Source organism: Hydractinia symbiolongicarpus, chromosome 8, assembly GCF_029227915.1.
Source record: "Hydractinia symbiolongicarpus strain clone_291-10 chromosome 8, HSymV2.1, whole genome shotgun sequence".
Taxonomy (NCBI): Eukaryota; Metazoa; Cnidaria; class Hydrozoa; order Anthoathecata; family Hydractiniidae; genus Hydractinia; species Hydractinia symbiolongicarpus.
The window spans coordinates 19,403,234-19,530,000 of record NC_079882.1 but is presented as its reverse complement, the minus strand read 5'-3'; the positions used below and the strand labels follow the sequence as shown (position 1 = coordinate 19,530,000).

Sequence of the window (126,767 nt, the reverse complement as noted above, 5' to 3'; positions counted from 1 at the left end):
CGAAGTTTATTTTCGAGACGAGCGGGTGCAAAAACTGCAAATTTTGCGAAATAAATGTCTGCGACACTGAAATGTGTAGTGAAACGCGCGAAATTAGCTGTCGCAATTTCGAAGGTTGATATACTGATAACACCTTGAAATTACTACTCGCTCCTGAGCGCATGACTTTTTTTGTAAGAGCGTTTCCAGAAAAATAAAAGAATTATCAGATGTTATCAGACACCAGGTTTAACGCATTTTGCGTAAGAAAATTAAGGCTAAATGGCATAAAAAATAAAGTAGCCCCTTCCCCAACCCCCCTCAGAACCCACCCCCTGACTAAATATCCGCCCAAAGGTATTACTTTTTTTCCGACAACAATACAAAACATAAATTTAATAAATTTATCTGAAAAAATATTCATATATTTACAAAAAAAAAAAAAAAATATCTAGAATTTATGTCAATTTTAAGGACTGCACATTAAACCTATCACCACGATGTTTCGATACTAAGTCTAAAAGCTTGTGTTTCTTTTGTAAAGCTCGACTCGTTTCGAGCTCGTACACGGTATTTAAATTGAATAAAATGTCTTCATGTAAACTGACTTGTGGCGAGCGACACACCATACTTTCCAGAACGTTGCTTGCCTAAAACAACAACCAATCATTTAAGCTACAATGTTGTTTGTCTTCTTATCTCAACATAGCTAAATATTTAGAAGGCTTTAACAATTCCCTGTTTGACACAAATACAGGAAGAGCTAAAAATAATATCTTCGACTAAAAGTTATACTCATTGGTTATTGGGGCAAATTTTGGCCACTGCATTTGTTGGTTCATCTAAACGTTTTTCCCTCTTTCTTTTTTTTTTTGCATACTCTCTGTCTCGAAAAAAATGTCGCGGAATATATGTGGTAAATAGATGCTTCAACATGTGTCTGCACATATGAGCTACTACTTTCAAGGTCCATATTAAAATCGTAGTTTGGTGCAGAGCTTTGAAAAAGAAGGGGAAACGGGAGTTGGTCGGAAAGATCTATAATAAAGTGAACTATTAAATCTTACCCCCTTTACTTTGCCAATAAACAATAAACAGACTGCAGCATTGTTGTTTGCCTACAAAAAATAAATAAATAGAATGAATGAATAAATGAATAAATGAATAAATGAATAAATGAATGAATGAATGAATAAATGAATAAATGAATAAATGAATAAATGAATAAATGAATAAATGAATGAATGAATGAATAAATGAATAAATGAATAAATGAATAAATGAATAAATGAATAAATGAATAAATGAATAAATGAATGAATAAATGTGCACAGGAAATAAAGTGCAACTCATCAGTGTTCAAAATAAAAATATGCAAGAACACGCATATTTGTACCAGCTCATAGCTAAATTACAACAACGAAGGACGCTACATCTTTGCGTAATAAGGCGCTCACAAATCTTACCGCAAGATTCTCTGGGTTGTGCTGAGATGAAAGTGTAAATTGTTGGTATGCTTCTTCGTACGAACTGTGAGCCAGCGACAAGTAGCCCCTTATAATGAGAAAACTTTATATTAACCTAGTTAATAAAACCAAAGAGCTTACATCAGCACAAAAGTCTACATGAAACATTATAATTCTACATAGTAGGCGAAATAATGAAATATTTATACAAATACTATTGGTTAAAAACACTGTTACTGGGTTAAAAATGAATAGGTGTTTGAAAAAACCGCCTGAAATAGTTGCTTTAGTATTGCAAGTACATCTCTCTGCATCAAAAACATTAAAAACAAAAGCCTTGTATGTGCATACTTATTCATAGCAATGATACTTAGAATTTTTTCGTCTTTCTCCTCTGCTTTTTCCACCATCTTGAAGTACTTTGTGGCTGTTTCGAAATCACCAAACTAAATTAAAAAATAAAAGAGCCAGTTATAGAAAACGGGATTTATGAAATTGAGGTTATGAGGTGCAAATACATTTAAAAATTTCAGCTTCACGGATTAGAAAAATCTATTTACCTGTAAATAGATCCTTCCTATAGCGGATAGGATTGGAAGTTTGCGGGCTGGGTCTAGTTTGATCACTTCTTCAAATAATTTTACAGCAAGTGTGTATTCCTGAAAGACGTCAAACAAGTGAAATTTGGAATAATCTTGAAATGACTCGCAGATTATAAACTAGCCAGAAGAGTCGTACAGTACCATTCAAAGAAGAACTTTTTAACTCCCAAAACCATCTAATGAAAATTGCGCCAAAAACCACTGAAAGTATCATAGGTTTCGAGTATCGCTAATAAAAAATTCAGAGATGCTTGAAATACTCTTCATCTTCAAACAAATTTTCCTGCAGTGGTAAAAGCGATTCTAAATATCCACAGCATCCTCACGAGCAAAAATAACTCCAGTCTTTCAGGAAAAATAAAAAGCCTTTTACCTTCATTCCAAGAAGACAATTCCCAAGCGAGTAATGTATTTGCAGCTGTCTTTTCTTCCACAATTTCAAGCGTTCTACAGATACATATACAAAACAAAATGACTGTAAGATACTTTCAAAGACTGACAGAAAAAAATGCTTAGTTGCCTATTTTTCTTCGCTCATTCAAATACACCCGCGTCCAACATATAATCGGAAAACATCTGAAACAGCGAGCAGTCTGATACTTAATGAGACATGAGACATTTTTTATAAGAAAATAAAAAGAGTTTCTACGCAATGCCCACTATTTGAAATACAATCAAATTGAATTTAAATCTTTTGATCCTATGTCTACAAGGCATCCACATCACAGAATTATCGCATATCAATTCATTACCCTCCAGTTCTGCATGAGGTATGTCCACATTCTTCTCACCATCTTCATTAAGACCGTTCGAAAGGTTGCTAACAACACGTGTTACCTTCGACAACAACAGATACAGCCGATCAAGTGCGACATTTGGTCGCCCGTTATATTGTGGTAACTCTGCGTGGAGAAGTCGAAAACTGAATGAAACTATGCTTCCTAAGAGACAAAAAGTATGCTATGAATATTTCCAGAAACGCTTTCAGTTTAATAAAATTATCACACAGGAACTCACTCTCAAAAATATATCCCTCTAAAAAACCTTTAAAATAACGTATTATATTCAAATATTATCTTTGGTGAGCTTTCAGTTATTTTTTCCACATATATAGACGAATAACAAAACTATAAACGTTAACCTATCTGTAAACGTAAGCCTATCTTTATATATACTACAAAAAATTTATTTGTCCCTTCCTTTTTAATATGTTTAACATCATTTTAGAAATACAGTTGACTCTCTACTTAACGAATACTCTAAAAAGCGGACACTTTTTACGGACAAATATTACTTGACCGGCAAAACCAAGGTCAAATGCTTATTGAAGACTGTTTAAAAAGCGAATGGAAGACAGTTACTCGTTGTACAAAATTTCTTATCGAAAATTCTTATTCGTTACATTGAAATGAAAACTGTTACCATAAATTCACTCTATTTTCTTTCCTAAATAGGGAAGAGAACACATTTTTTTACTCCAAACAAATATATTTTTTTATATGACTAGTTGGATCAGCATCGCAGTTAAATACTTTGTCTATCCACCCAAGTTCCTCCTGGTGTCCATAAAATATATTGATGGGTTACGTAGTTCTTGAACTAAGGTTCTAGAAACCTGTTTCCTATCGAATTAGAGAAAAAAATGAGATTTTTCTAATTAGCAGATAAAAAGTGATTGCACCAAAAGTGTTTACTAATTAGTGAATCGACTGTAAAAAAAGCTAACCTTTCCGTCCAGGGTAAAGCTGTGGGTAGAACTGGTAGTACATATCAGGACCTTCAAAATCTTTAAAAGCCACCAATTCCGCTTCTGCACTGCTAAACATGCGCAGTTTGATCAGCAACGAAATACGAACAAACCATATCTAAAGTCATAACACATAGGTAGGCGTCATCCCTTTCATCTTTAATGGGAGGAAGGGTTGTAGGAATGTAGGCCTTCTTAACAGAGTGATAAGGATGCTTGGATGTTTCATTTTTCGTTTCTTCAGCTCTTGACTCCAATTTATAAGATTAATTACGATACTGTACTACAACAGCCAATAAGTAATAACACCACTCACCTGAAGCAGTTTCGGAGTCAACAGAGTCCTTTCTTGTGCTTTGGTCGAAGAAACGCCCTGACCATATGCTGTCAAATATTTTGTTGTTAAATCCACTGCAGCTCTCCAGCAACCAGCAGACTAAACATTAAAAAAAAAATAAGCATCACAAGAACTGGCTAAGGGTGGCCACTTATTTTCACCCTGTGTTTCAATTCTCACATATCAGCAGGTTGGAAAGCCTTGTACGGTTTATGGAAACCCGTTAAAAGAGAACTGTAAGAAAGTTTAATTACATTTCAGTCTACTTAAGAAGGTGTCACTCAGAAAAGCATTCGTTGGAACATGATATGCCAATTAAAATCTGATTGTTGAAAATAGCATTGTTACACATTTTAATATTGTCCGTCTGTCACTTAAAGTAGCGAGACGCACGGAATGCGGTATAAAAAGGAAGGGCTAACTAGTGGATGTTTCCAAGAGCCACCGACTAGTTTTTTTAAATTTGCTTTAACTGTTTCTAAGCTACAAAACGACTTCCACACGCATTTTAGATTATCCATCAAAAACTGAGCATAAAGACGTTGTTTTAATACGAAGAACGAGTGCTTAAAAGTATTAGTCATTACATTCGAAACCTTTTTCCTATTCAAAGCAAAGCCATAGCATAGTGGAAGACATATTCTTATTGTTAAGTTTATTAAATTATTTGCTTTTTAAAACATATTGCTTAAAACGCCTACCAGTAATTTTCGAATACCATTTTCATTCATTTCAACGGCTTCAGACGTTAGAGTTGGCCGCTTGTACGCTTCCTGTTCGCCTAAGTATTTGGCTACCAAGTCTCTCACTGGATCGCCCTTTAAAAACAAAAGCAACAACAATAATATCATGCGTACAAATTTACACCTGCCAAAGTTATAATATACGATTATGGAACCAGTGTTGCGTCGAAAAAATAACAATGTCAGATTACGTAGTATATAAAATACCAGTTTTGCAGATTAAATAAAACAGCAGTTCTTACCATTTGGTTTTCCACTAACACAGATGGAAATGTCAATAGGCTTTGATCAAACAACTGTCCTTGACCAAATAAATTTAACGTTTGTTGCGTACGATAATTCGGCTGCCAGTACGAGCAGTAGGGTTTTTCTTCTGCAAACATTTCAGCTGGTGCCTCAGCCTACACGAAAAAAGGTTTTCGCAACGAAACAAAATACACTAAAAATACACAAACTTTTACTTTTTAGGGTAACAATTACCACAAAAATAAGCATATAGTAAGCATGTAAGCGAGGCTCAGTTTAGCACTCACTACATTGGTTTTATTAAAAAAGCTGATAGTTGAAAAGAGGACTGTAAGAACTAAGAAAATTGTTTATGACTTCATCAACACAGTCTCAGTATATTTTGTTTTGTTCATTAAAAGTTGTTTTGCTTGCAAGTGAGAATTGTTAGAAAAGATATATTTGCAACTTTTAACAGATTTTAATTATATTTATGGACACTATAGCTCTCCAGCAACCAGCAGAAGATACTAAAATTAATATTTTTGTAAAACTGAAAAAAAAAACATTGAGAAAAAATACAAAAAATCCACTATTACCATTGGAACACTTCTTTGCCTTTCGACTTTTACAATGTCAACTGCTAATTCAGGTATATCCTGAGAGGATTGTTCAGCTGACTTGCTAGGAGGTGCAGATTCCGATTGACCAGTATTTTCGAGTACAGCAGAATCAGGATACTGTGAAACGGCATTGGAAACAACTGAATCTGTGCTACCTTGTGTTGCTTCCAGGTGACTTGCATCTTGTAAAGAATGCGATGCATTGTTTGTATATTGCACATCGGATGGAAATATTTCTGGAGCAGGATCTAGATTTGGTTCCAACGACACCACAACATCATTTACAGACGATTTAGGTGGCACTGAATTTTGTGAAAACTCAGATGAATTATTTTTATCATCTAGTAAGGAATCTTGCGAAAGCGTTATTGACTGTAAGCTTTCTGATTTTACATTTTGTGGAATTAACTGACTCCTCGGTATTATTTGATTCAGATTATTCTCACTTCCTCCATGTGCGTCTAAACTTCCATCAAGATTTTGAGTGAGGCATGTTTCACTTAAAGGACGTGGAAGAGAATTCTCCTTTCCGATATTGTCAAGCTGTTGGTTGGATTGCGTGGATGTGTCAGCACCTAGCGAATCGAAAAAGTTTTGCTGGTCATCTTTTCCAGTTTGCTGTGAGAAGAAATCTTGCAACGACTGTTGCTTGGATGAGGTTGTAGATGCAATATTTAGAAGAGTTTGTGGCTTTTGGGTAGTCTCTTCTTCAATTTCTGAAAATAAATTCTCAATAAAATTTTCTGATTGCAAGCTCAATCAAATCGTTTTTTTTTATTACAATTCAAATACACATAGAAATGTTAAAACAAATTTTGATGTGATTAAAAAAGTTCGTATAGCATTTTCATCATATTTCAAATTTCTAAAATTGATGAAAAACATTAAAGTCATAGAAAAATTTTTTAACAACTCTGGCCAAACAAAGATCAAGATCCAATTTTGTGACGATCATCACTGTTGAAAAATTCTAACAAATTCTCTTTAGTTTTCACAAATATATCATTGTTATGATTTTTAAGCAAAATGTATCATAGAAGCACATTGCTTTAGCTAGCATGGAAAACTAAAATGTCTATGTGAAGTAATGAAATATATAGTTTCACATATAAAGGCCTTGATAGTATGATATTATATAAATTAGAAAGTCTTAATCATCATAACATTTTCACAGGCATATTAATTACATTAAATTTTTTAAGGGTTCATTTTAACAATTCTAAGGGTATTATTAGAAGGCTGTAACAAGGAAATTGTATAAGCTTATAATGAACTGAAACAGAACAATGAGTAAACAAATTTCATGTTTTCCTAAAGTAAAAATAATTTCCTGAGTATTTCAGATTGTTCAACGTTTTAAGGTTAAAGGTAAACGATGAGCTTTGTTAAACGCTTCAATATCTTTCTTAATTTACATTATCTAGACTACCAAGCCTCCTTTGGCTTTGATCAATTATAAAAGTTCATTTATCCTAATGTCGTTCAATACGTTTTCACAACTCAAGACTTTCGTATTGAAAGTACTGCTTCCTTCGTCTATGCTCTTTTTGCTCATGTTCATTTTGTTTTTATTTCTGATTGAATTTATATTTCCGTTTGCATATAACATTTAGTATTTACGCATTTCAGCATTAAGAACCATTGTAATTCATGAATGCTTGAAATATATGTCGATTAACTAATAACTAAATTATTTTATGCCTTTACTAAAATCTTTATACGAACTAACATCTTACGTTTCAATTCAGGTTCTTCTTGTTCAGGTATTGGTTTTATTGATTCGAAGACATCACTTTCTTCCTCAGTGACGGGAGTTTCAATAATGGAGAATGAACTGGCAGAAGTTGGCAAAGCTAAAATAGTAATCACAAACACATTATCAACAGGTAGAAAACCATACAGTTAAAAAAGAAGCAATAAAAGATCAATAAAAACCTTTTAAATGTTATGTGACAAATTAACAACTACTGTGTTTGCGCAATGTTATGAATTGTTTTTAAGTTAAAATAGAATTTTTATTCATTTTTGTTGTTGTTTAACTTTGAATATTAATTTTCCAAAATATATTATTTAGAAATTTTTACAATCATACAAATACTTTTAAAAGTACTAATTAACAGAACTATTTGGAAATTACTCATGCTTGTAAATATGATATGATTTATTGTTTTTGGTGCAAAATATTACATTGAGGATTTAATGAAAAATTATATAAAAAAGAAATTTTGTAAACAATTTTGACCATGTATTGATGTAACATGACAATACGTTGAAAATATATGTTGGAAGCTAAATCGATCTTAAAAAACATCCTGACTTGGCTACTCCAGTATTCCAATATTCCAGTAAAATTCCTTAAATTTCCATAGTCTTGTAAAACAATATCTGTTAATGTCATAATGTGTCTTATTGTTCATACGATCGTCTTGTGCGCAACCGTGACGATATATGCGTTGTACCGTAACTTTGTATGTCCCTAGAGTGTAATGTTGTATGCTTTATAATAGGAATTATGTTAGTTTTCTCAGTCTATGGAGAAATGTCTTTGAGAGAATTTCTCATAAAATCTGTTAGTAAAGTCTAACACTTTTACGAACGAAGGTTCGCAATTTGCAAAATAGCGACTCAAGCACTTTTAGCTAGTAACCACAAAATAAAACTCACAAAATATCCTCCTTGTGTTTTGATCCTTTTGGCAGCCGTAACAATATCTCTTTAAAACTAATCCCCAATATATATACCTGCTTTATATTTTAAATTATGTGAACTGTCTAATTTTTGGAATAAATGTAAATGTTAGTTTACTGAAAAAAACAACACTTACAATTGCTTTGAGATGATGGCTTTGGACATTGCATCACAAAGATGTTATTCATTAACTTAGGGTTTTTATGCACCCATTTGACAAATTCCTAATTGAAACACAAAAAAATACATGCAGTATACAATAAACAAAACTCTAAAATTAAGCTATTATATGAAAAACAAGATAATCTTAAACAATATATATCAGAAGTAATGATATAAAAACATGATGTTTTACCATAGATGGGAAGTATATAGATATATTAACAAGATATAATGAAAAATAAAATAATTACATTTATTTCTAATTTCCCTGTTCCAGATAAATCACACTTTTCGAATGCATCTTTCACAATCCTAAAAAACAAAATGACCTATAAGAATATGGTTTCTCTATTGATAAACCAAAGACTTAATTAATTAGAGAAGTATACTAATCTCTGACAGCGTAAAACTGTCAACAACAATAACAAAAAAATTTACTGACACCAACGAAAATACAAATTACAGAAATATACCACAACATGGACGTGAACATACATACTTATAGAATGCTTAGACCAGACTATATTTAGCAATCACAGATAGACAAACTTTATGAGAGTAGTATTGTTAATTGGTAAAATATATAAACTAAGAAATAAAAAAGCGACAATCATACTTATCAACAACTACAGAGACCATCATAGCAGTTCCTGTTTGGTTTGCAACCGTTTCCTCACAGCCAGATATTCCTTCTGATTTAAGTGTGCTAAGCAGAACAGCCTGTGCAGACTGCAAACAACTTGTTAATACGGCAGACAACTCTTCTTTGCTAATCCCGTCGTCACCATCCTGCATAAGAAAATGCAGAAAGCGCTCATCCAAAAGAAAAACTAAATAAAATACTTTGTAAAATGTTGGTTGTGGCTAAGACATTGTGTGGATAGATGACAAAAGGGTACAAGAGTGCAGATAATAAAAATATGTTTATTTCATAAGGTGAAATAATATTTAGTAAATGAATGATGTTATTTGCAGCTATAAATCTTGTATAGTTTCGCTGGTTCAGCAAAAAGCTTTTGACTATACTGACATTCTAAAGTATTTCACAGGTTTGTTCTTAGATCTTCCTAACAGTACACTAAAATACAGCAAAACATTCTTCTCTAATCACAGAAACTTTGCAATTAGAGATTACAGAAAGATAATCATATAATAACAGAAAAAGATTTATCAATGGTGCAATCAACTCACCAGATTGAATATTTTAAATAGTAGCTTGCACTTCTCTTTAACACTGCCATGCAGACACAGAGCCATGCCAGTCACAAATTCTTCCATGTCAACTAAGCCGTTCTATGAGAAGTAGAAAAAATAATTTGTAATGCAACAATAATTCAAGCATCAAAATAAAATGATTCCTCAAATCAAACTAGTGTAGTTAACAACAATGCTATGAAGTGGACTGAAAATCTAATACTTCATACATTTTTAACCCATCTCATGGAAATGATTTTTGAATCATTTTCAGACAAAAATATAAATAAAATAAAATAATAAACCTTGTCCCTGTCAAAGGCTTCAAACAATTGTTCAATAACCAATTCAGTCATTCCAAAAACTTCAGCAAATTTATCTCTGTTTAACCAAGTTGGCTGTCGTATTACAGATTCACCTTCTTGTGTCTTTGTAGATAGTTCCCTACGTGATTAATAAATTTGAATAATAGTAGAAGCTTTGCATTGTCTTACAGAAACTACTCTGACTGGATACAGATATTAATTTTCTTTTATGAAACCAATCTTATTCCTCATTTTTTTTTTTGTATAATAGGATATATACAGTATACATGAGTACTACAAAAACAATATAAAGCTTTTTAACCCATTCAGCAATTATTTTTCAATAAATCCATAGTAGCTATAGCACAAAATTACAAGTTTAAAAAAACACACCCCCTTTTTTCCTCAATGTAATTTGATTGTAAAAAACTTTAAAAGCATGTGCAACTTTATTGAATAAATTACAACAACAAAAAGCTAATAGCAAGAGTCAAATTTAAGGAAAATTAAGATATTTTGATATAAATTTCCAAGCTTTATTTAGAAGATGATGGTTTTTACATAAATTTTTTTTCTAATTTTCTAAAGAAATTGAGAATATCTGAGGAGACTTTAAAGGGAACGCCACAAGTAAAAAAACAAATTATTTTTGCACTGATGATCATTTCTATGCATTTTGAAAATAAAAACATGAGACAAAACATATAGTTTTGAAAAGAGAAATTGAGGAGATTTGAGGAGAAGTTGTTAAAGAGTCTACATTTAGAGGAGATTTGAGGAGTTTTGAGAAGACTTTTCACAATTGAGGACAAATATAAATGCCATACATGAACAATGCTTCAATATCTTTGATTTCCATTTTGCTCAGTTTGCCAACCACTGCCTTGACCTTTGCATCTTGTTCTGTGGACCCACCTTGACCCATATTAATTTACAGGATCTAAATGAATAAAAGTTGTTTTATACAGTATACTGTTACAGAACTTGGATATTTGGGGAAAAACAGAATTGCCTTCTTTAAATCAATATTTTATTGGATGTTAGACATAAAGAAAGCTAAGTTGGCACAACCAAAAAAGAGCTGTTAATTTAGATAACTACACTAAGCTGTTTATTGTATGCATTGGTTCCTGTTTTTTTTGGTAGAATAAACTGTTCTTAACCAGGTACATAGGAATATATACTAATCTATTAAAATGATAACCTGTAATTACTTTAGGAGAACAAATTATATACAAATTATATGCAAAAAAACTTTTTGTGAAACTTGTGTAACTCATTTTTTGCAGATTTGAATAATATAGGTCATATTTCAAATATTTCTTGTGATGCAAAATTTTAACCTTTCTTTATCGATTTTTTTTAACATTTAATACAAAAAAAAAACCCACAAAAAATGTTCCTATATAAAAAAGGACAAAATTATCAACTTTTCACAAACCGACAGTGCACCTTAAAGGTGATCCTCTCATTCAAAATTCTTGGGCTGACTGACTAGCTTTGTAGGGAGATTCGCAATTGCGAGCTGCTAATTTGAACTCAGAATTTTTTTTTATATTTAAAGTTTAGGACACCATAAAAAATATGTCATGTTCATGTCCCTAAGTCCTTGAAAAAATGAGTTGGTTGGTAGGCCGTCCTTTTTTCTTCTTAGGTTTCTCTGATTGGCAAAAGTAAATTCTAGGACTGTAAAACAAATTAGCACCACTTAGCAGGACTTTGTTAATACTTGAATATTTCCAGGTTTTTTTTTGACCTACTGACCTGGGCTTTTAATGCCATAATGGATCAGGTAACTGATTTTTTGAAAAAAAATTAGCCTGTAGGAGGGAACCACAGCTTTCTATTAAAATATAAAAATGTAGATGAGAACCAGCTTTATTATATTTTCATTGTAGAGAAGAGAAAAGACAGAATTAATGTAAAAATATTAACAAATGATACCAGAAAAATGTTTACAACATTTTTCTGGGCCAGGCATAGACCTTTTTGAATGTTTACATTTTCTACAGTAAGCCCATTCAGCTATAACAATTGTGTGGCAGGCAAAAAGATGTGAGCGTTACGTAAAGTGATGTCCTTTTTAGTCTGTTTCTTTGCACAAAGGCATCATTATGGCTTTATATGAATATATACCAATCAGAAGTTATCCATCTAAACTCGATAATAGTTTAAAGTCTCAAAAATGTTTCTGTAGAACAAAAATGGGCTGAAAAATGACCATTCTTTAGCAAGCTTCCACATGTTTTGCAGATGGCCAAACTTTGGAAGTAAAGGATATAGTTGATAAGCATAAATAAATCAAAGATTAAACATATAAATGACTATATACTATAATAAATACAATAAAATATTGAAACCTAATAATATATAATAATAATATACCAGTTGCAGTGTGACATAGTTGTTTTGATTTTGCGTCTAAAACAATGAACATGCATGCACACAGGCAACAAATATGAAGAACAGACCGCGACGATTGAAGAAATCAAGTTAAAAAAGCAACTTACTTTTTAAAATATCTAAAACCTACTCTTAAAAAGAGTAACTGAAAGTTAGGAAAAACCAATTCCAGCTCATTTTAGATTGTTTATTCCTTAAATCTACAAATTAAAGGAAATAGTCAATTTTCTTTATGTAGTCCTTCTTAAAAATATGTTCAAAGGTATAGTTTAACGGGAAAACAGCATGGCTCTTGCCTTGTAGTTGCAGGTTCAATTCCTGCTGCCTTCATTTATTATCTGTATATATTAAAGATTAAAAGTAATTTTTTTAACATAAATTTGATTTTTGATGATATATATAATGTTATACTTTTAAATGGTATTTTTCACAGATGTTGTTCAACCACTTGCCAAAACAAAGGCGCCTCACAGTCCAAATTAAGGAAACGGCTAAGTACCTGTATGGTGATTTCCAAATTTATGACTTTAACAAGTTCAACGAAGAAGGAAAGGATGAAATGATTTTATCTGTTTTGTGTACACCCAAATTTGCTATCAACTGTATAAACAAAAACGAAGGTGTAGACATTTCGAAGGATGGTCAAACAGGATCTTCCTAATTACATAAGTGACGAATCATTCAATATAAAACTAATTAGGAGATTTTGCCTAAAAGAAACTTATGGTAAGCTGTACGAATACATAAAAGATGCAGTTGAATCACAGAAAGAAAGTTTGTGTGGAAATTGTAAAGCAGAGTTGGTTGAACCACGCTCTTGTGCAAGGTGCTTAATCAGATACCACGACATTTGTTTTAATAGCACAGATGGGAATATTTGCTTTAGTTGTAAAATCTTTTGAAAAAACGTAAGTTACAAAAGTTTACAATACAAAAGTCTATAATTCTTTTGTCGTTACATTCTAAAAATAATGTTACCATATTCTGTTAGGAAAAGAGGAGATAAAAAAGCAATTGAAAAAGGTATATAGCCAGCATCATATTTTTTGTCACTTGACTTGCTTTTAATTTTTATTATTAGTCACTTCTGTTTTTTAGAACAACGTGAAAAGAAAAGAACAAGAAAGGTGGTTTTGTCATATTGTGCAAGAGTCAAGCGATCCTGATAGGAATAAATGTTTTAAGTTTTTTAGTATTTATGCCACGATTATGTACAATATTTACTTTTTGCAAAAAAAACCTTTTTGGTGTATTTATTGTATTTTCCGCTATTACTGCCGGCAGATTTATCTCTCTTTATTCTGCCAGTAGTTTTTTACTGCCGGCAGAATTAATACCCCCTTATTCTACCGGTAATTAGTGCCGGTAGAATAAATACCCCCACTTATTCTGTGTCAGTATCAGCAGAATATCCACGTCCTTTTATAGGTAGCTAATCTTTAAAAACTGCAAATGAGACGAAGTGTAAAAAATTTAATAAACGCCCACCTCTTTTAAACGCCCCCATGAATAGATGCCCCCCAAAAATGTCAAAAATTTTAATAAGCATTACAGTATATAGCTATACATTTATGGTACAAAGTCAAATAAAATAGCATGTCGTTAAAAAGCGTGTGTAGGGAGAAGGGAAAAGGGGATCACGAGTTTATATTTGCTAAATAAAGAAGGGTCCTTCATAGCTATATTATGGCTTACTCTATTTATTTTCGTTTTCCTTTCTTTATTTTCTTGATTAATCTTTACAGCCAACTCCACTCAACTCCTGCCGTCCATGATCTGTGTTATGAACCCGTGCTACATGTGCACGGAATTTCGTAAGCGAACATTAATTATCACGTGACAAAATACAAAAAGTAATGGCGGTTTGTTCTACACGAAAACAGAATCCTCAAGCACAAACTTTCGCATTACAATTTTGTTTAAATTTTAGCATTCGTTTTCAATTTGTATGTACTATTTCCATCCTTTTTAACTTTCTATATAAAATCCGTAGCCAACTGGTTACGGATGGCTAACAAGGCCACCCTTTCAAGTTTTTAATCTTTGTTTACAGAAAGTTTTAGGTCACATATTTTGCTGTTGCTAAAACTCCTCGCCTCAAAAAGATATCCTAGTAGAAGCCTAGCCGAATTTTCATGATTTACAAATTTTTCCTTTCTTTCTGCAGTCTTTTGGAACTGCTTGGACCCCACCCTATTTGCAGCAGTGTATGCGAACAAAGCAACAAAACTTATTAGACGTCCCTGTTGACTCATTTGAAGAAGAGGGGTATAATAATAATTATATAAAAATATATAAAATATGCAAAAACTTATAGTAAATAGTAATCTCTTTACTATAAGTTTAGCTAGTGGCCAGTTTAGCGTGGCTAGTTTAGCAACGTCAAAAAAACCCACCAAACACAAGATCCCACACAATACCTAGCTTCATATTTACATGAGAAATGAGGCCATTGGTAAGCACTTTCCCTTGGCGGGGATTTAATATGTGCCAACGGATATGCCTGCAAATCCAGGCAAAATGCGTAATAAGGACAACCTTGTTTCAAGTGTTTTTGCTTTTAATATCAACAAATGAGAAAGCCCTTGGAACAAGGTTGTAATGTGTAGACAAAAAGCCAAGAACAACTGTAGCAAAACGTGCAACAAATTAACAGCTAGCCGCCAACATTTTTTACTCTATGGTGAAGAAAATTTAATTTCTAGATACAAAAATAGCAGAGGTGCAAATAACTGTTAAAGGTGGACAATATACCCTGGCCCCACTATTTCGTTAAGAGCTGATATTGATTTTGTTTATAAACTATTTTTTGTGAACTTTTGGCAATATATATTGTTATGTAAGAAAATATCCCACTAAATAAACAATATCAAGAATAACTGCACAATGTAACACATTGCTTGACAGGTTCATCAATAATATACATTTTTGGTTCCTTGTTATAGTTACCAGTTTTCAAGCAAAACAGAGCTTTTTAGATCTCTTCGCTGACCAAAAAAAGTAAAAGATTGGGCTCAGGTTTAAAACCACTGTGACAGGTTTTCAGACTTTATACACACAAGGTTTTATGCGCGCTACAAAAATTAACGTGCATGTTTATGCATAGCAATTTTAGTGCAAACACAACCTCGTCCCCCTCGTCTGGGCTCTTGCGTTGTTTAAAGGCAAAATGCTCTGGAAACGGGATTGTTGCACATAAACTTGTTATCAAGCATGCAAATAGTATACGTGGACATGCATGTTATTTCATGTACGTTATTATTAGATCATCATGTGCAAGTTAAAACATTTCTTATAGGAAACACAATCACAACTACCAAATAGCCAATTATATTGCTGCAAGCATTTTTTAGGAGGTGTAACAGTAAAAAAGTGTATTTTATTAATGTTCCGGGATGTTTCAGATTACTCGTTCTGGTGTTCCAAGTTGTTCCAGATTATTGTATTGGTGTTCCGGGTTGTTCCAGGTTCTGTGGTTTAGCGTTTTACAGCAAGCCTTATATATATATGCATTTTACCAAAATTTCTAAGCAACACAAGATTGCAGAGTATCTTTAAAAAATCTTTATTATTTACATGTTTCGATTGCATCAACAATCATCAGAATGAATTTAAAAGTTAACAATTTATATAATAAGGTTTGTACAAGTTTAATTAAAATTTTATAATTCTCAAGGGTACAAAAAATAAATACATAAGTGTAATAAAAATATAAAACTTATACAATATGGGATTGTTGTCGAAGGAATATACTTTGCTATGGAAAGTGTTACAATAGATACTTTAAGAACGAATAATAATAAATAAACTAATAAAGTATACAACATCCTCAAGCTTGAAGAGGAAAAAAATAAATGATGAAAAAAAAGAATAATCAGTATCAACATGATCCAAAATAGAAATAAATAATAGAATTTTTAAAATACTTTAAATAAAAATAATTTTACTTCAAAACTAGCAGTCTGCATTTTCTAATTATTTAAATGATAAGTTAACACAACGTGAAGTTAGCATTCCCTTTAATGTGAAGATAAATTTTAAATTGATATTTATTGGTAAATATTCAATCTATTACTAAAAGTAAAATCAATCTTTTTGTGGACAATTATGTGAAGAAATAAATGTAAGTATCATTTTCAAATCACAAAACAAATATTTTTTCTTTTAAAGATCAAGTTTAAAAATCCCTTAAGTTTGGAATTGTGTACAATGCAATGCTTGTCATGTGGGTGAGACTGCTAAACACCTTTCCAGTCGAATTAAGGAGCATTGGATCTCCGATAAAAGTTCGCATATTTTCAAACGTCTTGAAATGTCATATTTTTGTAAAATGGTTTGTGATCAAAATTGTTTTTCTATTTAAGATGTATTATATGCAAAATTATTACATGTTGATAATGTTGAGAACTGATCAAGTTTTTTCAAAACTGCCATTGTAATTCAGCATTTAAGAAATCAATAAATAATAACTGTCATAGTTTCCACGCTTATTAAAACACTGCAACTCACGTTGGCAAAATTTTGCCAACATAACAAAACATGTTGGCAAACTCACTACTTTCATCAGTAGAGAGCGGGACTCCATCTGCGTTCCCATAACTGGGAGTATAGCATAAGGAAATATTTCTTACGCTGAAATGAGCATTCCAAGATGACTGTGTAAAACGAAAGCAATTTCCATGACGTCATAGATTTTTTAAATTTATGCTTAGGTGTAAGGTTTCCTTGTTTGTTGTATTACATTTTATTGCCTCCTTTGCAAAATTGTTAAGCCCCTTAGCTTCTTGTTGTTTGTCATTAGTGTGACTAAATTCCAGACAATTTTGCTTTTCTTTTCTAAAGCTCAAATTTAAGCTATTTTTGACATTTCCACCAGTTTAATGAGGTAACAATGCTGACTTCAGCATTTTTTAAACAAATTGATACTTCTAAGATCTAGACACCACTTGTGGTAAATTTCTATTCTGAATTTAAGTGCAAGTAATTTCAGCCTTATCCGTATTGCGCAATACTACCTTGTGATTAAATCATCTAGTATAAGATACAAAGTGTGGGGTGATCGCAAATATTGCATATGCAAGCTAGCTGTTCTGGTTGATTTTTTTAAAAATTTTACTCTAATCGTAATCGTAACTAGAAAGGTTACACACAACATGAAATTCATAAATAAGGAAAAGTTGACTACAAAATTACCATTGTCAATATATACTTTTGTGTGTTTATCTAAACTTGCTTGCTCATGACATGGTATTTCCATATTACTGTATGCTTATGTTTTTTTAGAAACTAAATATGTTTGATGTTGGAGATGAGGACTCCGATAGCAGTAGCGATGAATGTTATTTAAAAGAAGCTAGTAGATCTCGCAAAAGACGGAATACAGGACCCAAAAAACCCAAAAGTGAAACATTGACCTGGGCAGAAGCAGCAGAAATTGTAAAGAAACATTTATTAATTATAATGCTGTTTTAACACGTGTTGAACTCTAAGTCGAGTAGTAAATTGTCAATTAGGAAGAGAGTATGGAAATGAATGCAATTGTACAAGCTAGGATATCTTTAGCTCTTCTGTTGCCAATGTCCATTGCGTCACACATTTGTATCAACGTGGCAATCTGATATTACTGAGTTCCGCTGTTTTTCCCATTGAAATGATTGGCAGAGGTCTTATTATTATTTGTTTTTCTAATTATTAGTGTTATGTTGTAGGTATTATCAAATTATGACCACCCGTTACCACACAAAGAAATATTACAATTAATTGAAGATGCAAATTTAAAGTCTATGGGGTAAGAGAAAAAAGTTTCCTATAGCATTTGTTAAAATGTCTATGTCATTCAATGTGTATAAATTTTGTTTAGACGAGGAAATTCGGCACCATTGGCTGTTTTGAATTCAATGTTAAATTCACATTCACGCGGGCCTGGTGCAACATTTTACAGAGCAGCATCTGGATCAGCTTGTTTTGGACTTAACGTAAGAATATGTTCAAGTGATAAAAGTGCTTAAATAAGTTTGACGTAAATCGATGGTAGGCGTAACCATTGGTGACGAAAAAACCTTCATTAAAATTCATAAGTATAATTCTCATTTTGTTATTTTTTTCTTGCTTACATCAACCTTTACATAATTTGATGAAAAGAAATATGTCTGTAAGAGGAAAGTTGAAAAAAGATTCTCTTTTTGTTCTTCAAATTTTATTTTAAACGAAAGTTCTCATCAGTGATGAGAACTTTCCTAGGTAATAGGTAAAAGGTTGTGCGATACATGTAGTCCAACAATTTTTTGTAAAGACTTGTTTAACAATTACTAGATTGCTAGAATTGAAAAATATAAATGCATGGATATATGTATAAATAATTCTTTCAGAAATACTTTACACTTTTCTTTCACCTTTTAACTTTGTGTATACTGTCATTTTAAACTGTTTTAAAGAGTTTTAACGATGTCATTTGGTGTATTTTGCACAAAATTTTGGGAACTTTTGTGCATAGTATACAATAAAATGTAAACATGAGTAAAGGTCGATAACTCTTGCCCTCCCCATCTTGAAATTTGAAAATGATTGTGGTTTGTTTTTTCACTTTCTGTGTGCACAAGTTGAAACATTTTATTTCTCTCTCCCCAGCGAAATATATCATGGTAAATAACCATAAACTTGTATTTTTAGAGGACAAGAATAAGAGGTGTGAATTCAATTAAACCCAATCAAATAAGTCCCAATAATTCAGTGAAGAAAGTTCCTATTAGAACTAATAGTAGCCCACCTCTCAAAATGGATGCTACAAAATCCAAAACATATGCTGAATACAGTGAGTATTTGTTATGTGTATCGTAAGCAGTTGTGTTGCTATTTCAGTGTGTCTTGATAATATGCTAAGTATGTGATAGGCATGGTGGATGCATTCATTTTCCTTAAACTTTAATTGACACAGTCATTACAACGTTCATAACATTAATTTGACGTCAATACCATACGTGCATTCTGAGATCCATTGTATTGCATTTATAAATTTCAGGCCAAAAAAACTTGAAACAGGTAGTGAAGTCAGTTATTTTATCCCAACACAGGTAAATAGAGACTACATAAGACCGAAATTGGAAAAATTTGCCAAACCTGGGTAAACCATCTGTCTCTATTTCAACATTTTATATATATACATGCATTAAGAATTTTATAGGATTTTAAGGATAACAACCAGATGTCTTATTCTTGAGATGAAAAGTACTGTTAGATCCCACTGTTTTTGTTGTTGTTGTTTTTATTAGGTCCATGACATACCTGACTCTATTTGGTTTTCAAGATTAGATTCGAATTTATTTTTAATTGTGTCAGTTGAATGTTCCAAATATTTTCATTCAAGCTACTTTATTCTGTGGTATCACAATCGAACTTTTTATGTGTGCAAAAAAAGGAGGATAGTTTTTTTTCTCTTATGTCTTTCATTGATTTTAAGAATTCTTATTAGGTTGTGTAGGCTAAGAAAATACAAACATTGATGTGAGGCAAACTTTGTAAATTTGTTGTTTTCATTTTAACAGAAAGAGAAACCAGACCAAAGCAAAAACTTACACCACCCACAAAATATAGTCAATCGACACATCATTTAAAGCCTCCAGGGCAGTTACCCAAATATTCTTCATCACAGAAGCAACAACTAATTCCTCCTGGCTCAAGTCATTCAGACTCAGTAAATCGCCCATCTGGAAGTCTGGCAACCATCTCAAAAGCTACATATGACCGTTTAAAACAACAACCATTACACAGGCGGATGGGCCCGACTACTTCAGCCCTTGTTCGTCCTTCGCCACCATTTTCACGACCACCTCCTGGAGCGGCTCTAAGAGTTATGCCTCCAAAAAAGAGGGTCAAACTCGATGAGGATGACGATACTGATAGTGAGAAGAATGCTTCTAAGAAAGAAAACACAAAAGAAGCAAAACCATTTAATAGACTAAAGGTAAAAAAATAAATCTATTTTTTTGTGTGATATGGGTTTTTTGTGATGTACAGTAGTATAGGCCTGTTAGTATTTTGATGACTTTTAAAATAAATAGAAAGCATGATTTTTGGTTTTTTGAAATAGATTTTTTTATAAAAACACAATTTTAGTGTGAGGGGACGTCAAGAAGGGAATCACAAAGAAATATAGTTCGATTGCATTCACCCAGTATATTGCCTCCAATGACCAAACAGCAACAACAACAACAACGACAACAGCGCCAGCAGCAACAGCGTGTTGCAATAGATCGCAACAAGGTAAAATTAAAAAATATAAATACTACTAGCCACTAGTTTCACTTTCTCAAATGCAGTTTGTTTACATTAGATGTTTGTTGACGTAAACATAGTTTACATATTTTGTTTTTCTTTTGATTTAGTTTCAGATTTAAAATAATGTAACATGTTGTTCATCTAAGATGGTTGTCTTGTTTGTTTATGCACACGGAAATTGGTTCAAGTGGTAATAAAATTTCTATTCTTTCGTAGCAGAAAATAAAACAAACACAGTCATCACCACGTCCAAATATTCATCGTTCAGCCACGCGGGCAGTGCTGCAAGTAAAGCCTCGACCAAATATGACCTTTAAGAAAAGTTTATCCTTGCCAAATATTACCAGTGTAAACCAGGACCAGGACAACTTAAAACAAAGCTTTCTTGGTGTGAAGGTATTTTTGTTTCACAAAAATCGTTTTTAACTATTTCTTTGTGTTTGTGTGAATTCATTTATTTCTTATTTATTTATTTTTATTTTTATTTACATGTTTGCTTGTTTGTCTGTTTATTAATTATTTATTTATTAACAAATCACAAAAATAACAACTTTAAAAGAGCGCAAAAAATAAGTCTTCTCTTAAAGGGAATACTTTTCTAGCAAAAATAATAGAAATTACAGGTCCTGTATACGATGATTATCAGTTTATCAAAACCCTAAAATTTTTACTTTTACTTTTCTACGCAGGGGATTAATGTGGCATTTAACACAAACAAAAGACTTAGGTGGCAGAAATTAATGTAGAAATAAACAGTTTCGTTAATTTGATAAATTTAATAATGTTAATAAAGTTATGTTTTTTATCTTAGTTTAAAAGATTAAAAAAGGCTAACCTAGGTAAGTGTTGTATGAGTATTGTAAGCAAAAAAGTTAAACATGACAGATTGTTGTCTGCCATGTGTAACTTTTTTTTTAAAGTTACCACTCAATCAGAGAAAGTTGGAAGCTTTGAAAAAAATTCCTAAGTTTTTGTATTAGATTTTTGATTTTGCTCATGCAAGCATTTCCAATTTGTCAGTGACTATATCCAAGGAAATTACATTTTTGTAAAAATAGAAAAACTTGATGTTTTATAAATGACAATAAAATAATTTCAAATAATATTCTTGCTTAGCTGACCAAATAAAGAGAAGTAAGGAAGGAAAATTGGACTTGATGTCGCCTGACTCTATACTTACGTCAGTGCACGTTAAGGTAAGGTTTTGATACCTTAACTATTATCATATTTGCTGCGTATTTTTTTATTCAATGTTGATACTCAAAATATTGTCCCTTTTTTGGTAAATATTATTTAAGTAAAGTCACCTTGATTGATTTTGTTTTGTTTTGTTTCGTTCTGTTTTGTCTTTGATTTTGATTCATTAATCCTGGAACCTAATAATTGCAGCCATTTTTACCTTTTTGAATAGATTTTGGAAAATTAACAGAAAGCTTTGTAAATTCTGGATGTTTAAAGCAAGAATTGCTAAAAAAAAAGACAAGGCAATAATACAATAACGTATTCAAGCTTTTTTTGATCTGCAGAATTCAGGGAAAATAATACTTTTCTTGAACTGATGTATAAACAATTTTACAGGATCTGCTTAACCAAGCTACCTTCAAGTCTCTACCACATGCTTACCAGTACCAACTCCTCATGTTGTTACCAGAGTGTGATCGGAAGGTTGGTGACGACGGTGCTCTGAGGTAAGAAAACAATGTTCAGTTTTTAGGTGGACAAATGAACTACTTAGCAGAATTTTTTTACACCTCTCGGAGAATTAATGTCCATGTTTTTTAAATCATTTTAAAAATCATTTTTTAAATCATTTTTAAAATTTCCTCATTAGGAAATATCAGAGAATCTCAGTAGTATTATGGGACGTGGGATAGCCTTTTTTTGGATTATTCTGGTATATTTTCTACCAATATACTGACGAAAGGTTTTCTCTGACTCGCACGAGTTTATGGATGGCCAAAAAATTGAAATCAGAATTTTTAGTATACAGAAATTAGGGCAATTTAGAAGCAATTTTGTTGTTGCATTTTCCGTTGCTAGATAATCAGTGATTTGATGATATTAACTGAGAATATAAATATACTATAGCTATACTTTAAAAAGACCATGTTTCTTTTTTTTAGGTTATCATCTCATGCATTAAATAATGCTTTTTTCAATCGCTCATGTCAGGAATTTAAAGACAAATTAATGGATGGTAAGCAGTATTAAACAATGAATTTTTATTCTAAATGGTGACATGTCATTAACAATTGACCCAATCAAATGTTATATTTCTTACATTCTCACGAGATCTAATTATTAATAAGAATCTGGCGTAGATATATTTTAATCTCTATTGTAATTTTCTTTTCTCTTAAAATTTAAGGCGAATTCAACTCGGATATCATTCAAAGAGCGAAAAACGAAGTAAATTTGCATGCCAGGCTGGATCCTTGGAAGGTAATTTTTAACTGCGCCTAGAGTGTTTTAGAGTGAGTGAGAATTCTCTAGAGTTCACAAATAAAATGCAATAAATACGTAGAATCCGAAATGCGAATAAGTAGAATCCGAAATGTGAATATTAAGAATCCAAAATGTGAATAAGTAGAATCCGAAATGTGAATAAGTAGAATTCGGAAAATATTTTCATAGAATCCTAAATCTGGATACGTAGAACCCGAAATGTGAATACCTAGAAGGTGACTACTCTAGCTAGGTGTAATCTAGACTTACAATGCTAGTTTTTTTTCCCTTTCGTTTTTCTCCTTTTTTTCTTGACTTTCTTTTTTGTGCATTTTTAAAAGCGATTCGCGCTGATTTTTTGTTCTATTAAAATTGCTCGAATTTGTCGCGTTAGTTCTTGCCAGTTGAAAATGATTATAATGCATATAACTATGTTTTTTTTACACTAGGCCAAGTTCTTCGAACCTGCATACGGAAAATCGTAAGTTTTTCTCTCTCTGTCTTTCATTGCCGTTGTATTGTTAATTGTCCCAGATGCAAGAAATTATTTAAAAGAGATGGATTGAAACTGTCCATTGAAATACAAGCCTTATTTATACCGCAGATTTTCTAAACTAGCTAAAGTCGACAGGAACTAATTCAACAAAACTAATCTAGATAAATTTTACGTACGTTGGCGCGTGGCCTAGTGGTTAAATGGAGTTTGCTTCATAATTACAAGGTCTGTGGTTCGCTCCATAGCGCGAGCATGTTAAGGAAGTGTCTTTATAACAACTACGGGTCAACACATCCATGTGAGGGAAATTGGGTAGGCAATGCCGGTGTATAACTAATGTATACATTCAGAACACAGGACCCACATTGATAACAGTGTTTCCAACACTGAAGTGGCTATCCTGTATTAGTATTCGGAATAACAATAATAATAATAGTATCGTCAAACAAGGGCAAATGGTATTAACCTAGAATCTAACAATTTAACTGCAAATTTTGCGATTTATAAAGAAGTGCTTGATATTTTTTTAGTTCTCTTGATAATGACGACGACGAGAAACCACATCCTAAGTTGCAACCTGTCGAGTCGTCATGGTCGGCGTTTTTAAAATTTGCTGAAAATTCTACAAACGACTTCGAAGAAGCACTTGCTAAAATTCAGGTAATTTCACGGTTGATAACTATTTTTTGTTGGCCCTTACTTTTAAAAATTCAGTTAGGTTTGGGTTTTTTAAATTTTTAGTTTTTTGCCTGTGTGTGTTTTTTTTTAAGAACACGTGTATTTTTTGAATTTTTTGAGCGTAACATCGATAAGGAATACTTCATAAAGACAACTCTTTTGACGGGTACCCTGAATAGAGTCTTAAAAAGAGTGCTTTACATATGTATACATCATGTTTATAGGCCGATGTACAGAAGCAAGCAGACAAAGAAGCCCGGGAAAAGGCTGAGGTAGAAAAAAGAAGAACAGAAACATTATCGGCGCGCTTATCGATTAATTCGAAAAAAAATACATCAGGAAGTTTAAACTTGAAGGGCTCTGTGCGTTCACCTATCACGCTAAAGTCGAAAGGCGCAAGAGCTGAACTCGCCAATAAGGAAAAAAGCAAACGCGCATTGAAGAAAGCGCAACAATTGCAACGAAAAAAAGCCCTCGATAAACAATTGAAAGATGCCAAGGCCAAAATCGTTCAAGACGCTCGCTCCAGTGCGAGAAAAGAAGATGAAGATTCATCTCATTCGACTAGTGAGATGCAAGAAAACATTGTAAATACGAAAGAATTAGTCGTTATCGAACCTCTTCCGCAGACATCTATTGCGCTGCTCAACAAATCAGCTATTTCTACTGTTTCAAATTCTACGACGAATGCTATTACAACTGAAACCACGTCTAAAAAGGAGGACGAAAAAACGGAGGACAAAGTACTAAACTTGAGCGATAGTTCGACATTAAAAAAGCTAATAGAGACAAGCGAGACGTTAAAACGGACTAAAAAACTGACACCAAAAAGAAAGGTAAATGCGAATAAGACATTAGCAAGTAGAATTGTCTACGGGCCGTCATCATTTAACACGAGTGTCGAAGGAGTGTGCCCGTGTAATTTGAAAGCGATGGTGGTGTGTAAACAATGCGGCTCTTTCTGGCATGGCGATTGTGTAAACGGTGATAAGATGTGCTTGCTTTGCACGTCTTGATTATATTTTAAACTCACATCTGTGAAAACAAACGACACTGGTAGTCGACGTGATAACATCAGTTTTTCCTCATCGTGTTTTTTTAGTACCGAAAAAGTAAGAATTCTAAATCGTTTTATTTCCCCGAGCGCACATCGCTCATTCATGAGCTTTTTTACCGTGTTATCGACTTCTGTGTAAGTAGCTTACGCAGTCCATTTCAAGGCTCCTAACACGTAACAATCGCCTTTAGTATTCGCCAATATACTGTACAAGAAACATTGCCGAAAATGATTTCCCATAAAACGGTGCGTATTGTGTTTTTTAAAGCTGTCTGTCTCCATTAGTGTAAAATAATTTTCACGAAATCTTAAATTGTGTGAAAGGTAGTAGAAATTATTTCAAGTGGTGTCTTTTTTAGTTTTTAAAGATAAATTCTATTTATACATCTGTGTTCGTTTTTGTTTTTGCGGTATTGCATAAGTAGTCTGAAGGAAGCAAAAGCAATAAATTTTGGTGACTGCCTTTTTTGTGTTTTTTTGTGTTTTTCTGCAAGAAGCTTCCCTCTTGCAGAAAAATGTTACTAGTAAAGTTGCTTAAGTTGTCTCTCTAACAAAGACTATCAGGTAATCCACATAAGTCATATATATAAAAAGCCTGATCGGGAAAGGTCTTTTTTTTAAATTTCCACCGCCAATTTATGTCTAAACGTTTTTTAACAGGTAAATTACGTACGATTTTAAGTCCGGGACACTGACAGTGGTTTTTGTTCATGCATACTCATTGACGTAGCCATTCTCTTAAGTTGTAAGCAAAAATTTGGGGATAAAATAACTAATATTGAAATTCATACAGATTTTTTCGGAAGCACAAGATACAAAATATCGCATATATTACTTCTTTGTAAGTATATTTCTCTATTTTAAAAAATGTTTCACCAATCTTAAGCGACTATTTTTTTATATACGTTTATTTGATTTCTGTGCTATATTTTTTATTTTTTTTACTTACAGTATATGAACGAGTGTGCATGCTCTTTGTTCTCAACGAAAAATCGAATAAACCCATTAATCGCCTAAAATTGACGAAACATTTTTTAAAATTTTCGATTTTGCATTACAAACAAACACGCGCACTCATTTCGGTGGAGAAACAACTTCGTCTCTAGGACTATTAGCTTATCAACGGCGCTGCGCTTTTTAATAGATAAAGGATGTTAGGGTCGAACTTCGATAGAACATATCAACAATCGATACAATAGTATTAAAGGAAATACTTTAAGAAAAGAAATATTCACTTAGAATTAGCGAAACTGTAATTCAAAATGAGAACGATATAGCTAAAAAAATCAAGTACTTTTGAATCTTTTGTTTCTAAAAAATCTATAAATTTCAATAACAGCCATTACCCAATATGGTCCAGTTTACCTTCTTTTAATGTGCACGCTACAAAAATCCGCAAACTTCTGTAAACATAGTCTTCGATTTTCATGGAATTTCAAACCTGAAACAAAAGCATTTTTATTATAAAAAATGTGTGCATTACTTGTTATATTTTAAAGATATTCCAAAATTTGTTAAAAATTATTTAGTTGTGTTAATTTTACGAAACGTTCATCGTCTGTATATCATTTCTCTGTTTTTGAAAGTTTCTTGAATTTTGAGTATTCTAGCACTGAGTTTTTTGTTAACCGTTTTTAAATAAACGTGTAGCATAAAAAATTTTATGCATGCTCTATAATATAATCTTCATGAAATTGGAAGTCCGATCTGTTAAAAGCCCTGGGGACGAGGTTGTCCCCAACAATGTATGTCACATAAAATAAAAAAGGCTGTTCATTATCATTTGTTAGAGAATTCTACAAGCACTCTCCGCCAGTCACAAGATTTAAATGGAGACTGGTAACATCGCCTACACGTCAGAAGAGCGGGGAAATCGAGAATGACGTCACAACAGGCTGAAAAAGCGAGGCAAAGCTTCCATTGTTTGGGAGCCAAAAGAACACGAGGTCGTCTACAATAACAACCAAAACAAAGTTTTTAAAGTTTGTTTTGGCTGAAAAGAAAAACAGATCACTATCAAAATATTTTTATAGAACCTTTGAAAACAACTTGTAATGAGTTCTATGTTTACTGTTTCAGGGTTTGCCAACTTAATAAGCTATTTTTAAAGAGGCGATGATGCTGATAATGAGATATCACCTGAAAGGATAAACAATCAAATTAATGTTGATTAGCTTTTTATAAAGGTTTTTAATGTCTGGCGTAAGTAGAACATAATTACTTTATAGGCTAATTTATTTGGACAATCAATTTCTGAAAAATACATAACATGTTATTAAACTGCTAGCCATATAAACAGAAATAACAGCCTTCTAAGTTAGGTAGTTATTATAGTTCACATTGCTCCTAGGTAGCTACAGGTTAGAAGCATGAATTTGTGACTATGTTTTCTTTTCTTTAGGTATATTTATATAGCTAATCAAAATAATTGGGTGTATAGCAAGCAGGCATACTTCAAAATCTTCAATAATAGGCATGTTAATTTCCCACTTCGTGATTTATGCAACTTTTATATCAACAGTTTATCCAGGTGAATTTGGTACAGGACTTACAGCCCAGCATTTGGTGAGTTTTAACATGGTAATTTATCAGTATAGCATTTCTCTGATCGTGTGAGACTCACCTGATTGGTTAAAAGTCACCTGATCAGGTGAGTTACACTGAAGTTAAGTAAACCACTCATTTAATGGCAAAGTAATTAATGTTTTGAGGGATGTAGCCCCTAGATATAACTCCCTGAATCATTTTTTATTTCATCTAATGTCAAACGAATATTAAACACAAAAATAAGTTCTGCAAAAATTAATTCACAATGTTTAATACACCATTAATTAATCCTTTTTAAGGTAAAACCCTGGACATAATATTCTCTCAGTGGAAATGTCAAATAATCACTTTCAGTTCAGGGATAGACATTTCATAGTCAAACACACAAGAAGAAGCTTATTTCAGCAAGAACTGCACATCTATTTTAAAAATCAACAAATTAGCAATTAATTTTTTTCTTAAAAATTCAGCCCTAATGTTTTTTTGCATAAAATACTAAAATATTACATGATATTTGCTGATTAAAAGAGTTTGAACTTTGCTAAGTTTCACAAAGAACACTCCACAAATGCTTGTTTTCAGGATGGGCATGAAGTCCCATACGGTATGAAATAACAGATTTTTATATGTTGCAATAAACGTTGAAGTGGCATTTTATATTTGAACATGTAACCACACTCTTACTTTATATTTTTCGTTCGAACTTTCATGTTGCCTAATTATTTAGTGTAACTTTAAGTAATTAAGTTTCAATAATTATAATGCGTGTTTAAACTTTTAAGCGTTATTGTTACATATGTGAAAGCACATGTAGCATTCTCGCCTGCTATTCAACATAAAAAATATCCGCATTTAATTTGAATGGATGCTTGATTAAAGTCTGATCATTTTTTGCACTTTTTTTAAAATTATTTCTGATATTTCTTTCTTTTCATATTTATGAAAATTGTATACATTTGTATTTCTTCTTTATGTAGTTTTATCTATATACATTAGTACTTAACTGTATAGTGAAAAGGTTTCTAGGAAAAAACCAAAACAAGTACGGTCTTTCATGGATAAAATTTACATTGATTATGAAAAGATCAATATGCAATGTGTGATTTTATGGAAAAGCTAAAGCCAAATGACTAAGCTTTCTGCACATTTAGAACATAAACTTTACATTATATACTTCTAACTTTCATTAGTTGTTGAAATATTTTATGATTTTTTATGTATAACTGAACTACTAATGAGTTTCATAGACATTACATATATATATATATATATATATATATATATATATATATATATATATATATATATATATATATATATATATATATATATTGGTTTTTTGCATAAATAAAGCATCTCTCGTCTACCACTAATACACCACCACTTTTTAATATTTGTGGCTTGATTATCTGCCTCTCCGAGGTCAGATCCGCTTATATTAAAAAGCTATGCCTTACATTATGTTTCAATATTGTTCGTCTGACTAGTCATCACAAGTAGAAATGATAAGAAACAAAATTTTGCTGCCTAAACAGTCCTGGTCATATGAATTTTAGCAGACGAGTGATACTTTACTCGCCTCGATTGTTGTAGGTGCGTGATGAATTTCACGCGTTTCGCCTTAATTGAGGAGAGTGACTATTCAGTTTTCATAATTTGAGGTGCGTGATAACGCATATGAAAAGTGTGGTTGTCTGGTAGAGACTGAGTAATTGAATGTATTTGCATCTTTATTAAAGGACCGTCTCAAAATTTCCGTACGTAATTCGTATCAAAACTTCGTATCAATCACCCCTTAAAATTAGCGTCTGCATTCGGCACTGCCAGCGTAATTACCGACGTAAAATACGAAGATACCGTAGTTGCGTTAACAAAAACGGTTGGCGTTATTATGAAGAACGTAGGGTATAGAGAACATTTAAATCGTCCCTTTTCCTTCATGCCGACACTCTTATGCTCGGCTGGTGCATTACATTGAGACTTCAACGAAAGATGGAAGACCATTTGGAACCTTGCCACAAGTCAGTCCGACCTTCATTGTCACAGAGAATACTGCGAGAAGAGTGCGCACCCATGCAAGTTAAATATAACCAGAACATGAGAGAGGTTAGGTGTCCTGTACCTTAATACAGCTTTCGGCAATGATCTTGTGATGTAATACCAAAGAAATAACATGTTGAATAAAGTTTAAAAATCTTTTAAAAATTTTTAAAGGGGAAAGAGAAATCAAATATGTATAGTAATAATAATCAAAAAAATTGTATATCGTATTAAAAAGAAGTCCAGAAGTACTGTCTCCCACACGATACAGCAGGCAATAAGTCAGCCCTGCCCTCGTGAGAAGAGATGTTCTGTGAAGACTCTAACAATTGAGTCTCCTGTACAGTTTTGTGTCATGTTAAGCTGTGCCAGTGACAAGTATTTTCGAAGCATGCCACCGGCGACTTCTGCGATATACAACCTAATGATGCCCTAACCTAATGAATTCATCTTGAAACATAACACGCATGTTTTTCATTCAAATTCCGAACTTTAAGTCATTTTTTTCTTTGATTATTAGTATAGTAAATAATTACTTTACACAAAAGACATTTCAGGTGCGCATTATTGAAAGTGTTTTTAGTGCGTGATTGAAGATGCTGCTCCATTGTTGAAGGAGTGTGCGTAGGTGCGGAGGCGCGATCTCGCACCTCAAAAGACGAGGACTGCTAAACTAAACACTCAAGCTTAGCCTCGCAGTATAATTTAATAATAAACCTGACTCTAACCTTAAATTAATGACACACAGTTCCTAGAAACCTTGTTCCTGTTTTTGTGTTGTGAAAGCCTGGTCTTCCAGTTTTTGGAACATGCGCATTTTAGGTTAGTGTTGCCTAAGAGATGTATCATTTATAACTACTTGTGTCTTTGTTTAGAAATTTTTGCAAGACAAAGGTTATCTGAAACCACCTGATCCTTATGCTGGTACCTTGAAAACCCAAGAAGAAATAAAGGACTCATTAATTCGTTTTCAATCCTTTGCTGGAATTCCTGTTACAGGTTGGTGGATTAATTTTTTTACTTTCTTTTACTTTGTTAACAAAGGATTGGGAGTTTGTCTAATTGGTGTGCACATTCTATACATTGCAGTCATGATATTATTAAAACAGTAAAAAAATCCAATTTATGCTGTGCATTAAATACACTGTTTTTTTCAATAATTAAGAACTCAACTGAAAAAGTTTACTGGAATAATATGTGTTTCCTAACATTTGTGTATTTGTTTCTTGACATTTGATCACTAAAACATGTATAGGCAAAATCGATTCTGTGACTCTCAAAAAGTTTAACCAAGCACGATGTGGCATGTCGGATCTATCACTGCACTCTAAAAAACGAAGAAAAAAACGATATGTTTTGCAGGGTGGAAAATGGCCTAAAAAGGTGATTATTAGTATTTATATATACATTTCTTGTAAATAGACATTGAGTCTGATGTTTTACTGTTTACATCAGTAAAAGCATATGACTTCATCAAACTGTTGTTTGTTTATAGGAAATAACATATCGAATTGAGAACTATTCACCAGACCTCTCAAAAAAGCACATTCGTCAGACTATACGAAGGGCGCTTTCTCGTTGGGAAGCTGCTTCTCAGTTGCGCTTTTATGAGAGACATGAAGGAAAGGCTGATATAATGATAAAATTTGAAAGAAAAGACCACAACGATCCATATCCATTTGATGGACCTGGAGGAACATTGGCACACGCTTTCTACCCTGGTTTACATCGTAAGTATTCATTTGTCATTGAAAATCTTCGAAGCTTGCTAAATTAACCTTAAAGAACCTAGGAATACATGAAAGAATTGATAATACTCACTGAGCACTATGGTAGGCTATAATTAAAGATATGTGGAAACAGAAATCACGCAGGGATCAATTACAATTTTTCTATGACTTCACTGAAATCCTATCGATTTATATCAATTAATTTGCCCCTTTAGCCAAGCTCTGGATTTTTATGAATTTCCATCCTCTGCAATTATGTAAATGAAACATTAAATTTAGTTTTATGACTCATTTACCCCTTTGTGTGGAAGTATTTTCTTGATTCTGTGCAGACTTAGCTGGAGATACGCATTTTGACGAAGACGAGTTATTCACGTTAAAAAGCACAAAAGGGAAGAATTTCTATTGGGTTTCTCTTCATGAATTCGGTCATGCCATTGGGCTGAAACACAACAACATCAGAGGTACTGTCATGTATCCGTGGTATGAACGTTACACTGGTGAAAAAGTCGATCTGAGTGACGACGACAAGAGAGGAGTACAGGCTTTGTATGGTATGTATGTATGTATTTTTATGCAGCATTTATATTCTTCCTTTTCCTCTGGTAAAAATTTTCTTATTCTAAAATTAAAATACAAAAATACACTGTTAAACAAAAACGATAAAAAATGTGTTAGCAGTAAATTCTGGCTAACAGTGTACAATTCGATTATCTTATTCCTATAAGTTAATTGCGAATAAAATGCACTTTATGGAAAATTACCCGCTTAAAAATAAACGCAAACTTAGGAGAAAATTAGCAGAATTCATTAATTTATATAACAAACTTTCAAAATCTTGGCCAACTAGTCTACATCATCAGTTTTAATTTTACTTTCCCTTTTTTTAGTTAATGTTGGAACATTGCAATAGTGTTTCAATTTCTTTATTTTATATTGGATAGTTTTTCTGTTTGGGAAAAGCTATATCCAACTCCATACAATATTTAGTTGTATTTCCCGAAATTAATTGCAGCTTTTGATCCAATTAAGAACCGCTATTTTTATTAGAGGGTGTACACAAACACGGAACAACAATTTATGGTATAATAAAAAAGTAATAATCACTACACTTTACGACTTTTCGGCTGTTCGACGGCCATTTTAAAGTAAACAAGTCGTAGTACAATATGTTTTAATTATACAATAACATGGTACGATCGTATTGTATTGTATATTTAAAAATGTATTAGGACTTGTATACTTTAAAATGGCCGTCGAACGGCCTAAATGTCGCAAAGTATATTGATTATTACTTTCTTTTTTTTTACAACGCCACACAATAATTTTTCCAAATTATGGTGTAGAGGGTTTTATTTCTTAGGTTCCCCACATGGCGAAAGAGACACAACTGAGCGCACTGACAGCGTTAAACCAAAAGTGCGATGTGTGGAAAGAGTAAAAGCAATATTTGCTGGAGAAAACTCAGAAAGCATCATCATAAATGACGACAAAGTTTACGTGTACGACAAAGACTTGCGGTATAAGAAAGGTCCTTTTCCGTTGTCGCAATATTTCAGCGGACTGACTAGTGTGGACACGGCGTATAAGTTGCAGAACGGACGCACGGTCTTCCTGCATGGATCAAGGTAAGCTTTCGTAAAATACCGTCCAATTAAAATCGTGTGCAAGTTTCCATCCAAGAATAAGAATGATGGAGAATCACAATTTTTGTTTTCTTTATACGAAAAAAACTTTCAAAAAAAAAATTTTCAACACAAATTTGGAAACATAGCATATGCCCAGAAACTGTATTATTTTTTTAATTTAGTTATTGGGAATTTCGCGATCGCACACTTGTTCACGGACCAGATCATGTATCGCGTATTGGACTTAACAGACATACGCACAACTTAGACTCTGCTGTTCGAATGTTTGGCAAAGTCTACTTATTTAAAGGTAGGTGCTCCTTCTTTCATGGTTGATTATTTCTGATGCATTTATCTTTGCTGCACTCTAAATTATAACTATAGAAAATTAGAGACATTAAAGATTATGCAACAAAATTATGCTTCACTTCTTTGCTTTTGCAGGAAGACGTTACTGGCGCCTCGACCCAAGCCGTAACCGCATCGACGCAGGTTATCCGAAACAGATATCTGAAGGTTGGAAAGGTGTACCAAACCACGTTGACAGCGTGTATCAGTGGAATGGGCGTATCTTCTTTTTCAAAGGTATGAATGATGTTTGATTTCTTTTTTATCTTTTTCTTCTCTGGCTAGAGTACATCGTGTCGGAGAAGCACATCATTTTAGAGAGAGGTTGTAAAATAAACTCCTAAAATTCCGTTCACTTTTTTTTTTTACTACTAGTTATATACCTGGGAAAAAATTCAAGGGTTCGTCTGCCGTACATATTGTGGTCCTCAAATTATTCCCTGTTGAACATATCACTGTTTCGTGACCTTTAGCACAGAGTAACAATCTGAGTATTATTTTGAATAGAATGCAGATATTAACCCTATTTCGCCACCTCCATCGGTTTATTTTCAGCAACGTTGCTTCTATATATGGTATAGGCTAGACATTTTATGTCTATGCTTTTTCCTATAACGAGACGATTTTTAAAGTTTTGTCCCTGTTACGAAAACAAACAGGTTTCCCCGTCAGCATAATGTATTGCTCTGCTGGGGAAACAAAGTTGCGTGCAGTCATTTTCAACAGAATGAATAGAAGTATTAGAAATATTACCGAGAAAGACAATTTTTAATGCTTTTGACGTAACCAACGGATCATCCAAAACTTCTTAAAGATAAAGCAATGTCTAAATACGCGTTTCTTATTAAAAAGCGGGTACTGCGGCCATATTAAATCAAAATCCGAATTTACATTTTGGTTTTCTTTAATTTTGTTTGCCTGCATTTCTTTTTTAGGGTCAACATACTATCGTTTAAATAAACGAAGATTTGAAGTACATCAGAAGTACCCACTTCCAATTTTGAATAACTTGCTAATGTGTGGGAATCCGAAAATGGCGCAAATTCAATCGGGTTTCCACAAGACGTCGGCATCGAAGAGAATGTTGTCTAAAGAGATAACTACATTTGTGTTTCTCTGGATTTGTTCAGCCATCACTTTTTTTTAGGTTTTATATTTATTTTTTATTGTGTACATTTTAAATGTATATAAAATTTTTAAGAATTTATAGAGGATTTTTTTTAAAGTTCTGTTCCAAATTTATAGTTAGAAAATCTCATTGCAAATAAACAACACGTGACAATACTGCTTTCTTTGCAAGTTTCTCTTTTGTTTTGGTTTTCTGTTCAGATTTCTAGACACGATCTTGCATTTTTTCTAATGGCTAAAATTGTGTAGTATTACATTGCATTTCATTTTTATACAAATGTTATTTATGCCATGTTAAATTCATTCAGTATTTTATGTAAATATTCTAACAGCTCAGAGAAAACAATGCGTTTTACGTCTACAGTGTGTGAATACTATCCCTAGAAGTTTAAAGTCTCAGGAATAACGATTTATATGCAAAAAAAAGGAAAGAAGGAAAGGAATGAGGAAAGGTAATAGGGAATGTTCGAAAAATTAAAGTTGTTTTATTGAAGTTTGGACCCACCGAACTTGGTTTTAATACGGCTGCATATCTGCGCGACAATTTGCCGCTTATTCAGGATTATTATAAAAAAAATGTTTTTGTCTTTTTATGAAATCGTGGGCAGGTCACAGAAAAAAATTTAAAATTGTTGTTCAACTTTAACCCTTTTTTTCTACTTTTTATTTCACGAAGATGCTTAAATAAACTTTCTCATTGAATGTTAATGTTTCCAATCTCATTAATTAAACCACCAATAAATAGTCAACACAAACAGTTTTTTTTTATTTCCGCCACGCGAGGCAGAATCTTTTAAAAATCTTTTAAAAATCAGAATCTTTTTTTGCAAATGTCAGTTTAATAATTGCCTCGTTGCCTCGACATACGTTTGGGTTCATAGCAGGCCAGCAGTAAAATCAGTTAGTTACTGTCCGGCAGGAAGAGGAAAAAGCCGTTAGGAATTTGAACTCTATTTTACTTCCACTGGCTTTAAATTTTGGCGTCTGAAAAAAGATATTGCCTAACCAAGTTAAAGTTATCTTATAACATATATCATAAATTTAATATCGAAATATACATCAACATAGAACAAAATAATTTTTAACTTCGTTTGCGAGTAAGCTTTTGAATAAGTTTATCCTAATGTAAGGTTACTCCTTCTAACAATCTATTGCCGTTGAATCAATGACAAGTCCGAGAGCCTTGTTTTGTGCATGTTTTTTGTCCAAACGGGTTCCAGATTATGATGTTGACTTTTTTTCTGAAATGATCATTTGTGTTTTTTAAGTTGGCACAGTTTTTTCATAGTTTTTTTATGTTAATTATTTTCTCTAAACTTGGAAAAAAATCCTGTTTTCAAAACAAATTTTTCTCTGATAAGGAAGTTAAATTCAAAATGGCAACAAAACTACAATAATGAACTTTTGTGTAACGGCTATAAAACGTTTTCACTGGTGTGATAGATGAAAATTTTAGTATGGTGTAACATTGAGTTTAGCGCATACCAATACATTATTTATCATCAATTACCTGTAGTTTTAATTGGTTTCTTAATTAGAATTACGGTACAAAAAGGCCCAGTCTCGTGCCTATTCCCATTGTTGTTGTTTGTTCACATCAGGTCTCCTGAAATTTCAAGAAAGATTGAAAACCAGGTTGCTGGCACAAAAACTCAGGAATGTAACAAAATACTGCAGAAAAGCAGGACTCTGATAGAATAAGAAGTCAATTGTTATAACAAGTCATTTGTTTCAGATGAAGTTTGAGAGGAATTTAAGTTTGAGAGGAAAGAGATTTATTGGAAGGATTGAGAAGCAAGGTAAATTTATAAGCATAATTTTAAAATATCAGGGGATCACTTGGAAAGAAAGTCGATTTTTTTGTGAAATTCAGAATGTTGCTACTATCAATGGATATGTTTTTTTTTAACTACTTCATGATTTTTTAATTTGTGTTTTATAGCATATCGTCATCAACGCAATGGATGAAAATATTTTTGGCGGCGGCGTTTTTTCTAGTAACTGATCTTTTAAAAAAAGAAGCACGACACGATCCAAGTATTCCGGATAGTTTTGTTATGACAGACACACCATCGATTCCAAAAAGATTGATACCCCATGTGTCGAGTGTTGATGATATTAAACAGGCCATATCCGATGCAGTAAGGGAAAAGAAAGTCATCCGCGCCGTTGGGTATGAACATTCAGTCAAAGAAAGTATTTATCCAGTGAAAAATAGCTTAGCAAAGCAGATAAACGACTTGGGGTACGTCCTTCCATTTACTGGTGGTATTATATATCAACTGTTGGAGGTTTCATGCAATCAGCTGGAGGAAGTCTACAGCATGGATTTGAGGATGTGATCCAGACCATTGAATTTGTGAATGGACGTGGACAAGTTGTAATCGCAGAACCTGGCCAGCCGATTTTATGTGGTGTTGGAGTGTCAATGGGTTTATTAGGAATAATCACGCATGTCACCTTTGATTTACCAGAAACATTTTATGTCGAAGGAACACAAATCAACAAAAAGTTTGAAGATTCTGACATCGGGTTTGATGAAAATGGTAAAAGTCGACTTCCTGCCACTTTAAAAAGCAAAGAGTATTTTTGTGCAAATTGGTTTCCCCAACGAGGTGTAAATAAGGTAGCAGAATGGTCTGGACACTAAGTGGCTACAATTGGACCAATCGAGCCGTACATTGATCCGCTGTCATGTTCTTTGGTTGCAATAGGAGCAAGGTACACTGTATTTGCAACTAGTTACCTCCTTCAATAGCCTAAACTATCGGAAATTGATTTGTGGGTGATAAAGGTGTTGTTAAATGCATTTGAACCAGACGGTGCCAAACAAACATTTCGGGATTATTGGTACAAGATATTGCCGCAGGATAACACAGTACCGACCGACACCTTACTCCCTGTTGAATTTACAGAAATCTGGTTGCCATTGGATAAATGTGATGAGGTGATGAAAAGTCTCCAAAAGATGTTTAAAGATCCTAAAGCTCCTGGAAACTTTGCTACGGAAATATACGCTGCCGAGGCATCTCCCTTTTAGTTAAGCATGTCTTATGGGTGGTCCTTATGTTCGAATTGACGCGTTTTGGTATGCCCACAATTGCGGAAACATACGAGAGTTTTATGAACACTTTTGGCGAACGTTGTTAATATGTGATAAAAGCAGATTGCATTGGGAAAAGTACATGCCTCTCCCCGGAGAAAAAGTTTCTGACAAAGTTACCTTCAACTTGGAATACATGAAGGTTGCTTATCCCGGAATGGACGAATGGTTAAAGAAACAGCAGTACCACGACCCGCATAATATTTTTCTTAGCAATTATCGGAGAGAGTATTTCGAAATCAAGGACTGAACAACAAAATAATTTAGTGATGAACTTTTTAAAGTCCATTTATAAACAAAATTAGTCGAAAAACTTCAAAATTTATCTTTTTTCTTTCTGTGAAAGTCAAATATGCAGGATTGTGTAAATCCAACTCTTTAAATTGACATAGAAGTTTAACCTTGTATTACATAAAGTTAAAGCAAATATCAAAACCTTACACGAAATTCATTCATATTTTTAAAAATATCTTGAAAAACATAATAAGAAAAAATATGTTATTATTCTACTAAATCGAAAGCTTTAATTTAGAGAATTAACCAGTTTTCTACATCGGTTCTCGGTGACAAGACTCACATGAAGTCTTCTTCGAGTTGCCCGATTTTTCTCTACACTTACACGAAACTATAGAAAACGACACGCGATTTATATAGTTGATTTAGATTAGTCAGCGTTTTATTTAGTATATTGATGTTATTCACGATTATTTTTTTATTTTGTTTTAAACTAGATTCTTGTAAAAAAATAAACTATCTTATCTTATCTTATCTTATCTTATCTTATCTTATCTTATCTTATCTTATCTTACATTTTCCTTTAACATAGTAAAAAATGCCTTAAACAAAATACTCGCTTTGTGAAAAAAGTGCCGGTTAGAAATTGTCTGTGAGAATTTTGAACTGAAAAACTGGTCGGAAATAGATGAAAAATCAGTTAAAGCCACAAACGTTATCCTGCCAAAAGGAAAACTTTGCGGTAAACCGCAAAAGTGTTTTCCGCAAACCCTTTTTTTCTAAGTAGTTTAAACACCTTTAAAAAACGTGCAACGCGGGTAAAAATTTCGAGCGATTTAACGCATATTGCAAACAATATTTGAAAACAGATTGATGAGCGTTTCCAGTATTTAAAGAAAAACCTCAACTTGTTACCAGGGCTTTCTATCTTTCACTAGCGTTGTGCTTGTCAGATCTAACGTTTCACCTTCAACATCCAAAAAAAGGAGGCAACAGACCCTAAGAAACTAGCTGCAACGCAATTAAGTAATTTTATTTAACATTGGTCGACCTCGTTCCCAGGGCACTTTGCCTTTCGTAATAACGGCTCAGGGGCCACAAGACCCTGGGGAGGAGGTTGAACATTTGTCACACCCATTTCAAGACTTGCTATTTCCTGAGAGATACACACCAACCTTGAACCTAGGGTCTGTCATTATCCTATTAAAAACCAGTACAGGCGCTAGTTCCTGTTTGGTTGGTTAACGTGACCTTTCTTTAATTTTTAGGTGTTTTACGGTATGTTTTCAGGTTAATCTGCCTCATGAAAATCATTTTCTGTCGCACTTCTTATCTTCGGCTCTACCGTCATGTCACCGCAAACTGCTCGAGAGTAAATTCTACCGAATGCAATGAATCGGCTAGAGCAATATTTCATCAAAAGGTTGGCATCGTGGTGGAAGGCAGTTTCCAAGATTCCTGCAGGATTGTCAACCTCACACCGTCCGGTCCCACAATCTCGTTTCCAGTTTTTTTTCGCAGTTTGGGAAAACAAGGCAAAATTCATAATGGTTACTTCTCGAAATAAAAACAGAAGGCAGACACAGGATTTTTTTTAAAAAATAGTTTTGAATTTAACTTTTATTTAGTTTAACATAAATTAAGTTGTCAAAATGATGAATCCAGAAGTTGAAGCGCATATTAAGAATCAATACACCTGGGTTAGGCTACCCGCAAGTGTGAAACAGGTATATAGCTACCTAAGTATATATATTTATTCGTAAAAAACCAAAACATGACCAGGGCTACAAAAGGATAGAAAAACATAGCTTTCAGCTGCAATTTTTTATCAGGATAGTCACTTCACTCCTGAAAAATACTTCAGTCACATGGGAGAACCCATAGATGAATTCGTTTGTTTACATTTTCAACAGTAAGTTCTTTTGGCTCTTGCATTTGCTAGCAGGAAAAAAAATAGGGACACTAGGTTAAGTAGGACAATTTTTAGTCTACTTCTTGCATCAATCACATGATTATCTGCACAATCTGGAAACTCTGCTTGCCACCATAACAGTATGGTTTGACTATAGACGTATTTCACTATGACGCGGTATGAGTGGCTCCCAGACTTCTGCGCATTTCGACAGGCAAAAGATGGCAGCAGAAATGGTAAACAACATGCGAAAAGAGCATAAAATATTACTATAATTACTCAAAAAACTGAAAAAGGAAAGTCGTTTCGCTTATCAATCGAAACTCTTGTTGCCATCTTATAATGTCTGCTTGCTCAACAAAAAAGTCCTAAAGTCCTAAAGTACAATAGACACATGAAATTTTTTTATGTTAACATGATTTCGTTACGCGACATCGTGAAATACGTGTACATGCAACATTACATTCAGGCGGGACTGTATATATTGGCCCCCAGTGGAAACAATCCACTAACTATAGGTTTTTGTGATTTTCTGGGCTAGCCACTTTAAATATTTATTATTATTATTATTATTATTATTATTATATGTAGCATAATTTCTTCTTTTAACTTGCTTTTATTATTTTTTTAATCTTTATTTTAAGTTCAGTACAAAAAGATAATTTAATTGTCAGTGAACAGAGAAAGTTGGTGAGAAAAGTAAAATAATAATTAATTCACTTGTTCACGTACAGACGGTATATGCTACACTCGATAATAAACTATCTTTCTGTGAAAAGAAATTTACAGGAAAAGACCTCTTAGCAAGCAGTAGCATTTTTACCTCTGCTACACAAATGCGAGACAGAGGAGCTTACAGCTAAAAACTAAACAAATCATGTCACGCAAGAATTCTTCTGTATGTTTAGGCAACTTTTCCAAAGAAATCCTTTGAAATGAAATATTCACTTATTATCTAAATTGCTAAGTCAGCAGAGATTTCTAGTTGAAAATGTACAATAAACCTCCAACTTTTTTATAACCTAATGGTTTTTCATTTGCTTTTGTTCCAAAATGAGCTTTAGGTTAACCATGGTGAAAGGATATGTAGATTTTTTGTTCACTGATATATATTTCATATAATAGGCTTTTGTTTTTTATAAAAGATTTGTAGGTAGCATCCCCTGCTGCATCAACCAATGTTGAAAGAATTTTGGGAAGGAAACAATGTGCATACTACAAATCGCATTTATAAATCCATATTAGAGAATTTTGGCATGCAATTTTTTACAAAATTAGACAAATGAAATGAAGTTTAATTAAAATAATAATTTAGCTCTGATCTAAGTATTCAAGTGAGATTCGGCTTCCGTAAATTTCCTGCTTCAAAGACCCATTGTGAAGGCCAAAATAGTGAATAATAGTGCTAAAGGTGTTAGGGGAGTGGTGGTGGGCACTTGAATACTTAGATCAGAGCTAAATTATTATTTTAATTAAACTTCATTTCATTTGTCTAATTTTGTAAATAATAATTTAGCCTCTGATCGTAAGTATTCAAATGAGATTTCAAAGCCACCTATTTTGGATTCAACAAACAGTTTAGTAAAAACTGGGCAAGGACCAGTATATGATTAAACAGAACTACATATTTATGGTTTGTCTGTTATAACTCCTGGCAATGCCACAATGTACCATAACGGTACATGTCTATTACATATATATATACAGAATCTAACGCAAGTAAATGTGTTTATAAACATTTAAGAAGTGCGTCCCCAAAGTTCTTGCTTATGGGCAATTTGTAATGTTTTGCAAACGTGCTAAGGCCTCTCCAGCCTGCCGCTTTTGCGATTGTCTTTATAGGTACGCCTATGTCCTCTGGGTGGGTGCTGAACGTCTTAATATCGATGCCAGCCAAGCCTAAGAAAGTTTTAACGTACTTTGCAATGGTGGTGATTCCGATAGGTTTATGGGGATATGCATAGGAGAGAAGTAGTTCCTTGGTTGGTTTTCGAGGTTCTCTCGTATAAGGTCTGTCCTCCTCAGGTATTCATCTAGGCAGTGGACTATACATATCTGGTTATCAAGGTGGTACTTCTCGAATTGCAGAGGTTCCTGATGTTTGCCTGGTTTTGTTGTCTTCATGATTGTAGAGATGTAGAAAGTGTACATATCTGAAGATCGATGACAAAAGTTAACCTTTAGGGCACCTATTGTCTGGGCTTTCTGGCCACTCAGGAGGCACAACAAGGTGGCTAGTTTTTTCGTTAGAACTCTAACTCCAGGTGCTGGTTACCAGGCAAGGTTGTCATATAGTTTAATATTACATCAGGGTCATATATTACAGTTTGTTTTGGTAGGGAAGGACGTAGCTTGAAAACTCCCTTGATTAGTCTGCTAACGTCCTCGTTCTTACCAAAGCTTGTTCCTGCATCCTTTGGTAATACAGCTGACAGGGCTGACCTGGCCGCTGCGATGTAACCATAACTTGCCTTTTCTACGTGGAAAAGGAAAGCAAGGAAGTCCATACCTTGTTGATGACTAGCCCCATAAGGTTCTGGGATTTTTTCACTTTTACAAAACTTCAGCCATTTCCTTAAATAGAGATTATAGCTGGATTGGGTTTTTTCTGACCACGATGCAGTGAGCAGTTGTTTAAGATCGTCAGAACATGACTGTTTTAGGTTTATTGCCTCCCTGAGACAATTGCTATCCGAAGACTTGATTTGGGTGCAGTGGATGAAAGACACTTAGTTGCTGTGGAAGCAGTAATAGGTCCATTCTAGGTAAAACAAGAATCTCTTTAATTATTAGTTCAGAGTACCCTGTGAACCATGGTTGGTTAGGCCAGTGAAAACTCACACCCTGTGTGGGTTTGTGTCATTGACGCTCCCCAACCTCTTGTTGAGGCATCCGTGGATATACTGATCTGAGGGTTGCCTCGAACTATTGGGCTATGCTACCCCATAAATTATTCTTCCACCAAGATATGTCACCCATGGCAGTAGGGGTTAATGTGATCTGCACATCAAAGTTTCCGGCGCTCTTTTTTAAGGACTCAATTTTTAGTCTTTCGGCAGATCTGTAGTAGAGTCTACCGTGTGGTACCCCAATAAGGCTGCTGGTAAACTTACCAATTAATCGCGCTAGAGTTCTTATTGTTATCTTCTCTCTCTGTGTCACTGCTTGACACAGATCGATTATGGCTGCCTTCTTTTTGGGGGTGAGAGCGACGGTCGTATTCACTGTATCGATGACGAATCCAAGGAATTCCAAAACTTGTTTTGGTTTGAACTCGGATTTGTCTGGGTGGACCGTAAATCCCAGTGAATCTAACAAAACAACGGTTTTGTGTACGTTATTGCAGCACTGTTGTTTACTGACGTTCATAGTGATCAAGTTGTCAATGTAGTCAGCAATGGTGACCTGTTCCTTCCTTAATTTAGATAATGGTGGTTTCATTATCTTGGTGAATTTACGAGGTCCTTCTGTATAGCCGAAGGGGAGTACCAGGAACACGTATACCTTACCCTCATGTTCGAATTTTAGGAGCTTCTGGCTTTCTTTGTGTATTGGTATGCTATAGTATGCATCCTTGATATCAAGTTTTGCCAGATACATGTCCTTTTGGATTAATCGAAGAATGGACGTTAAGGTTTGCATCTTAAACTTTCTTTTCTCAATGTGTACATTGAGTTTTTTGAGGTTTAGGATGAGCCTGAACCCACCGTCTGATTTCTCGGTGACGAATATGGGTGAGATAAAGTCGCCTGGTTCGCGACTGCTCAACCTTATTACACCTTTCCCCAAAAGGCTTTGTATTTCTTCGTCAATGAAGAGTTTCTTTTTTCTATCTAGGGGGTATGTCCGATATGGGGTTTGGGGCATCTCGTTTACTGGAATTTGCAAACCAGACACTGTCTGGAGGATCTCCCCATCGGTAGTTATGTCTTTCCACTGATCAAAATGAAACCTGAGAGAACCGGGTTTAAAATATTTAACTTTTGACCTTAGAAAAGCTTTTAGGGTCTCAGTATCGCTTACCTCAGGGATTAATTTTTCCTGTTGGTGTGCTTGAAAAAGTTGCTGTTGTGGCTGCGGTACGGTTTCTTTGATTGGGATTGCCCATTGTGGTAGTTGGCCCTCTTTTAGGGCTTGTAAGAGGGCCCTTTGTTTGATGAAGGCTCGAATCTTCTTTTTTGGCCTCTTTCCAGGAGTGATTTGAGCTGGTTCTCCTTTTTCAGCTTCGCAAGCCTTTCGCAGACGGAGGAACCAAACAGCCATTCGGAATCCTCTTCCACTTCTGTAGCTAAGGCTACGTACTCTTTTGGCAAGGAAGGCTTAATTAAGTCTCGCCTGACCTGATTTAGCAGCTGGGAGGTCTTACCAGCGAGGGTCATGGCATCCTTAAGGTCGTTTAACGGACCCTTTGTGTCTGCGTTGGCATCACCGGATTTCTCCACCAACGTAGATGAAGCTTTCAGAAGCATAGTAACCGACGCTGAGTGCATGTTTTGGATGTCCTGCATCTTAACGTCAGTGGACCTGTGAAAATTGGAAAGTGTTTTCCAAATTTCGGTGTTTGTTCTCTTTGGGAGTAGAAAGTTGCAGTTTGATGGAATTGCTGCTGTTTCTAACTTCCGCTTGAGAACATCACCCTTGAGCCTTTTTTGCCAAAACACTTTGGCAGCACATGCCACTGATGACGTGACTTCTGGTCCCGAGGCCTTGCTGTCCTCTTCATAGTCATCAGTGGACTGTTGCCAGTACTCTTGGGCTGGCTCTTTGGTACCCTTTTTAGAATGCTCTGGTGCTTCATCTTTGGAAGAAGGCGATTCTGAGCGCGTGGATCTAAACCAGAGGTTTGAACCAGTGATAGATATTCTTTCTTCCTCCTGTTGGGTACTGGATTTGCTAGCCAGAGTTCCATCTGGAACATTGGGGCTAGGATTAAGACTAGACCGGGTCCCCTCTGGGACAATAGGGTCTGTCAGGTGGCTAAGTCTTGCCATAAAGGTGTTCATGCTGGCCAGTGTGTCGTGTATTCGACTTAGTTCGGCCTTTTGTCGCTCGGATACGATGGATACGACTTGGTCTACGATACCTGTGCAGTCCACGGGGATAGGAACAGGGTGTTCGGGGTCCTGTAAGGTGAAGTCATGGTCGCCATTTTTGCTGTGCTGTGGGAGCATGGGATCGTCGCTTTCGTGTTGCATTATTCTTAAACCGAATAATTAGTAAAAAGAATAAACACTAGAGGAATTATCCTAACCTAACACCAGCACTATAAACTCATTTAGTTTATATCACTTAGCTATGTATCAATACAAAAGATACCTAAACGTGTCTACTCGAGCACTTGGCCCTTCGCGTCCGTTCACATTTGTTTACGAAATCGAAAGAGGTAATTTACGGAAGCCGAATCTCATTTGAATACTTACGATCAGAGGCTAAATTATTATTTTAATTTTTTAATTCACTTTATAGAGCCCTTAAGTGATGTCAAAGTGTTAAATATATTTACAAAACACTGCCTTATTGTAGGAAGTAACTTAAAGCAAATATATACTGCAGGATTACATTAAAACACTGAACGAAGAGAGAGGTTGCATCGTACCACGTTGTATTCACTGTGATGGTCTACCATTTTGTTTGTGGTGTTAATCCGCCCCTTAACCTAGCCCTAAACTATCTTTTTACTGGGGTTATCTTTTCTCTGTAACAATTGTAAAACCAAGAGTCATTTATTTTATTTTGCTGTCAAAGCCATTTTTCGCTGTGTTTTTTAACAAATGAAGTTTTGGAAAATTTCTTTACTTAAAGACTAATACCGAAAGACTATAACTATTCTTTTGTGAGAACAAAGGAGAATGTGCAACAGATTTATGTATAGTAGCATGTGTTTACGTTGTATTAAAAATAAAACAGGCCACTCAGGGGCTTGTTGCAAAAATTAAATTACAAATGAGCAATGCCGAAACATATTTTGCGTATGATAATTGCGTATCATTTTTCTCTTTTGAGCAAAGAAAAAGAGGTTTGAAATAATTCTCATGCAAGCATTTTTTATACAGTTCAGAATTTATATGAATACATGTGATTACATGTAAATAATATTATAATTATACTCGAAAATAAAATTGGAAGTTGTAAAACCACAAGAAGATGCAAACCAAGTTTTAATAAATAATGCTCAATGTTTAAATTGTAAGTAGAGAAGATAAATGTTCTAAAATAGCTTTGTAGGTGAACTCATAACTTTAAATAGCGATGTGTACAATAAATAGTTTGCCTGGATAGCATTTGCACATATGTGGGTGCAAGCCAGTGCCATGGTGTTTCATGGAATTCTATGCAGATAAAGAAAGTGTAGAGATTCAATAGTTCCTGAGGCAAAGTACACAAGTGAACCAAGAATGACTTGGCAGGAGGTAATAAGGACAGACTTGATGTAGAGGAATTTGAGATTAGATCTAACACAGTCTAGATCAGAGATTGAAAGAGGGGCGTGGGGTATATTAATGATGGATGTTAAGTCAAGAATGGTAATGATGATGATGATAATGATGATGATAATGTTTTTTTATGATTCTAAAGCTATATTGGGCAGAATTAATTAAGTAGTCATGATGTTTTAGTTTGGCTAAACTTGAACTTTAAACACTGAAAATGAAGTCTTTTATAAAATTGTTGTAATCTTCTTTGTAGCATGGCATATGCAACATAATTTTTTTCAGTAAGTATCCCCTATTTGCAAGAAGTAAAAATTAATTGAAAACTTTAATTTAAAACTTTAACAGTATGCATATTAGACTGCCTGAAAGTTTATGATGTTCTTTTTTCTTTTGCAAATGCTAGTGGATATAACATAGTTATTGTTAATTTTTTTTTTACTTTTTAGACATTGGGAAATACAGAAAAAAATTGGGACAAATGTGTGTCTGATTACTGCATCAAAAATCAGTTTCGTTTCAAAGGAAGTATTGGTAAGAGATAGTCCCCTCCCCTCCACCATCTATTTAAATGACCTATAACTAACATAAACAGGCGCACCAAGCTTAAGACAGGTACTTCCAGACTCCCAGCTCTTTTGCTGTTTTTGCATTCCAGATCTAAAACCGTACTATCTTTCACTGTGATCACACTACAGTGCAATTGATATGTCAATGTTTCATCTGATGTGAGGTAATAGTTTAATTTCCACACTAAGAAAAGTGATGTTTGTTGTGATAGTATTGAAATCACCCAAAAGATATACAAATGTAAAAGTTTAAATGACTGCAGGTGCACAACCTCGTCAATTAATATTTCACACCTGAAGAAAAGTGTTGTTTTTATCTATTTTTATTAAGTTTGGATACAATCCCATTACAATCTTGTATTAATTATTTAGCAACAATTTGCTAGAGAGAGTGGGTGTAGGTACAATATAGGGATTAAAATATTGGTATTGCTAATGTGATTAGGCAACCTATATTTGAAAGAGTGATTTGTGATCATGTGACCTCAAAGCAACTTGTAAAATTACATCATAAAATTACAATTACATCAAAAAGTGTGTGTGCCCAGCATATAAAGTTATTAAATAAAAAAACTGACAATATAGCTCTACAGTTCCTTTTTTTTTACTGAAAGATAATTTTTTTCATGCAAAGTATGCTGATATTACTGTCAAAATCCTAAATGCAATGATAATGACAATAAACAAATATTAAAATATTATGCCCTAACATTGAAATGTTTATTCTTAACATGTTTAAAGCAAACATTAATGTGGTTAAGTTGTTGGGCGTTAAAACATTTACACCACTAGTAGTAATCAAGGTGTTTGGGATTGTAGAGGATTGCGAGGATTGTATGTTGATATGATATAGATAATTATAAGGAGGAATATTTTTTTGGTGAATGATTGTTGATAAATGCTTTTATATTAAATGCCATTATATTTGTATAGTGAAGCAAGTTCGCAAGGATGAAAAGAGATATTATCAAGAGTTACTGCAGTACAGCAGATCCAACTTGATGGTGCGTATTGACGTTTTTTTAGAAAAGTATATTTTACAATAAGAATTTTAGCCAGAGCATGAAGGAAAATTACAATTAGTTGGATCTTTTTGGATCTTTTTTAGTTAGAACATTGCATAGATAACCTATTTATTTTATTAGGCCTTATATATTTTATCTTCTAAAGTATGTGAAAAAGGTAATATTGTTCTTAGTTACTATGTATGTATAATTAAGAAATTAAACAACACTAACCATGTAATGTTTCATTGAGATATTTTTCGTCTTAGAATTTTTGGATCTTGAAAAAATAGGGGTTGAAAAATGGAGGATATAAACTCTCCAGGTTCATGTTAAGTCAGTTCAATTACTTTTTTTCCAGGAGTTTTTGTCTCCTGCTCTCTTTTTTTTATAATTTAGATAACTTTATTTCTTTGAACGTCTCTTGAGGTTTAATCAAGTTTCCTCAAGGATTACGCCTGACATTAATCTTTCTCAAATCTTGTTATATGATTTTTAATATTTTCTCCTTTTACAAAAAATGTTTTTACACAATTTAAATTTACATATAAGTCTGAAGTCATATTTCCTCCTGAAGGTGTGATTGGGTGGTCGTTCAGTTTTTCTTTTTGGTCTGATAGATCTTTGGTGTTTTTGTTCTCCAAGTCGTTTTTGACAACATGGGTGTCTTGTTGGGCATATCTGACAACCTTCGCCCAATCGTCAGCACTTAAATAAACATAATAGATGTCTGGATTCTAGCGCAGTGCTGTCATATTATCTCAATCGAGAAATCCGGGGCAAGGATGAAAAATAATTAAATTCCCTGGGTGATTATTAGAAAAAAATTGAATTTTACCCTATTTTTATTATTTTTCAGGGAGCATAACAACCAGTTTTAATGCTGTATAATTATTTTTCTTTAAAAAACGAGTAAAGTCCTGAAAAATCCTGAAAAAGTCGTTTAAAGAACCTTTTTTTCGGGATTTTCTCAATTTAATATTCCCTTTTGTTTAATCTCAATTTCTGCGTATGCTTACTTCACTTGCTCTTTTTTAAACCTTTTTAATTCTGCAACATATATTGTTAAAAAAAGTGATGTCCAAAAGAAAATGTCAACTATAACAAAAATATAATAAACAAAAGGCTCAAAAATGTTTGCTGTAAAGGTAAGTTTCATAAAGCTTGTGAATTGGAGGGTCTTGTGGTAACTTCGTTAGTAGCATGCAGTGCTGTAAACCTGAAAGTAACTCTGTAACACCCCATTTAGATGTATCCATATCATTTGTCTGACATCATTGTTAAAGGACTACGTTTGACTCCTTTTGGATATTACTGCAACATGTTACAAGATGTTATGACTAACGAGAGAAGTTACGATTCACTGCCAAATTTTACGGCGGCTGATTGTAAGTTATGTTTTTTAAAAGAAAAAAAATTATGTACATTTAGCCTTTAGCAGATTCGAATTTGAAAGATTACATCTGCATATAAAGCTTAGTTTGTGATAAGATGTAACATTCGTCATAAAGAATGGCCATAACTCCTAAAATCTCCTCAATAACCCAAAAAATAGAGACCCTCCTTTGGGGTATCCTAAATAACCTATGAACTCAAAATATTAGGCAACAGGACCGATGAATTATATTTACATACTTTTTTGAAAATAAACAGCTTTTCTTAAATTAAAATAAGGAAAGGCTTAATTATGACTAAATTATTTCTTCCTAAATGTTAGCAAACTCTCCTAAAATATAGTTTTTATACGTTTTTAGTGTTTTCTGTTAAAATTTGGCACAGAATTCTACTAAAATCTCCTAAGATTCAAGGATTTTAAATCTGTGGCCACCTGGCTGGTTTTTATAATTATTAGAAAATAGATGTTGAAATATTTTTTGTTTTGATGATGTTCAAATTTGTTATCATTTTAAATCATGTAGGCTTGCGCTTGTTGGGGATTGGCAGAAACCAATATATTGAAATGATGAATCAATGCAAGTCTTCAAAGGTTTGTATAAACTCGTATTTTAAAAGGCTTCATTGTTTGAGAAATTTGGTATGTTACGTAAATTTTGAGATGATTATCAGGGGTTCTACGTTTTGAGCTTAAAATAAAGTCTTAAACGATTCCAAATGATTATAAAAGTAACTGTTTTATAAAAGTAACTCTGTTTATTTGATTTCAACCCCGAAATTTTGATTTTAGTCTCAAAATTCCTTAGAACTTGCTAAATGCAATATATAAAGTTTAGCCTTATACTTGCTATTTTAATGTTGTGATTTGTTAAAAATAGGCTTGTCATTCTTTTGAAGAATTTTTTTGAAGAATATCGAGGTTTTAAGCCTCATTTATTTTTAACTTATTAAATTTTCAACCTGCACAACGGCTTGGTGGTTGCTTACGTTTTGCACCCCCAGCTCTTCATCTCGTTTGATTATAAAAAACGTTTCGTAGGTTGTCTTTTTTCTAAAGCACCTCCTGGATGTGTGTGCAATAATGAAGAGCTTTGGAAACATAAAATTACATAAAAAAATTATGAAACGAACTCACTATACTAAAAGTCAAAATACAGTGAGTTTTAAATGATGTATGTACCTTGATCAATCTTTTTCAAATTATCTGATATTCAAACTTTGTGATTGATTTGTGTTTTAGCGTTTTTTTCGAGCCAAAAGACCTCCAAGGGAACTCCTTCCTGTTAAACCAATACCACAAACTGTCATTAAATCTTGGTGGGTGGCAAATATTGGCTACATAACAGATGATGATGTTAAAGTAAGTACTGTATGGTTCATATGGTTTACGCTCAATTAGGAAGTGTTTCTTTTTGTTTAATTTACAGAAGCAATCAGAATTTCCACAAGAGATACGTATATCAGTTGTTATGTTATGTCTCCTATGTTATGCTTGTTTGTTTGTTTTAACTGACATTGTTACATAGCGGGATTTAATATTATTTATTATTATTCTTTAGTATTTAAAAATATTTTTTTCATAAATTAATTTCGTTTACGAAATAAAAAATCTAGTTTATACATTTTGTAATTTGTTTTTTGCTTGTTAATCTTTCACAGATAAGAAATGTCAAAATTTTCAATACAACTCATCATGTTGGACAGTTGTGTGCATGGGCGTGTGTACCGCATGGCGTATGCTAGAACAAGGAGTGGTTTATCTTTTTGCTTGATTTTAAAAGTTTACGTGAGGACTGATAACGTTTCGATTTATTTGCTTTTTTAATCGTGCTGTAGCTAGCTCTATGTTCTTTCATATTACTGCTTCATATCTGCTTTCTTTTCTCTTCATTGTAAGTATAAAAGTGGCGAAGCTGTGAACCAGGCAATCATTTATCCGTTACCACCACTTCAAAAGGACTGCCTATGACATGCTTTCTTTCCCATTGAATGTATATAGTGTACCACCCGACTCTTTTCGGCCAGTACAAAAACTTACATACATTTCTGTTCAGCATAGATGTCTCGATTTTAATTGGCCGTTGCTTCGGCCCTTTAATCGAGACGTGCAATTTGTTTTTATCAAACTTGCTTTCGGTTTCAATGTAAAATTCATTTTCAATATCTATCTTGCCATATTGTAGACCTTCCCCGCCCACGGAACACGCCAAATAATTGGATGTTGTGTCTATTTTGTCTTTTTGTTCGTTGTCGTCAAATAGCATACCATTTATGAGAATAACGGGTATCGGTTTTTTCTCTACGTCTCTTTTTTCCTCAGAACTGTGAGTTACACTGTCGGTCACGTTAAACGCCGACCATAACGCTTTCGTCGTTCGGCAGCCGTCGCTTTCGTTAGGTTTGTGATGAAACATTTGTCTAATGAAGCTTCTTCGTTCCTCTTTTTTCTTTTCGCTCGCTTCTATTTTATGTTCGTTGTGTTTCGATGTCGCTACCCCATTGCATGTTTCACTGTCAGACGTAGAAGGTGTTGTCTCATGAAAACCACTTCCATTTTTGAGCACATTCGTACGATGTTGCTGGTGACAACGGGTGTGTGTGTTTTTACGCGTGTAGAAATTATCGTTGGTTGATGGTGGAGACGCCACGTTTGCCAATGCGGCAGTACTCGCTATCATCGTCTGTCGTGTCTTTGTCCCGTAGTATCTAGATAAATATTCACTTTTACTGAAAAGCTTTTCGCAGGAAGATTTCATGTCCCGGCATGTAGTTTGAATATTTGAGAAGATTTTACCCAAGAAAATATATGAAAAGATTATGTAAAAAATATTTGCAGCATACATACCCCCTGTTGGTTTTCATATATAGAACTATAAATACGTTTTTGTAACCTTTAAACTAAATCCAGCGGGAAAAAACATTCGTTTTGATGAATATTTCAAAAATAAGAGCAAAATATTCATCTCATGTTAGAGAGCGATATTCAAACTTATCATTATCTCGGGCCAGTTAATTTTAGTTCTTGTTAATCTCACCTGTCTGTCCTAAAATAAAAAATTTCCTTTTTGTAATTTTATTTCATCCGAAATATAATCACGATTTTTTTTTTTCTCTTTCTATCTCAAAAGATAGTTCACACGTTTTCAAATTTGTTTTAATAGCTCATTCTTATAAAAGTTTAACACGCAGGCTCGAAAGGAAGGGAAGAGAGAAAACAGACGTGAAGAGATTATAATGACCTACTTTAAGCTAGCTCCGTCGTTGCCACTTCTTTTCTTGTACGTAGATTGGTTTAACGTAATATAACGTACGTTCATTTGTGTGATCAGAAATTCTCTTACGTGTTGCAACACCCAAAGCACTGCCAATATTTTGTATATGGTTCAATACGTTTGAAGTCTCCACAAAATTGCATTTCACATAGTCGACATCAAGACTGACAGAGGTGTAAATAAGCATCGACAACTTTATACTGACAGCTTGCTAAATGATTTAAAATATTTGTCACCCTTGCTCATTAAATTAAACACGATAAGAAAATGACGACAACACAAACATGCTAAGCCTAGAGCACACTCGCCTGCTTTTAATAAATTCTACTACAAAAGCACTGAGTAAATTTTATCTTTTGCGGTTTTTTTTTTAATTTTTATTAAAATGAATTATCTATAAAGGGAATTTTAAAACTAACATCTGTTACCCACAAAAGGTTAGATAAACACAATTTTTTTGATTCCATTTGTTATTTATACCATTCCCCGTCTATAAACTTATTTTTAAATTTTAAAAAGTTAGTGATCTAAGCAGCGAAGCCAAAGTTTTGTGCATAGTCAATCAACGAAAGTGCGAATGTTTTACGGGTTTTAATTAAGCTTGTTATTACGCTGTCAAATTAACTTGATCAAAATAATTTGACCGTGTAATTGCATCTTAAGAGTATCAGTCAAATATATCGGAAAACAATCTATATTTAACTTTTTTTAATTTTCACTTGACCTTTATGTGGAAAAACAAATTCTGAACTGCCCTTGCATAACCCTGTTATATTTGGAACCTTTTAACTAATCAGGCGAAAAATATTCTTGATGAAATTACAGGGACTATCTTGCAGCCATTATGGTTTCTTTTATTTGCTTTTTGCAGAAGTCAGGCAAAAATGGGGCAAGTTGGACATTGATAAAAAACCATAAATTTCTATAATTTCAACTCTGTTATATGTTAAAGCAATACGCCTACTTCTATATCCATTTTGCCGTAAATGAAAACGAGGTATTTTTTAAAACGAGGCAGGTGTTGAGCATTTTGTAAACAAACAGGCGCTCACAGTGAAACACTTTCTCTTGCTGCATATTCACGTGGGATTGGAATTATTTATGGACGGTTTAGTTTTTAGTTTTCTCAGATCTAGTCTTTTAAAGTTGGTTCAGTGTTAAAACAAGTTATTGCAAGCTGTTATGATGGAAATATCTTATACCAAGGTTACATTCAAACCTCCACATTTATCAATTATGCACTTTAAAAATTTGATATATTTCCTTAAGGGTGAACGATGTTTTGTTAGGGTGATACTGTAGACTTTTGTCATGGAATACAGTCCCCCAAAACCAATCACAAATGCTTCAGTGCAGCAGAGTTGTGTGTTAAACGTTCAGTGAGAAAATTACAGGGACATAAGAATCCTTTAAAATTAGCTAATCGCATCCTGAGCATAAAGGAATGTTGTTCAATAATGTTCAAATAATGTTCCTCTTATACTGAAGAATTCAACTTTGTCAACCTTGGTCAGCCTGAATTGTTGTCTGGTAGAGGTTTATAATGCCCTTTAAATATTCCTAGCTAGTGGACCACTTCTCTCCACTCTTACAGTTTTTGGTTTGCCATTAGATTGAAAAAACATTTTTTTCAATTTTATACTGATGTTCAATAAACTACATATAAATACTCGATTAATATTCCTCCTTTGAGCTATCCCTTTCAATAAGCTGTAATCCTTTAAAAACATTTCTGACAAATAAACCACACGAAAGCTCAATTTAGTATTCATATACAGTATACCAGGAGTTTACTTGCCTCAGCCTTTCTATTTTAATTTATTTCACGTCAACAAAAACAACAACATTAATCTATAAATTTTGTTAACACGTAGGCATTCACCTCAGCAATGACAGAGTACCAATGCGAATTACATAATAATTATAAAAGTGTATAATGTTATATAATGTATATAATAGTTTTTGCGGTTCTTATCGAAAGAGAAAACTGCAAATTCACTTTCGCCTCTACAAAACTAAGCCACAGGAGATAAATTTTCTAGCATAAATTTGACGTTTCATATTTTTGCGAAGTATAGTGTTAGTGTTGAATATAATTGAAGCAGGATTGAGAAATAAAAATGCATTTATAAAAAATGTGATTGTGTGAACCCGTCTTAATGTCGTGTTAAAAACCTATTTTTTCAGCCCTGAAATTCTTGTATTTTTGTTTGTGTTAGATGTGTTCTGATCGTGAAGTGAAAGTTATTGACAAATTGATTGATGAAGGAACCACAGCTGTCAAATTGCTGCCACTTGACGTCATTAAAAGTATATGCTTCATATTTATTTATTGTCGATTTCGTTATTCATTTAATTCCTTTTAATTTATTTTCGTCAGGCGAATAATTAGAGACGAAAAAAAGAAATATTTATTAAAAAAATTAATAAACCTTTTTAAAAAAAGTCTTGTTAACAAATTTTTTAGATATTTTAAAAATGACCATCGCTTTGAATTACTTATCGCGCAATGCTGAGAGTGTAATGTACTCTCATAGTTAGGCACTATCCTTATGAAACCTTTTTTCTAGCTCTATACAACAAAGGATTGATCTATTTCGATGTGCCTATTCAAGATTCTGATAACATTGTAGGTAAGTGACAATCTTGAACCTAGTCCTTTTTTTTCTGCAGGACGAACGCGCAAACTGATATACATCAAACATGATGTTGAAAGGTTATCTGTTTTCCTTATTTCCTTTTTTCTTCTGTTTTGAAATTAAAAGTTAGCTTTCAAGGAGCTGGGATATCAATTTTAATTCGGGTTGGGATTGGGGGTTGGCGGCTATCGAGCCTGAAAAAACTACTTTTTAAATATTTATATACAGATATCTTATGAAATAACTGGTACATGTTCTGACTTAACACAAAAGTAATATAGCGTGATTATTTTAACTTTGTACTAGACTTTTTATTAGGAACGGCTGTATTTCGTTAGCCCTTTATAAAAAACACGAAAAAGTGAAACGCACGGTAGGTAATATGTAAATATTAGTAGTGACCAGTCGCAAAAAAGCTTTTTTGATAGATTGATCCCAGAAGTCATTGTTTCAGGAAATAAAAACTTTTTGTAGGATCAGGTGTTGGGAATAGTGCTGTAACGGTTGGTTTCTATATAAACTTTAGTACCTCCTTTGGAAAACTTTGTTATGAATCGTGTGCTCGGTGATTACATGGAAACCATGCTTTATAAAGTGTTTGTATCCATGGATGAACACACTACTGTGGCAGAGGTTGGTTCACATGGCCTTTCTTTTGTTTTTATACAAGTTGTTTCTTTTGTAGTCTCTTTGCATGCTACTGAAGGGCAAAAAGAAGCAGTCAGTCCTTCAGAAAAGTGTTTTCACATGTTTTTCTTGTTTCTACCTGTTTAGTTAGCACAAGTACTGGAAATCGATCTTCCCCTTGTAAAGGTAAGTCCTTTATGTTCATCGAGTTGGTTACCGTGAATTCACGCGGGTGTTGTCGTCAAATAAAAACAAAATAAAAACAACTTCAGGCTCAAATTATTGTTTTCATAAAAGTAAGACTTCAAGATGTAAATTCTCTTTTAATTTCCTTTCACGCTAACGATTATGTTTGGCCATGTTTCTCTTCTTTGTCTCGATTGTTCATGAACACAATTTATAGAGTTCATTAACAGCAAAAATAAAAAACCCTGATTTTTGTATAAATATAATTTCAAAGAAATATGGGAACGAAATCTATAAATAAGAACAAAATTCGACTGAATTCTAAAAGTTGTGGTTTAGATAAAAGTAAATCATGCTGAAACAGGCTCGAAAAATAAGAACAGTCAGTCGGGTTATCATTGGTTCTTGAAAAAGCGTGTAGTTTAGATGCATCTCCTGGCTTTGTATTGAAAAAAATTGTGTCTTATTATTTATAGACCGCCATTTCGTTGTTTTGTCGACTTGGTTTGGCACAAAAAAAGAATGCTGACGAAGAGAACGAAAATGGATTTGATTCTGTGGCCACACCTACCGGGTTGAGCAGTTCAAGAAAGTGAGTGAGCTTCATAGTACACCCTTTTGTGATAATGTTTTTTGTTTTGTCCTAGATGCACCGCTCGTTGGAGAACGAGAATGCGGTACGTAGTGGTCAAACTGTGGTGGCCTTTGCTTTAAATACTCTTCCCCGTCCCTTTAAAAAACCATGACAGATCTGAAAAATTATAAAGGATGACATGAACCATACCTGTTCGCCATCCCTTTAAATAAAAAGGAACGTAAACGACGAGTGTAATAAATTCCTGGGCTATGCTTTTTCTTTAAATACCCCAGAGTCATTTGTTACCGATTAGGGAGGGAAGGGGAAAGGGGGCGAGTCAACATTTTAATTGTGGAGAAATAAACAATCATTTCTTTGGCTTGCAATTAAAAGTAACTCCACGCATTGTAAAATAAATAGTTAAAGCTCAGACCTTTTTACAATTTATTTCTGTTACTATAAACTGTTAATTTTAGTTTTGGCGGAAGCCATGCCGATCTCCTTCTCGATCTTCTTGAAGACGAAAACATACAAGACGATGCAGAAAAAAAGACGTCCGGAGCAAATTCATCTTCTGAAATGCTGGTGGATGATGGAAATGGTCTCGCTTCACCAGGTATATGTTCACCCAACGAGTTAAAATATATATCGAGTTATTTTGACGTCATCGCGATTTTCTTGTGTTTAGACTCCGGAAGCAGCACAAAGCGAGTTGCGTTTCTGTTCGATTCAACTCTCACTGCTTTCTTGATGATGGGAAACTTATCGCAGGTGTTTAGTTGTTGCCGTTGTGACACGTAGGGTTGCCTCATGTTCAAGTGATTACGTTTGAAATTATTTTTTGCAGGGTTTGAAAAGACACGCAGTCACCATGTTCGAAGTGGGCAAGTTGTCTGATGAAACGATGGAAAATTTTGTATCTGAACTCGAAAAGGTACTTTTTGACTTTATAGCTTTAAACAGGGTTTAATGGCAGGTTGCAATGTTGAACGGTTTTTTAAGTTCGTATTGAAGTTGGTTAACATAAAAAGTGTTACAACTTTTATTGAAAACAAATATTTTAACTACAAAGCTACGCGAGAGATGTTTCACAACAAATGCTGTAGAGATGTTTTTATAGCAGTTGAACTCAAGGTAAACGTTGGTACTAACACTCCCCTTCGCTTTTCTTCGCGCCCCACATGCTTTTTCTAAAGACATAAAATTGTTGTTTATAACACGATATTACAGTCAATTAGTTATATGTCCTCCTTATATATATCGAGACAAACCCTTTCATCAAGTGGAGAGTCAAATGAATATTTGGTTCTCATATTTTTTTTCAGATTGAGAATGTGGTAAACGAAGGTGAAGCACAACGTTATTTCGACCACGCTCTCATTCTGAAGAATACTATACAATACTTACGAAATAATAAAAATCTGTGCATCGAAGACGATTCTACCGCTCCTGGGTTAGGTAAAGTTATCTTTTTTATATGTGTTTCACTGCCTGTCTCAAATACGCAAAGCTTCAAATAATTATGTTGCTAAGGGTAACTTGTACCAAAGATAATATTTGCTTGGAGCTAGTAGAATGTGTTGGAATTGATTTATTTTTAGCTGTTTATACTAGTATTACTGTAGCGCAACTATTCTTATTTCCAGACCTCGTGAGGTGCGAGAGTATGAACAGTTTGGATCCATCAGTGTGCGCACGAATTCTAAAAAAGAAGTACAGGTAGAAATACAGCTCTCCTTCCACGTGCTATAAATTTCGTAAGAAGAAGATTCAAAAGATATTGGATGTTTTTTTTTAGTTTATTAATTTCAATGGCTCCGCTAAGTAACGAGATCAGACCAATATCCAGCTGCACTCCTCCACACATTGGACCTGCGCTTCCTGAGGTTTGTGAGCGAATATCGTTTCCCTTCCTATCTCAAGCTTGCAAAATTTAAATCTTGGAAACATGAAAGTTCCACCGGAGAAGATCACCTTTACTGAACAAAAATTAATTTATTTTTTATTTCAAAATTTTGTGATTGTGTGATTTCAGACAGATAATTAAAAATTATATCCCCTTTATCCTGTTTTGCTTTTAGATTAATTCCGTATGGTTCAAATTGTTTTTATATTGTAAACTAAAACACGGACCGCCATCATTGTTACTTGTCAAAGGAACCCGATTGCGAAAGTTACCAAAGGTTTTTTCGGTAAGTCGACCTCGTCATGGTCTGTTTTTTATTTTTGTCTGTTAACTTACGGTTAATGAAGTTTTCAGACCATATTTTGAAGTGACGGTATTATCAACACAAGTACCCCACCTCCCACCACGCATGGTAAAAGGGAAAAAATGAAATGCGTGATGAAATAACCAGACCAAAAACTTGTTCCTAATTTAGCACGCTTTAAGTATGCGCGTGGTGAGTAACAAACCAATGCTTATACTTTAGAACTACGAGAGGTTGCAAATCACAACGTGGGGTCATGACCCTGCAATTGTTCCTTCATCGAATGTTTTATTTGCATTGAATGAAGCGCTTACACATTCACCTGTTCTGGTACAGGTGGGTACTTTCGTATTTCCTGGATTTGCTTTTCGTGTGTGCTAGAAATTGTTACCTTGAGATATTTGTTGGTTCTTTCCTTTTTTGCTGTTAACTTTTTTTACTCTTCATATTTTCAGGCTCATGGTATATATGGAGAAGGAGACGTTTTAAATATTTCGTTTCCACTTGATAAAGAACAACTTGAATCAACAGGTGATCTGATTATTTACAGAGTTGTGTTACTCACTGGAGAGCTTAAATAAAAACCTGCATCTGTGATGATAAATATTGACAAAAACTGAACATAAAAACCAGAAAACAACTCCCATGTCTTAAAACTTTTTTTGAATGATCTTAAGTGATTGCGTTTTTTTTTATATAAATCCCAGTACTCACTCTTGTTTTATTTCTTGGCACTGGCTTACAAAGTTGTTTGCTAAAGAAAGAGAATTTTCAAAGGGCGATGGTCCAATGTTGGCGTTTATAACCGTTGTGGTCTGTACACCTCACTTCGTTTTAATCTTAACGAAACATGGCTAGTTTACTATTACCCGCGGTATTCTATATTAACCTGCTGCAGTAATATAACCGTTGAAGCTGGCGGTACGAATAAGAGATACCGCGGTTTAATCTAACTATTCACTTTGTTACTGATTTAGACCATCCTTACGAGTCAATTTTACAATCAATCAATTTGACATTCGATCTGTCCTGTTCATGCGGATACATCACGTTATTGAATCTTTCTTCACGCAAACACTGCAGACGTACTTCGAAAAATATGATGCTAGTAACTAATAACAACTTTAATAAACTGTCTTCGAATGATAATTTATTACAATCCGATTTGCTTGGTGATTTGCTGGGCGAACCGGAGGTTTTAGAAAGCAAGAGAGACCCAAAACAAGAAACTGATAGATCCGAAAATATATCGGATAGGATGTGGTATCCGTTGCAACTTTGTTATGGTGTGCCACTCTTTGATGCAGCTTTAAATGAAGAAATCACGAGAAAGGTAAACATCTCTTGTTCTGTTTTGTTTATTGTAGAAGTTTTTTGAAGATCATATTTTGTTAATTGGACCAGTTCTGTAAAAATAAGTTTCGCAGAAATAATTCTTCTTTAACAGTAATTTTTGTGTGGATTATTTAACAATGTTACTGTAATCTTTTTTTTCTTCAGATGATATCTTGTGGTATATGCAAACAAGAAAGGTAATTTTGCCATTTATTTGATCATTTTTTGTGTTATAGTAACCCTATCCACCAGCCGCAGTACAGGGGGCGAGGAGGTGGGGGTGGAATGAATGCCCTGCCGGCATAACTTGTATAGCTTTCCATAGCTGTCACAAAGCTCAACATCAATGATGCCAGATTTTCGATACACTGTTATACATGTTTTGCTTGAAAAAACAAGCTCGAAAAATAATAAAATGAATATTAAAGGGCGTAAATTACCATTTTAACGCCCCTGACATAGTGAAAGGGCGTAAAGTTTTAGCATACGAACCAACAAATTCATCGTATCAAACAGAGATCCAAGTAAAATAGTACTGAAAACAAATACCATCTGCCTGAAATTTAAAAATCGGGGAATTTGATTAACCGTTTCAAAGTCGAAATAAGAAGCACTCAAGTTGGAAGCGCGATATTTAAGAAATGATAATGTAGTTAGCGGATTTTTCTGGTCAATGCAATTGTTGTGTATTTTTAATTTAGTTTGGAGAAAATGACAAATTCAAATCGCGTTCTTTCGTTAGAATTATTACATTTTATTACTGAATGGCAGGTGAGATCTTTCGAAAACGTCTGAACGATTTTTTTCAATATGTCGTGGAGATGTCTACATTTTCACATATCAATAAACGTATTGGCGTAGGTAAAAAGAAGTTCAGAGATTCTTAAATGTTAAATTTGTTTTTTAGGAGAAGCTCAAACTTCCTGGAAGTGTGGGAGAACTGAATGATCAACCAATACCTCATCCGACTAAATGTCTTTTATTTTTAAACGGTGACCTGTCTGTTTGGTAGAAACTAGTTATTGTTTTCAAAATTTTCTTATTGTGAACATTTTTCATCTTTGTGCAATTGTGTCAGAAAGTTTTGAAATGGTCCCCAAAGTAAACGAGTCCCATAATAGCTTCCAGTACTAAGCGCAGGAAAGATCTAGATAAACTGAAATATTATTTGTTTCTCCTGCATTGTTTACAGGCTAAAGTATAATTTATTCATGGCGAAGTTGCTCACGCATATAATTTCTCATAATACCTACTAGTTAGATATAAATTCTTTATATGCAGAATTTGTAATTGCATGATGAAATGAAGAAATAGATTATGACGTCAAAAATGTATAAATAAATGAATGGCTGTACGATTTTTATATAAATGATGTAATATTTGCTTTACTGTTACTGTTCTTATAGCAAGATAATAATATAGATTTTGTGTCCTTTTATTTCAGCTTTCGTATTTGGAATTTTAATCGTTTGATTAATTTGAATTTTTCTCCGACTTTTAGCTTTTCCCCGCATAAACAACCCCTTAAACTTTTGAATATTTTCGGTCGCCTTTCACCCACCCCTCTGTAATCCAAGAACTTTCTGTTGCTGGAACTAAAAAAATTTAAACTGTAGATTTTTACTGACATGTTTTCATCAGTTTCACAGTTCTTTCATCAAAGAGATTATTAAGTTTGTGTTGTTGACGAAAAGGATTATTAAATATTAACTTCTAGAAATCTTATTTTCTAGATTACAACTTAACTCAGTTCTGTGTTTACTTTATGCTTTTTTGTTGAATCCAACCATTGTCTTTTATCCTTGCAAACCAAACTTCTAAAATCACAGCAGAGCGCAAAGTATAAATAACTTTTTTACAATGGTGAAAATATTTGAAAATATCAAACTATGCTTATTTCGGCCATTTTGATTACGTGAACATTAATGAGACAGTTGCAACATGGCTTTTTAAACTTACTAAATATTTTACAAGGTTGAATGGACATTTCCCTCATCACGTACAACTTGTAAATACGTAAAGAGAAGAATTGTATATGTGAAAAATCCGTCGACAATAATAACACGTAAGTAGTTAAAATGTGCTATTTTTCATGTATAAAAAAACTACCTTATTGTTTTCGCAGGAATTTTTTCGGTAAAAATGTTAAAATTTGTGCAAAAATATGGTGTAATTTGCAGAACATTTTTGGTTACGGGACACGATAGGACTTTTTAAGTCCCTCGTGTCGCCCTAGCTTAACGCTATTCAATGCCACCCGTGATTTCCGTAATAAAATTGGACATTAAAATAGGTTATTGTTAATACTGTATGTATTTTGTTAGAATGCAAATTTTTAAACACAACAAAAACACAACAAAGTACAACAAAATGAACAGAGAAGTGATTTTGTGTTTTTTATAGCAAAACATAAAACTTGGCACCAATGATTAACATATCAAAGTAAAACTTATTATGGAATTATTATGAAGCAAGTTTAAAAAAGAAATGTGGACTATCCTTGTAAATACGAGAGAACATACCTTTCTTGGTTGAATAAAACCTCTGGTTTATTTTTTTCTCCATTTTACAACTACAAAAGATCAGATACTTTAGTTACATTTCAAGATTTCCAAAGCTCATCGCTACAAAATCTCCATTTTCGCCGGTTTCGCCATGGATTTGTGATTCTCGTAAAGGCTTTCAAAAAGAAGAGAGGTGTTTTTAGCATTCTTTGCACCTTTTTCTTCCTCAAGTTCACACACGATAATAAAACATGCAACCTCAGTACGAGCAATACACGATAAAAAACTAACACCGATTTAGTCGCTGACTTAAGAAAATAATATTATCGCGGTTTTAAACTCTAGCATTTGCACGCAAACACAAAGTAGCGGACTTCATGTGAATTTTAGTAAATTATTAAAAGTTTTGTTTTTCTATAAGCTTTAAAAAGGAGTAAGATGGTTGTTTACGATGGTAAATGTGACCACTGAAAGTTGCTTGCAAATATCGTTATCCACTACTACTGTTTATAAACTGTTTATAAAGTGTGTTCCTGTAAACGAAGTTGATTCGTATTTTCTGGTAAAAATTGTAAAACACAATGTTGGAGACAAAAAAAAAATATAAAAATAAAATAGAATTGGTGAATATAGATCACTTATCACTTTAGGTCTAAAATATTTAGCCAGCAAGTCTAAAACGTTGCCTGGCAACAGAAATATATAGCTTATATATTGCACAGAAGTTACATATTTTTTTTACAAGAACACTGAACTATAAGAAAGCCTTCGGAAAGTTCTTAAGCTGAAATAAATGTTCAAACTTTGGTACACAACATCCTCTTGATTTCTTGATAATTTTTTTTTGATAGAAAGCCATTAAGTTTAATTTTTTCTTTACTCTTTTGTTCTTAATTGTAGGGGTTGGGGTCGAAATAGTAGGAATTTTTCATTACGGGGGGAGCAGGGGACCATTCTACGATTAAGCAGAAAAGAGTAGCGAAGATTTCATCAAAATAAACCTTCATGGTTTGTTCTTATAATACACAAAAGATGTAGGCGACAAAATATGAACAATGCATACCAAATATAAACCAAAATTATTATGTTATCAGAAGTGTCGGCTGACGTAACAAAAACTGTCGGCTGTCGTAACAAAAACTGTCGGCTGTCGTAACAAAGAGAAGTAAAGTGCCTCTTTTAATGCGGTGTTTTTTTATTCACACGAAAAAAATGATTTCGAAATCAGAAAGTTATTTTGAAATATAAGATAGCATAGGAAGTGGCAAGTTTGCAACAGTTTATTTCGAACACTTAAATCACAAAGATTTTTTCATTTTACCAACTTCACACCTGCTTGTTATATGAACACAAACCAATATCGTTTTTTCGCAAGAATGAAATAATTTTTAATATATTTCAGTCCCTGATCGACGCTGGAAAAGATGGACGGTAGAAAAAACAGTTACAACGTACCGTTAAATCGAAAAAGTTCAGCTTACGATCGTCGAGGAAGTTTCGGTCTCACCATCCCAAGACGAAGTAAATCAAGCTCGGAATTGCGAGCGGAAGACGAACTCTCGCCACCAGGCTTCAAACTTTCAAACGAAGCTACATTTCGTCACGGAAATCACTCGCCAGCACTTCAAAGAAAAACATCAACTTTTTTTTCTGGCGCTAGTAACGAAAACTTGAACGAACAAGATGAAATTGACTCCCGTGAAAGATTTCGAAAAATTTTACGAGAAATGTATGTCGAACAAGAACGCGATAGCAAGCGAAAATATCAACAACAATTCCAACAGAAACTCAAGACACGTCTAAAAGAGCAACAAAATGACAGCAACCAGCTTGTTAATTTCATAGTATACATGGCAACCGAGCATGAAACTTTGCTGCAAATTTTAGTCTTTTTACCGCTTATCGTGACGGCGTTTTATATCGTGCTGGTCGAAGAGGGTTCGCTAATTCACGAAATAAAATAAAATTACGTATCACAAAACAAAAATCGAAAATTACAATAAGTACAGAAATGTATTCGGAACAAATTTTATTTACAGTCAGTAAAATTTAAGAATGCATGGTATGATAAAAATGACAATCACGTGAAAAATTAAGGGTTGGTTTCCACCAAACAAAACCTAAACATATCAAGAGATGTTGCTGAGTGGAAACCACCTTCAAGTTATGTTATTGTTATGGCGAATTTCTGATAAAAAATAGAAAAGAAAGCAATAAAACAATTTCTTTGGTTATAAATTCGTGTAGCAAGTGAAAGAGCTAATAATTTTCAGCCAATCGGATTAATTAATTCCGATAAATTGAGTAAATTTTAATTTTTGTATTTTCATTAGAAATCCGACAATTTTTTTACTACATGCAAAAAATTATTAAATCTTTTTTTTTACATACAAAGTTCAAATCCACAAAATAAAATACAACACCGACATGCATGCCATTGTTTCACGATCGGCACGTTTAAAATTTGTTAAAAACATTAGCCTAATATCGCATTTAAATATAATATTACAAATCCACTAAGCGAAATCTCGAATATTGTGACCTAGATTTTGCGACTTTTATTCTCGTTTTTTGTTTAGAGACTTACTAATTGCTTTGAATTTGAAAACTTATTATCTAATGGACACATGCGTGAGTAATTTTTGATTTCAAAATACTAAAGTTATAAATTTGAGTGGCACTTTCTGCCACAATGAGGTTACCTTTTGAAACTGTACGGTACAAAATCCTCATGAACAAACACCCAAAACCAACCCATTTCCGGAGCTAAACGACAGTACCGGTGCTAAATGACAGTACCAGTGCGGTATTACTTACGGTCAAAATAATTTTTTTTACGCATGCAGATGCAAGTCTCAAATTGAAATTTTTGCAGTGTTGAAACACGATAAGGCTTTTTCCTGCAGCAGCTAAAGTGAAAAATTATCAATATATAACTTTTAAGCCTAGAAAAACATTTTTTTGCAGAACACTAAACGAATACATACCCGGCACGCAAGTGGCTTTCCACATGAAATTTCATGAAATACAGAATGCGAGATGGAAATCTTGTCCTTTCTTTCAGATGTTAACTAAAATTACAAAAAAAGAAATTATCGAAAAAGGTCAGAGAATTTTTTTTAGGGTTGCCACCCAACCTCATAAAATTTTGGGATATTTTACGGCATTTTTTCAATTATATGTTTAGAGTGAATCGGAAAATTGACCTAAATTTGCAAGAAAAATTCCTTTTTTTCAAACTATACCTTCAAATTAAATCTGACAGAATTATCTCTCTTTTCAATACTTTCGATTGATTTGTAATAAGTTGACCATTCCACTTGCCACTCACTGAAAAATTGACTTTGCGTTGCTTCAATCAGCATCCTAAAAAAAAGGAAAAAGAACAAGTTCATCTTGTTGCGTACACAACACTCTATCAATTTTTATTTTCGAAAGAAAATCAATCGATTTTGTTTTATTCGACATGCAAAATTTTTCATCGATTCGCGTCTCCATGTAATGTCACTTTGATTATTTACCAAAGATGGACAAGTAAGTTCCTATTGGTTTTTTTTATCTATAAGAGCTCTGTAAAGGATGTGCTAAAGCTTTTAACGCTCCTGTTCGCGCTACGCAAACAGAAACAAACCAATTAGACAAACAATACTATTCGATTCACGTTTTTAGTCTCTGGTGTGAAGTGTGAGTCGGCCTTGTATTGAATCTTGGAAAGATTGAATATAGTACCTCTCGCACTGAAAGGGAACTCTCTACTGCAAGTTGTGGGTGTTGGTTGGTTTTTTTTTGAAAAACGAATATTAATCCTACCAAAATTTTTACATAAACGAATTGGAAACCAGCTCGTCTGCTTACATGACATTAACATTATATAAGAACATTATATCTAAAGTGAGAAAACACCTACTCTGTGGTGAACAAAACAATTGTTGGATGTTCCGTTGGTATGGCAACGTGGTCTTTGTACTGCCCATCAATCTTTTGTTTTGCGGAAAGCGACTAAATACAAAGAATCTAATTAAAAAATGGACAAGTACAGCAAGATAAACGAAACATTATAAAAAATTATTAATCAAAGTATATTAATAAAAAGATGTAAAAATTTAAAAATTACTCTTAATAAACCATAGCCATATGAACGTTCGTTGTTGTAAACAGCAACGGGCTGAAATGAAAAACAAACACACATCAATACAATTGTATTGTGCTATTGTATCAAACATTAAGAACAAAACTGTTGAATTTGATGCAGATTTGAGAATGTTTGAGGAGGTTTAGACATCAAGTTATCTAACATTGAGGTTATCAACAAAACAATGCAATCTAAATCATACTCGGCACAGTGCAGTAATTTAACAAATTACTGAGAAACAAGAAGATTGATAATTCTCCACGATAATTCAAAATTAACAGTTAATTAGCATAAAGGCACTTTTTAAAATTTACTTTGTTCGGATAGGTAACTCGTGGCAAGCGTATTCGACACACAATATCTTCGCCGCCCTGCTCAGCAAACCTAAAGAGTGGTAAAAGTACATCGTGATTTATGTCCTATCCATTCAAGAGAGCTTTACACAATAGTCACATTTTAAAACTGAACTTTAGATGACACAAGCACACGCTGGTTCTCCTGTTCCACTAGGGAACACATATGCAGCAGACAATTATAAATCCGTATTAATTTTTTAAATCCCATGCAGATAAGGCTGACCAAACGACTTCGAAGAGAGATTGTTCAAAGAGTTTTTACTATTTCAAAGTGGAACGACTCTTACCTTCGCACGCCATCTAAGCTACTTGTCAGCAAATCAATCACACCTCCTGTCGGTTTCACAAGAAGTCCTAGCACACCTTTCCCAACTCCTTTGAAAAAACCCTCGATACCACTTTTGCGAGCACCTACAACGAGAAAGTTCAGAAGACAAGAAACATAAATTATAAAGCACGACCTGCAAGTGGGTAAAAAAATTGATAAACCAGAAAAAAAAAACCCTTCCTGACACATTCTCAATATTCCCGCAATGCATTTTTTATAAACTTGTACCTTGTATAGGCTTCGTCACCAACCCTGATATTCCGAATACCAAACCCTAAAATACATTCACAAATATACAATTGTGTAAATTAGAGATTAGGGTAAACCAATCCAACATATTTTGCATTGAACATCCAAACAAAATCGAGAGTTGCGGCTATCGGTATTAGAACTGGTTTTGCTCAGATAAATTTATTGACCTGATAACCAGAACCAGAACATTCTACACTCATCTTATTGACCAGGAAGTCTTATATAATCAACGTAGAAATACTCACAAGGACAAACTGCTTGCCACCAATTGCTAACCCTTCACCAATTCCAGAAGGATCAGAACTCATTTCTTGTCTTCTTCTCTGAAATGAAAAATGTGTAATAACATTAACAGTAGATGAAAAAAAATGTTCACAATTAATTCTCAAGAAATAAAATGTCATTTTAAGCATGTCATCATATCCGAAAAGCCTTCGCGTATTTTAAAAATTGTAGTTTCTTCAATCTTTTTATTCATAAGGTGTTTCAACTTACCCGTTTGTATTCAGAGTCAAATGACATTGCCGCAACAACTTGTCCAAGCTGTTCAGTGATCAGGGAAGCAGCGCCAGCTGTGCCTCCTGAAAATATCAACGAAATATAAATACACGTTCCATACATACTTTAGTTGAAAACATCCGCGTTGTCATTCATATTCTGCACTTTGATATTATATTATTTTCTCAAAATGTGTTAACTTACCAATTGTGTGTCCCAGCAAACTTTTTATACCATACGCTAAGCCTTCAGCAAACTGATGAGGACCGGCAACGCTGCCCTTAAAAAACGTTTGTTTAATTTAGAATAAGCACAATGGCTTGTCGCATTTCATACAATGCAGCATTCAGTAAGACTTAAATATAAAACCGCACTCGTGCATAAGTTTGCAATAAGCTGTCTTAAAATTCATTTATTGTGGCTGGATATCCACATGCAACGTACTTATGAGCAATGAGCAATAGAGGAAAGAGAGCAGGATTTTACTTGTTCTACTTACCAGGTAGGGTTCATAAAATAAATCCTTAACACCTTGTCCATATTCACTGATCAAACCGTACGGATTTCCTAATACGTCTAATCCGAGGACCAAAACATGAAACTGCTTCACTGCCTATAAATAAACACACATCGCAAATATAAATAAACACACATCGCAAATATAAAAAAACACACATCGCAAATATAAAGAAAAAAACAAGACAGCATTTTGCTAATCATTTTCCTTTCTTACAAGTTTTAATAGGTGTGGACACAAGCGTTCAAGATGCAAAAAAGATGGAAGAGATATTGTTTTTAATAAACAAACGTTGAACCAAATAGGTATAAATCTAAACCTGTAATAGGTAGTGTTTCGTTGCATCCGCAAACAACATATCTTGAGTGATGAACGTGTTTTTCCGCTCAAAGTAACCAAGCCTGAAAACATTAGAGCTTATAATAACACTTTAGAACTCTGGACAGACAGACAGCCAGACAGAGAGACAGACAGGTAGACAGACAAACAGACAGATAGACAGACGATTTCCGAGCCGTACTTGATAACAGCATCACTGATATCTGTGAACTGGATACCAATCGTACTAATGAACCACTGCAAGAGTTCATCGTTCGAAGATGATTTTGACGACTCATTTAATTCATCATCCATCGAAAAACTCAAATGGATTTTTACTGGCGACAAATGGAAGTAACTTATAAGCATTTGACTGGATTTAGATTCTAAAACCATTCGAAGAGATTCCTCCACACTTTCCTTCACGAACGCGTTATCCTGCAAGAACTGCGTGTGGCCACTCAATGCAATGCTTGAATTTTGCATCAGACTCATTACACCAGTGATAATGCTTCGGTCTATCTTTAAATTCACTTCTTGCAACAGAAACTTTAGGTATCTGCAAAAAGAGGAAAGTCGATCATTGGAAAAGATTCAAATTAGTAAATAAACAAAAAACCACAATAAGAATATTATAAGTTTTATGGGTAATAGAAAGAAATGGCAACATGTAGCAGAAACTGAAGTATTTTAATATGCTACACAAAAAACATAACTATAGCTTCCATAGCTCTCCCTTAACAAAAAATACAGAGAACTTACTTGATAATTTTAACGTCATGGCTTGAACTGAACACAATTGCTAATTCCAATAATGGTTTTACGCCTGAACAATAAAAAGAAAAGAAAACATCAACTTGCAATCTAATTGGTCAGCAAGTATAAATACACACACTATCCGAAAACGAAATATCTACCGTTTCTTTTCACAACTCTGGGTGGTAACGGCGCGGGATAAAGAACTGAGGGATATATAACATCATATTGCTGGCTGTCAACCTACAAAATATATGTGTATTGTATTGGCAATAATGATCGTGCCGGAGCTGGTAAAATGTAATCCTTAAAAATTTCAATAATATTCAAACGCAGCAAAGATCACATTCTCTACGTGCTAATAAATGTTCTACCCCCATATCAATCAAATACCTGCAATCGATGCAACTTCACGTAAACACTCGTGTTGTTTTCTGATTGTGAATACTGCACCCATAAAGCTGGATCGCACGAACGTTTTAACCTGCCATGATACGGCTTCTTCATGATCATTTCCTTTAAATTTACCTAAAATACAAACGTCACAATACCAAATTACAATGACAAATTAGAAATAAAACTTGCAAAGACGAGTCTTTCATCCCCCTACCTCGATTTTATTCTCAAAGCGTGCATTTGCAGCCGAATTTTTCCAAGAATCTTCCAGAAAAGTCGACGTATCAATATCTAGTGACTTCCACACATTTTCTTTTGTCTCAACTTCCCATAATGACGTCCCACTAAAGTGTAAAACAATGACTGCTTAAAAAGACACCTTTTGAACATGACATGGGAATACCCAGTTAATTTAAGAATTTTATACTCAACGAAGGTATTTGGTGAACGAGCGACAAAAAAATCAAGAAAAATATTTTAGAGGATAAATATTAGCCTTAGGCTTAACATTGACAGCACATCTGAGCAATCCAACATACGCTTAAAGTCACATGATGGATATTTGAGAGGATAGAAAAAAAAATTTGTAAATCATTAAAAAGCTGATACATATAACATTTTAAAAATATAATTTTTTAACAAAAAAAGGATGAAAAATACCAAAAAAAATTTAATTTCTAAAATTGTTGTTCAGTAGACATAAAACCTACTACTGTTGCCCAGACCTTAAGTAACAACTGAGTCAAAAAATTTGCTGATGTCAGCATTTTTGTTAATATCGTTAAATTTGAAGTAATTAAAAACTAGTTTAAATTTGTAAACTATTTGTAAAACTACATTTAATTTTGTCACACTAATAGGAGAAACAAAAAATAATGTACTAAGCAGTCCCCTAAAGCTTTTTAAAAAAATTAAAAAATTAAAAAAAAAAATTCCACTTCGGCATATTTCCACCCAAAAAAGGATTAAAAAGCAAAACTTAGACTCCATTTTCGTACTCAGGTGGAGTAAATTTTAACGGTGTGATTTTTATGTGATCAGCTTTAAGTGTCTGTATGTTTTAGGCTCAAGAGTTGGTAACTATAAGAAGGTGTTCGTTATGTTTTAAAAATTACGCAAGTTCTTGTAATCGTGCTTTTTGTTACATTATAAGAATTATCTTCAATCAATTATCCTATTTATCTCTGAAGAGGCTTACCCAGTGAGAGCTGCGTAGCAAATTTCTCTCGGTAATGAATTTACCAAAGAAAGTCCAACACCTTTTAAAGAGAGGAAAATTTCCATGGTCACCTTCTCTACGTCGCCACTCTGAAAAATAAAACAGAAGAAATCAGGGTCGCTTAAAAAACTCATTCACATTAGTACAATGAAGAAGTTCATCCTGTAACAGCCGACTGGCATTCACAATAGCCACCGTAACATAACATACTTACCGACCGTAACTTTTTTGCATCAGCATGATTCGGTGTGAAGGCTAGAACACGTTGCATCCCTTCTAGATAGGACACCCAGTAAACTATTTGGTCAGCAACAAGAGGTGGCGGTGAAGGTGATAAAAGGTGCTGGCCATCTTCCTCGTCGTGTCCCCCTCTACACAACGACGGAAAACAACACCACGTGCAACTGCAGCATTTTGTTTTAGTGCTGACACCATCTTGTTTGTCGTTCTGTTCCAAATTCATATGTCCCCATCCTGTCTACATAGAGAAATATATTTAAGCGCTTAATGTATATTCTAAACAGTTGGATTCTTATCATTTTTTATTAACTAATACCAGAACTAAAACAAAATGGGCTTCTCATCTACACACACTAAATATTTGGTTAACATACTTGAAACAATTTATGCTGCCCACATCAAAAACACAAGACGGATAAGTTTCCGAATTAGTAAATTAACAAAATCATTGGCGACTTTCCCGACTAGCTCCAAAATTTACTGTTTTTTCAATCCCTTTTCCAGACTTCCAAAACCTCGACCTTTTTAACCCATTCCTGGTGACACACACACAAAAAAAACTAGTTACCATGGAGATATTGACGTTTCTTTCTCTGCAATCTGGATTCAATAACATTGCTATTACTTGATGCGGCTTATTAAATTGAGACCAGTTAAAGTACTGAGAAGTTTTTGGCAGAAACTCTGTAACTGCAGCCAGTTTATCCACCTCCCTAAAAGCAGGTCATAAATTACACATCAATTTAGGTTTCCCTTGAATGAAAAAAAGTTAGAGGTTTGAAATATTTTTAATGTACTACTCCATACTTTGCTCGTATATTGTTCTTTAACAGCCTTTTCGTAACTTTAGAGCTTCTCTGTACAATACTGTCGTACATTACCTTTTTAATCATTACAAGTTTACTGAATTTTGCACAAACAAAAGATTAAAAAAGAACCAAACGATGCAATGAGCAGGAGTAGTAGTTATGGTTCGCTGCAACCTTTCCCCAATTTAGTTGGGAAAAATATTGTCCAACGTTCGTAAAAACAGTGTCTTGATATATCGCAGGAAAACACGGATTAACCAGTATTTCTTACCAAGAGTTCTTATATTGACGAAGTTCTCACCTTTGCTTTAAGAACACCGAGTGAGAGCAGTAGTTATCAACACGGAGAGGGATACACCCTTCTTCGTATGGAGTGACATTTACGATAAATTGATCACCAAGACGGTTAACATCAACACATACAGTTTGCGAGTTTGATAATCTTTTCGCTATTTTATTGTCGCAGTTAAGTGGAATAGGCGGACCAACATATGCCGAATCTTTCTCTTTTAGCAACAGCATTGCGTCGGGTGAGTGAAGCCACACTGGCGAGCACTATTAGAAATTGAATATTAGCATCACAATTTAAAGAAAAATATTAAGAGTATATATAAAAAAATCTCACCATCATAGTTGGTAGCGATATCCAGGATAACTCTTCCACGCTTGAACTTTCGTTTATTACTTCAGCAAACATAAGGTCGAGCTAGAAGTAATACCCATTATCTGAAGATGCATACCATGTTACCAAAACAATTCACAATACATAAAATATCACATACCATCGTCCTCAGAACGAGACAAACAGTACTGTGCACACACTCACTAAGACAAATGTGGTGAGATTTAACTCTAACTTACCCCGGCATGGTTAGCTATCAGGTATCTTGCACTCAATGTAATGATATTTGTCAAGCCAGTATACGACATTTGGATGCTGATATATATCTGTATTTCGTGTTGTGAAGTACATAACATTTAAAAGTACAATTTTATAATACGTCGATTTACATCAACATATGATATTGTCCTGACGCAGAATTTTTCAATAACTTTTCCCCTACTAAGTCCTACCAAAGGCAAACTTAGAGAAAATTTTAGTTCCAAATGGTTTTACAATTCTTCTACAGTAATTTATTTTAACAAAGATAAAATACAAACTGGCTGGATTTTTTCAAACGTACTCCGTGGCGAGGCTGGGTGACAAATTTTGACATTAGGACATTCTTGGATCATCAGAACATTATTTTCTTAGCATAATATAATTTACTGTTATACTAGCTTATCTGTTTATGTATTTGATTTGTTACAGTATTTATAACTACATATGAAGCAGCTTACCGCGTACGACACTCCTTCACTTGTGCTGCACATCACAAACGATTCATCACCAACTGCACTTAACGAAAACGCTTCAGACCACTCACTCTCAAATATGCACAAATGACCCTGGAAGCGAATTAACAATTTATAAGAGATGAAATATTTCAACCTGATCGCTAAGAGAGATGCGTGCGAAAACTGCTGCAATGCATAAATAATATCAGAAAGAATCATTGTTTGATTTTTTTATTTCAATTTCACATTAACAATTAAAATTTTGATATAAAACAAATTTCGAGAAGCGCCAATTTTATTTCTCGACTTGCTTAGAAACTTTAACGGAGCCTACTACCTGTATTACTGACACTCGCAACAAAACAATTTTAAACCTTTGCTTTCTTTATATTTGAGAAGGATATCAAATGCGCCTTATTCTCATCCGTTGCATTCAACAAGTATTTGCGCGAGTCAATCTAAAATAGAACATTTTGTTTAGCATTTGGTGTAAGCATGGGAGTAGAGGTTACCATACACGAGTATCTTTGTTCGTTTACAGCTAAATCTAGCAGTTCTACATGTTGTATCAAAGACCATGGGCAACAATCCATATTGGATTTGTCTTCAGAGGACACAAATTATCCAACAAGAACTCAATTAATTTGTGACAATATGGACTATATATTGAGAAATACATCTGTCATTATTACACAAACTAGTGCATGTTAAGTCAAATCAAATAGTTACAATGGTACAAGAATATATTAAAAAATTCCCTTTCCTGAAAATCATTTGTATCCCAACCTCTCACCCACCCACCCCCTTCCATTCCTCTTATCAAGTACACATCAAACAATTAACCGACTTGATTCGAAACTCCTCAGTGACAAAACATGGTTTACCTTGAAGTTTAGATCTATTTTAGTTTTATTGACAATCCAAACCACTGAGTAGATATGAAGCTCTAGTGAGTGGTGAAGTCTGTCTAACGCAATCTCAAACCGCTAAAAAAACATTACACTCATATGCACTGTATGTTAGAACACCAACAAAAACAAAAACAAATAAACAAACAAACAAACATACCAGATCAGGTCCTGTGTCGCTCTTTAAGAATAATGCACTGGGTTCTTTCTTTTTCCTGTTACAGTTTACACTACCAACCCATTCACCACCATCTTCACTTACGTACTAATGAATAATTATGTTATGTTATATACATATTTTAGTGGTCTTCTTCACACCAGCTCGAAGGCAATGACTTTTCGTCACTCACATAAAAACAGTCCAATAAGCTTCAACTACAAAGTCCTTGTGTCATAAGGTTAGATTCTTACTATTTTACGCAGGCGAGAAGATGATATTAATAAAACAAACAAACAAACAAACAAACAAACAAACAAACAAACAAACAAACAAACAAACAAACAAACAAACAAACAAACAAACAAACAAACAAACAAACAAACAAACAAACAAACAAACAAACAAACAAACAAACAAACAAACAAACAAACAAACAAACAAACAAACAAACAAACAAACAAACAAACAAACAAACAAACAAACAAACAAACAAACAAACAAACAAACAAACAAACAAACAAACAAACAAACAAACAAACAAACAAACAAACAAACAAACAAACAAACAAACAAACAAACAAACAAACAAACAAACAAACAAACAAACAAACAAACAAACAAACAAACAAACAAACAAACAAACAAACAAACAAACAAACAAACAAACAAACAAACAAACAAACAAACAAACAAACAAACAAACAAACAAACAAACAAACAAACAAACAAACAAACAAACAAACAAACAAACAAACAAACAAACAAACAAACAAACAAACAAACAAACAAACAAACAAACAAACAAACAAACAAACAAACAAACAAACAAACAAACAAACAAACAAACAAACAAACAAACAAACAAACAAACAAACAAACAAACAAACAAACAAACAAACAAACAAACAAACAAACAAACAAACAAACAAACAAACAAACAAACAAACAAACAAACAAACAAACAAACAAACAAACAAACAAACAAACAAACAAACAAACAAACAAACAAACAAACAAACAAACAAACAAACAAACAAACAAACAAACAAACAAACAAACAAACAAACAAACAAACAAACAAACAAACAAACAAACAAACAAACAAACCTTTACTGAAACAGTGAAGTTATCCTCCTTTGGGTTGATCTCCAGTATATTTTCAGTGTTACCAGGAGTAACCAAATGAAACTTTGTCTGTTCTCGATCGTTCTAAAATTATGCCAATATCTATCTTGAAAAAGTTATAACGAATTTATATTTAAATGTCCTTCAGCTCTTATAACGTGTGATAAAAGATTTTATACCTTCAATTGTAGTTGGACATTTACAGGAAGAAAGCTAATTATTTGAACCACTGGCAAAAAATCCATAGTACGAATTGAAACTGACTTCTGATATTTTCGGTCTGACTTGACAGTTGATTGAACAACCTGAAACAGTGAACAAATTAACGTTTGTATATACAGTATTCAGTATTCATACGCAACGCGGTAATCTTCACGCGAGTAAGAAAACCATCCCTTTACTTTCTGGTTGCTTTGTAACAACTTATCATAACAAATTTGCAGATTTGTCAGATTGACAATCAACAATGACATTTATTCTGGTAAGACAGGGTTAGATGCTTTAATACTGAGTAAAAAAGGTATACCTACTAGGTAAATTCACAAATACAGAGTCATCTGTAAGTGATTTTGAAAACATTCCCATGGCAGTTTTAAAGAACATTTTAATCTAATTAAAACAGTCAACATACCTGTATATAGCACAATGCAATATCACTATCATACCTGCATATAGCAAACATCAGTATCCGCTTCACAACATCCTTTGATAACTTGATTTTTACAGTTAACATCGACTTGTTTAAACTTGAATCTTAAAAAAAAGCAGAAAAAACATAAGATGTCGTATTAAATATAAAATGATGACATATTTATCATAATTTAGTGATATTTTACGTACCTATCCATCCTAATGTCGCACGTTTCCACAAACGATTCACTTAATGGAAAACTCGTCTTCGCACCTTCCTCGACACTTACAATCAAGTTGTTAATATCTAGCATATTTCCTTGGTAAATTTCAATGGGCATTTTAAGGCTGTTTTTCACCTGCAAAAAAGTCACAATCGAAGCCGTAATTGCAAGTAAAAAAATACATATTATAGAAAGCAAAAAGTGGTACATCAGTCGCTTACCTGTAGTGTAGATCCAAACGTCACAATTCGAGATCCAGTCACAACTTTCACTTGCACCACCAGATGCAATAAATTTCCATCCTACAAAATAAACAACATAAAACACCTTCCTCGTGGAGAGTTGAAGTGACGTAGTGGTTTATTTGATATTTTATTCTTGGTTTAAACGAAGCTAACATACCTTGGTTGGGAACAGAGTATACACTTGATTACCAGCCTCTTTTAATGATATATTTCTAACAGTATCGAATCCATTTATCTAGATTGTGTTTTAATAAAAGTACACTTGTGCGTCGTAAAATAATATAAATCGAAATCATTTTTGACTATTTATTAGTTTGGAGAAGTAATAAGACCATTTTTAAATTTTTGCAAATAACTATTTTAGTAAATCAGACATCCAACATTTTTGCTTAAAGCATAAGAAGCGATATGTTGACACGAAGGTGCGAAAACATGATTGAAGAACTGTATTGTGAGCCCAAAGAGACCATTATTATGGGTACGTTTGTTAGAAAAATCCCGAACATTGACATTGGTAAGGATCTTCATCCCAAAGGGAAGGTGTGAAAAGTAAAGCAATTAGTGGAAAAATCAATTTGCAAAGATATTCGCGAAATGTTCAAAAAAGCAGAAAACGCAACAAAGAAAGCTTGTAAAGTGTGTTTGTTGAGGAGGTAGGAGAAAATCTTTTTAAAAAAATCACTTTGTTTTTAACTAATTTTATCGAATAATTCATTCCTTGTAATTTCGCAAAGATTTATTTTCTTGCAAAAATTTGCGAAACTAATCAAGTTAAGGTATTACATGACTTACGTCAACATCAATAAAATGATTTCGTGAACTTTCATCAACAAGCCACGGACTGCTGTCCACTACATCAACACCTGACAAATATATCGTTTAAATATTACAAATACATATTCCAAAAAAATGAAACATAAGCCTCATAACAATACACAAATCATGTCGCTATCACACGTATTTTTTTATTTATAATTAAACAACACAAGATACTTTGAAAATTTGACATTCTAACTTATTAAAAAAAATTCATATCCTAACCTAAAGATGTTGTAGATGGTGACGATGCAGATGTGTTGCGTTTCTTCAGTTTTTGCTTCCCTGGGGTAGCAGTAAGTGAAGTCTTTCGTAACGTTTGTTCAATCTCTTGCGATCGACGTCTTGGTTGAATTTTTAAATGCGATTCTTCAGTGGTGGAAGCCTGATTAACGAAATTTACTATATGTTAACGTATTAATATGCACATTTTACAATTAATGATCCAGCATTTTGGTGCAATTTTATAGTTATTCGATATTCTTGAATCAAATATTTACAGTTCAATTCGGTTTTTTCGAACACCGGTTTAGTCGATATCCCCGATTTGTTGAATTATTTCTTTGGACCGTTAAATTTACCTCCACAATTTACGAAACTTTTAGTTTGCTTAGCATTAGCTTGCTATCAGCGAATACAATTGTTCTATTCTATTCTATTCTCATTTCTTTACCTATATAGTTCTTAGTTCTTCCAGCCCTTTTATCAAAAATCTCAAATTTTCAAACTATTTTGTTGGTACCGTGAGAACAAAATCTGAGTTAAACTGTACATGCCATAAAATACAAAAAGTATCAGCTATACAAATAAAATCTACCTTGATAGAAGGATCCATTGATACAACAACTGGAATTCCAAGCTAAAATTGATAGCATAGCACATTCATTTATTCATTCGTTTATTCAGAGTCATATCGACTATGGTGTCTTATCTGCCTGTTTCTTGGTTTTCTTTCCTTACTTCGAGTTTATTTAGTATTTTTATAACACCTAGGTTAGTTTTTATAATGGTAAAGGTCACAGCAGAACAAATGAACAATATATTTAAACAAGTACAAAAAAAAACTCAGAAATCTTTCTACTAGCAAGCATCATCTGTTTTTATTCTTATATACCATAACACACGACACAAAAAGATGTAAACGACATATCTACCTGACTTGTAAAATGGAATGGTAAACGTAGCTCTGTTTTTACATTTTCCCGAAGTGATTCTATGGACCATGCCTGAAATGTGAATAACATTACAACTAACTAACCAACCAAACATCCAACAAACCAAAAAAAACATTGGTAGTCACATCGAAAACAAGCTATCACATCTCTTAATGATATATTTTTATATTTTACATATTTTGGAACTAAAACATAATTAAAAGTTGGAAGTAAATTGGTAAATCTAGTAACAGAACAATTATACAGAATAACAGGGTACTGTAATCCATAGCTCTCTGTCTCTACCAAACACAAAATCCTTCAGGTAGGATAATATGTACAAGATAGGACTAACCTGCGTGACATGATTTATAATTTCGACAGCTTTCTGTGTTACAGTTAGTTGCAAGACATCTTCAGAACTGACTATCAGAAAAAATGCTTTTGTGTTATTCTCACTAGTTGCTACTGAAGCATCAATCTCGTCCACATCGTCATATGAACTGTCAAAATAAGAAAAAACGAAATTTGACACAACTTAACCCCGTTTCACTGGAATTGTTTTCATTGAAAAGGTTGAAAAACGTATTGCACATTTAAACTCATTTCATCAGGTGATACGCAGAATTCAATTAAAAAATTGAAAAATTCATCGAAGGGGATATTTATTAAAAAAGGGGCCAGTTCCTTAAGATGGTACGTTACAAGGCTGTTTAGGTTAATAACGGTATTCATTTGAGTTTCACTGCATTAATCAAATACTAGCGTAATTATCGCTGGAATACCTTTCATCTTTTTGATCTTCTAAAATGTTGCTTGAAAAATCTATTTGCTTGCTTTCTCCATAAAACATCTAAAAATGAAATTATCGCAATCATTTGTGCAAGGACAATCAAATGATAGAGATTAATCACAATTAACATTTTTTTAAAACTAAAAATCCTTGGTTAATTCATTAACTCAATTCGTTCCCATTGTCACAATTGTTGTAAATAATCAAAAATGTGAACTAACGGGTACTAGATTGTCTTGTCGACCTGGCATTTAATGGCGCGTGGCCTTGTGGTTATGGAGTTCGCTTCGTAAACACAAGGTCCGTGGTTTGCTCCACAGCGCGGGCGTGTTTAGCAAGTGCGTTTACCACAGCTACTGGTCAACCCATGCCATGTGAGGGAAAATGGGTAGGTAATGCCTAAATGTATACATTCCAAACACAGGACCCACATTAATAACAGTGCTTCAAACACTGAAACAGCTGTATAAATATTCGGAATAATAATAAATAATAATTTAAATCAAAAAAGTTTTCCGTATTTCGGAAATATGTTTTCAGATTTTTTGCACTAATGAGAAAACTATATTGCGTACGATAACTGGTACTTACTCAATGTATAATAACAGCTGTTACACACAATATTAAATTGTACAAGTATTTGTTGGTTATTTGCTATTCGAATTTTGCTACGTGTTTGTTGCAGATGGCGGAAATTGTTTAAGGCACCTTGCTTCTTATTATGCTTTAAAAAAATGCTAATATAAGGGAGGAAGTTTTTAGGCAGGAGTACTAATTTAAATAAATCCACAATTTTTTATAGTTCTTTAACTTGAACTTCAAATTTACAGCAAAAAACCCTTGCGCAATTGGAATTTACATAGACAGTACCGTTCCAGGTAAAGAAATGACATGTAACTCACCCTAGCATTAAGTTCATAGGGTTGATACGAAGCTGCATTGACGTTAGGTTCAACCAATGGTTCCCAGGTTCCAAACAAATCATTAAAGTAATGTATCTCAGTTGTGAAATCAGCCTCGATTTTCATCTAGTAACAAGGTAATTATTTAACGCAAAAATTACTGAACAAAAGTAACGTGAAAAGTATGCTGCGTGCTATTTTAGAAACCCAATGGAACCTCCGTTAACCAGATAATTTAATTATTCAATATTAAACGAAAATTTCAATGCCTGTTCAGCAATTACTCAGATAATTCTTACCAATCCAGACCAGTCTACCAAGTTTGTTTTCGTCGAAATTTTTGTCATCAACAATGGATTAAACATTCCTTCTAAATCATTTCCAAGTATCAACTCTATCATAGAGAATGACAACACAGCCTGCAAAAAACAGTGCAACCTTTAAACAATGTTATCCAGGGGTGCCACAAAAACCTGACTAGAAAATAAATATTTTAAGTGATTATATACTCGTATTGTGGCAGATTTAAATGCACAATCAACACCTGCGTTTTCGCAAAGATGAGGAATAATGCATTTTGCACTCATGGGACTGACAAGTCTCCATAAAGTTTGCAGAAAAAATGATATTGTCATTGTAACCTTTACTCTTGATGTATTTGGGTTTATTATGTTAACAAAGTTGTAAGAAAATCATTTTCCGTGTTTTAAGTTCTAAAGATTACTGAAACGCAATTTTTCTGCATTTTTTAAAAAATGTGTTGTTTTTTTTCACTATGAGCACTGATAACGGACCAGGAACCACGTGTTTGCTCTTATCAATAAAAATATAAAGAACATAATACACATAAAAACATCAAGAATTAAAGCTGCGACCAAGATATCATGATTTTCTATACAAGCTTTTGGCGTTGTGCTATGTACCCTGTTTCATAACATGGAATTAATAAAGATATAGGCTGCCTTTTTTGTTGAAAATTATCTGCGTAAATTATCTAGTTGCACAGTCAAATGAAATAAAATATTTTTACACTGTATCCACAAAGTACAAAGAAAAACAATTCATATTCTGTATTGTGAGATGGAAAAGCAAATTAGCAAGCAGTGCAATAAACAGCTCATCTGCTACTAGGAATAAACTTTTCATTTTCCAGGTTTATATGCATATTCTTTATAAAATTTCCAGGAGAGACAATGAATTATTAACGGACAGTAAAAACGCATGCTCTTTATGTGTTACATTTGCAATTTGGAATTTGGTTAAAATAATTTTACCTTTTCTTTTTCAACTACATCTTTGGGAACAGATGGTAAATTTGTATCAACAGATGAAGCTAAAATGAAAATTTACTCGTTAATTTTTTTTTCTAATTGAATTTCCGCGCCCGAAGGCGTAGGAAATTCTTTAAAACCGTCGTTTTTTTCTTTCGGAGAATTTTTTGAGAAAAAATCGACCCTGGGATTTCACGTTCCTCTGAGAGGAGGATAGTATTGGTATAACTGACTAACTAACCCTGTCCCAAATGGTCAATTGCAACGTCACAGATTTAAACTTCGTACCCAAGCTCCCTAAGTACTGAGAAGACATCTAAATGACGTTTCAGGCCAAAATTGGTACTTGTTTTCGACAAAATTTGGCACAGTTAACAAAAAAGTATGCAGAACATAATGGTGACATTATAATTTTGATTTCTTGTTACCTAAATGTCATTTTAGGCAAAAATTGGTCCAAAAATTATAACTACTTTATTTCCAACAAAATTTGGCACAGTAAATAAATAAAGTATGCTGAACATGATGGTGACATCAAAATTTTGATTTTTGTCACCTAAATGCCATTTTAGGCCAAAATTGGTCCAAAAATTAAAACCACTTTATTTTCGACCAAATTTGGCACAGTTAACAAATAAAGTATGCTGAACATGATGATACAAAAGTTTAATTTTTTGCCACCTAAATGTCATTTCAGGCCAAAATTTTTTGTTAGCAATTTCTTTTAAAATGTGAGTTTATTATGACACGTTTCGTTTTGTTTGCGTTTGTTGTAAGATATAATGTCACTTGTGTGCTTTATCTTCAGAGCTTTATGCACCAAACCTCTTCAAATGTTTGGCACAATGACACAACGAATTAGCAGGCTGTCATCAAATATTTTGGTAGCGAGCGGAAATTCTTAGAGCCCCCAGGGCTTTTTGTTTTTACATTAAAATACTTTTAACGCAGGACACATTACCTTCTGTGTTTATTTTATCATTACTGAGAGGATGAGAAGTCCAATCAATAGAGGATGTGTGCTTCTTAGAGGCGTCTTCTGCTTCCTGCAGCAACTAGATTCAGAAGTCATACTGTTAGATAAAAGGATTGTAAAATATTTAAATTATTTTAGCTTTAATAATCTTTTTTACAGTAACCCCGAAAACTTGAACCATCGATTACTAGAACATACGCTAGGTTTTAGCAGTCCTGTGCTAATACGATAGCGATAACTCGAACTCCAAAGAAAAGAAATAGAAAAACCTGAGAAAAATAAATTGCTTGTTCAAAAGAAATGCAAATTTTCCTTTTCCGTTAAATTTAAAAGCACATCAGAACATATTTAAATCAATGAGTAAAAAGGGAAACTTTTGTTTCTGTTCGACTTTCGATGTAGAAAATAAAAGAAACAACTTAAGTCAAACTATCTTTCATTTTATGTCAAAATTCGAGTTATCAAATGCCCCTCAATAAATTTAACTATTTTTTTAGTCCCTTGTAGGTTCGAGTTTTCAGGAGCATACTGTTTTTTACAAAATTCCATTTTTCAGGATCATTAAATCATTGTCTATAATTCTCGTAATAAATTGCTTAATTGGTAACATAACAACCTAGCATGGCACATAGATCTTCTGATTTTAAGTGAAAACCTACAATTCAGAAACATCATAGTATACCTGAGTACCAGTCAAACTATCAGTGATTTTAATGATGGTCGTAAGAATACTCGGTGACAGTTTAAACTTCATTTCTTTGACTTTTAAAGATATGTCTTGTGTTTCAACATCTGGCATAAGAATTTTGCACGTAATGTGGCATGGCTGTAACAACTAAAGAACAGACGAACATAGATGAATTAAAATGCTTAGGTGCGCTGCTTTTGTTGTGGCTAGATCATCTGTAATATTCTGTAAAATTATTGGTATGCTAGTGTTTAATCCAAACTCGACGTATAAAAGACTCAACAATCAATCTCTTATGCACAAAGAATTGTCACATGTAATAAGTGAGAGAGATCTATTTATCAAAGAGATCTATTTATCACAGAGATCTATTTATCAGAGAGATGACAGGTTAACAACCCATACACACCATGACCAAATTATGCACATTTAAATGAGAATATTGCCTTGATAGACGAAAGTAGTGGACAGAAACAAATGCAGCAAGAAGTAGACACGCCAATTAAAGGTAAATGCATGGCTGCACATCTCAGTTAATATAAGAAGCCCAGCAAAGGGATGAAATTAGAAACATTATCCTTACCGGTCTGGCAGTACTACGAAGTACAGGGTATTCCCCATACAACATTTCCAAAAGACAATCAGGAATGTCAATTTTTGTAGATACTTGACCAGCTTCGTAATTTACATAAAGTTGTACCTGAAATAATTTTACAAAATATCACATTATTGGGTAAATTAAAATGCCCAGGGGCGGTGCCTTTTGTTGTGGCTAAATCTTCTATAAAACTCTGTAAAATTATTGGTATACTCACAAGTCCAACTATTGCAGGAGTGTTTGTTTTGTTTGGATTCTGCAGCAAGATCACTTCGCCATTATCCAGTTGGCATTTCACTGTAAGTTTTGTGTTATTGGATTTTGGCTCCACTTCGTTATGGGAATCGCCTTCTTTTTGCCGGGACTTCTCAACATGTGATTCATTTTTCTGATCAGATGCATCTCCAGCAAATGTATTAGATAGATACTTTATAAGGTCTTTCACGAATTCCAAATTTATAAATGTGCGTGCATTTGCAATATTTAATGCCACTAAAATCAAAAAACAATAATAACAGCTCTTGTATACAACATATGATTTATAAGCTAGAAGAATAGAGATATGTTAAGAATAAGCCCGTCACAGTACTATTTTTAGTACCAGATTTCCCTTAAATTAGTATCTAAACATTTTTTATATGTTCATGTGTCTTTGAAAGTATTAACATTACATATCTTTTAGCTCATAAAAGGCACTTTTAAATTGACTTACGTCAGTACTTACTCCGCTGTTTTATTCATTATTTCTACCTTTATTAGACTTGTCCTACTTTGCAAAAGTATATTAAACAAAACCTAAAGTAAGTCAAACCCAAGCTTACATGGAAGTTGACAATAAATTGTGCATAAAAAATATTACCAATTTGTTCTCCACTCTTGGATGTGTATTTCAATGTAACATGATTGTTCTCAGCACCTTTTTTTACAAAAGACTTGGAAGTAGACATAACTGGTACCGCACAAACATCTTGCTCCACACACTTTTCAAGTATTCTAAGTCGTAAAATACAGGAAATAGGTTTTAGTTTGTTAACCTTTGAAGTCAAGTAGTCAAATAGACAAGATCTGAAATACATATTGACATATCTACTGTACTTAAATGCTATGAATAATTTTTACATGCATGACATGTTGATTTATCAGGGGTTACAAAAATGTACAGTGAATAGGTTGTACCTTTTAAATGATGCTTTTGAAAAGGGTCTTTGATCGTCTCCAGTTAGATGGAAAATGTTAAGATCCAATTCTAACGAGTCATTTTTTGTTACGATTTCAATTGTTGTGCTTGTAGCAGAAAGTTGACAGATGTTAACACTCTCAGGTGTCTCACAATCCTAAGAAAGTAAAACGCGTGTAGAGTTAGAGAAGTTTTTACCTGTCACAATATGAAACAATACTCAGCGCCAATCTAAACAGTCATGAAGTTTATTTTGTCATCAGCTGTTTAATACTTAGTACACTGAAAAGGAATAAGACCATGGAAACATTACAAAATTCCGAAAAAAAATTATTTTTTCAAACAAAGGTTGTCGGAAAATGTTCTAAACTTTTTTCACTTAGAAAATCTTTATTAGCCAAAACTTTTAATAATGTCTCTTCTGAAAATCCCCAATTTTTATTTCATTTTTCATAAAAAACTATCTTAATAGTACATCATAAAATGCCTTTCTCAGGTTTAAGATTCAAGATTAGTGTGGACTAAGGTTTGTAGTAACAGATGATATTGTATACTCCCATCTTTGATATTTTCTAAAATATTGCAAGTACTCTGTTCAAATTGTACAGTGTTATAATGCAGAGAATTTTTATTTTGTGTACCTGAAATAAGAGACAACTAGATAAATTCAACTCCATCAGCTTGCAATGAATTGATATATGTATAGTAGAACTCTTATCATTTATGACAGCAGTATCTTCATTGATACCATGATCGGTTTGATCAACTTGTGCTTTTAATTGTGCACTTGATGTATTTTCGCTGTTAACATCTTTATGTACATCAATCTTTGTTGTCATCGCAACTGCTGCTGCGTTTGTTATTGCTGTTGTTGTTGTTGTTGTTGCTACTGTTTTGTCTTTGTCAACACTTAGAACAACTTCTGAAATGGTGTAAAACAAACAGACATCTGAGGCATCTCAACATATTTTATTGCCAACAGGTATATTATCCTAAAAATTGTTCTAATTCTGAGGGACTTCCCTTATGCTCGACAAGGGAGAATACAGCAGTATTACAGAGTACTTGTCAAAGCAAAAATTTATTTCTAAAATGTAATTTACCAGCTTCTCCTAAGTTTAGCTGAACTATGGTCATCAAGAGCTGGATATCAGTATCAGATAACAAAACCTAAAACATTAAAAAAAGTTAAACTTCTCATCCTGCAAGATTATCTTTACTATAAATATAAAAAAATATACTATAAATCTATTGTAGCTAAAAAAGCATTATAAGACTTACTATTACAGGAAGAACATCAACATCTACGCTTATATCATTCATGTCAGGATTCAATGGTCTGTAGATATTTAAACCCATTGAAAGTTCTTTGGTTATTCTTTTTTCTTTCTGGTTGCTTAAGTTCATTCTAAGAAAGTGAGATTGACATTGTTGATACCTCAGCACAAGAATATAAAATAACAAAATAACCCTCGCTCACATACATCATAAGTTTTACTGATGACAGTGTTGCTTTCACATGATCAGTTTTTGAATATTTTGTTTTTTCATCTCCATCTGTACCACTCATTTCTGACGATTCCTCTGTTTCTATAGAGTTGGTTATAATGCACTTTCCTAAGTCAGCCAACAGATACGTTTCGGATGTTGACAACTTTGGAAATGTCACAAGAGGAGCTGTGATGTCAATATCAAGGTGTAGCAAAAGAACTTTTGGGTCACTCTTTGGCACTGTATGCTAATGAGAAATACATAAATATAAACAATATATCAACTCAAAGCTATAGCGCATGATAAAAAAATCTGGAACTATCTAAGTTTGAACTTTATGAAGATATGGAAAACAACCCAGTTAAAAAAAGCAGCAAGATTATATATTTTTAACATAAACTAATTAGGTAGAATTTTTTTTAATTATGTCATATCAACATGCGAATGATTACAATGTTAGCAACAAGGTAAAATCTCCAAGTATATAATGTTTTAATTTAGAAAAGGGATATTATTTAATCTCCTCTACATTGACTTACAAACGAATGACAAACGAATCACTTTATATTTACAAAAAAAACTAAGGTAATTCAATCTACCTCTTCACTGGTGTCCTGGATATTCTTTTTCGTACCATCATTGAATAAATTTAAAAATGGATTGATGCAATTCTAAGACAAAAACAAGAAGAATTATGTTTGTCTTAAGCCATCAATACAAGTTTTGAATTTAGGTGAAAAAATGAATTTGGACCTAGCACACCACAAAATTTTTTAGAACCTAACAAGTCAGACTTTGGTGTAAATAACTTGGATTCCTCTTACAATTTTGTATGCACAATTTCAAAATTTTCAATCGATAAGATATTAGGTCGATACCAGTACATCTTATGAAAACACAGATGTCACAAAGTTCAGCACAAAAGTAAAACAGCTATGACTTACCATGATCTCCACAATGAATTTATAAAGAAAAACAATTTTAATTCTTCCCACACGTAACCATATATAAGCAACTTGCTCTGTAACGCTTTCTTGCATAGCAGATGTGCTGTGTTCTTTTAGTGAAAACTAAATGTGAAAAAAAAACTGTTAGTTTTCATTTAAATCTCCATCTGAAGATACCACATTAAGTAAGCAGAATAAGAGAAAAATCACCTCCAACGACAGCAAATCCTGATCCTCCAAAACAATAATCTGAAAAAAGAATTGAACACAAGTCATTTTAACATTACACTGAAATCTTCTACACAGTAAGGTTTAATTTTAAGCTTTATATTTTAGGTAATAATATTACATTTTTATTACAAATATATACTTATATTATAATTAAAACTTAACATTAAATTTAAATTTTATACTTGCATACTTACAGTTTTCTTTATGTAGGCCATTCCTAACAAAATATAATTTCTGTAATGTGTGTTGCAAAAACGACATTACTTAAATTAAGTTATATATTTTTATATGCAACATTTGCCATACCTTTGGATACAGCACGTTCTGTCTCATGTCTTCAATGTATAAATTTTTCAGCCTGAAGAGAAACAACAACAATACACAATGGAAAGAGGACAGTGCTTCAACATACAAACTAATTTCTGATTTTAAGTTGACAATATCTGATCTTACACAAAAAGAAAAAGGAAAGTGAAAGACATTCACATTGACAAGTATACTCCTAATCGACCACAATTCAAACACAAATTTTCTTCTTCTCCCCTCCGAAAATATCTTAATTTTAGTAGCATTACAAAGAAATATGGGGCAATTCTTTTAATTTTATTGCGATATCGGCTTTATGACACTCCTTCAACATCACTTCAGTTGGTTTTACATCAGAATTTTACTTCAGCCAAAGTAAAGTGAATAAACAACAGTTTTTTGTAGAGATGATTTGAACTGTTTGCATACAGCCAAAGTAAAACAAAAGGCTGCTTTCGATTAAACATTAAGACATTGGTGCTTAATATGTTCAATTTTCATTACAATAAAGATGGCGGCATTTCTGATTTTTTATTTATCAGCACCAAATTGTTAGTCTAGGAAAAAAAATTGGTGCACATACAGATCATACAGTCAAAAACACCTCAATAAAAAGCAAATTGTACTTTAGCTTGAAATTAAATTTCACTTCCACAATATAATGTTCATGTAGACGCCATCTTTAAAATTCCTCACCTTGCTTTTACCCCTACATTGTTTCCTTTTAAATCTGCTAATAATGTTAGTCCTAGAAATGTAAAATAAAGGCACTGACGTAATTTCTGTTTACTATAACCCTTAAAATTAGTTTAGATGGATTTATAGTGCTTGTAATTCATAATGATGTCTGTCAGTAACTAATGTCAGTGAAAAAGGAGAATATTACAAAAAATTGTCAGGTACCAAAAATTAAATGTAAAATCATAAAATAGTATTTTTGCTACTAAAAAAAAAGATTTAGGATTTAACCATAAGCATGCAATACTAAAGCATACACTCACCATCAACTTTGGACTTTGCAATTTCTCTCTTTTGCATCAACCAAAAGATAGTTAAACTGGTTAGTTTGCAATGTATGTTCAGTTCTGATGTTTCTATGGTGAAAAAGAATAAATTTATTAATCAAAAAAGTAACACAAAAACTTACTGGAAGTATTACGTTCAATTTATCGAAAATTTAAAATCCAGATCCCTATTAAAGAGCACACTATTTTTTCACTCCTCCATTTGAATAAGTTTGCGTCAAAGAAAGTTTGACTATTTCCGTCAGCTAACAAACTCATAAAAGGTTCCTCATCACGAAATTTTTCACCTCATCTGAGAGGTTGACAAACGCATCAGAAACTAAATATGTAGTGAGTAGGAAGTACAGTTTTGACTTAGTGTTATGTTTTGGTCTTAGGGTTGCCTTAAACGAGAATGGATACTGGCACTTACAGTTCTGTTTTTATTAACTGACTGGTAGCCTTATGGTAGAGCGTTCGCTTCCAGTGCAGAAGGTCTTGGGTTCAAACCTTGGCCGAGTCATGCCAGAGACTATAAAAGTGTGAATCTATCCTTTCTGGTTAGTGCTCAGCATGAGAATAGGATTGATATCTTAGGCGGTTGTGTAGTTGAGCGATTGCTGTGTTTGCAAGACTTTCGTAGCCCAAATTGGAGCTTTAAATGAACTAGGACCCCCTTTGCAGAACCTTCGTTATTAGACGTCTTAAAAGGAACTGAAGAGGCTATCCTGGGTAAATAATTTTAATAATAATTCAATAATAATAATAATAATAATAATATAGAAATAAAAAACGTCCAATCTGCTGTATAAAGCAAGCAGTAGGATACCTTGTTTAATTTCTTCTTCTACTAGTAATTCTTCTTCATTTTTCGGTTCTGGTACTGTTGATACTACTTTCACTTCTTCCTTCTCGTTGAACAACATGTTTACACTATCAAAACAATACAGAACAATTAAAATTATTAAACTAATTAATTATAAATAAAAAATTAATTATGAAAAAAAGAAACACAACAAGACCTTGTTAAAATGTTGGTGACATAAGCAACTGAGCTTGCTATGGATTCATCATCAGCATTTATATTAACTTTGTCCAATTCAAATGTAATATTTTGAGAATTAGATAAAACATCCTAGAGTAAGGAAAAAACAGCTGCTGTAAAATCAAATTTATCACCCGAAACTTAAGAATGGAAACAGGAATGGTACAACATTTATCGTACAAAGTTTAGTATATATAAAGAAATATTTGTAAACTATTTTTTTGAACGACTATAACTTTTTTTTGTTTGAAAGTAAAAGATGTTTAATTACAACATTCTAAAAAATGATTTTTTTACTTGAGAAGTTAGGGGGAGGGGGGGGGGCGGAGTGGCGAGGGATACTAAAAATCCTCTCAATAACACACATTCAAATATCACACCGCCATTTTCATGCAAATATACTGGCTAGCACAATAGCATTGTATCACTATTGACAGGTTATAAACATGATAATATAGCATTGAACACACGGAACATAGCATGTGGTACTGCAAACAATGTTAGTTGTAATGAAAGAAATATAGTACCCTGATATCCTCATCATGAACAACAAGCTTATTTAGTTAATTAGGTGACAATTATTGTCAAAAAAGGTCATTGTTCATAATAATAAGTTGCAGAAATAGTGGCTGTAGTATAATGTTTGTTATTTTCTAGCAACATGCTTACTCACATCTGGTGCAGAAGGCCTGTTGCCAAGACTGAATTGTAATGAGAAATTTGCGCTATAACCTGTGTTTTTAAACCTACAAGTTAAACCTTACCAACCATATACAGGCCCAAAAATGCTAAAACAAATCCTCTGCCACATTAATGCAATGCATGCGGATTGCATTATTGTGGCATTGGATTAATGTGGCTCATTGCGTGATTGGTCATTTAAATCAAGAGTCCAATGTTGAATCCTTAGTCCAATCAGGGTGGCCACTCTTTTATAGAAAGTAAATTCCTGGAGTTTTTTTAGACTTTCAGAAGTAAACTAGTATGACAAAATAGGATTTTCCAGAAGAAAAAAAACCAGCTTCCCAATGCCGCGAACACAATACCTGAACCTTATTTGGGCCCCCTTCTCCTTCTCCTTTTAATTTTTTTGTAAATAACTGCTAAATCATAAAGTTTAACAGGTAATTAGTTTTAGTTAGCTTTAGGACAGTCAAAAAATGTGTTGTCACGTCTGTTGTCAAAGTGACTTACCGGTTAACAGGTTGTCAGAAAATAAAATAAAAGAAAAAAATTTTCTTCTTCAAATATTTTTTCAACAGTTAACATAATTTCAGCATTTTTATGATTTTATTTAATAATTGTACACATCCAAATCCACTGCAAGACATTATCCCAATTGCCCTCCCATTTGATTTATTTATTTTGTGCCAAGAGCACACAAAGCAACCATGTACAATACCGGTGCATGTTTCCATGCAGTACCAATTTTCAATTTAAATATAATTCCTATTTTCTTATTCTTTTTAACGACAACCTCAGTAAAATTTTTGTTTTAAAAATGTCATGCATGTTTTTGTTCTCTTTACGTTTCTCTTTAGTGGAAGACTGATGCCTAAAAGCTTGTGGTAAGAATTTGTAATTATCATTGTTCACTGTTATACAACTTTGAGCCAAAAATGTGAGATGTCAGATTAGTGTAACTTAGATGTCACCTTCATGTTCAGCATGCTATTTTGTGCAATTTATCAAAAATGAAGCAGCTTGGGTGAACGGTAATTTAATTTTGGGATATTTTCATGGAAATTTTGCCCAACATTATTTAAAAGGGAGAATTGGTTGGCTAACTATAAACGCTTTTTTAATTCACTATGCAATTTTTTCTTGAAAAAGAACCATTTCAATATGCAATTTTTTGTTGGTGAAACCGTTTAAAAAAATCAGAGAGGATCTGGAAATGGGTTAAGCCTGTGATGATTTCAACTATCCATAAATTTAAAACAAACTTACACTGGAGTAGGAAATTGATGCAAGCTTTTTCCCATCAACTGATGAAAATAAAGTGAGTGGTTCATCGTTTACACCTGGTTAAAAGAAAAGTGTAGAATGATATAATATAATGCAATACCTGTCTAGAAATAAAATAGTTGCTGCGTAAGTAATCAACAAACCTTCCTGAGAGTGATCACTTAGTGTGAGAGCCCCTAATGAGACATCAACTGACAGCAATGTTGAATTCTGTTTAAGTTTAGTGTTTAAACTTTCAACCATTAAATCCAAGAATAAATATTCTTTCTTATTAGGTGTTGTTGATAAAGCTTGTAAGCCCATCTAAACATAAATAAAAAGCACAAAAAAGATGTAAAAAACACCATTTAATGAAAATTTTTATTCTTGTGGCAATACAAGCGTTCGTACCTGCCCAATACATACAAAAACACTTGTCACTTGTTTAACAGCCTCATCTTCAGGAGTACTAGTGGTCACTACAGTTGTATTGGCCAGTGTGTCTGTTAAAACATAAAAATTAAAAATTAGACAGATTTAATAAAGAAAATCTAGGTTACAATTATGTGCATGCAGCCAATTTTAACTAAAACAGCAATCAACCAACCTTTTTTTAGTGCATTCATATCTTCAAAAATTCCTTGCAACAATTTTACTGCGTCTTTTATGTCCTGCTGGTGCAAACGTGTCTAGAAGTCAACAAAATACCCATTGCCACTATTCAAACAAAATTATTTAAAAGGGCTACAAAACGAGCTGTTATTTTTTAACTTTAGTGACTTACACGAAATTCAAGCTTATGGCGGAAGGAAAGTTTATGAGCAAGGAGAACAAAAACAATATCTTAAATAATCTTTGCAGATATCATATTGACACCCAAATAAAACCAGAAATGACAGAAAAGTACCTTACAAATATTTTACATTAATAATTTATTTTTTATAAGCGTTTACATTGCTTTTGATCAAGTTTTTAACATTTGAAATTTTTACCTAGCTAGCTATTTTCTTCTAAATTCTGCACAAAAACGTACCAAATAATTGCATATAAAGTCGGTTGAAACAACAACAATCTTTTTAGAGGTATTATTACCTTCTTAAGACAATTAAGGATAGTATTTTTAACGAATCAGGTTCTCATGTTGTCCTTGCTTCCTCACCAAAAAAACTTAATTTATTGTTATGTATTATATGCTGCAGTTCGCCGAAAGACACATCTCTATAATAATACGCTAAGTGTGTCTGTCTGTGACAGGCAAAGTGGATGTCTTCATTTTCCTTTGATGTTGCCGAAAAATTCATGTCTATGTTAAATTTTCAGACGTTACGACGCAACGAAAATAACACTACTTTAACATCAATATCCTATATTAAATTAATGAAGCCATTACCGTGGACCTAAAACTTTGAGGCCAAAAAACTTGGAAACCGGGTGGTGACGTTAATGATTTTTCACCACGTGGGTAGCTAGGGACCACCTGGAACCAATTTGGGTAGGTTTCCCAAATCTAAGTCCCCAAATACGTTTCAGAATGGATGGGTTAATGACGTCATCAAAAAACCCTTAAACCCCAATATATCTGCATCCGTTTGTTAAAAGTACACGATCCTATACATTTTTTTCCGCAAAACATCTACAACAACTTTCTTTTTATTGACCTTTTGCCTTAGTGGATTTCTCCACAGGTTTTATCGATTAGTACTAAAAAGATATATGCATAATGTGTACATTCTTGCCTTCAAATGTGTAGCAAATCATAAAAAGGTAATTATTTGTTAACAGGTTGTCTATATTGTTGCAATAAAGTGGGTATTTTCTTATACCTTGACCTTCTGAGTGGTCTGGTTATTATATAATTATATTCAGAATGTGCAAGGATAGGGATCTTACTTACTCGTTTTGTAGACCTCTAAACATATAACTCAGGCTAGCTTCTTTAAAACTCACCATTAACATTGGTAATTTACAATTTACATCAAATGTTGGAGTGACATTATTCAGACTTCTTCTAAGAGTAACCTCCAGAGTGACAGGTAAAATGACTTCCTTTTCATGATCACCATTTATCGTACTAAATGTTTAATTTAGCTATTGGTTGAAATAGCAAATGTAAATTAATTTGCATTTAACTGTATACCGCAACAGTGCTCAACATGTTAAAAAAGGTAGCAAATCATCAATTTATTCATAAAATAAGAGAGTTTACAATATACCTTAGGTATATTGAAAAAAAAGAGTGATTTTCAAATCCATAACACTTCTTCTGATTTATCAAAACAGATAATAGTCAAGAATCAAGTACTTATTTTTTAATTATTAGCTTTTACAATGTTTTGGTAAAGATAACAGTATACTCACCTCAGTTTCAGTTGTTCCAAATCAAGTTTTAACTGATCACATACAATTTTATCCTGCATAATTGGCGTGCTATGAATTTCACAATGTCCAAGGTCAAGCACAAAACAATGGTTAGAGGACTTTGAAAATGGGAGAACAATATCTGGAGCATCTATTGATACATCTAATTTCAATTTGAAGAATTCATTTGTGATAGCCTAAACATGAATTACGATTACTTTGGAGCAGCGTTCAAATTAAGCGTTTGCGGTGTACAAACTGTTTTTTTGAAAGTTGCGAATCAAATTATTAAACTATCAGTAAAAATTGCAAACTCACAAACAATTTCAAATAAGAAAATTTCTTGTTAGTGTGTTTTGTGATGCCACAGTTGTTAGCCTAGCTTGTATTTTACCAAATATTGCAGATACGTCAAGCATAAACAAAATTTGTTATGACTTTGGTGTAAAAACAATTACATAAAAAGATTTAATTCACCATGCTCGCACAAATATTGTAGTTCTGCATACCGAAAAAGTGAGAAAGTTAATAAAAAAAATTGAAGTATTTCCCAAATATGATTCTAAAAATGTATGAAAAAAACTATTTTGATTTACTAATTTAGCTCAACATGTGATCTTATATTTATTTTACGTATAAATATTCTTATGCAATTTATATATAATGGGCATTGGCTAATAAATAAATTTTACTACACTTTCATTTAACGAGTATGGCAAATGTTGTCATATAGCAAGAATAAAACTATAAACACCTGTTTTGAATCATGTTAAAGATTTTGAGTGATTAAAATTTTAAAAGTATATTTCTTTAGAGCACAAGATCAGAATTATTTTCAATCAAACATTATTTCAACTATCGGAGACAAGGAAGCTTAGACTAAGATAGTTGCTTGTTCAGATGCTAGGTCCCTGTGTTTGGAGTTCACAAGTTAAAAGGTTCCTCACTTGTCTCCAGCATAAAAAAAAGCCTATGGTAAGCAAGGTGTGCATACTTGGTGTCTACCTGTTTGTTTCAAAACAATAAACCATTTCTACGCTACACGATTAGAAAATTGCGTACGTAATTCCACACATAATAGTACTAGTATCTAAAATTAGAAGCCTGGGGACCCACCCTGCATGAAGAAGTAATTTTATTGAGTTTTCTAGCTGCAAAAGCTGCATACTGTCTTCGTTGGTAATTTTTTTAATTTTTTTTTTTGTGAATCATTTTTTAATTCTTAAACGGAATACTGTTAAGTAAAATATAACAAAAAAAGTAACACTGCAAAGCTTAAAACCTTTGACATTGATATTTTGACAGTACACTGAAAAAACTTTCTGATATTCTCTAAAATTCCTGAATTATGTTATAACACATCTAAAATAAGCTTACTTTTTTAACAGCAGGTTCTTCTGTTGTAATTGGCTGATAAGTCAATAAAGATGCATTTATGTCGTAAAACAAATTCTAAACAAATTTTATAACATGATATCATTTAGATGATATTTAATGCTGCAATATGGATCAGGTGACTTATGCTTTAATATTTTAAATATGTTGTACAACAGAAATCTTTTATTCCAAGTAGAAACTACATTATAGGAGTCATAGCCATTTTAAAATTACTATTTACATTTCATTAGAGAATGGCTTTGTCATGTGGTTTAATTCACACAAACACACAACATCAGGACTTACCATTAAGTTGACAAGGAAAGGCAATACAGCGTTTAATTTTAATTTTCCAAGATCAAAATCAACCACTAAATTAGGATCTAAACTATCCTGCAAAACATCTTTAGACTGTATGGCCTAAAAATACAATAAACAAGAAGACAATTTACTATTAGCTAATTTGTCCTTATTATTCTTTTAAGAAATGAAGTACATAATCATATCAAATGATAAAATACAGCGTACAGGCCTAAAAGATTTGAAACACCTGTTTTATTTGTTGCAAGTATGAAACTTTGTGAGATGATGTTGTTGTGCATATAATTGCAGTGCCATCTTTCAAATATAAACAAGTGCAGATACACCATTTTTTACCATCTACTCACCTTGCATTTGAAAAGTTTGTCAGCATTTACTGATAATATCTAAATAAAACACACACACATGTTTAATAATTTTTTGAAAATAAAATAACAAAATTAAGAATTTTCAAACCATTAATGACGGACCAATAACAACATAACAAGTTTTAAAAATTCTCAAATCGTAGCTGTACCTCTTTAAAATTGAAATCTATGTCAGGAGACAAATCACAGACAGTTAGGCTTTTCAATCTAAACAAGGCAGAATAGGATAACATACTAATTTTTGTGCTTCAGAGATTCTTTTAAAAAAAATTCGAACATACTCTTATAAAAAGAGAAGGGTTAAAATAGAGAGAACTTATTAAATAATTTCTGAAGAAAGGTAGAGACATTTTTTCATTCATTTTTTCTCAAAAACGAAAAGAAAAAGTAAACAATGTAAAAGCAATTTAAGTATACATCGCTTGCTACCAATACCATTAATAATAAACTGGGTGGCCTAATATATGTTACATTATCAATATGACAAACAACGACTACAAATTCTTGACTTTGCAAAACGTAACCCTTTGAGACATAAGACCTGTTGTGTTGTGTTTATTTACCTCTATATTTAATTTACTTACTGTGCAGAAATTTCTGTATTCTGTGCATGCATAATCACCAATAACTGTGCATCTAAATATAAGAATGTTCGGTTTAAAATTATATTAGGCAAACATGACAAGCATAGCACTAAAAGTTTTAAGTAACTTATACAAAGCAATATATTTGGTATTCTCATGTCACAACAAATATTAACAGATACTAAGCAAGTTTAATCCAACATCTAAAATTATCCCATTAAGCTTGTAAAAGGAAGCAGAGTTGATCATCAACAAAGCAAGACTGAATTATTTTAATATCCTCAATGTTTGAAACATCATCCAACTCCAATATCTGAAAACTTTGCAGAATATTCTTTGTTTTCCTTCCACTTCTTGTAACAATTTCTTTTTTTTCAACTTAATAGTTCTTCTTCGTTTTTGGAGTGTTTATATTTTTAATGTAGAAATATGCATAAAGAAATAATATACACAGGCAGGGTGTCATTTTAAACCCAACTAACGTGATTGTGAAAATTTAATTGAGACAAATCATACAACTGGTGAATCTTTTGGCTTTTTAATATCTAAGATATAAAGTTAATTGTGTATTATTTGATATTACAGATGTAAGATAACCCAGGTATTTTTAGGCATGAAAGTTATTTTAAAAAGTGTATTAATTATGAATGTTTCACATTATACAAATTAGAAAAATGTCAGAGCAAAATAAATTCTATGTTAGTATTTTATAACATTGAACATACCTGAGATTTGAGCTTCAACAATATCTTGTTTAGAGTTTGCCATTTTGATATCAATTGAATTCAGAATAAAATTAAGATGAAGACTTGTAGATGCCGTCACTGCCTCTAGAAAGTAGCAATGGAAGAATTTGGTCATACACAATCTTCTTACTGTGATCAAACAGCCCAATACCAAAAACATGAATTATCAGTATCAAACATAGGGACAACCAACACAAAATGTCTTTTATCCTGTGTACAAGGCTTGTAGCTTTGAAATTGAGAATGTATAGTTATGACTATAAATTTGTTATTAGAAAAATTTCTATTTCTAAAATGTAGTTACTTGTTAATTTTGGATTAAAACTAAATTACAAATACAAGAATTGCATAATCTAAGTTTTTCCAGATTTTCATTAGGGATGAAATTATTTTTATTTTATACACTGCATTTATTTTGGGGGAAAATTATAAATCAATATCTCATCCAATACCTAAAGACAAGGAAGGTTATTGGAGTCATTATGAATAACTTTTGTAAGTGAAGTAAGTTTTACTTTGCACACTGTATCTTCTGTAGTGTAGCATACAAAAACTGCTAACAGGTAAGGGCAATTAAAGAGTTTTACTTCAGCATGTCTCTGTTTATTTGTATGTATCAGTAGCCAATTATTAACTCACAAACTTCATCTCATGCTATAACTTTATGAATTTCTAAATCATGGCAATTCTGGGATGATTCAGAAATTTGTAAAAACCCGTGACAAAGTGATGGGGTCTAAAAGTTAAGATTGGTAAGTAAATAAAAACCAAGATGTGCAAAAGCAAATGATAAAAAAGCCTCTACCTTTTAGTATTTTATATGCTTTGCTACCAAAAACGTAGGGTTCAAAGTTCAGTTTTCTCCACTTATGTAAAAATTGTAATGATTACGGCATTTGGGAAATTATCTATCTACCAAACACAATATTTTTCACGTCTGCTCATCATTTGGATGATAAAACATAAATATTTATAAAAGTATACCTTCGATCTTATGCAAGGATTTTTTAGATTCCACATCAACATCATCATCTTCTGGTATGATATCTAGTGGTTTTGATATTATGGGAGTTCTCTCTTGTTGATCTGATAGCAATGAAATTCTATGGAAGTAAATTGCACGCTAACAGGTTGTTTAAATGAAAAGAAAAATAGTGATTTAAAATTCAAAAACATACCTATATGCTAAGGACTGAATGCAGTTCACCAGCATGATTAAATTCTTTTCTTTAAGATAAAATCTCAAATTACCAAATTTAATATTGGCTAAATTTTCAATTTGGTTAAAAGTCGTAGCAAACTCTGGACTAGATGTATTCGCCTAAAATTGTTATCAGGAAATAAACATTAAAAATTATATACCAAAATGTGAAAGATGCTTAGCAGGAAGAAATACACATGTGACATGTTTTGCAATTTAGGATACTGGTTAAAATTAATGCAAATATTAATACGCCATATTACTAGTTCTATGCTATGATTAAATATTCTTTAATATACTATAGTGATATTTTATACAGTGCATAAAAAATTCCTATGGCGTACCAAAAAATTTCTATACTGTAGTTTCATTTTTCTATATTGGAAAAAAATTACGTCATTTTGTTAATATAAAACCATTGAAAAACTTTCCAATGAATCTTAATGAATCGCTACTTATGAATTAAGAAATGATTAAAATTCTTTCTTATGAAGTTTTTACACCATCATTACATTATTAAGAAAGGATAAACATCACCATTTTTATGAGGAAAAATTTAAAAGGTTTCTTATGTAAAAAGTTTTAAAATCGTTTTATTTTCTTTAAAAATATTTTTTACCAAGTTTTTACATTGCTACATTTTGTTTAAAACAATATTTTTCTTCTGTACAAAGTTCTTACATCACCATATTTCATAAATCGCTGTATCTGTCTGTACATCCATCTGTCCGTCCGTATGTCTGTGAGCCAATGATAGCTTTTTATTACTTTTTATTAGCTTTTTTTATTGTCTTGCAAACGTATTTGTATACCTTTTTAAACTTCAACCTCCTGTTTATCACGATCTTAGCCCCTCCAAATCGTATCCAAGCCAATCTTTTAATCAGTCAGAGTTCTTATTTCTGCACTTTCTCACCAGGCTGTACTTTTACTGACCAATCAGAAACCTTATATTTTCACCTGCTAGTCAGTCTGTATTTATTTTTAACTGAGTGCGTCCAAGATATTGCAGGAGTGTGCAACGACGAGGTGTTTTAAGCAGTTAATCAGTTTTTTTATATCTTTATCATATTTTTCACCTATATACAAGTTCTAAATGCATTTATTTTGATGTTTTACCTACCAAGCTTATTGGGACCAAGATATACATACTTTCGTTTTCTGATCTCAAATTACCCTAACACACTTGTGGTTTTTAGCTACCTTAATTCCTCATTTTATATTTTAGTTAAGAGTGAAAATACCTAGCAAGCTTGCTAGCAAGCCACAAATTATCAAATGGTTTTGTAATTGTAACAAGCATATTATAGAAGTATGAGTAAACAGATTTTGCAATGGCAGCTTATTGTGCCAAAAATCTGTTGCTGTGATTTTTTCACCAATTTTCTTACATTGATCTAAAAGCACTCCATAACAATTTTTAAGACTTTTCTATACTCAAATTATTGCATTTTCGATTTTAAAAATGTGGTAGGTGTAATCGAAACAATGTTATTAGTGTGAGATTACTGTGTATTTACAAAAACAGGAGACCCCAAATTGTAAAACATGTCAACTATATAAAATTTTTATCAAAATGTGAAAATTGCTTAGCATCATTAACACACCTGTGTCCAATCAACTTTTATCAAGTCTTTGTTTTCGATAGAATGCACAAATTCTGTCGTTTCACCATAGGAATCTGAATTTGAAGGAAAGAAAGTTTAAAAAAAAATTGTTCGCTTGGTTTTACTGAATTTATAAAAGATGTCAATTTTTAATTATCACCTAGGCTGTTAATATATCATGTATTGAAGTAATTTAAAAAAAAAAGAAGCCCCCCCAAAAAACCCTGCTGCAGCTATAATACTTGTGCAGAACTGGTGTTAAAAGTAGTATACATACCTGTGTTGATGCAATCTGCAAACATAAAATACTTTAGTTTTGCTTTTATGTCAACATGCCACATTCTCATTACTATGTCACAGGTAATGTTAGTAACCATTAAACTGAGAAACTTTTCTGGCTTTGAATCAATGATGGTATCATATGAAACAACAATCTATAACACAACACAGAGTTTACAGTACAGTACTACCATCATTAAAAGGCCAACGTTAACATTTTAATAAGTCCTTTAAAGGCTAATGTTAACATTTTTAAGTCCTAAAGTATGAAAAATCTGCACTATGGGCAATTTTATTGCATCAGTTTTTGTTATCTTTATAGTTAAAAAATACTTGGCATAACATTTCATTTATGTGACTTATAAAGTAAGTATATTGTCACTTTGGAAATTTTTCGAGGTTAGGGAAACCTTATAATTACTGATATGCTAAGCTCAATTTGAAAACTCGATGCATCACAAACCCTGACGTTTTGTCTCTATAACTTATGGGGTAAATATAGTGACATTTTCAGGAAATTGTACAGGTCCTGTGGACTTATTTCCCTATGGCTAAACCAGCTGACCACTTGAAATCGAATAAAGTTATATCAGCAACGTCTTGGAAATGCTTAAAATTTTATAACGTAGTCACGTTTCAGACTATTGGAGTAATTTTCTACAGTATACAGATTCAGCTAAAAAAACTTTGTGTTTTAAAAAAACAAAATGGTAAATTTAATGACTACCTTTGTGATTTCAAATGCTGCTAGCATCTTCGTTCGGTCAAACATTGCCAAATCGGAGTCATAAGATTGAACTGGGTAGAGTGTATTCTCTTCGAAGTCTGTTGAAGATACATCTTTTAAAGAACCTTGGCAAAAAACATGATATTTTCAGGTAGCTTATTTTTTTAAATATGCACTCTAATGCTTGTATCACATATTTTAAAATTTGGAATTTTACATATTTGTGTTTCATGCCAACATAATTTTTAGCTGAATGGTAGATGTATCTGATGGGGGACAACTAATTCATGACTTTTAAGGAATATAGAATTTAGTTAATATTGTGGAATAGCATTGCTATTTTGAGGATGACATTTAACTGCAAGGAATGTCACAATAACTTTGCTAATAAAATTTGGCATACTAAACTTAAACAACATAGTAACTTACAAATCTCATCCTTATTGTTTTAACTAATTAAATTAAATTAAAAACTAGAAATATTACCATACCACTTAACTTCTCTTTCTTTGTTTTTGTACTATCGTTCAACACATCTTGTAGATTGCTCAAATCATGTTTTGACATTACTGAGCCAGATTTTTTATGCTGAAAAACATAACTAAAATATTAGACATTGCAATAAGTAACCCCTAAAAAGTCTTTTTTATATAATAACATCTGAATAATGCTTTTATGGTAATCCATTAAAGCTGCACTAAAACTGCTTATGACTCAAACCAGTGCATTCTCATAAAACCGGTTGTTAAACTTTTGAATACCAAGCCACTTTGAATTTCCGTTTCTTGTGGGCCACCACAGCGATATATACATGCATAATATTGTCTACATAGCAACCAGCTTAAAACAATTCCCTCAGCATCCAAAGATATATATCTACGTCACGTGCTGGTGGCTGATTTTGTTTAAAACAAGAAGATATTTCATTCTAATTCTCAAGACAGGTGGTCTGCAGAAGAAGCTGCACAATTTATAAGAGCTGATGTAGATGTGTGTGTGTGTCTGTGGTATTCAAAAGGTTAATTAAAGGTTTGTTGTGATATAAATATAATATATAATATACAAACCTTTGATTGTGAAGTCTCTGAATTACTTTTGCTGAGAGTTCCGACATGAGGAACAGCAGCAGGTGGGAAGAAATAATGCATTGTCTAAACAAAATAATTTCTATTTGAATTTTCTAAAAATTTGCAAAATGAAGGAAATGTGTAGTTGACAATAGTTGTTAAAACATACCTCAACAATCTGTACGACCTTTTGCTCTGATAGTTTAACTTCAAGGCTTGATAAGACACCAGATATTTTGAAGCTTAAAGGAAAATACTTCTATCACAATGACTTGATTAAAATAGCATTATTCTTTAAGTTAGCATGAAATGAAACACACCTCTGAATGAAAATATGGGCAGCATTGATATGTCCAAAATACAATAATAAGAAAAAATTTTGAAGCCTTTTTAATGGCTTCTTAGAATGTGTACTATGAATGCGTTGCTTCTACTTATTTTTAACATTTTACATTACCATTGATACAATTTTAGCTTGTGTTTTACATACAGGCTAAAATAGTTAAAGACTTAATAGTTGATAATAGAAAAAATTTATGGTGGTACTTACTCAGGAAAATTAGCATATCCACTTTTTAAACTTCTATGAACAGTAAGTCCAATACATGTGGGCACAAGAATGTAATTGCCATCAGACAAGTGTTCTAATTCACATGTTCTTGCCTCTATAAATTAATTTCAAAAGGTTTTATGAATTTATAGCCATGTAAAAATTAAAAACAAATATCTGACACTTCCTGATGATTATATATCATAAAAAAAAAAATTAGAATATACAGTATATGAAAGTCACAGACCATAAGTAGCACATCCAACATGAATGTTGGACAGTTTGACATCTGTTTTATGATAAAACATCGATTCCAAATCGCTTTCTGTAGCTTCCTACAAATTGACAATATTATTAGGACGTAGGTAATTTAAAGGAAGAATGTTTAAATCACATGATTAATACAAAATTCCAAAATAAAACGTTTGGATAAATATTCTTGTGTTTGCTTAGTTTTATCCAATTTCAAATACTTATACAGAATTGATTCTTGTGGGTCTTGTGTTTGAAATGTATTCATTACCATTACATTGGCAATGCTTCGTCCAAGTTTTTTCACATGACATGGTTGGCGCATAGCTGTAGTAATAGAGCTTGCTAAACAAGCCTGCACTGTGTACCAAACCACTAACTTACTTGTTACAAAACAAACCCTGTAACCACCCAAACACACACTAGGTTTTTTAAACTAAAATTAAAAATTGGTTTCCATAGTAGTGGGCACACTGCAAAAAATACGTTTAACATTGGCACATCAATAGAAAAACTGAAAATGAAAGTAATCGTCAAAAGCCTTAACAAGCCCACTGTCTTTTAAATCTTTAATCTGTATTGCAATAGATGCAATAACCTAACGCACATTAGGATGATAAATTTTGTGTGCTTAATAGTTAAAAAAGATCTTTTTTTCTACTGTTACTAGGACCGATCAGATGAAAGGTATATAATTGAATATTTCCTGGCCAAATCTGCTTCAAAGATGCCAAAGTTTAGTGTAGACTAACCTGTGTAATGCCATTAAAAGTCACACAAAGAACTTTTTCAAATTTTTTGAGCATTCTTCAAAACAATGTTTTGAATTGTATGAAAAGGAAAAAAACTTACCCTGATAGCCAATTCGCTTAGTATTGTTTGCAGATCTGTTGTAACTGTCAAATCACCCAAATAAATATATAAAACTTCAGCATCTCTAAAAAAACCCCTAAGTAAATAAGTTTTGTGTAAATAGCACTCTTACCACAGCATTCACTTGCTCTCATCACCACTCAGTATTTATTAATCTTTATAATGAGTGGTTTGCGTTTTTTTTGTCATGTGAACTTAGCTTCTAATGAAATAAGGGAAAAAATTGAAAACTAAATATAGCTGATTTTTTTAACAAGGAAAAAGTTTTTATTTATAAACTTTCAGTGACTTCTGCAATTTGTATATAAACTGTTGACTTGTCGAAAAGAAGCCTAGTTCTTATTCAAGAAGTCTGCACTACATCCATCCTTCACCTTTTCTATATCTAAATAAGGTCATTTAAGAAGTATGTATGCTCTGAAGGGGCAGTTTACCATCTTTTCTGTTTTTGTTCTTTATGACTTTGTTAACACCATTTTCTCGAAGACAAAATAAAGTGTTTTGTTAAGAATAAAATGAGTTCTTTATTGTTTTTTTTATTTGATGTCAAAATAATGACACCCAATGTTAACGTACCTGTCTTTGTGATTAGGTAATACAACTACAGGTGACTTCAGATTGATATGTAAATATGTGGACTAAAAATTAAAAACAATTGAAAATCAGTTTTATCTTCCACACCATATTAGAGTTAAACTGGAAGCCCACTTATCAATTCCAAATGTTGAAAAAAATCTGTTTAGCCTTTATTCCACACAAAATCTCTGAATACAATGGTTTGAGGGTCACATTTAGGCTATTTATGTGGCTAACTATAACATTAAGTGCATGTAAACAGCCATAGCAACCATTTTATATTGTTTCTAGCAGCTTTCCAGCCACTATGTTTTACAAATTTTAATCCACAAATGACATTTCATTGTCTAAACAAAAATCCACACTTTAATCCACGCAATATTAAATTAAAAAGTTCATGATTTTTTTCAAAATTGCATTTCTAGTTTCTAGCCATGATATCTCAAGAATTTCCCTTCAATTCAGCAAGAAATCTTCAGATAATGGAGTACTATGGAAAAGGGAAACAAAATAAAATGATAAAATATAATTATGACACAGATCAGAGAAACACATATTACTAGTCATCTCTAAAATTTTAAGCTATGGCTCTCAGCTATTTTCAGGATATTGCAGGATTTTCCACCAACTTGGGTGATAACCATGGCAACTATTGGTATTTTTGAAGCAACATATTATAACACGTTTCACTGATGCTATAAATCTGGTTTTTACTCCCTTCAAAAAAAAACACTTTAAAGGTTTTTGAATATAAATAGGCATGCAACATATGACAATTCTTGTAGGTTCCTACAACAATTGTCATATTCCCATCTATATTATACCATCTAACTTTCCGTTTATTATGCAACATAACGTTTAAAAACTAGACATATATATACCTTATTATGCATGATGCTGTACTCAATGCCGGCTCTTGATGCACTTGAGATTTCTTCTAGTTTTGAACTAGCATTTTGCTCTAATCTACAATGAAGCGTCATGAACAAAACATGAAAATACTACACCAGATTTTTCACATTTATTTTAATACTTGATTCAAAATTTTTACCCAACTTACTCTATCATTTTATTATTGTTTTCAACAACAAAGAATTTCCGAACAGCATTAGCAATTGCCTAAGAAAAAATACATATATAATACACATAAAAACAAGGATTACACTAACTCCACATGAACTACAATCAGTAAGAAGAAATGTTGGCATATGGCTCCAAATTTTGAAGTCTGTTCCCACAAGTAGTAATTTCAGCTGTTTCTATATCAGATTTACACAATTTGAACTTTTCTAATTTCACTTTTCAATGATTACAACAGACTTAAGACTTAATATATTAGTTAAATCCAAACTGCTAAGCTGTGCTCATTGTTGCTGACATGAGTAAACTCTTTTCTTTTTGGCACTTTGTGGTACCTGATGTGAATTATTCTGTAACACATTCTAAAGGCAGCTTAGCATACCTACGTATATACAGAAGTTTTATTTGGCAAGTTGATGGTTTTTTTCCAACATTAAATAATGCCCGAAAAACTGCTGTTGCGCCAAATATTTTAGTTACCAATCGTAGATGCTGTTTGTTAGTACCAGATTAATCTTAAGTGTCACAAGAATTAGCATTTTTGTATGAACTATCCCACTATCTACCTGATTATCCCACTATAAAAAGTTTTTTAAACTTCTACTGGCTATTTTAGTTCTAGCAAAAAAAAACTTGTCAATGTTTTACAGCCAGGCATTCAACATTTGAATAAGCACTGTTTTCACAATAAAAATGTCTATTTAATAGTACCTGATTATAGAACATATGAAGTGATTGAACAACAAGATCAACAGAGTAATCTGCAGTAACATTAGTTGGGTTGCTTTGAACATTGCATGACAAAAAGTTGTCCGCATCTAAGCGAAAAAGAACAATATTAAGCTTTTTGTAATGCTCGTAATTTTTTACACTAAAGCTGTAAAAAGAAACAAGACAAAAGCTAGATTTATATGATAACTCAATGACTAGAATAGCTTTTTCAACAAATTACCTGTTTTAACTTTTAAAATATCAACCTCCTCTTTTTCTACCTCACCAAGAATTCCCATGCTTTCCACCTCAAATTTAAAGCTAAACAAGAGAGACAATCAAAATTCATTTTCTAATTCATTGCATTCAATGAAAAATTACTTGATTTATTTACTCTTTACAACCTTTGTTTATGAGATACAAGTGAATAATTCAGACTAGGTAGTTATGCAGTCGGAATATAAAATTTCCAAAAGAATTACAAGAAATATATAATTATTTTACTCAAAAAATCTCACACTGAGAGTGGATGGGTAGGTCTGCAAAACTAACGATGTGTGGTATTTTCCTGCTTATTCCGCCCTCTTATTTCCTTAGCCAAGTGACAAAGCAAAGTGGACATTGACTTTATCTTACATAAACCTTCAATAAATTCATTTAACTGTAAAATAGGACACAACAAATCAACATGAAATTTTGTATTTTCAGTTATTAAGCTCCAAAAAAACTATTTTTACAAAGATACATTAATCAAACAAAATCCAGAGACAAAATGGACATTGATTAGAAAACATTTTTAAGAACAATGCATCATGTAAATCTGAAAAGAATTTTAAAATTTACCCATATCCATCTGATCCTGGTCGTTCTGTAAGTTCAGAAAACAATTTTTGTAGAGAAAACTTCACAATTTTCCTAGATAAAAGAAATGGTAAATTAACTAATTTTGAAGTTCTTTATCTCAGTTTCATCCCTAATAGGAATCAAAAACTTATAGAGATTCTGAGGTACTTTTACAAGTTGGACTGACCCAAAAGTTTTGCATAAAGTTTTCATCAATGCATATTTGCTCTTTTTCAAAGTAACATTTTTCAGAAGTATTTACAACTTATCTTCAACACATTGTTGCCGCTTTCAACAAAATAGGGAAATGTTTTTTTGAAAAGTAACTCTAGTTAACTTGTGTAGTTTGTGATGTACTATTTTAGGCTGGTCATTCCTAATTATTATTTGTTACACTCTAAACGCTTTTCACATTTGATATACTAGAACATTCTGTATAATAATTGAAACAAGTCGCTACACTTTTCACTTGTTTGAAAATTAAAGATACTAGCCGGTGAACATGGTGTCACTGAGTTAAGTCACAAGAAATTGTGTGACCCTGCGTTGAACAATGGCTTAAGTGTAGGTAAAATGTCTCAAACAGCCAGGTGCAGCTTTGAGTGCAGGTATATGGTGTAGTGCAAGTTGGGTTGAGCTATCTGACTTGTTTCAATCATGAAAGTTGCCTTTAATGTTTTTGCATGTTTGTATCAAAATTGATATATTGTCAAAAATTACTTATTGGTGTCCTTGAAAATGCCTAAACTGAGAAATTATGATGATACATCGAAAAACTTATCGCTTTTTTGTTTATTGCCTTTTACTAACATTTAAGTCCTAAGGTAATATATCATAGCAGAAAGAGGTAAAATGTACATATAAAGGTGGCTAATATCAGTTTCACCACCTAATATTTGTTATTCCAGTGTTTGGAATAAAAATACAGGCCATTTGGAAAGAGGTTCAAAAAGGACCTTTGAAATGGCTATGGCTACACCACATCATCTCCCAAGTATCTTCCAATTGGCTAGAACTTTATGTTGTAAACATACAGTCTGCAAATAATATTACATGGGTTACTATTCAAAATAGCATATGAAAAAAACACAGTTTTCATTTTAAAAAAAACTCCTGGTTTTTCAATATTTTCAAAAAATTAAAAGTATAAGCTATCATTTCTGGCTCACAGACAGAAAGGGCAACAAGTATTATTGTAGATGTCATTTAGTCATAAAAATGTAAAGTGGGAATAAATGGATGAAAGAAAGAGGATAACAGAGTTCAAGATACCACTGTATGAAACTAGATTTTGTGTTTAAATAGTACCCTATGAATGGAGTGATGAAAAGTGTAATATGCAGAAGGATGGCTGAATGTACAAATATTTAAAATTAAATTTAGGAAATTTATTATTTATTAAGTCAACATTCGCTATGTTCCATGTGCACTTTGCCAGATATTTTGCAAGCAAGTCACGTCTCTTTAGCATATCTTGCACGCACTTGTAGATGATTTATGGAACTCTGCAATTTCCTTGTGGGGGACATGTTTCCGTGCAATTGCATGTTGGTGTATCAGTTGTTAAATTGGAAGAAACTTTCCTATTGTGTGAATTGATGATGAAATTCACATTTTCCGTGCAACTGTAGCTAAATTTAACGTTGTTCTTGTTATAAACTTTGCGGAGGTTATTTTCTTTCGTAAAGTGTTTCTTTATTAGTTTCAGAAAAGATCTTCCAATCTCTGTAACAACATTTTTGTTGTAGGACGGGTTAAACAATATCACATTATTGCCTCGGTTCACAATCAATTATATTTTATTTATAAAGAATTTAGATCAGCGGAATTTATTATATATCTTATTATAGTTGAGTACTATTTTGAGGATTGCATTACGCACTTATCTTGAATATAGTAAATGCCATATCAATACAAAAGTGTTTTTCTTTTACAATGGTTGTAGAGTGTGCACTTAAAAATAATGACTTGTTGTCTGTGTATGCGTGAATTTGAATCTCCGATGACTGAGTACATTTTGGGTGCAATGCTTCTAGAAGAGGAAATGTGGTAAAACTAGCGAGCACCCAATGCATCAACCTATGTACTTCTTACTACTTTTTTATTGTGTTCAATAGGGCATTGTCTAGGAAATGCCCTATCTGCATCAACCAAAAATTTGACATACCCACCATTACGTTTTTCTGATGGTAAATTGCCAATATATGCATCACTTAAGCAGTACAGTTTAAGTTGTTTTAGATTTCTTAAAGCAGGAAAGCAAATATATAGACTTTCTTTCACAAATCGGTAAACTTCAGGTGTTGGAGTCTTCATATTTGCACTTAATGTGCACACAGCAAACATGATATCTGTGCGTGTTTAACAAGCAATTTAGTTTAATTTCCCTACTAATTTGCATCAAACATTGCTTATAATAAAGCTGCTTGGAAATCTTGTAGATTTTAGTATAAGCGTTTTTAAATCAATTTTTTATTCTTAAAACGGGGACTTGACAATAAGAACACCAACAACAGCTGCTACTTGTAAACTTATCCACTATAGGATAGCAACAACTTGGCAAAATTAAGCACAGTTTTAAAGTAACTAACTTGTTTGAAATGTCTTTTAAACTTATGCAGCAGTTATCCAGGTGTAATGACAATTTGGATCGAATATACTAAATATAGAACAATACATAACACAAATTCATAGTGTCTTGGCTAACTATAGCTACGCTTATAAAGACTATCTAGTGACTCCAATAAAGGATATGTTTAGGACCTACTGTTTTTGAATAGATGGGGTGCGATGTGTCATTAACATAGCCTATAGCCTTGTATAACTCTTCTTTTTCTTCTGTAGACAAAGCAGCTAGGGAAAATACATCTCCTAAATAAAGAAGGGCAGACTTGCCTTATAAACATTAAAATATAATTTCAGAAAAAACATATTTTATCTTAATGCTCACATATTTTTATGCTAGTAACTGTCCTACTGACTGACAACAATACTAAGGATATAAAAATAAATATATTTATCCAGTTCAGGAAACTAGCGCATTTTTCTCAAATACATTTTATGGTGTACTCTAACTATTGAGTCATCTGTCCTTTAAACCTAGTCCTCTTAATAACTGCTCTTTAATAACATGAATATGGTATCAGATTGCAACAAAAACAATGTTAGTTCATTTTCAAAGTTCATTTTTTACTTCTAACTTTACTTTACGACTTCTAGCTCCACTCTTAACTTCTGAAGTAACTTCTTGTGGCTTCTAACTTTACTTTTGTATTTCTACTTCTTTAATTGGACTTTTCTCTTTTTTTCAAATCTGCTTTTAACACACTACCTTTTCACTTTTTGCACTTTTTTCGAGACACAGGGACCTTTGTTACATTTGTTTTTTTTTTGTATCAAGGGTAGCCCTGTTCTGGAGTCAACCGTTAAAATTATTTTAGCAAATCAAGTAGCGTCATTTTGATCATGTAATGTAAACAAAGTAAAATGACTGTAATATATTTCTGGCAAATTAGACGCGTGCACCTCACTTTATAAAACTGCATAACAATATTTCTAACTTTAAATCAGGCAAGATGTAACACACACCACACACAGACACACAAACCTGATGATAATTCTAATTCTTCATCTTCATTTTTTTCAACATGAGTCGAGCTTCCAGTAATGCCAATCCACTCCAACCATCCTACAGTCTCTTCCTCAGTAGTTGGCTCAATTCCAGACTCCTTTTCCAGCTCAAACTAGTTATAGATTATATAAAATAATAACATAAAAAATTATTTAGAAGCAAATGTTGTGAATCTCATGATTATGCCGATCCAACGCCTATAAATCCCATCTAAAACCACTAGTCTTAACACCATAACACAAAATAAACAAAACAATAACATAACAAAATGAATTTCTCAGAATTGTTTCTTGGAAGTACAAGTAAGTATCAGTTCAAAATGTCTACAGTAGGTTCTAGTTACCAACTCAGTAAATTATTAAATAAACTAACCTCATTTTCAGCTTGTTTACGTGCAATTAATATATTCGCAACATTCAGTTCTTTTTCTTGTTTCTAAAGTATAAAACAAGTAAAAAGTTAAAATTCTTTTAATTTCTTGGCCATTATAAAAGATTTCTCAATACAACATAGAGATCTTTTTAATAAGCGTATAAAAAATTCATACATTGTACCAAAAAATTTTTACACTGTATTTAATTATTTTATGTTCCCAAAAACACTTTCTTGTGAATCTTAGACATCACACTACGTTTATTAAGAAACCATTGGAAGACTTTGTTACAGTTTTTATATCGCTGTATTTTATTAGGAAATAAAAAACTTTCTTACACTATTTAAACGGCTCTGTAATTTTGTAAAAAGCACTTAAAAAACTTCCTTATTAAGTTTTACATCATCATATTTTATTAACACAATCAAAACACCTTCTCCAAAGTTAACAATTAAAAAACATTTTTATAAATCCTAAACATCACTATTTTTTACTAAGAAACGATTAAAAAGTTTTCTTATGAAGCTTAAATATTGCTTAACTACCATAAATGACAAATTAAGCGTGCCATGCCCAATAAGCGCCCCTGTCAAATAAGTGCCTTGAGGTTAGGGAAAGATTTGTAAATACCAACCCCTGTTTTAATATGGCGCCTTTCAAGAAAAGGGGGCGCTTATTTGGATCAGTACAATAAACAACAATTTTAATTTTGATTCATCAAATGTTAAGGTGGATATATATTTTTTTGATTTTCAAACTTTTCTCTAATAGAATTGTTGTAATTCTCTTGTCCTTGTCCATTGTATTTCTTTCTTTTTTGTTAATCTTTCTATTTTTTATTCGTAAAAATTATAAGAATAAAGTTTATAATATTTGCTTTCATGAAAAAGAATTAATAAGTGCTCCTGCTGAATTAACCGCCCCTGCAAAATAAGGGCCTGGCATTTAATCCGTCATTTACGGTATTTTCGTTATAAAACTATCAAAAATATCTAAGTTGTAGTAATTAAATACTATGAATGGCGTAAAAAAAAGACACTACATTGGATTCAGTTTGTTGTCTTACTCAAACAATTATATCAACGCAATACTATGTTGTATTTACAAGTAACAAGAATATCTCAATCATAAAACAAGTCGCATACAATACCTTAATTTTTTCTTTAACACCACTTAAAGACTTTTTCTCATCCAAATATTCACACTTCAACATTTTTTTGTATAATGCAACATACTGTTTGTAATCAGCTCTAGACGTACAAAGAAAAATACATAGCGAAAGATAGCCATATGTTAACAAGGAAGTGAATAATAAAATGACTTTTACAACCTGAAAATGACTGCCAATTTCAATCAAGGTCTCTAGAAACACTGAGGCAACTTTATGCAATAAAGAAAGAATTTTTCGTGAAAAAATGCAAGAGAAAAACAATTTTTATACATCATAAATATGAATTGATTACCCCAGAAGTTTCTCATGAAATATAAAATATAGAAAATGTTTTACAGAAGCATACACAATTAATACTGTAAGGGAAAAAATTAAAACATTGGATAACTATCCAAAAGAGTACAAGATAAAACCTGTGCTGTTTAATTCTTTCCCAAGTCCATGGTCTGTACTTTGTTTCAACAATGCTTGTGTATGCATATTTCCACCTTCAAGATATATAAACAATACTTAATAGCAAAGATAGTGAGCAAATCACAAAATCACTTAATGGTTCAAAAACCATGTAACTTAAATTTATTCTTGTATACATCAGCAAAAAATTAGGCATGAGTATTATTGGAATCAATTTTAAACTGCTTCTTTTGCACTCATTAAGCCATTATTAAAAGAGAATTCTTGTAAAACATCTTTTCAAAATTACATTTTGTATGATAGCACACAAATTAAATTTACAGGTAATAAATTTATATTTAAATTTGTATACATTAGGAACTAAAGCCTACCATTTCCTAGGATTTTCCTTTACACTTGCGACAGGTTTATATTTTCTGTATTCTTGATTAACAGACATCATTTCGAATGATTCAACCAAGTTTATAATTCCTTCAAACTAAGGTAAGTTTAAGCAAAAAAATTATGCAGAAATTTGATTAGTGAATTTCTTTTTTACATTTACAAAACCATTCCAACTGTGTTTGTTTAAAGTTACTAAAAAAATTATCAATTCACTCACTATTCGTTAATGTACCTAGGCTTAGAACAGTAAGTTGCACTAAACGTCAAAGACTTCAAAGATTCAGATACCCCTTGGTGCTTATTACAACATCGATGCTTGTTAGCATATAAGTCAGTGCTTTTTGAACTTTGAGAAAAAAACATGGCTTTTTTAAAAGGCATACTTAAAGAAGTTAGATTTAACTTTCTTTAACATCTTTTGCTTAAACATGTAAACAAGTTATTCTTTTTTAATTATTTGAAGCTACAAGTAACAAGAACAATCTTTTTAAAAAAAACTAATAATACATTTTCTTTGATAGATAGATACTTCAAATTGCGTATAAGCAGGCACAAGTATGGTGATTTACCAATTCCCTGGAAACATTGTACTTATTAAAATAGCAATGATTGTGATATAAACCATTCATCTACTCTGTTTTTCTATTGTTACAGAATTAAAGACAAGTAATGCTAGAATGAAATTTACCTGCAGTTTTGATAATTCTAGTGACAAATCTTTCAAAATTATATCCAATAAGAACTAGAAAAAAACAAAAACGTTGGATATGTCAAAAAAATTTTGAAAAAAACAACAAATAAGTTAAACAAAGTTGATGGCAAACCTTGGGAAGTTCCATCAAGACTTTTGCATCTTGATCCACAACTGCCTTCACAGTAAATGATAAGGGTTTTAGAACTAAAACCAACAGTAGATTATTATAGAGATTAAAAATAACAATAAATTGAAAACAACTGAAAAATGAAGAATGATATAAAAACGCATATTTTTATCTTCAAAAAAAAACAAATTAAAAAAAAACTTTTCGAATGGAGAATGATATACATACTAAAATCATGACTATGCTGATGAGAAGAACATCGGCTGATCTGACTTCGCATCAAAGACTAAAAATCCATGTGTTGTAGGTATTATAACAAATGCATAATGTGAAGAAAATTTATTATCAGTTTTACATACTAGTTTCGAAAACATAATGTCTGTTTTATGAACAATATATAAACTAAAAAAAATCAAATCTGCTAGTTTTAAATTGTTTTCTTTTGAAATAAGAAAAAAAAATACCCTAGAACCAAAACGGTAATGCATACCATAAACCAGAAAAAAATTCAGGCAATAAAACATTGGCACAAGTTTCAAATGACAAGTTTCAAAATGGTAATATAACTTCAACAGGCTCACCTTCCAGTTTGGCAAACCATTTATTAAAAATTTAGCATTGTCATTCCAGTACAAAGATAAACTTTCCATTCTGAGAAGCTAAAAATTAATAACAAATTTGTTAACAAAATTACGGTAAAAAAGGAATGAAAAAGTTGGTTTTAATGTAAAGCAAGCAAGATATGAAGAAGTAATAAGTTAAATTATAGCAACTAGTAAAAATGTTTTCTGATTGCATAATAATCCATACCTTAAAAATCTTTCTTGTTGAAGCATCAACAACAGCAGGCAACCAATTTGAGTCAGTAGTCTATGGGAAAATATGTTTTGTACACCCCAATGACTACAGTCAATAAAACCGTAAAATACTGTAAAAAGGCAAAGTTATAATAGATTAGTGATTATGAAAAATCCACTTTAGTGTTTAAAAAACTACTATCACTTGCATTTGATATAAACTCTTGAAAAGAAGCTGTTGTCCTTAAACATGCCTTCAAGATTTTCCTAACCTAATCTGCCCCTGGTTAGAAAATGATATTTGATAATTCATTAGGAAATTCCAGGGCAGATTTGAAGTATATATACATTATAAAATATATGTTGTAAAATATTTATTCTTGATCTTTACAAAAACAATTACAAACGTGTTCTTATATTTTTTCTTTTGTTATCTTTTATTTCCAATACAGTATATGGCATGAATCTACCAGCTGCAGGTATTATTATGGACTACCCATGAAACAAAATAAATGCATAGGCTTTTAAAAGCCTATGCTTTTCCTTACATCCACCATACATTGTTTGTGAGCAGTAAAATGATATGATCTGTTATAAAGTTGTTGTTTCTGTCCGCATTTAAAACTTCCTGCTGCAAACTGGGTGTAAACTTCAAGTACAAATAAATTTTAAAAAAGAGACATAGTAAAAAATGGAAATTTAAATGTTATTAAAACAAAAATAGAACATGAAAAGTACCCAAGTGAACTTCTTTTCAAAAATATGAAATACAAATTTTATATTTTGTATTCCCAAAGATACAAATAATGAAATGTTTGATTTTCATCACCTATTTTAGCTGAAAGTATATTTTGCTGATGGGGCCTGAATCACATACATATGAATTTCTAAAAAAGCCTTAAGAATTTGAGATTGTGGATGCCTTTTAATACAACTAGAATTATCAGGTGGTAACGCAAACAACATTTAATTGAGTACATTTAAAAGCAAACCTGTGCTACCATAAGGGGAGAAAAAATATAAGGAAGAGAATTCCAGAAGAAAAGAATACATAAAGTTCATAACAATATGAACTGAAAACCAGGATTAAACATAAAATACAACTGAATTAACCACTGGATTTATATTACTTATTTATGTTACTTTGTTATAATTTAAACCCCATCCTAATAAAACACATGAAAAAAATCTTTTTATCGGCTACTTGGAAAAGAAACACCTCCATTTAGGAAATAATTTCCTCTTTAAATACTCTACATTCCTCACCTGTGCTGTGATATTATGAAGAGTAACACCAACAGCCAAAGGAGATGATGGGTTAATAACCTGAACATATCAAAGTATTATTCCAGTTTTACCAATTATTAAGCTATTGCTTTAAAGTCAATGTTAAGACTACAACATTTGTAGCTATGAAAAAAAATAACATAGTACCTTGTCTTCATATCGCACATGAATACTTGTAATAAACACCTGAGTTTAAAAGAATTAACAACTCAGAATAAAAATAATAAACAAGAAGTCTATATACTAGAAGTAAAAGTATTAATCTGCTTGACTCTGTTACCTGGACATTTTTAATGATTTGCGCAGTTAATTTTTCAGTCAATGTATCATTTGCATCTGCATCTTCAACTGCAACATCAAACGACAAGAATACATACTTTTTAAAGAGCAACACAAATTAATATCAGTAAAATAAATTTATTGAATTTTAAACACAGCATGTTAATAATAAATTTATCGGTGTTTGAAGATCATCTTTCATACCTTTTGGTGGATGTTGTTTTCTTTCACCTTTTGCAATTGTATAAAGTTGTTTTTGCTTGAGGGTATTTAAATACTTGCGTTCTTTTTCTTCATTGTATGGTTTTTCTGTAATAAAAAATATTCATATATCAAGGTTTTTCTCCGAAAAATGATAAATATTTAAGGTTTTGCCTTGAAACATAGTGGACTCTGATAGTACGGCATGTTTTGAGGTGTGACGATGATTGGTGACCAAAGAAAATTTTGGAATTTGACGTTCCTGGAAAATTCCCGAAAGGACGACCCCGTAAACGATGGTTTGAAGCGTTCAACGCGATATGAAATTCAAAAACCTCACTGATGATGTTGCCAAAACTGTTTGGCCTGGAGAAATGCAATACAGCCTGGACGTAGACATGATCGATGTTCTAGCCTTGTCAATGGGAAAAACAAACAATAAGTTTTGCAAGGCCACTTCATCTGATTTTCAGGTTTTCAGTCCTGAAACAGGTATCGTTTGAATAGAAAAAATTGTTATTTATAAAGTCCCTCACACTAGAACAGGCATGCAATAGCATCTACACACATCGAAACATAAAAAGAATGATTTAGAACAATAAAACAAGCAAATTGCTAAATTTTATACATGCAGCACAACTAAATGAACAAAATACTTCAGCCCACTGAATTAACATAAATGTAAGGCAGCTATTATTTCTGCCGTTATGATAACTGCAGAGAATTTTAAATAAAATATAACAGCACTTTATCTTAATTTTAGCGATGGAAGCTCGTTTTACTTTGCTTTACCTATACTTTAATAATAAATATGTAGACCTGGTAATTTAACTTTTTGAAGATGCTTGAAAACAAAAACTAAACTGGAAATTAAATTAACTTATGTTTGATGTTTTCAACAGTTATTAACAAATTTTTTAAATTTTAGCTTAGTTGATATGGTTAACTTTACAATTTTTTAATTCATGCATTTTCATATGGTAGCTGCCACAAGTATAGCACAATTTTTTATCACTGTTTAGAACAGGCGCATAGCAACATGAATGTCATGAAAGTTAAATGCTGCCATAATTTAAAATGCTGGCTTTCTGCCACATGTGGTCAAATTTAAACTTTGTAATTAAAATATTGGGAATACAACCATCAAAAACCAATTGTTACCTGCTTGGGGACCTGTCAATATGTAAACATCTTCAATACGAACGATGACAGGATTCACATATATGGATGACCATGGAATACTCAAGGATAATTTCCCAATATAACCAGCATTTACTTCTACCGGTAGATCATATTCCAGCTATCAGACAAAAAGTATAGTCATTTATACTTTCTTTTTAGTAAGAGAAGCAGTAAAAACAAAAAAATTTCCAGCATGTTTTTGGAAGCATGTGTAAATTGCACACATCAGCTTTTAACTGTAGGATTCAAACCTAAAACACACAGGCAGCACAAACCTCACCAATAAAAAAGGTACAAATAAGCAGTTTTATTTTGAGTAAGAAATAGTTTTATATGCTTTATGAAAATCATGATTACTTCATTACATTGTGACAGAAGTATTATAAAAAACATCTTTTACCAATGCTTCCTCTCGTAACTCCAAATCACACAATGTCGCTTCACCTAAAGTCAGATATAGACGTAACACAGCAAGAGCATGACAATACACATTTCTTACTCCACCTACACTCACATTTTTGTAAAATTTCAAAGGGTGTTAAAACTCAAGGTTTTTATTACATCATCACATACCTGACCATAGACCAATAGATAAATTTTTAGTGTCAAGATTTTTCACGTATTTGCCAATGTATTTGTTTAATATCGACACAACTATGCTCTCAAATACCATGTTGATTTCTATCAGTGGATTGACATAGTATGCATATAGCTTACATTTCTAGCTCGCTCATGCTAATTTTTATCTATTTATGTAAAGAAATAATGATTAGCACAATTTTAATAAAAACCAATGGTTTGGGGTTTATACAGAAAAAAATCGCAAACACAATTTTTTTTTAAAATTGCATGTAACTGGAACTTACAGAAGTTTTGTTCTTTTTTTCTCTCGTAATTCAACTGTTACTCATGTTTGAGTGTACAATCACATTAAAATATTTAAATTGCCAATATGAAACACAAGTTTGCTGGCGTGGAATACAAGTTTCTCATTCACATGAAGTAGGCATCAGAAATAATTTTTGCAGAAATATCTGTTGAATGTATTTTGGCAATTTTCTCCTTTTAATAGAAAAAGAAAAAATAACCAAAGAAATAATTTGGATCCACAGAACCAAATTCTATTTGAAAACAATTGTGTTGTATTGACAGTATCAAAAATGATTTAAACACTTAAAATCATATAAAGCAATAGAATTCCTAGATAAATAGTAGCTGTAAAATTACCCAACCTTTTTATATTTTCATTTTTCTTTTTCACGCAGTACAAGGAGATAAAGAGAAGATCTAATTAGGGGTAAGTATTTAATAGCTACAGTTATCTTCTTGTCTTTTGAAACTTCTTCATATTGATAGAATTTAACGTAATTAAAACCAATCATGTAGTTTTAGTGAAACATGATCTCATAAAAGAAACACAGTTTATTCAGTGCTTGTGTTTAGTTTGCTTGCTAACAAAGATAAAAATGAGGAAATTGATGACAATCTAGTCAAAAACCACCTTCTTATCAAGACAAGCATGACATATGTCATAATTTCACAAATTGTAAGACGAAAGGAAATAAAAGGTACTCTCAAGAACTTAATTTCGTTTGCAAAATATTCATATATCCATGACATGTGCGCTTTGTTTAAAGCTATTAAGATGAAGATAATTGACCTTTCAAAGAGAGACATTAAAGGAAGGAATCTAAAGTAAAAAATGTATTGGACTATACAGAGCCTAAAACGTAAACAAAAATGTAGGTCCTACTAAACTTTCTACCAAGTTAAAAGGGTAATCAAGAACCTAACGAGCAAGTAGAGAGGAAACAAGTGTCATATGGGCATAATTTTCTGTTGAAGGGAACGCGAGGTATAAAATGATGTTGGACTTACAATATAGAGCTTAAAAAGCTAGCTAACAAGTCTTTTTAAATTCTTTAAAAAGCTCTTTTCGTTCTCAACATATTCACATTTAAAGAATTTCAGATTTAATTATGCTGCAAACTGTGAAAAACTTATATTGTGGTCAGTATTTTAAATAGTCGCCAAACAATAAGGCAGTATGTCCTGCTTTGAACAACACACAATCCTGATTCTTTAAAGTTACAAAACAAGAAAAATAAATAAAACATAAGTAAATTGTGAATAAGATGAAATTGTATTAACTTGAGGTGTATAACACATACAACCAATGATAGTTCAAATAATAAAAATAAAAAGCTGATGTAAGTCTGTTAAAAATGAAACATCGCAATGTCACAATATCATCTGGTATTGGTAGAACAATTTCTTTTCAATTGTTTGTCCATGTCATTCTGGGCAGCAAAAACATCAAGTACACAACATTACATGTATATAAAGTTATATTTACTCAGTAAACTTGGCAGTGTTGCAATAACCGGCCCATACCCTTGAGGATTATCAAAAAGCTCAAACAAAGGAGCTGCAACTAATTTGTAATTCCGTGGTACAGCAAAAACAGCTTTTTCTGGGAGTTGAGTGAGAAATATTCTCTTCTGCTCTTTTGGCTTTGTAATATGTGCAGGAATGTATGGGTAGATTGGTGTTTCAAAATTTGGCCGAAACCAGTTCGATAAAACATCTTCTACCTGCCAATTGATTTTTTCAGTCATATCTGGTCGTCCAAGCATTTCTGTCATTGAGCGTTTCAAGCCTTCGCTATCATCTTCACCAGGCATAAGTTCTCCACCTGGCAACTTAAAAAACGTTGTACCAAGCTGAAGAAGCAAAATATGTGGAAGCTGGTGCTCGTGAACAATCAAGCAACCCTCTACATTTCTTCTCATACCCAGTGTATCATATTCATCACGCATACGTTGAAATCTTGCTTGAACAGAACTATCTTTTTCGTATAGCGCCTCTTTGGTCCCAAACGTATAATTGCTCAATGGATAGAGATAAAGTGTACGCTCCAAAGAAACGGGTGCGTTGTTGTATGTGTTAGTGTTAGTAGTTTGAGGCCAACCAGCTCCAGTATTTACAGCCATAATTTATTTCTAAAGATAAAATATATACATAATATAATTCAATGGCTTGCAATTTTTTTTACTTTTGTTTATACTTATATAAACATGTGAAAATCAGAAAACAGGACCTAGACTTCTTATTCTCATAAAGGAAACAAAAAAATGGTGAAAATCTCTATTGGTTATCTACTTTGCAAAAATTCTATATTCACTTTATTTTTTTATCATGTGCCAAAAAAATCTAAATCACAGAAACAATTCAAAGTTTATCAGGGAACTATTCATGCATTGCTATTACATCTTAATTTAGTTCAGATTTTTTTTGTTTTCCTGCTGATAAAATATACATCGCAATGCTATATCTTGAATGCGTTTATGACTTACTGTTAATTAATATTCCAAAAAAGGACTAGGGCGAGTATTTTGTGCTAATAATTCATTAAAGCTGTAAAACAATAGAAAAGTAGAATAGATTTCAATAGCGGTATAATTATTGAATGAGCTTAGGTGTACACTTATATACCTCAGGCGAGGTGTATAAGTGCATACTATTTGCACTAAAGGGTTTCAATTCTTTATATAATTATGAATATACAATCATATAAGAATTTTTATTGAGTTTCATAGTATCTGTCCCCATAATCACCCAATCCTGGAACAATAAATTTATTTTCATCCAGACGGTCGTCGACACAACATGTTACCACTTTCACACTTGGGTACTCTTCAAACATGTTATATAACCCCTCTGGACAACAAATTAAATTAACAAACATAATGTTGTTCTCCTTTACACCAGCTTCTAACAGAACTGATATTGCACGCTTTGAGCTCCCAGCAGTAGCCAACATAGGATCCACCAAAATAACAAAGCATTCAGCAATGTGTTTAGGCAGTTTTTTGTAGTATAAAATTGGTTTCTTGTCAACAGACTCTTCATTACGCTGGATAAGAATTTTTCCAATTCCAACCCCAGGGCAAATTTTTCGAACAGCTTCTTGCAAGATGTCACCAGAACGAGGAATAGATACAACACACAATTTTTGAGATCTGTTATCAACTAAACCTTTTGCAACACCACATGGCGTATTTACTGTGTCTTCCTGAACAAATGGAAGTCGTGCAAGTGCTTCTTCTGCAAGCAACCGCATCAACCTATCGGCGTATATGTTGAACTCTTTACACTTCGTGTCTTTATTACGAAGTTTTGTCAGCAGTAAATTCACTGCTCTTGATTGTAACACCGAAACATTATCCTTTATATGTTGATCAAATGCTGATTTGGTACCATTAGCAACCTTTTCCATATTAGGCTAAAATATGCGTACGTAATATATACAACAGAAGTGGAAGATGTATGGCACTCCGGTGAAAAAAAAATATTTGAAAAAAATGTTATTTTGATAAGACAATACATAAATATGTCAGAGTAAACCTTTTACAATCGTTAAAAATCTTTATTTATACCTTAATCGGGTCTGTAAACATCTTCAATTTTAAATAAATTTGCAAAGTTGCGTAAAGTCGAGAGGACTAGGTCCGAATAAATAAGCATACGTCACATCGTGCAGAAAGTCCATGAGCTCAGCAGCACACCCAAAAGTTTGTTTACTTGCTGTTTACATTGTTTGTTGATAAGACGTCTTGTAATAATGACGAAGATTATAACTTAGAAAACATAGGATCGGATAATTCTCTTCATGAAAGACTTTACAAAGCTACAGCCACACGATTTTGAACCTCTTGTGTCTTACAAGGGAGAAATTAATAATGATGCAAAGTGACGAGGTGTTTTTTACTGACCCAAAGTAACAATGTTAGCAAAATATTTTCTTTTTAAAGAAATAAAAAATATATTTAATCACTTTTATTAGCATTTTGTCAAAAAACTGTCAATTTATTTTTATTTCGCAATTCAGCAATATTTTTCTACTGACTTATAAGTAGTTGGTTTTAGGAACTGCATTATCAGCATTGCATGCAGCCTTAAACAGTTAAAAAGATTGAAGAAAATAGGTACATTTACCCCCCTGAAAATATTTGGCATGTCCTTGAATCAAAAAAGCTTCTTTTTAGAAAAACAAAGAATACAAACTTGAGTGCTACGAAAGATACAGGTGTGACCAGAAAACTTTTTTGTCTGTGTTTGTATTGGAAATTGGTATAATTTTCTTTTATTTAATATAAAAATGTATAAAACGTTATTTGGTTGTGTTCTGTGGATATAAGTACAAATAATGAAATGAGAAGAAATGAAAAACTTTGATCGCGTTCACTAGCTGAAATGGCATTTTTAAAAAGTGGCAATATTTTAATATGGAAGTTTATTTCCTGGAAATCTCCTTTAAAAGAACTATCTGTGAAGTGGGCTAACCAAATATAAAAACTTTGATCGCTACATCATTTGTTTAGCCATTTTTGAGTTCTTTGTTTTTCACAGATGGGATTCTGTGAAAACTTACTTCTTTACACTTCTCTAATTGATTGGTACATCAAAACGCAGAGCAACTAACCATTTTTTAAAGATTTAAACGTAAATTACATACAAAAAGCAATTTAATGTAAGCTATAGGTCTTAATATGAACGTTCTCTGCGCTCGCTTAAACTTTCTGCACAATGTGATGTCATTATTTATCATCGGATCCAGTCCTAAATGAAATCGCGACTTTCTGTATTTTATGAGAAAAAAATTGAATATGTGAAGGCGTGTACAACAATTTCAATAAAGAAAAACAAGTAAAGTAAGTTTTTTTTATTTCTTATGCGTTTCTGAGTACGTATATAACAAAAAAGGAAAAAGTGATTTTTACTGGAGTTCCCCTTTAAGAGGATTACTGTAATTAATTAATAGTTAAATTCTTGCTGAACTTAATTTTGCGATTCATTAGTAAAATATTAAATTTCGCGATTTAATGAATTTATGAAAATTCACGAAATGCTTCTTTTTTTAGTACATTAGGGACGAAAATTTTCAGACAGAAAAACTTTTGGATTTTCTTTTTTGTAGAAAATTTTTCCGTTCAAAATTTGTCTACCAAAAGTTTTTTTGTTCGAAAATTTTGGGTTTTCTAATTTTTTTAAAAAGGACCAGTGCATTGAAATTTTATATACATGGGGTAATCAGAAAATCAATAAAAACTGCAGTTTTTATTCAGGCTCATCTATAAAGTTGGATCCTGAAGACCCTTTTTTAGATCTTAATTGAATTTATGTACACTTTAAATGCTTCTAGTTTTTTGTTGTGTCATTTCCCGTAAGCATTACTTTGGTAATGTGTTTAAAATTTATTCAAAACACTTACCCATACATTTTTGACTTAAATCTTGTACGAAAAAGTTTTCGAACATTTTCCATAAAAATTTTTAGTTCTTAATGTATTTTGTTTAGTTTTGAAATATATACGCACATGATTTATTTCAAGTGGTTTTGTGTGATTTTCTTATCATTATCTTTTTAAAAGCTTATATACGGCGTCTTGTATGATATGTTTACTATGTTTCTTCCAGAGTTTTATATACAAAGGGTATTTCCGTAACCTACACGTAATTGGTACTTTTCATTCATTCTTAAAGCATAAATTTTTTAAATTGTGCATTATACCAATACTTAATGATAACTTGGCGCCTTGTTTAATTGGAACTTCGGCATGCTATTTTAAACTAGTTCTCAGGACCCTTAGCACTTCTAGCAGAATTTAAAGCAAAGATCAATAATTCTGGAATGGTTAAAATTTTCTGGTTGTTCATGGTTAAAATATACTGATCATTTTCAACAACATTTTTACCAACTTACTTTAATTTAGCACCAAAATTTGTGAAAACATACAAATTTTCCTCTATTAGTAGCAAAACTTTTGAGTTTATAAAGATATGACCACACAAATCAAATGTTTGATATTACGGTCCTAATTCTTACAGAGGGATAAGAGGGCGACATCATTTGTCTACTTTTCAGTGGTAAGCTTTATGGCTCTAGCATTTGCGTGCCAAGAAAAAAGATAGGTTTAGTGAAGAAAGGTCTTTTTCTGCAGATTTCTCCTCAAAATGGACTGATAATTACTTTGCTTCACCTTGCACATTCCTCTTTTCCTGCCACTTTATAATTTTTGCTGATAAATCCAAATATGCCACTCATTTCGCTTAGCTAAAAGTTCTGTTTTCTTTAAAAAAAATTAATGTGTTAGCTAACTCCTGGATCAGTGAATATGGCGGATATCAGCATAAAATATATTTTGTGTCGCTTTATAGTTCTTCCGACTCTGAATGTCAAAAATTGCGATGTGAAAGTGGGTAGGTCTGGGTGGACTTTTATAACACCACACATATTAGCTAGGTTCGCCTCTGAAAAGTTTCACATTTAAAAATAAAGAAAAGGAGGGACTTATAGGGGCTATCGTAGACGTCTAGACTATTAAATATAAGTAGCTAGCACAGCAAGTTATATTGAAATAAGAAAAAAATTATCTAAGAAGTTGTCAAGCTTGCCATCTTCTCTTCGCGTGTTTTGTTCACATTTCTCTCGTTTGACTTTATGTTTTCGTGTGACCAATTCATGAAGTGGTAAAGCGCCTGCAAGCAGTTTGCGGCCTTAATTTGGTTCCCAGTTCTCGTAGACAACTTTGCCAAACTGTACATATATTTCAGAAAAAAAGAAATTAAGAATAAGTAGTGCAAAATTTTCCGGATTTATGAAATAAACTTTTATAAAGGTGCAGATTTTTTTATTTCGCGATGATGAAAATTCACGACAACTTACCCGTACATTTATTTGACGGCGACTCATCGTCCGGAAATGAAAATACGATAGACGCTTAAAGGACAACAAAAAAAGATTATCTAGGCCTGCCTCGGGACTTCTTAAGTTTTACATTCCTTTTCACCAATCACATATCCGAAGGGACGAAGGGACAAAGAAGTGAGATAGTAGTAGGAGTTTGAAGGAGTGAGACAGTAGTAAAAATAGCTTTATGGCTAATTCAGTTTTCATACTTTTTAATACCTTCCTTGCATCGAAGTTAAAAAATCAGGATTAAATTCATTCTTATACACAAAACACAAAATTTGACCTTTAATATATACTATGTCAGAATTTATA

The 126,767-nt window shown here is 32.6% G+C and overlaps 8 protein-coding genes across 12 annotated transcripts; 3 read left to right on the top strand and 5 right to left on the bottom strand.

The window, feature by feature from the left end:
• Positions 1-369: 369 nt before the first annotated feature.
• LOC130655715 (trafficking protein particle complex subunit 12-like) lies at positions 370-14,280 on the bottom strand. The gene is made up of 20 exons (XM_057458495.1): positions 14,170-14,280; positions 10,899-11,011; positions 10,072-10,210; positions 9,764-9,865; positions 9,189-9,361; positions 8,824-8,884; positions 8,547-8,634; positions 7,459-7,575; positions 5,699-6,438; positions 5,117-5,275; positions 4,833-4,949; positions 4,111-4,230; positions 3,774-3,912; positions 2,800-2,988; positions 2,421-2,494; positions 2,006-2,104; positions 1,797-1,891; positions 1,446-1,533; positions 1,047-1,097; positions 370-629 (listed from the first exon to the last, which is right to left on the bottom strand). Exons 2-20 carry the CDS (start codon positions 10,994-10,996, stop codon positions 438-440), a joined length of 2,841 nt encoding a protein of 946 aa, XP_057314478.1. The 5' UTR covers positions 10,997-11,011; positions 14,170-14,280; the 3' UTR covers positions 370-437.
• A 3,453-nt stretch (positions 14,281-17,733) lies between these two features.
• On the top strand, positions 17,734-25,808 carry LOC130655716 (polycomb group protein ASXL1-like). 2 transcript variants are annotated; one of them, XM_057458497.1, is made up of 15 exons: positions 17,734-17,910; positions 18,183-18,262; positions 18,335-18,449; positions 19,144-19,285; positions 20,016-20,434; positions 20,587-20,733; positions 20,968-21,144; positions 21,560-21,587; positions 21,865-21,944; positions 22,327-22,436; positions 22,872-22,945; positions 23,117-23,190; positions 23,643-23,674; positions 24,220-24,349; positions 24,592-25,808. In XM_057458497.1, exons 1-15 carry the CDS (start codon positions 17,767-17,769, stop codon positions 25,381-25,383), a joined length of 2,544 nt encoding a protein of 847 aa, XP_057314480.1. In that variant the 5' UTR covers positions 17,734-17,766; the 3' UTR covers positions 25,384-25,808. The 2 variants fall into 2 exon arrangements, with proteins under 2 accessions (XP_057314480.1, XP_057314479.1); XM_057458496.1 differs by having other exon boundaries at positions 20,965-21,144.
• Positions 25,809-27,479: 1,671 nt separating this feature from the next.
• On the top strand, positions 27,480-35,474 carry LOC130655719 (matrix metalloproteinase-14-like). Of its 2 annotated transcripts, none has more exons than XM_057458500.1 (10): positions 27,480-27,626; positions 27,826-27,989; positions 30,887-31,010; positions 31,267-31,394; positions 31,507-31,741; positions 32,074-32,295; positions 33,105-33,369; positions 33,552-33,679; positions 33,814-33,954; positions 34,653-35,474. In XM_057458500.1, the coding sequence occupies exons 2-10, from the start codon at positions 27,900-27,902 to the stop codon at positions 34,862-34,864; spliced, it is 1,545 nt and encodes a 514-aa protein (XP_057314483.1). In that variant the 5' UTR covers positions 27,480-27,626; positions 27,826-27,899; the 3' UTR covers positions 34,865-35,474. The 2 variants fall into 2 exon arrangements, with proteins under 2 accessions (XP_057314483.1, XP_057314484.1); XM_057458501.1 differs by lacking the exon at positions 27,480-27,626 and adding an exon at positions 27,648-27,745.
• A 4,243-nt stretch (positions 35,475-39,717) lies between these two features.
• Positions 39,718-65,065, top strand: LOC130655438 (protein FAM91A1-like). Of its 2 annotated transcripts, XM_057458196.1 has the most exons (25): positions 39,718-39,909; positions 46,975-47,059; positions 48,028-48,098; positions 49,348-49,486; positions 50,018-50,085; positions 50,734-50,853; positions 54,985-55,075; positions 55,336-55,398; positions 55,931-56,037; positions 56,179-56,217; positions 56,694-56,809; positions 57,271-57,410; positions 57,483-57,565; positions 57,642-57,728; positions 58,120-58,252; positions 58,441-58,513; positions 58,593-58,680; positions 58,876-58,986; positions 59,227-59,340; positions 59,460-59,535; positions 59,982-60,337; positions 60,505-60,536; positions 61,041-61,110; positions 61,247-62,404; positions 64,246-65,065. In XM_057458196.1, exons 1-24 carry the CDS (start codon positions 39,835-39,837, stop codon positions 61,349-61,351), a joined length of 2,442 nt encoding a protein of 813 aa, XP_057314179.1. In that variant the 5' UTR covers positions 39,718-39,834; the 3' UTR covers positions 61,352-62,404; positions 64,246-65,065. The 2 variants fall into 2 exon arrangements, with proteins under 2 accessions (XP_057314179.1, XP_057314178.1); XM_057458195.1 differs by having other exon boundaries at positions 57,271-57,565.
• LOC130655440 (uncharacterized) lies at positions 51,017-53,176 on the bottom strand. Its single transcript, XM_057458197.1, has 2 exons — positions 52,737-53,176; positions 51,017-52,199 (listed from the first exon to the last, which is right to left on the bottom strand). Exons 1-2 carry the CDS (start codon positions 52,808-52,810, stop codon positions 51,422-51,424), a joined length of 852 nt encoding a protein of 283 aa, XP_057314180.1. The 5' UTR covers positions 52,811-53,176; the 3' UTR covers positions 51,017-51,421.
• Positions 64,838-119,442, bottom strand: LOC130655437 (intermembrane lipid transfer protein VPS13A-like). Of its 2 annotated transcripts, XM_057458193.1 has the most exons (109): positions 119,274-119,442; positions 119,101-119,144; positions 118,680-118,818; positions 117,522-117,626; positions 117,319-117,386; positions 117,186-117,224; positions 117,018-117,077; positions 115,765-115,824; positions 115,536-115,613; positions 115,183-115,240; positions 114,958-115,031; positions 114,822-114,875; positions 114,121-114,227; positions 113,749-113,823; positions 113,315-113,414; positions 112,164-112,226; positions 111,768-111,903; positions 110,928-111,031; positions 110,752-110,819; positions 108,161-108,232; positions 107,559-107,638; positions 107,318-107,424; positions 106,587-106,645; positions 106,408-106,492; positions 105,527-105,588; positions 104,930-105,014; positions 104,073-104,160; positions 103,826-103,940; positions 103,445-103,517; positions 103,276-103,359; positions 102,700-102,796; positions 102,209-102,333; positions 101,480-101,636; positions 101,203-101,276; positions 99,573-99,715; positions 99,379-99,497; positions 98,374-98,478; positions 97,649-97,700; positions 97,214-97,271; positions 97,044-97,082; positions 96,682-96,795; positions 96,376-96,450; positions 94,999-95,195; positions 94,588-94,711; positions 93,248-93,329; positions 93,052-93,143; positions 92,805-92,964; positions 92,644-92,717; positions 90,671-90,783; positions 90,478-90,581; positions 89,646-89,738; positions 89,341-89,392; positions 88,645-88,696; positions 88,318-88,356; positions 88,105-88,230; positions 87,760-87,831; positions 87,154-87,407; positions 86,951-87,077; positions 86,773-86,839; positions 86,311-86,591; positions 85,669-85,826; positions 85,352-85,485; positions 84,710-84,984; positions 84,478-84,594; positions 83,889-84,041; positions 83,192-83,285; positions 82,234-82,292; positions 81,259-81,378; positions 80,960-81,085; positions 80,050-80,117; positions 79,620-79,767; positions 79,265-79,336; positions 78,928-78,969; positions 78,336-78,495; positions 78,087-78,157; positions 77,452-77,529; positions 77,271-77,351; positions 77,036-77,184; positions 76,861-76,948; positions 76,375-76,500; positions 76,178-76,279; positions 75,071-75,175; positions 74,887-74,988; positions 74,377-74,460; positions 74,006-74,113; positions 73,526-73,612; positions 73,290-73,370; positions 72,966-73,219; positions 72,424-72,568; positions 71,830-72,093; positions 71,595-71,704; positions 70,611-70,740; positions 70,394-70,528; positions 70,162-70,243; positions 70,007-70,070; positions 69,447-69,803; positions 69,246-69,327; positions 68,909-69,022; positions 68,614-68,689; positions 68,407-68,492; positions 68,157-68,234; positions 67,888-67,933; positions 67,619-67,742; positions 67,290-67,359; positions 66,958-67,008; positions 66,751-66,842; positions 66,089-66,209; positions 65,831-65,914; positions 64,838-65,752 (listed from the first exon to the last, which is right to left on the bottom strand). In XM_057458193.1, the coding sequence occupies exons 1-109, from the start codon at positions 119,371-119,373 to the stop codon at positions 65,699-65,701; spliced, it is 11,316 nt and encodes a 3,771-aa protein (XP_057314176.1). In that variant the 5' UTR covers positions 119,374-119,442; the 3' UTR covers positions 64,838-65,698. The 2 variants fall into 2 exon arrangements, with proteins under 2 accessions (XP_057314176.1, XP_057314177.1); XM_057458194.1 differs by lacking the exons at positions 110,752-110,819; positions 112,164-112,226; positions 113,315-113,414; ... (12 more) ...; positions 119,101-119,144; positions 119,274-119,442.
• Positions 119,443-120,820: 1,378 nt separating this feature from the next.
• Positions 120,821-122,005, bottom strand: LOC130654978 (cleavage and polyadenylation specificity factor subunit 5-like). Its single transcript, XM_057457679.1, has one exon. It carries the CDS (start codon positions 121,691-121,693, stop codon positions 121,031-121,033), a length of 663 nt encoding a protein of 220 aa, XP_057313662.1. The 5' UTR covers positions 121,694-122,005; the 3' UTR covers positions 120,821-121,030.
• A 136-nt stretch (positions 122,006-122,141) lies between these two features.
• Positions 122,142-123,024, bottom strand: LOC130654977 (uracil phosphoribosyltransferase-like). Its single transcript, XM_057457678.1, has one exon. The coding sequence runs from the start codon at positions 122,977-122,979 to the stop codon at positions 122,284-122,286; it is 696 nt and encodes a 231-aa protein (XP_057313661.1). The 5' UTR covers positions 122,980-123,024; the 3' UTR covers positions 122,142-122,283.
• Between the last annotated feature and the right edge of the window lie 3,743 nt (positions 123,025-126,767).

Coding starts and splice junctions, on each gene's coding strand:
- LOC130655437 (XM_057458193.1), bottom strand. CDS start 119,373: ATGGTATTTGAGAGCATAGTTGTGTCGATATTAAACAAATACATTGGC. Junction 90,784..92,643: donor CATCAATTTCCTACTCCAGT/GTAAGTTTGTTT, acceptor TCCTTACTCTAG/GATGTTTTATCTAATTCTCA. Junction 81,086..81,258: donor TGGTAGACTGGTCTGGATTG/GTAAGAATTATC, acceptor CCTTGTTACTAG/ATGAAAATCGAGGCTGATTT.
- LOC130655715 (XM_057458495.1), bottom strand. CDS start 10,996: ATGGGTCAAGGTGGGTCCACAGAACAAGATGCAAAGGTCAAGGCAGTG. Junction 1,098..1,445: donor ACAACCCAGAGAATCTTGCG/GTAAGATTTGTG, acceptor TATTTTTTGTAG/GCAAACAACAATGCTGCAGT. Junction 630..1,046: donor TTATTGGCAAAGTAAAGGGG/GTAAGATTTAAT, acceptor TTGTTGTTTTAG/GCAAGCAACGTTCTGGAAAG.
- LOC130655716 (XM_057458496.1), top strand. CDS start 17,767: ATGTTTGATGTTGGAGATGAGGACTCCGATAGCAGTAGCGATGAATGT. Junction 20,734..20,964: donor TTGCAATAGATCGCAACAAG/GTAAAATTAAAA, acceptor ATTCTTTCGTAG/CAGAAAATAAAACAAACACA. Junction 23,675..24,219: donor GAACCTGCATACGGAAAATC/GTAAGTTTTTCT, acceptor ATATTTTTTTAG/TTCTCTTGATAATGACGACG.
- LOC130655438 (XM_057458195.1), top strand. CDS start 39,835: ATGATGAATCCAGAAGTTGAAGCGCATATTAAGAATCAATACACCTGG. Junction 57,729..58,119: donor TTGTATCTGAACTCGAAAAG/GTACTTTTTGAC, acceptor ATTTTTTTTCAG/ATTGAGAATGTGGTAAACGA. Junction 59,341..59,459: donor ATTCACCTGTTCTGGTACAG/GTGGGTACTTTC, acceptor TCATATTTTCAG/GCTCATGGTATATATGGAGA.
- LOC130654977 (XM_057457678.1), bottom strand. CDS start 122,979: ATGGAAAAGGTTGCTAATGGTACCAAATCAGCATTTGATCAACATATA.
- LOC130654978 (XM_057457679.1), bottom strand. CDS start 121,693: ATGGCTGTAAATACTGGAGCTGGTTGGCCTCAAACTACTAACACTAAC.
- LOC130655440 (XM_057458197.1), bottom strand. CDS start 52,810: ATGAACGTACGTTATATTACGTTAAACCAATCTACGTACAAGAAAAGA. Junction 52,200..52,736: donor AACGACGGAGCTAGCTTAAA/GTAGGTCATTAT, acceptor ATATTTATCTAG/ATACTACGGGACAAAGACAC.
- LOC130655719 (XM_057458500.1), top strand. CDS start 27,900: ATGTTAATTTCCCACTTCGTGATTTATGCAACTTTTATATCAACAGTT. Junction 32,296..33,104: donor AGGAGTACAGGCTTTGTATG/GTATGTATGTAT, acceptor TTTATTTCTTAG/GTTCCCCACATGGCGAAAGA. Junction 33,955..34,652: donor GCGTATCTTCTTTTTCAAAG/GTATGAATGATG, acceptor TTTCTTTTTTAG/GGTCAACATACTATCGTTTA.